The 144179-nt window shown below is 32.4% G+C and overlaps 7 protein-coding genes, 1 non-coding gene and 1 pseudogene across 15 annotated transcripts; 3 read left to right on the top strand and 6 right to left on the bottom strand.

Annotated features, from left to right (window-relative positions):
• Positions 1-2272: 2272 nt before the first annotated feature.
• LOC107896953 (glutaredoxin-C9) lies at positions 2273-3565 on the bottom strand. The gene has a single exon (XM_016822266.2). The coding sequence runs from the start codon at positions 2929-2931 to the stop codon at positions 2509-2511; it is 423 nt and encodes a 140-aa protein (XP_016677755.1). The 5' UTR covers positions 2932-3565; the 3' UTR covers positions 2273-2508.
• A 21827-nt stretch (positions 3566-25392) lies between these two features.
• LOC107896954 (prohibitin-1, mitochondrial) lies at positions 25393-29276 on the top strand. 3 transcript variants are annotated; one of them, XM_016822268.2, is made up of 6 exons: positions 25393-25572; positions 26420-26607; positions 26870-26986; positions 27786-27956; positions 28046-28258; positions 28591-29276. In XM_016822268.2, exons 2-6 carry the CDS (start codon positions 26431-26433, stop codon positions 28780-28782), a joined length of 870 nt encoding a protein of 289 aa, XP_016677757.1. In that variant the 5' UTR covers positions 25393-25572; positions 26420-26430; the 3' UTR covers positions 28783-29276. The 3 variants fall into 3 exon arrangements, with proteins under 3 accessions (XP_016677757.1, XP_016677756.1, XP_016677758.1); XM_016822267.2 differs by having other exon boundaries at positions 25393-25576; XM_016822269.2 differs by lacking the exon at positions 25393-25572 and adding an exon at positions 25828-25846.
• Positions 29277-46962: 17686 nt separating this feature from the next.
• On the top strand, positions 46963-56401 carry LOC107896956 (uncharacterized). 2 transcript variants are annotated; one of them, XR_005918099.1, is made up of 3 exons: positions 53471-54466; positions 55203-55376; positions 55969-56401. XR_005918099.1 is itself a non-coding variant. In XM_016822270.2 (2 exons), coding segments are annotated over exons 1-2 (630 nt in total). In that variant the 5' UTR covers positions 46963-53837; the 3' UTR covers positions 55970-56401. The 2 variants fall into 2 exon arrangements, 1 of the variants encoding a protein (XP_016677759.1); XM_016822270.2 differs by lacking the exon at positions 55203-55376 and having other exon boundaries at positions 46963-54466.
• A 691-nt stretch (positions 56402-57092) lies between these two features.
• Positions 57093-60591, bottom strand: LOC107896957 (transcription factor VOZ1). 4 transcript variants are annotated; one of them, XM_016822272.2, is made up of 5 exons: positions 60438-60591; positions 59698-59945; positions 59396-59551; positions 58219-58711; positions 57093-57960 (listed from the first exon to the last, which is right to left on the bottom strand). In XM_016822272.2, the coding sequence occupies exons 2-5, from the start codon at positions 59923-59925 to the stop codon at positions 57482-57484; spliced, it is 1356 nt and encodes a 451-aa protein (XP_016677761.1). In that variant the 5' UTR covers positions 59926-59945; positions 60438-60591; the 3' UTR covers positions 57093-57481. The 4 variants fall into 4 exon arrangements, with proteins under 4 accessions (XP_016677761.1, XP_016677764.1, XP_016677762.1 ...); XM_016822275.2 differs by having other exon boundaries at positions 59698-59931; positions 60438-60574; XM_016822273.2 differs by having other exon boundaries at positions 60393-60569.
• Positions 60592-77957: 17366 nt separating this feature from the next.
• LOC107896958 (OPA3-like protein) lies at positions 77958-81062 on the bottom strand. Its single transcript, XM_016822276.2, has 4 exons — positions 80592-81062; positions 79639-79773; positions 78727-78813; positions 77958-78293 (listed from the first exon to the last, which is right to left on the bottom strand). Exons 1-4 carry the CDS (start codon positions 80718-80720, stop codon positions 78135-78137), a joined length of 510 nt encoding a protein of 169 aa, XP_016677765.1. The 5' UTR covers positions 80721-81062; the 3' UTR covers positions 77958-78134.
• A 1119-nt stretch (positions 81063-82181) lies between these two features.
• LOC107896021 (acyl-coenzyme A oxidase 3, peroxisomal-like) lies at positions 82182-85999 on the bottom strand (annotated as a pseudogene).
• Positions 86000-106003: 20004 nt separating this feature from the next.
• On the top strand, positions 106004-106110 carry LOC121225517 (small nucleolar RNA R71). Its single transcript, XR_005923388.1, has one exon. It is a non-coding gene; the product is annotated as a small nucleolar RNA R71 (small nucleolar RNA).
• Positions 106111-113630: 7520 nt separating this feature from the next.
• LOC107896022 (uncharacterized) lies at positions 113631-114765 on the bottom strand. 2 transcript variants are annotated; one of them, XM_016821182.2, is made up of 4 exons: positions 114524-114765; positions 114369-114447; positions 114200-114295; positions 113631-114115 (listed from the first exon to the last, which is right to left on the bottom strand). In XM_016821182.2, exons 1-4 carry the CDS (start codon positions 114637-114639, stop codon positions 113744-113746), a joined length of 663 nt encoding a protein of 220 aa, XP_016676671.1. In that variant the 5' UTR covers positions 114640-114765; the 3' UTR covers positions 113631-113743. The 2 variants fall into 2 exon arrangements, with proteins under 2 accessions (XP_016676671.1, XP_016676672.1); XM_016821183.2 differs by having other exon boundaries at positions 113631-114094.
• Positions 114766-119966: 5201 nt separating this feature from the next.
• LOC107895599 (protein indeterminate-domain 12) lies at positions 119967-121656 on the bottom strand. Its single transcript, XM_016820857.2, has 3 exons — positions 121506-121656; positions 121021-121417; positions 119967-120926 (listed from the first exon to the last, which is right to left on the bottom strand). Exons 1-3 carry the CDS (start codon positions 121645-121647, stop codon positions 120194-120196), a joined length of 1272 nt encoding a protein of 423 aa, XP_016676346.1. The 5' UTR covers positions 121648-121656; the 3' UTR covers positions 119967-120193.
• Between the last annotated feature and the right edge of the window lie 22523 nt (positions 121657-144179).

Here is a 144179-nt window from a genome sequence, read left to right as displayed (position 1 = left end):
TTTACTTAATAAAGCTAAGACTAAAGTGGAATTACCTGGATTTCTCTTTATTTTTCTACATTCTCATCAGCAAAAACACCATGGAAGAGTTCCCTTAAGCTGGTTTTTCATATTTTTACTGCAAGTAAGTTCAATTCTTGATTATTTCTTGAAATTTTTGTGTTTTTGTAACTTTTACAACTAGGTCCATTTGTTGAATTCATTAGTTCTTGATTCTATGAAAGATCTCGAAAGTTTCTATGAATATGTGCTGGAAGTATATGATGATTTGATATAGAATTAGAGCTTTAAATTGTTTATATGCTGATTTTATTGAAAGAATTGAATAGAAAGTGAATGTTTGGTACCTAAATTGTAAAAGAGTTTGAAGTTAGAGTTTTATGTGGAAATTCTGAATTTCAATAGTTATGAAATAACTTATAATGTCTAGGAAAAGTATTAATTGAGAAAATTAGTTTAATTGAGGGGTTAATTAAGTAAGGACTGAATTGTATGAACTGTGAAATTTGGGGCAAAATGAAAATCAACATTTTGCACTAAAACAGTTTTGGACAGCAGCAATAGTCTAACTTTGAAAAATCTCCAAAAATTTTAGAAATCTAATTAGAGGATGAATAAAATATGACATTAAAGCTTATTGAGTCTAGTTTCTTATAGAAGAAATGGTGTAAGCAATGGAATTGTAAATCATGAGATATAATAAGTTTTGTGAGACAATGTCAGAATGATTTCGGGTTCCCCTGTTCTGACTTTGGAAAATCATAAAAAATTGGAGAAAAATAATTAAGTGATTAAATTTATATGTTTAAAATCCTTAAAGAGTATACTTTCAATAGAAATAAGCAGAAACATCATCTGAATCTCGTACGATGAGATAATTAATTCTTAGTGAAGAAGGGTCGAAACTGTCAGACAGCAGAACAAGGGAAACTTTAAAGAATAAAATGTATTTATTGGCTAAACAAAAAATTCTGAAAATTTTATGGTAATAAGATAAGTAAGTCTAGTTTCAGGGAAAATTAGCGGATCTTAATTTCGAGTTCTATAGCTTAAGATATAAATAATTTAGTGACTATGATGCAAATGGACAGTTTTGAATATACATAAGTAAATAGTGAAATTATTGATAATGTTACTTGTTGCATGTTATATAAATTAAGGATGTGGAATAGAGAGGAGGAGGAGGAAAATATGTAAGAATATTCAGCTAGCATGGCTAATTTGTATGTTTTAGGCTCATGGACTAAATTGAATAAAAGTAAAATTTTATGGGCAATTTTATAAAAAATGTTAGAAATGACCAATTTACTTATACTCACTAAATTAATAATATTTCCTACTCATTTGTCGGATTTAGTGATCTCGAATCACTGTTCCGACACCACTGAAAATTAAGCTGTTACACCTTTTACCTTTTTGATGAAGTTGTAAGGACGTTTTTGAAAAAAAGAAGAGGTTATTCTTTATTTTAGTGCTGAATATGTTGGTTTTCAGCTCTTTTTTGAAAAAAAGAAGAGGTCATTCTTTATTTTCATGCTGAATATGTTGGTTTTCAGCTCTTCTGCCTATGTTGTTTTGTTATAATATGCTCGTTGCTTGGTATTTTTTCACTGTGGATTCAAACCACGACATTGCCGCCACACCAAAAGTTTTTGGTGGCATTTGAGTGTGGCCTTTGGAGTTTTGGCTTAGGCATCCATATTCATTCATGCAAATGCTTTGAACTCTACCGATTGGAAGAATTGAGATGATGCAAACAGAGGGATGTTGAGTTCCTAATCCTAAAATCCGTTCATAAAAACTATCTACCACCTGGTTTTGGAACGAGTCCCATCAAAAACCAATTGAAGATCTAGAATCATCTCTATCGGAAAAGGATTTTCCCTACCAAAATACCACTGAATACAAGCTTATCTTATGTTATGTTCTCAATTTATTCAAACATTTGGCTATCCATCCGCCAGGGGACTAATAAATTGGTCCATCCTATCAACATGACCGAGTTTTTTCATTTTGTCTTGGGATAAATTAGGATTTAGGTACCTTATCCTATGTTTAGACTGACAGGAACACGACATCTGCACATGTGCTATCGCAATAAGAGTTAGGTGTTATGTCATACCAAAAACAGAGAGGTATCACTAACTTCCATGTGATACAAAGACCATACATCTCATCTTTAGCACCAAACAAGAACACAAAAGTCTGTAACATTCAAACAAAAAAATATTCATTGAAGAAATCCTGGAAACATATTACCAACACTGATCAATAAAAAAGAGGTCTTCCATTTCCTTAATTGAGAATCATTGTAATAAAATCAAGAAACCCCATTTTGATTTCTATATTCATGTAACAATGTTACATTCCCAATTGGGTTAATTCTGAAACCAAAACCTATTTTGATTTCTATATTCATGTAACAATGCTACATTTCCAATTGGGTTAATTCTAAAACCAAAACCTATTAGAGGAGGGAGAAAAATACAGGATGAATCAAAGTCAAAGTCAAAGCCACAAGGCACCGGCATCTTTCAGCACCGAAATCAAGTCGCCGCTAATATGAGTAGCCATGACTTTATCCAATCCCCCAAACAACCTCCCACCAATAAACACAGCCGGAAGCTGAACCATTTTATTGTTTTCAGTACCTTTGCAAATCGTGCCTAATTCATTCAAAATACCAGCCTCATTCTCTTCATCAATCTCATGAACCGCAGGGTTTACGCCCAGTGTCAGCAGCAAACGCCTCACTACATGGCTCATACAACAACCCTTCCTGGCCAACACTATCACAGCGTTCTCCGACACTATATTAAGCACGTCTTTCCCGCGTCCGTTGTGGCCAAGTGTTGTTGTTGAACGGGCACGATGGGAAGTTGCGTCGATGCATGGCAGAGGCAAGGATTTGTATGGAATTGCTTGTTGCATCCTGAAAATTTTAAAAGAAATAGCAAAGAACTAGACACTAGTAACATGAGCAAGAAAGCAAAAGAGAATATATCTTATACATATGTAGGTGTGTCTGTATATATATAGAAGCAAATACGGGTAAAGAAGGGGATTTTGAAAGGGTCAGGCGTCAACGGCAGTTAGGCTTACGCAGCTGGGTTGTTTAGCTTAGTGGGTGACGTAGATCTGGTGTCATTTTTTGCAATGTCCAAATACAAACAACTAAATAATAATGTGTTACCGCGTCTTTTCTTTTTTTTCTTCAGATCCAATGTATAATGAAGAAATTAAAATATTTATTGGTTATGAAGAACACTGTTGCAAGCCGGGATTTTAAGGAAGAAAACAGGGGAATGACGTTTATCGAAATTAAAGAAAACAATGTACGTAGACAGAAGAGAAGCTTCTTGATTAGACAAATCCCATGCTTCTTGTCTGCATAATCTTACGCCATCATTGCATTTCATGACCAACATTCCATCATCCGATGGATGCATGTAACAAGTCCTTCGTTTTTAATTATGTCATTGTGACCCACACGCCTAGTCGGTGAGTTCAATGATGAACATTAAGAGAGAAAAGGTTGCCGGCGGACGATGCGGGAAGCGTAGGTCAGCCAAGTGCCAGCCCTGGCCTGACTGACTCAGGCCAACTTACGTCAACAAACGTGTTTTATTGTATCACGTGTGGGGCCCACCACGTGTGAAAGAGGAGAGCAAATGCCGGTTCTTTTTAAAAAATAACTCAATAAATTAATTATTTATAAAAATAATCTACTTACCAAATCATGTACGAAAATGATTCATTTTAAACAGTAAATTCTTATATCATCGTTGTAATTGACGGCATCACCTTTCATAATCGGCCAATTATTAGACAGATTTTTTAAAAAACAATTTTTTTAGATATTATCGTTGCTATTGACAGCATCAGACTAAAATGTAATTATATAAAACGTTTAGAGACCTAATAAAACAGTTACTCCTTTTAGATCGAATAAAAAAGAGTAGCACCATGACTTTCGACTGCACCCAATTAAATGCTTTTAAAATTTTAGTCTAACTATCTTTTTTTAAAATTAAATTTAAGGACGTAGTCCTTAAAAATATAATATTCACAAAAGTAAACTTTTTTATTTTTTTAAAAAATAATCTTAAAAAACTATATAAAATTTTTATTTAAAAATTACTCAAATATATCCCTAAACAATTTTTCTCAAGTTATAAATAAAAAATTTTGACTTGAGCAAAATTTTTGAGAAATATATTTGAATAATTTAAATAAAAATTTTATATAATTTTATTAATTTTAATGTTTAAAAAATAAAAAAAGTTTATTTTTTTCTTATTATATTTTTAAGTGTTATTTAAATCTAATTTTAAAAGGCACATACCTAATATACAAATAGATCAAAAATATAAAATCATTTAATTGAGTGCCCCAATCATTACATCACCTTTTTTTTTCATCCAATCTAAAAATATTATTTGCTTCATCAAATTTTTAAATTTTTATATAATTACACTTTAATCCGATATCGTCAATAGTAATGATGACACTTAAATTCATTATTTAAAATAGATATTTTTATACATAATTTTACAAATGAATCATTCTCATAAATAAATAATTTATTTAGGTTATTTATGAGAAAAGGTTGCAAATGGCGTGGTTTGGGGGAAAATAATAAATAAACAAATAATAAGACGTGGAACTTCCCATCCCCAACTGAAAAAAATGGGGAAACTTGACGTCATAAGAAATTGGGGTTTTGCCAGCTATCCCCTTTTTGCCTGTCGTCAGGTACTGTTGTTATCTGCTGCTTCAGTGTGTAGATCTCTGTTGGGACCCAGCTGAGCTGGAGAACCGTCTCAGATATTTTTCTTTATTTTTAGTTGCCTTGCTGACGTGGGGTTCGGACTTCTTGGATCAATTCAAAAACTCATAGCGTAAAACCAATGTAAGGCCTAAGCTCACGTGGTTGATGGATAAGGTAAATGTGTTATTCTCACCATCCATTATACAACTAATTTTGTTATGTAATAAATATAACTTATTTTATCCTAACAACTGTTTAAATTAATTAAAACTTTACATTTTAGTAATGATTTTTTCCCTTTTAACTTTATAAAAAATTAATATTTATTATGTCAGTAATTAATTAATTTTAAGTTTAAAAATTTATAAATTTAGTAATTTTATTTTTTAAAAATAATAAAAATAAATAATTAATGGGCAGTAATCTGAAATCAGAAACCCTGCACTCCCTATTGAAAAATAATCCAAATTGATATTTTTAATATTTTTTGTTTAGGAAAAAAATCCTAACCAAAATCTTAATCCTAAAGTAGTGTAATTATTACATCATAAACTACAAAACAAGGAGACGCCGAATTTTGGGGTTTTAGGATTTACACAATTAACAAACCTAAGAATTTGGATAACAGACGTCACAACCTTTCATTTCATTTAAGACCAAAATTCTTCCGCCCAAAAAAATGTCAAAGTTTGCATATTTTAATGCCATACGGTAACCCTATCAAACAAGTTGGCATGAGCTATGTATCTACCCTAGTTTCAAGTTTTCTTCACCCTACATCTAGTTAGTTATTGACCAGATTTGACCCAAATATAGGGCAGAAGACAAAAAAATAAAAAATTTATTTGCTTTATTTTAAAGGGTAAACTATCTATTTGATCATTCAATTGTTAGTGTATTTTTATTTTGGTCACTCAAAATGAAATTCTTACAATTTAGTCATCCAACTTTTAGGGTACTTTCATTTTAGTCATACAAGTACTAAATTTTTAACGACGGTTAACTGTACACAACACGTCATTTTTACAATTTTATTTTAATCACTCAACTTTTAAGTCGCTTTTATTTTAGTCACTCAAATAATGTTTTTTAAAGTATTAATTAGGGAAAAAAATTAAGTATTAAAGTGAAAAAGTAATAGAAACTAAAATAATACACAAAATTATCAAATTATACTTGCTTATCCCATTGTGAAACTCTAAATATTTTTTAATATTGAAATTTTAAATTTCAAAACATCACACTATATTGAATAATTTGTTGTAAAATTTTATCCATTAATAAAATCAACCAATTTGCTACTATAATATTAAAATTAATTTAATATCCTTTTAATTTTAGAATTTTATTTTATGTTTCAAGATCATCCTAAACAAGATCAACTCAAATTATTCATATTTAATAATTGTTTATGAAACTTAAATTTCTTTTGATTATATAATATCGAATCTTTCAGGTTAAGCTAAAAGTAAAAATAAATATTGGCAATTAATTAATTAATTACTTGATCTTCGTTTGGGTGAAGAAGTGATGAAAAAATTATGAGTTTTGTTTGAAGTGGGAGATAAAGTTTGTTAGGACCAAAGTTGTCCAAGCATTGAAGATTCGATGTTTGATCAGTTAGTTGATTAGTCAAGAACTCGATCTTTAATCAGTCACTTGATCAATGAAGACGTTAGGACAACCTGGGTGTTTTGTTGGCTTATTTGACTTGGGTTTTTTCATGTTATGTTTCCATAAGCAAATGAACTCATAGGACATGATTTATGGATGAGATCTATTGTGCAACATAGTCATGGTCAAATTTGGAGTTTTAAAGAAGTAGAGATCAACTTAACTTTTTTGGATAAGGCTTGTGTTTATCCTTTATCCTTATCCTGATAGAATTGTAGGTTGATTTTAAGGAGATTAATCCTACTTTATCTTGGTGCAACATCCCTAACACCCTTAAAGATGAGAATATTGTTATTTCAAGATTTGCACGTATTAGAATCTTTGAAGTAAATAAAATAGGAATCATTAGTGCTAGTAGAGAAGGTACTTGCATACCGTAAGGAATTAAAAAGATTTGTGAAGCGAGGGAAATTTATTTGAGGTATTGACTAAATCGTAATAGTGTAAAAAGTGTTTGGAAAAGTGTGAATATTAAAAGTATAAATGATTGAATTAGATTGATAAAAAAACAGAAAGATGAAGGATTAGAAGTGCAATTTAACGAAGAGAGTGTTATGAAGTGTGAAAGAGAATTGAAATTGATTATGGGCCACTAAATGAATATGATGATGCTTAGATTCTTTTTAAGTTAAATATTTTAAATATTAAACCAATTTTTTTTTACTATAGAAAAATTTAGAACCATCTTCAATTTTCATCTCTTTTCATGTCACCCCATTTCTCTATTGAGGCAATATTTATTTTATTTCATTTTAGTCATTTTCCACCATTTCCAATCATTTTAAGCTTAAAAACTTCAAATTCTTGAATGGATTTTTAGTAAAATCAAAAGAGAAACCTCATAGCAAGCTTAGTGTCTTTTAGAGTTAACTAATGCTCATATTGGTAGAGAGAGAAAAGTAAAGTTAAGGTTTTGGATAAAAGTTCAAGGTAAGAACGATAAGGTTTTTTTTATGAATTTCATGTTTAGTTCATTAAAAGTGCATGAAAATTATATGTGATTATTATTTTGATATTAAATCGTGTATATGTGTGATATGTTAATGAAGAAAAAGAGAAGAGAGGTGATCAATAAGGTCTTGATAAGGGAAAAGGGTAGCAAAAAAGTTAAGGAAAAAGAAAGAAGTTCATCCAAGCACTTGATTCTAAGTACTTGAAGAAGTTTACTTTACTTAATAAAGCCTAAGTGAAAACTTGTTAAATTGGTTATAGTAATACTTATGGGATTAATCTATATAAGAAAATGCTGATGGTTATTATAGAATTTATCTAAAAGTAAAGTTGATTGAAGGTGAATTTAAATAACAAAGTGAATAGCTTATGTGTAGTGTATTTGAAGTAAAAATGACTAAATTGTAAAGTGTATAAAATTAGATAAATAAAATAAAATAATTATATATAAAACTTAAATTAAGTGTTAAATAATAATGAATTAAATGTCAAGTGATATTTTGATGATTCTTGACTTTTATATAAATAAGGACTAAATTGTAAAAAAGTGTAAAGTTTGAATTTCCTTTAATTGTTGAGTGAAGGTAATGAATTTAAGTATGAAATACCATTGTAGAAAATATTTGAACTAGTAGGATATAGATGGAAGGCCATTAGAAAATTTTTATGTACGCTAATGATAATGACACTTCGATGCAGTTCATTAACTCTATATTTTGGTGTAAGAAAGTGTATGCAAAGCCTCTTTTTTAATGGTATCAGAAATGATGATTTCAGAACTCCATTTTTTAATGATCGAGTCCATGAGTATTGTTAATTAATAGTTATGAGGTAAATATTGTAATTTATATTGAATTTTAGTTTGACAAAATTGTTAAATGAGATAGTTAATTAAGGTACAAGTGTTTAAACCTTAAAGTCAATGGTGTCAAAAATAGTAGTTTCAGAACCCCATATCCGATGAGTGAGTCCGTAAATATTATTACTTAATATGTTTGAATTTAGTATGAAATTTAATTAAAGTTTGGTCTATCGATTTTGTCATTTAGATAGTTAATTAAGGTATAAGGACTAAATTGTAAAAGTCATATAAGTTAATCACTATAGATTTTTAATTGTTAAATAACTAATCTTGTAAAGCCCTCCATGTGACCCAATTCACCAAGTCTAGTTTTCAAGTATTAATTAAATTTTCGAAATAGAAGACAAAAAACTCATTAGTAAAAACATTTCTTATTAGTTTGATTAAAAACTTCGTACTTATAAAACAAAAGAAGTATTTGCAAAAAACATATCCTATCAACCTTGCTAAAACTTTACTATAACACATAAGTTACAAAACATAGATTCAAATGGCGTAGTCCTACTAAATGTCAGTTCTTCCTATACGCTTACTATATGCATAATATCCCCTTAAGTTGCTTCTCTGACACAATCTTGGCATCGTCTCATCATGAATAGTATATTGTATCTTAGGAAATGAAGAGAAAATAAAGACAAGAGAAGTGGGATATAAGATGGTGTGTAACAACTCGGTAGTCACGGGGTCGAAAAGTGCATTTTCAAGACTCTGTTTTCATAAATCAGACTCGTAAATATTTAAAATATTTACGAAGTTAGTTGTGTAGTTAATTAGGTTTTGGTTAGGTGAATTTGTATGAATTAAGAGTAATTAGGTATAAGGACTAAATTACATAAAAGGTGAAAGTTGAATTATAGATTAAAGAAAAAATATTAAAAGGACTAAAGAAGAAATTAAACCCTATTTCAACAAGTGGATGGTATTAGTCATTTTTATTCAGTAAAATTGCCATAGGAGAGATTTTTCAAGCTGGTTTTCCATATTTTTGATCATGTAAGTTCAATTCTTGCTTTTTCTTTGTAATTTTTCATGTTTTGTGACCTTTACAATTAAGTCCAACTATTGAATTCATTTGTTTTTTATTCTATGAATGATTTTGAAAGTTATCATGAGTGAGTACTAGAATTTTATGATGAATTATCATAGATTTGAAGCTTTAATTTCATTATATTATGATTTTATTAAGTGATTTTAGTAAAAATAGATTTTTAGGACCTACTTGTGAAAAAAGCTAGGAATTGGAGTTTTGTACTGAAATCCTGAATATCAAAGGCTGAATAAGTGCCTAAAATTATTAGATAAAGTGTTATTTGAGGAAAAATTAGTTCAATTAAAGTGTTAATTGAGTAGGGACTAAATTGTAAAAATTGTAAATTTTGGGGTAACAGTGTGATTTCAAAAATTGAAAGGCATAAATTGTGAAGTGAATTAGTATTGAACTAGATGCTAATGAATGGAAAATTTTATATTATAGATTAGGAATCCAAAGATAAACGCGGAAAAGAGAAAATATCAAACTAGTCCCTAAATTTTTACAAATTCTACTGATTGGTTCAGGTAAGTTCATATGATTGAATTTTTATATTCAATTGTTAATTTAGGAATGGTACAATATTCATAATTTGTATTTTTGCTATTGAATTATGAAATTGAAATAATGTAAAAATCGAATTGAAAGTTCAAATCAAGGGATATGTAGGATTGAGTACGTACGTTCAGTGACAAGTGATGAATTAACAGATAAGTCCATGGTTGTTCCATGAAAAAAATGTGGAATGTAGGTATGGTTTTACAGTGAAAAGACCATACTGAGTTATAACATTATAAAAGTGAACGTAAGTCAATGGTTAAACCATGACAGTTATATATGTATAAGTGTAAGACCATAGTTGAGCTATGGCAAACTGGCAAGTGTGCAAGACATGGCAAGGCCATGGCAAAGTGTGTGGAATCAAGCAAATGACGTACTCAAATCCGTAAGACATTCTCTAATTTGATGAAAAATGGTAAGTGACATGTTAACTAAAGTGATAGAAATTGAATAGTTGTTAATATTGAGCTCAATCATGTGATGTGTATTGACTATGATTGTGATTGGCAGGAAATGATAGTGAATTATATGGTTTATGATTTACTGTAGAATGCTTGGTAAGGTTTATCTTTACATCCTATGAACTTACTAAGCTTACATAAGCTTACTCTTATGTGTTTAATGTTCTTTGTAGATTGACGTGAAATCGGTGGATCGGATCAACACATTAGGGCACACTATCCAGATTACTTCGGTAAATTTTATTGTGCATCTTAAGATTTATAAGGCATGTATAGGGTTTAATGGAAAGGAAGTGAAGGTGTTATAAACTTAATTATCAACATTTTTCACTAAAATAGTTTTGGACAGCAGCAGTAGTACGAATTTGAAAATTCACCAAAAATTGTAGAAATTGAATTAGAGGTTGAATAAAATATGAAATTAAAGCCTATTAAGTATAGTTTTACATAAAAGAAACGGTGTAAGCAAAAGAATTTCATTTTATGAGATATTTAAATTTTTGAGAGATAAGGTCAGAATGATTTTGGAATCTTCTATTTTGACTTTGGGAAATAATTAAAAATTGTATAAAAATGCTTTTGGGTTTAAATTTATATTTTTAAATTATTAATGAGTCTATTTTCAAGAGAAATAGATGGGAGCATTATCCAAACCAGTATTAAGAGATAATTAATTTTTAGTAAAGAAAGGTCGAAGCTGTCAAATAGCAGAACGGGGGTAAATTTAAAGATTTTACTGTACTTATTGGCTAAACCATAAATTCTAAAAAATTTTTGGTAGAAAGATATTTGAGCCTAGTTTCAAAAACATTAAGCAGATCTTAATTTATAATTTTGTAGCTTAAGATATAAATAATTTAGTGACTATGACTCGAGTGGACAACTTTGATATGAACATAAGTAAATAGTGGAATTATGTGTAATTATTCTGTAAACTCCGGTAACATTCTGTAACCCTGTTCCGGCGACAGATGTGGGTTAGGAGTGTTACATCAAATCTGTATTTTGGGCCTTGAGAGCTCTAATAAGGGACAGTATGTATGAGTTTAATTGATTTTTTACCTGAATATCATATGACACAAAATGTTTGAAATTTATGTTTGTTTGATAGATAAACTTCAGTAATACTCTGAAACCCTATTCTAGCAACATATATGGGTTAGGGGTGTTACATGATGAGCTAAGGGATATAATTAGGTAGCATTAGGGTCAAGATAATGTGCCAAACTATTCTTGTGATTAACCCGTTTTGTATAGTCAATTCTTCAACTTAGAACCAACCTAAGCCGTAGAATGTTACAAGCTGAAAAGTCTTATGTGACCTAAGTGATACGACTCATGGATGCAAGTTAAACTAAATATTGATATTTTTGATAGCTTGTATTTTTCGAACATTAATTTATACTTGTGTACTTTTTTAGATGGAATAATATGCTTAACAGTCTTAAATTTATTTTCGTTGTAACCTATTGTGCTAATGTGTTTGATATTGAAAATTAGAAGTCAACTATATATCATGTTAGAATTATGTGTTTAGCCACATTATCTTTTTTATATTTTTTAAACCCGTCTTGTGTATGATGCATGCTCAAGCACTGTTTAGTTTTTTTTTCGTATTTTGTGTTTTAGTTTTGTTGCTTGAGGACAAGCAACGAGTTAAGTGTGGGAGGGTTTGATCTACCACAATTCATTATGGTAAATTATAGTTTTTTCGGTACTTAACGAGCTTGTTTTCTAGCTCTTTTACAAGTTTTTATTATGCTTTTCGTTTTTATTTGTTTATGTTTAATTTTTGCAAAATAAGCATTTTTACGCAATTTTTAGCCATGTTATGACCTAATAGGCCAATATGAGTCTAAGAATGAACTAACGAGATAGTTAAGTGTGTAGGACACTAATTTCGAGCTGAGACAAATAATTCACTCTCAAAATGTAGTGTTGTGACATTGGGCAATGAACTAGAATTTTTAAGTCAAGGATCATGTAACACCCCTAACCCAAATCTGTCGTCGAAACAGGTTTATGGAGTATTATCGAAATTTACAGATTGAATAACAGTTATTTCATATCATATAGCATTTATATCAGAAACCAATCAAGGTAAAACATAATGTCCTTTATAGAAGCCCTTAAAGCCCAAAATACACATTAGAAACAAATCAGGATTAAATCGGGTTCTTAGAAAATTTTTCGCAAAATATCAAAATTTTTCCAAGGTATAGGGGACACACATTCGTGTGGTTAGACTCTGTGGCTCAGACGACTAATAGACATGCCCGTGTTATAGGCCATGTGGGCATTTGAAATAAGGCACACGGCCATGTCCCAGCCCGTGTTAGTACCTGTGTAACTCTCTGACTTGGGTTACACGGCCAAGTCACACGCCTATGTGCTAGGCCGTGTATGTAACACCCCGTAACCCTAAACCGTCGCCAAAACAGGGTTACGAAACATTACTAAACCTTTCAGACAAATTATGAACATCATACAAATAAATATCATACATATTATAAAATATTAATAGTGCCCCTTTAATGGACCCTCGAGGCACAAAATACGTGTTAAAAGTGAATCAGGACCAATTTGGGTGCTTGGGAAATTTTCGTGAAATTCTAAAATTTTTCCTAAGTACAGGACTCACACACTTGTGTGCTAGGCCGTGTGGACTCAATATAACCCCTTTACAATAACCTAACCAACCCTGCAAATTTTAAATCGCAACCAATTCAATCCAATAGTACAACCAATACAATTTATTTACAAATACACCTAAATTATGTTAAAAATTTTAATCTCTAAAACTTACTAAATAATCATTCATAATTATCTATCAAAGTAAACTTAGAAAACTTCAATCAAATTCAATCTAAATTTAGTACCAAATGTGCTATATTTATGACTTATCATTCCTCATAACCAATTTCAAAACATTATATATATTAAGATACACAACCAAAACTACATTGATCCATATACTTAACCTAGGTACATGCAACCTTTACCAAAAGAAATATACATCACCAAGTTTCTAAGGTCGGGATCAGTTCTGGATGCTGGATTGGATCGTTTAACTTCTACTAACCTGCGCATGGAAAACAACCGTATGCTGAGTATGGATATACTCAGTGGTATTACTATAATTTAAATTATTTAAGTAAAATAACAAATAAACAAATCAAATTATATAACAATTACTTCATAAATAAACTAATTTATTCTTAACTTTCATTTCTCAACAATAGCAACTCAATTTGGCTATTCATCAATTTAATATCATATAACATCTCATTTGAACATCAATCTCTTCATCAATCTTTGATTCATTCTTTTCATTCTCATTTCTCAATTTCAATTCACTTTCCATTTCATCAAACAAAGTTGATCATTTTCATTCAATTTTTGCTATTTCATTTATTTGTCCCTATTAACAAGGCTCGGACTTTGGCGGATACATGGATCCAACCAAACACACTAGAATGGCAACCAGTGCCTCATTGGATAGTTCGAAACAATAGTTGACACCCAGTGTCTCATCGACTCGAAGTTGAAGAGGCCCTGAACACTTCCAATCCTATGGCATGCGAACTATTTCCTTACCTAGCCGGACTAGTTAATATGGTATTTAAATCACATATATACCTCAATTCAATCACAATTTCTCAACATTTTCAATTCATTTATTTTCCACCTTTCAACCAATATTCAATTCACAAATTCACACATTTGCACAACTTAATACATTTTTTCATTCAATTTAATATCAGTCACAATTCGATTCAAATTCACTTTCATTCAATATACAATTCAAATACCAATTCATATCAACTATTCAATTTAATTCTCACTAATCTCAATAATAATAATAATAATAATAATAATAGTTACCTCATATTTCATTCACCATACATATAAATTAAAATATAACATTTAATAATAAATAACTGGAATTATAGTAATACAAAATTTTCCCGAGTTACTCCCCGTCTGCTTTCTCTTTTCCCTTTTTGGCCTATGTCTCCGGTTTGATGTTAGCTACGAAAATTAAAGTATTTTACAATTATTAATACAATACTATTATATCTAATAATTAGATTTTTCTATTGAACTTTTACCTTAATTTCAATTTAATCCCTAACCAAAAATCATTTATTTTTCCATCATCATTTATACCTTATTCCTACTTCATATTCATCCAAACTCAAACTTAACTCCCTAATTTTCATCATAAATACCTAATTTCAAAATTCTTACAATTTAGTCCCTATTACACAAAATTTATAACCTATTCTACAATTAAATCCTTCTCCCACTTCTAACTTGAAATTTTATTAATTCAATCCCTAATTCACACTTTTAATCAACAAAATTTAGTGTCTAAAAATCTAATAACTTCCAAAATTTCAACATATACCTAGTAGTATTTTGTTCTAGGATCATAAAAACTCAAAAATTACAAGAAAATGACTTAAATTGACTTACCAATTCAATTTGAAACCTTTAAAACCCTATTTTCCTTATTCTTTCTTTTCTCCCTACTATCCTTTCTTTTTCTTTCTGTTTCGTCTCTGCTTAATGTTCTGTTTCTTTCTTTCTTTTATTTCATTTACTTTATATATATATATATAATAATTTCTTATATTATAAGTAATTATATAATTGTATTACAAATATATGCATTTAATTTATTACACATATATTTTATAGTTACCATACAATTTTCAAAATCTTTGATTTATTTTATAATATAATATTATGATATAATTAATATAATAATATAATCTAATTAAATAATATATTTAAAAAAAATCTAAGATTTTTATCAACATATGCCGCCTCATTTAATACATTAGGTATAATTTCCTATTTGGTCCTTTTTATTTTCTTTTAATTTACAATTGAACTTTCACACTTTATTCAATTTAGTCATTTTTGATAATTACTCCTAATTAAGTGAAATTTACCTAACTAAAACCTAATTAAACACACAACTAGCTTCGTAAATATTTTTAATAAATATTTATGAACCCGTTTTACTAAAATGAAGGCCCGATAATGTACTTTTTCGATGCCGTGAATTTTGAGACATTACAGTGTATAGGTGTAGGGGTCACACGGCCAAGCCATACGCCCATATGTCAGGCTGTGTGATAAATTCTGAGCATTCTGTCTTAAAATTTTAAAGATGTAGGGGACACACGGCCAAGTCACACGCTTATGTGCTAGGTCATGTGTCACACACAGCTAAAACTTACGCCCGTGTCTCTGCCCGTGTAGACAAAATAAGGTCATTTTCAAGCCTTATTTCTCACCCAATTGGTATTCCACCTACATCAACACTTTAACACTTTCATAAGCTAATATAAAACATTCGAATTGAGGAAAAACTAAGTCATATACATGACATATCAACTCACATGTTCAATTATCCAAAGTTACCAGAAAAACCATACATACATATGGGCATATTTTTCCAAATTTATACTATCACAAACCAATCATCACCATGATTATACAATTTCCATCATTTATTCATTTCAAACATATATCAACATATTAAGTCCACTTTTTACATATCAAAACATACCAATTACAAGCCATACCAAATAGATAATTTCAATCAAACACATACATACCATCCATGACCACTTTTAGCCTATACATGCCATTATAACCTAAAATTTAATTTACTTTTTATACTGAAACAATCTGATGGATAGTATGAGATCTCCACCAAGTGTCCAACCCAGCGAACTTCCGAAGTACTATAAAACAAAGGAAATAAAAAAAAGTAAGCATTTAATGCTTAGAAAGTTCGTATAATAGGAAATTAACTTACCATTTAATTCACATTTAAGGTAAGCAAATAAACATGCTTAAGCCAATTTGACCATTTGCCTAAACACATATCATCATCCAGCATGTTAGTCATGTAATTCACATAAATACCAAAAAACATGAATGAGCTCATTAATATGCAATTTCCACATACATGTATTTTTCACTTTAAGTGTCCATGAACATGTACATATCATATCTTTGTATTTTAAGTATTTCTCATAGTAATTCATCTTGAATTCATATACTCTCATATCGAAACTTTACCCGTTGAATCATTTAAAATATCGATGGATACATGGGTAGTACACACTAAGTGTACAAAACTGTAATCCGTCATTTCATGTATTATCCTTCAATTCATATTCAGGAATGCTCGTATGAGCACAAAAATGGGAAGCTCTCTCTCGATCCACATAATGGGAAGCTCATGTCAGCCATGTAATTAGAAGCTTATCCAAGCTATATAATGGGAAGTTCATAAGAGTCATAATCAGGAAGCTCATAAGAGCCATAATTAGGAAGCTTATATATCGGGATGCTCATAAGAGCTGTGATGTGTCCACAACACATACAGAATCACAACCAATCGGGATGCTCCGAAGAGCTATTAATGGGAAACTCGCAAGAACCATATAGTGGGAAGTTCGAGAGGACCATATATCGGGATACTCATGAGAGCTAATAACGGGACGCTCTTGAGAGCTATGGTGTGACCACAACATATGTAGGACCACAACCAATTCGAGAACCCTGTATCCATCAAATCTCATTTATCCAAACGAAACTTATTATTTATCAGGTATCATCGGATATGTGATCAATTTCATACATATGGCATTTGTAGAATTCACATATACAACATCCAATTCAAACATATAGATATACACAATTTAGTTACACGAACTTACCTCAAAAAGTGTTCGTGTACGAAAAATCTACTAATCTGACACTTTTTCTTTTCCATGATTTGACTTCGTATTTGATCTACCCGGATCTATACAAATGAATTTAACACAATTTATATCTTAGGCAAAAGTACTATTTTGCCCCTATACTTTTAATTAATGACGATTTCGTCCCTAAGTTCGGAAAATAAAATTCATGCAATTTAATCTTTATTCCAAGCCTAGCCGATTTTTACATATAACATTTACAGCCCATGTATTTCACAAAATTTAGATTTTTTCCTTGAATTTTACATCTTTTCAATTTAGTCCCTAAATCATAATTTCATCAAAATTTCCTTTACAAAAGTTGTTTATTTATCAACAACCTTTCATTTTCTACCATAAACTTCAAAATTTCAACATACTCATCCGTGGAAAAATTTTAATGCTTTAATAACTTTACAAATTAACCCCCGAGATAGCTAGATTAAGTTATTACGATTTTGGAAATATAAAAATTACTAAAAGCGGGACAAGAATGCTTACCTAATTAGGCCAAATAAGTTTCTCTTTCTTCAATTCTCCATGGCTAGGATTTCCATCTTTTTAACTTGGGAAAGATGATATAAAATAATTTAAAAATAATTTTTCTTACGGATTCGGATTTGTGGTCTAAAAACTACTATTCTAATTTCTCTCAAAACGGGCTATTACAGATCATCTGTACAATGAACATTTATTAGTTTTAGGGCTGTTAATTAACCTAATTAGGTCAGACCATTTTGCCTATAAATAGATGTGTTTAGCCCCCCTTTGGTGGGCTTGGTCGAATGAGCCACTTAGTTTAGTTTTAGGTTTTTATCTTAGTTTTTCTTTATTTCAATATATTCGTTTTATGTTACAAAATAGAATTTCTTTCTTTGTTTAACTTGGGTTCGATTTCGATCCAAGCTTTAATTAAGTAATTTTTATTAATTTCTTTTCAGTTTTCAATATAGGGATTGTCTTCACAACTGTCAAAGGAAATCATGCTTTTGCTTGCAAATCAATATCGAAATAGATCAATTTCTCTATTCCCTTTTTCTATTTAATTTTTTGCTTTGCATATTGAATATGAAATTAGGGGAAATTGCATCTAAATTCATGAATGGTTAGTTTTTTTAGGGAGGTTAATGATCGAATGTGGGAATAATTAACAAAAGATTTAGAGTTTGAGTTTGGGTTAGTTGACTTAAATTATGTGCGATTAAACCTTAGGATTGACGACCTTAGTAAGTAATTTAAGATAAACGAGATCAAAAGATATGTTTTCCGAGTAAATCGTAATTTATCCTGATCAAGAAAGTGAGGTTGAAAGATACGTGTGTATTGGTTGATTAGTTAATTAGTTATAGGCCGAAAGGTAATAATTGGTTAATTAATAACCAACTCGATAAAACTTGAGTTCTGAAGTTAACTAGGAATACTGAAGTGAGTTAGTCTTTTGCTTGGTTAATTCGAGTAATTTCGATTGTTAATTTGTGTTATTTACTTTTAATTAATTTATGTTATTTCGGTTAATTAATTTTTATTTGATTTTTCATACTATAGTTTTAAGTTATTATTGTTTAATCCTGTTAATGTAGAAAATGAATTTTAGTTTAATTCAACCTCCCTTGGGTACGATCCTCAGAATATTTCCTGAAGTATTTCGTTATAACACTTCATTATATTATAATTTGACCAGTATACTTGCGGATATTGTTGCTTTAATATTTATCTTTTTGCTGTAGTATTTCCAGTCCAGACGTTTGCACGTTTGGTGATGGTTAGTGTTACACTTAGGATAAGATTGAAGGCTATTTATCCTGATTATTTATTGAAAAAGAAGAGTTTATCTTGGACTATGCTGATTGAATAAATTGTCATATCAAGCTTATAAATAGACAGCAAATAAGCATGGAAGATAGATCTTTATAAAGGAATGTTGTACTGATTAGATTAATTTATCTTCATTATTTTCTCTTGTATTTTTGCACTTGATTAATAGGCATTCTTTGTGAGAGATTGAACATTTATATGTGAGGTTTTGGTTGAGTGGTTGTAACAAGTTGGGACTAGCTATTGGGGCTTAAATTACTTATTTGTTTAAAAGTATATTGGGCTTCAACTAATAGGTGGTTAGATTAATTGTGGAATGAAACCATCTACTGAGCGAAGCTCTGCAAAGTAGGATTGTTTCTAAATTGCGTTAATAAACCACTATGTGCAAATCTCTCATTACTTTCTATGCTTTGCGTTAGCATGGAAGATTCAAGATCATATAATCAAAATAAATTTTGATTTCATAGAAAACTATTAAAAACAATAAATTTCATTTTGATAATTTTTTAAAATAATTTCAAAACATCAAAATAAAATAAATTAATTGTTGAAATTTTTATCTATTAATAATGTCAATTGAGTTGTTACTATAATTTGGAATCTTAATATTTAAAAATTTATGTTTCAAAATCCAAATTTAGAATTTTTGGTATTAGGATAAACATGTACAATTTGATAATTTTTATGTATTATTTTAGTTTTTTTTCGCTTTTTCACTTTAATCCTTGATTATTTTTACCCTACCCAATACCTAAAAAGATATTTTTTAGGTGACCAAAATGAAAGTGACTTAAAAGTTAGGTGATCAAAATGAAAGTGTAAATATGATGTAGCGTGTATAGTTAACTGTGATAGATTTAACAGTTGAGTAACTAAAATGAAAGCGTCCTAAAAATTAAATGGTGAAATTATAAAAATTATATTATAATCACCTAAAATGAAAGGATTCTATAAATTGTTTTCAAAACAAAGGGTATATGTTTCAAAATAGCTTTTTGGAATTCAAATTTGAATTTTAAATGCTTAGAAAGATTCACCTTTTAGTGTAGGCGACATGATTAGTAGCTTCGTAGGTAAGAATTTCAAATCAAATCAAATCATGAATATATACAAAGTTAATGGTATACTGAACTTTTTTCGTAATTTACTTGAAGAAAATAAAAAATAAAAAAAGTAGTTTAAATAGATTTTCGGCTCACTTTGAACATCTACTAGATTAATTTATTGACGGACGGGCTCTTTTCCGAAAAACTTTTTGTTATAAACAAATAAATATCAAGCAAAAGAAATAAAAGAATTTCTCCTATATTTTTTCGTGTCACTTACAAGGCTTTATTTATAAATAAATATAATTTTTTTATTATTGGTTTTGATTATATTTACTCTTTTTTGACACAATTTTTAAAATTATTTATAGTCTCTTCTCAACCCATAAATAAAAGGGTAAGGTGGTTCAGCACACTCGAACCCACATCCTCTTACATTGACATTAATACCCATACCAATCAAGTTAAAACCGAATCGACAAATAAAGAATCAGTTAATGGTTTCATTGAAACATACATTAAAATGTTTTTATACTTATATCATTCATTCTCATAAATGTGTTAAAAAGTACAAATTTGTCTAGTATTATTGATTTGGAATTGGTACCATAATATATTATAATTGATGTTTACTATTATATTTTGAGAATATGGGCAAAATTTGTCATCAAATTTTTATGTAATTGAATTTTATCACTAATTTTTAAATTTTATTGAAATTTGTTATTAATTTTAATTTTTTAATTTAAAATTTATTACTCAATATTAATTTTTTTATTTATTTAATAATTTTTTAAATATTTTATTTTAATAGTTAGCAGGAAGTTAATTTGTAAAATATTAAAATTTAATAAATTAATTTAGAACTTTTGTTTAATGAAAGAAAGACTTGAAAAATAAATATAAACTAGAAAAACTTAAGTTTAAATTTTTAAATGTATCTTATTAACATTATATTAATTAATTATTGCTAATTATTACAATACAATGTTGAAAATATTTTTAATTAAATATACAAATTATTTTAAAACAAATTTGAATAGAAAAATAATGAGAGTGTAAGAGGACGTGAGTTTGAGCATGCTAAAGTACATTTATGTAACACCCCTATACCGTATCTACCGTCGAAATAAGGTTACAAAGTATTATTAGAGTTTCCATTCCAGAACAAAATTTTTTTTAAACATTTTAATTCATATCATTACTCATAGCAAAACCAATTAATAACATACCTACTGTCCATTATACGAGCCCTCAAGGCCCTAAAAACACATAAGAAACAAGTCGGGATTAAATCGAAAATATGTAGAATTTTTTAGAAAAAGATGAAAATTTTCAAACTGCAGGGGTCATACGGCTAAGACACACGCCCGTGTTTCAGGCCGTATGGACATTCGAAGTAGGGACACACACCCGTGTCCCTGCCCATGTTCGAGCCCGTGTAACTCTCTAATTTGGGTCACACGGCCAAGCCACACGCCCATGTGTCAGGCCGTGTGTTAGGTTGTGTAACTTTCTGACTTGCAACCCTTAATAAGCTATATGGGGCACACAGCTGTATCGCCTAGCCGTGTATCACATACGGCTGAGACACACGCCCGTGTCTCTGGCCGTGTGAACGAAAAATAGGACATTTTCAAGCCATTTTTCTCACCCATTCATGCATATACCTACAATCAATTTTCCACATATAAACAAGCCATCAAATTGCACTAAAAACATGCATAATCAAGCTATCCAAATAAAGTACATAATCATACAACTAATATGCCCAAAAGGCACCTCAATCACAACAATTAGACATGTATAATCATATGTACAATTTGGCCAAAAGTTCAACTAACTTATAACTAAGTTTATGTCAAAACTTACCACTTTGTTTACCTATCAAATTTCACACCAAAAGTACCAAATATGCCATTTGACATTTAGCACCATTAGCCATATATGTCCACTACCCAAATACCAAAATGACCATATTCAACCATGTCAAAGAACATTTCATTACACACATTTTAAATACCATTTCAACTTCCATCATTTAAGAATCACAAAGACTATAAAGTCAACCATCATAAGGTTACATATATATATCACAATTACAAGCCAAAACATAATGGCTATAACATCAACCAAAATACCTACACATGTGCATATTTAACCAATTATCACTTAACTTGTTTTCATGCCAAAGTATAACATAATTGATACATAAAAACCATACTAATTTTGGTTATTTCAAAACATACACCAATTTGACCATATTAACCACAAACAACAAGCTATCAATAGTACCTCCAATCCAAGGCAACATTTCATGCCATAATCATCAACCAAAATGACATATATATACCAAACTCATCAATTAAACATTAGACATAGTCCACCTATACATGCCATTATAACCACGACCAAAGCATAGAAATCTACTGATAAAATAGATGGATAGTGTGATGGATCTCTGACTAGCTTCCAATCCGATCGAGCTTCTAATAATCTAAAAAGTAAAGGAAAAACAACTACGTAAGCAATGAATGCTTAGTAAGTTCGTGTAAACTTTAGTCATATCAATCCATTTCAAATATGAAATTTATGCATACCAAGAATAATCTTATACCAATACCACAAGATTCATGAAACCATATTCAACAACACACAAAGTGAATAAATCCACAGCATCAGATATACATATCATTCCTAGCATAGTAGGATTTTATAAAACTTTAAACCCTTTCAAATTTTCTTACTTTCCATTGTATTCACTTTCTTTAGCTTAAATAACAACATCAATTCAATTCATCATTCCCTTTTTCATCATTTACACTTATGGTATGAACTTACTATTTCATTACCTTTCTACACCTATTTCATATGCATAACACACAGGATATAAGCATATCATCAACTATAGCTACAAGCTAATGCATTTAAACATAGCTCTTTTGGAATTAACCACATGATGAACCATTTCATAAGAAATTACATAATTTAAACCTTACCACTCTTTCATGAACACAAGCATTTCCATTTGGGCACTTACCATTTCAATGCAAAAAGTAAGCAAAATACACTCCAACCAATAGCTTGGCACATGCCTAAGGATCAAACAACAACACATGTTAGCACTTGAACATATTTCATATGAATTCAATATAGATAACCATTATACTTGAATATGATTCAATTGGTACATATATGTAAAGCAAGCTTCAAAGATTCAAAATCTATGAAAATTTTGAAGAAAAATCATACCTTAAACTTGAATTTGAAGGAAAATAGTTAATTTTTTTTCTTTCCCCTTTTGTTTTCGTGAAAAGAGAGAAAGATAAGAAAGATTTCATCTTTTCTCTTTTTTTATATATTATAATTTTAATTAATAAAACATTATTACTTGTTAAAATATTATTATTAATAAAAATAAGATTTAAAAGCCATCATGAAAATGAAATATTTGTACTTTATTCTGTTAAGTATGACTCCTATTTCAGTCAAATTTGAAAAATAATCTTCTAGTTAAACTTTGTTTATTTGTTTCAATTAAACATTGATTAGTTTAGATTATTTTATTATTATTTGACCTATGAATTTAACTTATAAATAGGCTCTTTTACAACCTTAGAAAAAAACACGCATTAGATATTAAAACTCATAACACATTTAGAGAATTTTGTGTTTACGTTTTGAGGGTTCTTTATTTTCAGGTTTTCGGGGTTTAATTTTTATCTTCATCTTTTTTACTCTTTGTTCTTTTGCCATTATAGTAAAATTATCTTTGCCTGTAATTTTTTATCCTTTTCGGAGGGATTTTTCCACGTTAAATTTGTGTGTTCAATTTTTCAATTTATTCAGCTATTTTTTTACTTGTTGCTTAATCGGGTCGATCCCAGCAAATTCCTATACTTTCCCAACTTATTCAATTTAGTTCCTAAACTCAATAGCAAATTTTTAACTTAACCATATGCTCCTACTAATTATTCTCTATATTTTCATGTCTGACAGTTTCCTCTAAAAACAATTATAATTTCTTATACTACTATTTATTTATAGATTATTTTTTCCTTCTTCTTCTTCTTCTTCTTCTTCTTCGTCTTCCTCTCTCTCTCTCTCCCTCCCTCGCTCCCTCTATCTCCCTCCCTCCCTCTATCTCCCTCCCTCCCTCTCTCTCTCTCTCTCTCTCCCTCTTTCCTTCCCTCCCTCCCTCCCTCCCGTTATCCAACTTGAGCCATTTCGTTAAAAAAAATTAAACCTGCCATGTGGCGCTATTAAAATGCGCCATGTTATACTTGTTCATGGATCAATCTACCTAATTAGGTTTTAAGGCCCATCTGAAATTTGGGAGGGCTTAGGCAAAAATATTTTGACCGAAAACTGAGTTTAGGAAAAAAAATTAAGTTTGTTTAAAATATGGACCCATTTTTAAGTTTGTAATATTTTATATTATATTATTTATCAAAAAAATAATTTATATTATATTAAATTTATATCTTATGTAATTTATAACACATAAAATTATATCTATAGTGTTAACATTAAAAATGTTAAGATAATTAATTATATATAAAAATTTAATAAATAAAAATATATAAAATTATTAAATATTGTATTAAAATAATATAAATATATTTTTAAATATTTTTCTTACAAATAATATGGGTGGGCCTAAAATGGGCTTGAGTTAACCATCTGCAAATATTAGCAAATTTGAATAAAATTTTAAGCCTATATTCCGAGCTGTGTCAAGCTTGTGCAAGCATAAATTGTGTTAATATCATGCTCAGGCCTAGCCAAAACCCGGCTCAGCCTATGAACATCTCTATGCCATGTCATGCCATCTTTTTTTTTTTTAGTTTTATGTATATTATATTGATTAAAAGGTAAAAATGTCATATATGTAATATAAATAATTCAAAAGTTTTATAAAAATAATATTTTATAGATTTCTAAAATATATAAATATAAATTTTAAAAAGTGTAAATAATATATAAAAATTAAAAATTTTATAAAAATTAAAATTTCAAAAATTCGAAAAATTCAACTAAAAAAAATATAAAGTCTATAAATAAAAAAGAAAAAGAAAAAGTTGAACATTAAAAAAAAAACGTATAAAATTTTAAAAAATTGCAAAGTATGTATATTTAAAATATATATTTATGAAAAATATTTAAAATTCAAAATTAACTATACGTCAACGTAGGTCAACGACAGCAATGATAAATTAAAGTCAAAGATATTTAATATTTAAAATTTTAATTTCTTTTTTTTTTCTATTTTTCTACTTCAATTTAATGTTATTAAATTTTAATAAATTTGAATGGCAAATGACACATTTTGATTTGTTAAATGTGTTATACGGTATATTCTAATTTGTCATTCTGTTTATTTAATGTTGTTATAGAGAATAGATTAAATCAAATAAGAGGAAAAGGTTGTCAAGTATAGTTTAGATGAAATAGAGGCATTAAGCCAAAAATAAATTAAAAGAAAATAAGATTAATTAGCCCAAGAGCATATCGGATCGACTGAAAGCAAAACCCAAAATATAAAACCCTAAACCCTACCTTTCTCCTTCCTTATTTTTTCGCTAACCCCGGAATCCCTCTATTCCTCTCATCAAAGGTTGCCATTTTGTAGGTATTTCGATCTGCATCTTCCTCTCTCTCTCTTTTTTCCCAAAAGAAAAGTCTTAGATTATATTTGCTGCGTTTGTTTGCTTAGAAATTTTGGGCGGAAGTTATCAGCCTTTCGGGTGCTAAATTGAGCGGCTTCGTTTCCCCTCTTTGCATTTCTTATTGTTAATTCGTATCTCTTGGTCAAGGCAGTGCTACCCGCCACTGTTAAAAGCGGCAGCCTCTTTTTCTTGAGAGCTAGATTGTTAGAGCTGTCAGCTTTGAGGCTCTTAGGGTCCTACTCTTTCTCTTTTACTTGTTTTGCGGTTTGATGAAATGACTGGGTTTTGTTGTACTTTTCTAAGTTGTTGAGGGAAGCCCATTTGCATTGTAATTAAAGATAGAGATTTGAGACATGATCATGCTGGAATATATAAATATATATATGATTATGTGTTTGACTCTGTACGATTGAAATGAACGGAAAACTTGTTGAAATATTGTACCTTTATAGATTGTTTAGCAACATATTGTATGAGTCGACGTATTTTGGCTGTGTTATGTTCTTTGTGGAGGCAGTATATTGTATTTTCATGACAAGGAAATAGTTTGGGTGCTTAGACTCCTTTCTGCTAGATATTGCTTATAATTCCTAATTATATGGGGGGAGGGGGCCGCGGGAATGTTTGGGGCCTCTTCTCCTATACAGAGTGTAAACATGGATTGTCATGTGTGAATACGTATGTGTTTGGATAGTTTCCTTTTCTGAGTTAGAGTTGCTTAAGCTATTTCTCTGACATCTCACATTGGGTTTAATGTTGACCTTTGGGGTCTTCTGCAATTTGACATCTAATGTTTAACTTTTCAGCATTGAGTAAAATGAATCTCAACAACCTCAAAGTTCCTAAGATGCCTGGAGGTGGAGCACTTCCTGCTTTGCTTAAGATTGGAGTCATTGGTGGGCTTGGCCTCTATGGAGTTGCCAATAGTCTCTACAACGTTGATGGAGGTCACCGAGCAATTGTTTTCAATCGGATATTGGGCATCAAAGATAAGGTCATAATTTTACTGGTTGACATGTTTTCTAGAATGCATCTCCTTCCCTATATCTGTTGTTTGTGGATATTATAGCGCTTTACAGAACTTGCATACTATGGCTTCTATATGGAATTGATTAACTAGTAGCCTTGTGCTGTCCTTTCTTGAATGACCAGATTTTTTTCTGCTGTCCTTTTGACATTCTTGTTTATAATTTTTTTCCTTTGGGCTTAGCTTCTGTCTAGCAGTATGCCATAAAGTTTAATGATTGGCTCTGCAGGTTTATTCCGAGGGGACACACCTTATGATACCATGGTTTGAGAGGCCTATCATCTATGATGTCCGTGCAAGACCTCATTTAGTTGAGAGTACTTCTGGTAGTCGTGATCTCCAGATGGTAAATGCTACTTTTCAATTTTCACTTAAGACTTTTTTGCTATCATTACCTCGTTGCTTTTTAGTTCTCTAAATCTAAAATGATACTAACCAGGGATTCAAAAATTAAAACACACAAATATCCTTATGAATTTCAAATGCACAACTAAACATGCATCCAACAAATCCACGAATTTGAGAAATAACCATAAATGCTATATTTATAGGTGTTTTATCTCACAGCTACACTATTTTTTAATCTAAATTTCCAAACACAACCTAAGCATGGGGTTTAAATCCTTAAATTATGAATTTATGTTCTCAGTCAATCAGATGAATATTTCGTTACTAGTTGGTACATCAATTCTTACTAAACAAACAGCATTAATTAGATTTATATATTAATTGCTATATTTTGCGTACATATTAATTGTAACTGTAATCATTTCCTTTCCTTCTATGTCATACCTCCTATCAAGCTTTTAATTTTTGAAAGTTATGTAATGGTTGTTCCATCTTTTAAGAATTATTTGTTTGTGTATATTCAACCTCTGATATGGACATATGAGCTATGAATACAATATATGAAATTTACATTCTATTTACGCTAAGTGAAATGCTTACATTTCATCTAATCATTTTAAAAGGCTCCATAACAGAGTACCCATGAGGCATTTTTATGCTTTTCCCTTTCTTGTTGATGCTACAGCTTACATTCATTTGTAGAGTTATATTAGGTAGAAACTTAAAATAGAAAAATGTTGCAGGAAGTAATGCCTTAATTAGACACTAAACCTGCTTCTGAACTATATCCTCTGCAGGTCAAGATTGGGCTTCGAGTTCTCACTCGCCCTAAGTCAACTCAGTTAACTGAAATTTATCGAACCCTTGGTGAGAACTATAATGAGAGGGTCCTGCCTTCAATCATTCATGAAACTTTAAAAGCTGTTGTTGCTCAATACAATGCTAGCCAACTCATTACTCAGAGAGAGGTAGATATCCTGTCATAGATTTTAGATGCCCCAGTAATAGCATAGATGGTTTGGATCAATTGTCTGAAGTTGAACTGTTGTGCTTTTAGAATGTCAGTAAGGAAATCCGGAAGATTCTGACTGAAAGGGCAGCTTACTTCAACATTCAACTTGATGATGTGTCCATCACAAGTCTGACTTTTGGGAAGGAATTCACTGCTGCAATTGAGGCGAAACAGGTGGCTGCCCAAGAAGCTGAGAGAGCTAAATTTATTGTGGAAAAAGCTGAACAGGACAAGAAAAGTGCTGTCATCCGAGCACAGGTGAGATACATAAAATAGACCCACACACTATGGCCTTGGTAGTTATGGATGTAAGGGGGGAAATGAGGAAGTAAAATTAATGACCAAAAAAGAAGCCAAGGTGGTGAAATGGATGATTTTTTCTATAATATTAGATGATAAATGCAGCTCAATGGGAATATCAAGTAGATCTGGTAAAAAGGATAGATCCTTTCTTATAAAGGGTAGAAGATAATCTGAAACATACTTGAATGTCAGTTTCAGCTTCTCTCAGAAAATTCTGATATTTGGCTTAATATGATAAAATGGATCATTTTTCTCTTCTGAAATTTATTTGTTTTTCTGGTTTACAGGGAGAAGCCAAGAGTGCCCAACTCATTGGTCAAGCAATTGCAAAGAACCCAGCATTCATTACATTGAGGAAAATTGAAGCCTCTAGAGAGATTGCGCAGACCATTGCAAATTCAGCCAACAAAGTCTTCTTGAACTCAAAGGATCTGTTGCTGAACCTTCAGGAGATGGATCTTGAATCCCACCCAAAGTAAAATGATTACCTTTATTTCACACTTGGTTCAATAACTCCATTGTGAGAACGTTAAATACAAACTTGAAGGCTTTGCTGTCGTCATGGATTTTTGAAGGATTTATTGTCTTAAAGGATCAGTGTCCAAACATCATATCAGTTGATCCATATGGGGCTGTTTATTTGAGGTAGAGAAGGGCTATTGGATATATGATAGTGGTCAATTCTATCTTTTATTCAAATTAATACCTTACCCAATGGAACTAATGGACGTGTTGGATGTGGATTTATGTAACTTTTGGATTAAGGTCAAGGTCGAGTTGTGGAATGATAGGAATCCCATGGTGTTTCGGCTTTGTCTTATGTAATTTGCTTCAACTATTTGACCCTGCCAAATAAACCTGAAACGGCATCAGATAGTTTGATCCGGTTTATGGTTTGGTTGGCCACCCCTAGCCTAGACCTGTACTCCATTGTTTGTTCTTGTTAAACTAGTTTGAATTGCTTCAACTAAAATTAGCTCCCGAAATATCTGGCTGAGGCTACCAGAATAGTGTGTTAATACGAGCAATCTTGGCGGCGGCAGCCAAAATCATGTGTCTAACAATGTCGACTCTTGCAAGTTGTATGATGTCTCCTATTATTGATTGACATCGGCAATGAAGTCCCACATTTCGTTTTAAGATTAATTTAGATATGGTGTGATTAGTTGTACATAAGCAGTAAGGAAAGAGCTTCTCCCAAAATTTCAAGTTTGATCTGTGTGGTATTGTTGAAGAAAATCAGTTTTTGAGGATTGAATGAGCAAACTTTATCCATAATGCTATTTTGACACAAGGTAGTCAATATCGTTCCAGTATTATATTTTCAGTGTTCCAGTATTATATTTTCAGTGCTACTGGTAACCGTTATTTTTTATATAATTACTAGTTAAACTTTATATGTAATAGTAAATATATCATACTACGTTTCATACTATTATTTTTTAGAATAAATTACTTAATTGATGATTAATTTTTTTGATGCTTTTATTTTGCTCACTTAAATAAAAAAATATTAGTAATTTAGTCACTATTGTTACTATAATTAAACATTTTAGTCACTGTTACATATTTTTGACTATTTTTTACCCCTGGTTACTGTTCATCTTTCTTGACCTTTTTTCTTCCTTCCACGCCGCCCCTGTTTCCACATTCTTCTTCTTCCTTTGCTCCCTGCTTCCAGCTGCAATCTCTTACCCTTAATAATGGGTTTCGCCGACAGTCAAGGTTTATCAGGTACTGTAACAAATACTATCAAATATTTCATTTTCTTTCTTTTCTCTGTTCTTCATGTAATGTTTGCCTTGTTTTCTCTACTTTTCTGAGAACATCGAGAAAGATTACATGATAAGCCTCGTTAATTTTATGATTTGTTCACAAAAGCAAATCCATTGTATTTGAATTATTAGAAGCTAAAATTTCATCTTTTGTGGATAACAAGATGTTTGGTTTTAGAATTTTATATTATGTTGAATTGTTTGATCACTTTCAGTGGAAAAAGAATTACTTTCTTATTAAAAATAGCCAAAAGTAAAAATCAAATGAAACTGTACCAAGTTTGAAATTTCTCTGCAAGGAATTAAATTATGGTCTTAGAATTTTATAAGGGTGTCGATGTTACTATATTTTACAAGCTTAGTAGTTGGAACTCAGTTGCGAGTGTCCAATATGTTTGACCTTGTTGAAGATTTTCCATGTCACTAGAAGATTATATCCCATTTCGAATATGGGTATTTCAAAAAAAGAAATAGTTGGAGCAACATAGCGATGTAGTTGCTATTTGGAACTTTTCTTGTCTTGGTGACACCGATACTTGTTGGATACATCAAGTTGCTGCTTTGGTTCAGTATTTTTATTGTGACGAGTTTTTTATTTGGGTGATTAAACGTCAAGTGACCAACTAGGTAGTTTAACCTATTTCTTACTAATAATAAATACAATAATATTTTAGGTAAATTACACCAACAGTCACTCAATTTTGGAGTAGCTGACAAAACAGTCACCTAGGTTTCATTTTAGTCACTCAACTTTCGAAAAGTTACAAAACAGTCACTAACGTTATAAAAAAGTGACAAGATAGTCACTGATTAATAGTTTTCGTTAGGGTGTTAACGGGATGTTGACGTGGCAAGTTAACTAGCCGATGTGGCAAGTTAACTTGCCACGTTGGTGAAGCGGCTAATGGGTTTTAGTTTGGGGGCGAGTTTAGGGAAAAAAATTAAAGAGTTATGGGTTTAGGGGTAAAAAATTAGAAATAGATTAGGATTAAGAGGATTTGGGGTAAAAAAAATTGATTTGGGAAAATTTTGAATGTGATTTGGGTTGGTTTAGGGTTGAAACTAATTCGAGAATCAATTAAGAAGGGTTTAAGGTTAGAAATCGACTCAATAATCGATTAATAGGGTATAAGGGTTTAGGGTACAATTTTTTTTGTTTGGGGATAATTTATTATAGGGTAAATTACACCAACAGTTGGGTGACTATTGGTGCAATTTATCAAAAAAAAAATGAAGAATTGTGTCATTGGCATTTTGTTTCTACAATCTGAATTTTCAATGAGCATATATGGCCAAAAAAGGTTATAATCTTTGTTTGAACTGTTTTGGAGAAAATATTTTCTTAGATTCTATTTTTTTAACGCCTTTGTCTCTTTGTTATCAGCAGTCAACCACATTGGTTTTTGGGAACAATTTGGGAAGGGAAGAGCTTTGCAAAACTGTTAATTTTTTTTATATCTGTTGATTTCTTGGCCAATATTCTTAGTGTTCTTTGTCCAAAGCAAATAATTGGGTGATTAACTTCGCTTCTAAATTGCCATAGCAGAAAAAATCTCTTTGAAAGGAGAATCTTGTTGGTGGTTGAGTGAATGAGAGGGTGAAAGGAAATGAGTGAGGTGTTTGAGGTTGAATATAAGATACAATGAATGGAGGGTCATTGGGTCTACGAACAGGGCATCTCCATTTTTCCTCTTCTCATTCATCTTCTTCTTCTTCTTCTTTAACCTTAAAATGGTGCTGGTAGGGTTGTTAAAGTGAGAGTAACCGGGCAACTGGATGGTTTTTTACACCAACGACGCCGTCACCTGCCATGTCACTTTGCCGTGACGTCTGTGACGGAAAACGGTAAAAATGACTATTTTGTAGCTTTTCGAATGTTGAGTGACTGCAATGAAACCTAGGTGATTGTATTGTCAGCTACCCTAAAGTTGGGTGACTGTTGGTGTAATCTACCCTAAATTTTTTTTATAAAAATAAATTTTATTTATTCATTTATTAACATTTTTAACTATTATCAATATAGATATTTTTTAAAAATAGAATATAATTCTTATTTAAATTAAATTTGTAGATTAAATTAATATTATTTTTGAGCTTGTGAAAACTCAAAATTTATCCGACGTGATGTTTTGTTTTACTTATTCATTTCAACTTTTTGAATGTTAAGACTTTTTTCCATACCTCAATTTTTGAGATTTTAATGTTTATTGTATTTTCTTTTTTATTTTCTTTTCTCTCTTCCTTTTTTTTGTTCTCTTCTCACAGCTAGTTCATTTTCTTATATAGTTCTTTTTCTTTTCACTCACAAGTTTTAACTCAAATTTTCACCGATACATCATTTTTTGAAAACAAGTCGAAATATGTCAAATACATGTGGGATAGGTCGAAATTTGAGCCGAAACAAAATCTATATTGTATTGCTTCAGTTTATGTCCGGAATGAAGTGTTCGAGTTGATACAATTGGTATTGGAACAAAACCAACCACCATGCTTTGACCTCTCTTCCATGCCATTTGAATGCTAAAAGAGTTAAGGCTGTAAGTAGTGCCTCTATTTTGATTGGGGGTTGTATCATGAGCCGCGAATCAAATCTCATAACCATTGCGTATAAAATCGCCGTTAAAGGTCAACTAATTAAATGTGGTTCATTTAACCCACTTGAACTAGCAGGATTTGTGGAACACATGAAAAAGTATATTTACTTGAAACATTGGTGGTCTATTGAAACACTCCAATAAAACTAGAATTGCTATGGTGAATATTGTAAAACCTAATGGATAAGATTGTATAGTGTTGTAATATCCTGATTTTGGGCCTAGTCGGAATAGTGGTTTCGTGACCACAAAATCCGAGATAGAAATAATTATTTTATGATTATTTTAAGGTCTATGATATGATTGCATGATTGTGTGAAAATTTCGTGAAGAAATTTTATGCATAAAGTGCTTAAATTGAAATTAGGGACTAAATCGAATAATTTGCAAAACTTGCATTCTAGAAGTTTCTAGTATGAAATTGTTTTGAAATATTAATTAGGAGGTCTTAAATATAATTTTACCAATTTCTAAGTCTTGGACAAAAATTAGACATGGATGGAATTTTTGGAAAGTTTAGTAGTAAGGGCATTTTGGTCATTTAGGGGTAAAATGAATTAAAATACAAAATTAAAAGCCAATTTTGCTCATCTTCAACCCCATGGCCGAATATAGCAAGGAGAAACCATGGCTAGGGTTTTTTAAGCTTCCAAGCTCGATTGTAAGTCCGTTCTAGCCTCGTTTTTAATGATTTTTACGTTTTTGGAGTCCCGGTAGCTCGATTTAGCTAATGCTAGCAATAATTTAACCTAGGGTTTATATTTGGAAAAATACCCATAGGTGAAATTTGTGTATTTTGGTGTTTTATGATAGAATATGAGGTTTTAAATTATGTTAGACTTGTGCTACTCGGTATTAAGTGAAAACGAGCAAAAGGGCTTAATCGGTAAAAATACCTAATAGTCATAAGTACATGTTAGAGTGAGAATTTGATGTTGCCATAGAAGGGAAAAATGATCAGAATGTCATAAAACATAAGAAAATAGGCTGAAGTTTAATTTACGAGCTTTGGGGAAAAAGTGTAAATATGCAAAAGTTTAGGGGCAAAATTGTAATTTTTCCAAAATATGATTTTGGGTCAATTTGAATAATGTGAGTCCTAATTAGACTATATTTTAAATGATAGAGCAAGGAAAACTGAAATTCGGGCTAAAATGGGGAAATATCAAGTTGTGGACGAAATGGTAAAAGTAGCCATTTTCGCATACTAGGTAAGTTCATGTGTAAATGTAGTAACATAATTGTCATTTTAAGCAATTTAATGTTGTTTATATGATATGATGCCGATTATTATCATGAAATATTATGCTTTGTGGTTATTGTTGAATAATATGTAATTATGTGAATTACTTGATGAGTATGAACTATCATCGAAGTATCGATTTCAATATTCCGTGGAAGACGGAAAAGATGTGAGATCGAGGAAAAAAGCCCGTTTGAACCTTAGGAATAGATTAGGATACAAGTGACATGTCACTGGGATATTTGGGCATCCGAACTCGTTGAGTTGAGTCCGAGTTCATTTATGGATGCGAGCGTCCGAACTCGTTGAGTTGAGTCCGAGTTCGTGAGATGTAACTAGGCATCCGAGCTCGTTGAGTTGAGTCCGAGTTCACTTATGGATGCGAACGCCTGAGCTCATTGAGTTGAGTCCGAGTTCGCTTATGGGCGGGTTACATGGTAGCTTGGCTACATATGTGGCACTTATGTGCAAACTTTCCATGTATCCGAATTATATTCCGATGTGTTCAACGGGTAAAGTTCTACTGAAATGGAGGAATACTCAAGATGAAAGGGACGTATTGGTAAGTGTTGTGAAATGGGTACTTTGAACAGGTATGTACTTAACCCTCGAGTTGAAAAATCGATATAACAACAATATGGTAAGATGATAAATGAAAATGTGATATGAATGTCTTGGTGATGATTATGCAAATGATGTTTTATGTTTGCTTATATGGTTATGTTACTTGCTATTTGCATGTGAACTTATTAAGCATTTATGCTTACTCCCTCCTTTTCATTCCTTGTAGTTTTGACAAGTCAGCTCGGAAATCGGGAACGGTCGGAGGCTCGCTCACACTATCCGTATACCATCTTGGCATAATGGCTTGTATATTTTGAGTATGGCATGTATAGCATTATAATCATTTTGTATATATGGTCTTATGATATGGTTATTGAGTGGTATGGAAATGCTTGGTAATGATTAGCCATTGGAATGGCTAATCATGATCATATTTGGTGTTATGTATGTTAAATTACTAGCTAATCCATGGAAACCATGAAATAGGTAAAATTTACCGTAAAATAGAATAAGACAGTAGCAGTGACATGAGTTTGAAAAATCATTAAAAATAGTAGAGATATAATTAGATGATGAATAAAATATGGAATTAAATAATTATGAGTCTATTTTCATATGAATGGAACAAAACAGGTATATGAGTTATATTTTATGAGATGTTTAAATTTTTGTGAAACAGGGCTAGAGCAATTTCTGGATCCCCTGTTCTGACTTTGGAAATTCACCATAAATTGTAAAAAGGTAATTAGAAGTCATGCTTTATATGTACAGATTCCTTATTGAGTCTAGTTTTATTAGAAACAAACGGCATAGTCATTGAAGCTCTGTACAGGGAGATATCTGATTCGTAATACATAGAGGTCAGAGTAGTCGAACCCTGAAACAGGGGAGACTTTAAATAATAAACTGTACTAATTGGCCCGACCAAAAATTCTAGAAAAAAATTACTAGATAGATATATGAGTCTAGTTTCAGGAAAAATTTACGGAATTAGATTTTGAGTTTCGGAACTCGAGATATGATTTTTAAAGCGACTGTGATGCAGTTAGACAGCTTGTCTGGAAATTTTAAAATAAATTGTATGAGCTGTTTAAGTAATGAATTAAGTCCGTTAACACCTCGTGTTCGACTCCGGCAACGGTCTCGGGTACGGGGCGTTACATTTAGTGGTATCAGAGCTGGTTTAGTCGGTTCTCGGGCTAACCTAGCATGTGTAAAAGTTTAGCTATACATGCACTGATCTGTGATAGTGTGATGTCTTCCGACGCGTATGAGTACCGTCTTATTTAGACAGGGTACTCTCCAACCGAGCTGCGCCGACCATGTTCAATGTTATGTGAAGGTGTTTGAGTAAAATTATGATTATGATAAGTCTCGGTTCAGAAAAGTATGAATAAAAGTTTATGATACATATGTGATAAATATCCATATTTGCTTAATACTCATATGATGTAGTGTATGTGGCTCACTTGATAAGATGAACGGAATAAATAGAAAGTAGTAGAGGTATGAATAAAGGTCATAATATTATGATACGAATGAAAATGTCCTTGTCTTGATTGGATGTCGAATGTTGATGAATGTTAATGGTATATAATTTTTATGAGATAAAGGATTATAATGAAATGAACTTATCTATGTTAAATTGTTGGACTGAATTATATGATTGTAATGATATGTACATGATGATGCACGAAATGAAAGTTGTGATTGTGATGCAAATATCTATGTTTGTTTGGCATTATATGATGTCATGAGCATGAATTAATTTAATTAAATGAATGGATAAGTAAAGCTATCTAGAAAACATAGAATGTATGCATAAGTATATTGTCTAAATGGGACAATAGGAAAATTTGTGTAAGCCAACATGAATGTTGCATTGCCTGAATGAATGACATGATTTTGATGATGTTGCTATGATGATGGAAGTTGTGTCATATGTGTATGTATAAGAAAGTCGAGTCAGAGGTCCTACAACCCCTCTCCCTTACCGAAGTGGTACTTATAATGAAATTTCATGAGATTTGTATTGAATAAGTTTCCGGTTGAGAACCCAAAGAGTTCAGTGATAGAATAATTATAAGTATGATCAGAGATTGAAAATGAGCTGATAAGTAAAGTCAGAGCTAGTAAAGTATCGGATTGATATAAAGATTATTGGAATTATGCACTGTCCCAGTTAGAGAAGGAATTCTCTTTGGTAAATCGAATTACTCAGGTGCAAGGTCGAGACAAGTGTAAATCGAAATTTATTCAGAACTGGCCTTCTTTAGTGAATGGTTTAATATGAAATTTGTGACGACAGAACTAGTTGGGGAAATGATATTTGAAATGTGAACTATCTGAGTGTGACAGTTATGACTGGACAGATTTAGCAGTCTCTTTTGAGATGTTCTATGTGTTTACCCGTTCTCAGAAATATTTCTATGGCTATTGATCTTCTGAAGAAATTCTTGTTATATGGGAATGTCTTCTAATTCTGGTGTTGGATGAAAGCATTGGTAGTCTGACTGGTTTATAATTTATATTGCTCTATTTCATCGGGTATTCTATTTCATTTCGTCTGATAAGAATTGATGAGAGAATACGTATGATATTATGATTCTGTTTCTTCTACTTGATGATTCATCTGATATATATGTTTGGGAAGATATATTGATCTTGTTATATTTGATTTCAGTGGGATTAAATGATGTTTTCTTCTGGACTTTCTTTCTTTGAAGAATTATCGGGGTATTCTGTATTTTCTCTATGAGTTTGGTTTTCGATTCTCCGGCATAGTAGCGTATCTTGGGTTTCTTTATCCTGGATCTCTTTATTCTGGATTTCTTTATTTCGAGTTTCTCTATCTTGGATTTCTTTATTCGGTTTTCTTGTTATCTTTGTTCAATAATTTGTCAATTATGACTCATGTTTGAAGTACGTTCTTCAGCTCGTGACAATCATGTCAAATATGACTATACTTCTAATTTGATCTTGGTAATGTGGTGATTTTAGTATCGGGATTTTTCTAATTTCTGTGTAAGGATTTGACATCAGTAAAGGCATAGGTGATAAAAGTGCGAGTTTCAGTTGGTATGGTGAATTATTTATTTGAAAGATTTCATGTGACAATTATGTCAGGATTATTTTTCTCAAGTCTGATAATATAATTTCATTTTTGTACTGATAAAAGAGTAAATAGTCTGAACGAGAAGTGCATATATATTAGAAAGATTTGGATATTAGTTAAAGTCACTACGAATGATAAGGTTTTCATCTTGTGAAAGCTGAAAAGTTTATTACATGTTGACAAAGTTTGGATAGATGAGAATATTGGTAACCGAAGCTGAAAAGCCAATTTTGCTCATCTTCAACCCCATGGCCGAATATAGCAAGGAGAAACCATGGCTAGGGTTTTTCAAGCTTCCAAGCTCGATTGTAAGTCCGTTCTAGCCTCGTTTTTAATGATTTTTACGTTTTTGGAGTCCCGGTAGCTCGATTTAGCTTATGCTAGCAATAATTTAACCTAGGGTTTATATTTGGAAAAATACCCATAGGTGAAATTTGTGTATTTTGGTGTTTTATGATAGAATATGAGATTTTAAATTATGTTAGACTTGTGCTACTCGGTATTAAGTGAAAACGAGCAAAAGGGCTTAATCGGTAAAAATACCTAATAGTCATAAGTACATGTTAGAGTGAGAATTTGATGTTGCCATAGAAGGGAAAAATGATCAGAATGTCATAAAACATAAGAAAATAGGCTGAAGTTTAATTAACGAGCTTTGGGGAGAAAGTGTAAATATGCAAAAGTTTAGGGGCAAAATTGTAATTTTTCCAAAATATGATTTTGGGTCAATTTGAATAATGTGAGTCCTAATTAGACTATATTTTAAATGATAGAGCAAGGAAAACTGAAATTCGGGCTAAAATGGGGAAAATACCAAGTTGTGGACGAAATGGTAAAAGTAGCCATTTTCGCATACGAGGTAAGTTCATGTGTAAATGTAGTAACATAATTGTCATTTTAAGCAATTTAATGTTGTTTATAAGATATGATGCCGATTATTATCATGAAATATTATACTTTGTGGTTATTGTTGAATAATATGTAATTATGTGAATTACTTGATGAGTATGAACTATTACCGAAGTATCGATTTCGATATTCCGTGGAAGACGGCAAAGATGTGAGATCGAGGAAAAAAGCCCGTTTGAACCTTAGGAATAGATTAGGATACAAGTGACATGTCACTGGGATATTTGGGCATCCGAACTCGTTGAGTTGAGTCCGAGTTCATTTATGGATGCGAGCGTCCGAACTCGTTGAGTTGAGTCCGAGTTCGTGAGATGTAACTAGGCATCCGAGCTCGTTGAGTTGAGTCCGAGTTCACTTATGGATGCGAATGCCTGAGCTCGTTGAGTTGAGTCCGAGTTCGCTTATGGGCGGGTTACATGGTAGCTTGGCTACATATGTGGCACTTATGTGCAAACTTTCCATGTATCCAAATTATATTCCGATGTGTTCAACGGGTAAAGTTCTACTGAAATGGAGGAATACTCAAGATGAAAGGGACGTATTGGTAAGTGTTGTGAAATGGGTACTTTGAACAGGTATGTTCTTAACCCTCGGGTTGAAAAATCGATATAACAAAAATATGGTAAGATGATAAATGAAAATGTGATATGAATGTCTTGGTGATGATTATGCAAATGATGTTTTATGTTTGCTTATATGGTTATGTTACTTACTATTTGCATGTGAACTTTTTAAGCATTTATGCTTACTCCCTCCTTTTCATTCCTTGTAGTTTTGACAAGCCAGCTCGGAAATCGAGAACGGTCGGAGGCTCGCTCACACTATCCGTATACCATCTTGGCATAATGGCTCGTATATTTTGAGTATGGCATGTATAGCATTATAATCATTTTGTATATATGGTCTTATGATATAGTTATTGAGTGGTATGGAAATGCTTGGTAATGATTAGCCATTGGAATGGCTAATCATGATCATATTTGGTGTTATGTATGTCAAATTACTAGCTAATCCATGGAAACCATGAAATAGGTAAAATTTACCATAAAATAGAATAAGACAGCAGCAGTGACGTGAGTTTGAAAAATCATTAAAAATAGTAGAGATATAATTAGATGATGAATAAAATATGGAATTAAAGAATTATGAGTCTATTTTCATACGAATGGAACAATACAGGTATATGAGTTATATTTTATGAGATGTTTAAATTTTTGTGAAACAGGGCTAGAGCGATTTCTGGATCCCCTGTTCTGACTTTGGAAATTCACCATAAATTGTACAAAGGTAATTAGAAGTCATGCTTTATATTTACAGATTCTTTATTGAGTCTAGTTTTATTAGAAACAAACGGCATAGTCATTGAAGCTCTGTACAGGGAGATATCTGATTCGTAATACACAGAGGTCAGAGTAGTCGAACCCTTAAATAGGGGAGACTTTAACTAATAAACTGTACTAATTGGCCCAACCAAAAATTCTAGAAAAAAATTACTAGATAGATATATGAGTCTAGTTTCAGGAAAAATTTACGGAATTAGATTTTGAGTTTCGGAACTCGAGATATGATTTTTAAAGCGACTGTGATGCAGTTAGACAGCTTGTCTGGAAATTTTAAAATAAATTGTATGAGCTGTTTAAGTAATGAATTAAGTCCGTTAACACCTCGTGTTCGACTCCGGTAATGGTCTCGGGTACGGGGCGTTACAAGTGTTCAAATCCCTTAGGACGTCATCTTGAAGATATGCTTTAATCTCGACTGTTGATGTAATTCAAATTGTACCGTTGGATTTGAGGGAGCTCAACTAGCATCTTCCCTCATTAGTAATCATTCAGTTGCAATTCTTCAAAGTAATAGAATACATTTAGAGTATTTACTCAAGCACTTGGTGTGCATTTGTTTTTTTTTTGTGACTTTTTTGTTTGTTTCTTGCTTCTTTGCTTTTGAGAGTTTACTTTTGCTTTATTTTGGTGCCTTAGAAAATTTCTTTGAGAATTCTTGATTTTTCGAGAGAGAAGTTGACTTAGGCGAATTTGAAGGAAATGAATTGCCTAAAGCTTTGTGGTTTGCTAGAGTAAACTTCTAACCTCGCGACTATTGGTATTAGGAGCCAGTGTTAGGAAAGACGTCGGTTGAGGTGATGAAAGTAGTAAATGAGTAGATTGAGCCTATGGAGACCCGTGGTCGGGGGTGGCAGGAAAGTTAGTAGATCGAGGGATAATTGTTAGCTTTAGAAGCCAGGGTTGTAATAACCTGTTTTTCAGTAGTGTCGGAAATGGTAGTTTTTGAACCCTATTTGTGAGTTAGTAAATATTATTATTTAATATGTACAAAGTTTGTTTATGGTTGAATTAAATTTTGGTTCTATAGTTTTGTTGATCAGATAGTTAATTAAGATACAAGAACTAGATTGTAAAAGTGATAAAAGTTAATCTTTATAGATTTTCATTTGTTAAAGGACTAAAATAGTAATTAAACCAAGGCCTAAAATGAAAAGTAAACCATGTTAGACATTAGTGTACAGTTTGGTAAGTTTTAAGTTAGAATAATGTTAAATTTATAATTAAATTATTATATGTATAATAAATAAAAGAAAAAAAAACTATAGTAAAACCTCAATAAATGAAATTCGATAAATTAATAATCTCGGTTAAATAATAATTTTTTTCGATCCTGACTAGGGCCAAGGACATAAAGTGATAATCTCGCTAAATGTATAAGATAATTTTTAAAAAAATCCTTAAGAGCCTAATGAAAATATAAAATAATAATTTATTAAAGATACTGAAAATTTTATATATAATACATAAAACTAAAGTGTTTTCTAGACAACTCTTATTTTTTTCAATTTTATTCTTTGCTAAAATATGCATCTATAGTTGACTGTTTCTTCTTTGCATGTGAATCAAATACAATTTCATCATTTAACTTTTAGAAGGGCATAAACCAAATTTGGTATATTCTTCTCGTGTTGTATTAAATAATTCTTCAAGGTATCCATAGCTAAAAAAGCCTCTTTTGGAGAAACATGTGGTAAAACACTGCTGTCATCTGGATCTTGCTCATCATCAGTTGGCACATCCATCATTCCTTGAATAATTTCTTCATTCGTAGGTGACTCCATCAAAGATTCATTTTCACTTGGATAATTTAAAATTTGCTCAACATCCATGGCATTTCTATAGTGTAAATAAGAAATTACTTATTTTAATTTATGAATGCCTTCAACATCACCAATTTCTTGTTTGAGAGGCATATCCTCATTAGATTGAATTTTGCAATGTCGGAAACAATTTGCAATAGTTGTAGACTTCACATCAATATTCCAATCAACATTAATAAAATGGATTGTATCCAATACATTAATCTTTTCGGGATTTATTTTTCCTTTCTCTTCCAAGATGCTTAAATGAAAGTGATACTGATAATAAATCTTAACTGCTCTAAATAATTCCAGCATCATATGGTTGAATTTTTTATGTTGAATTTGGAGGCAAAAAAAATAATTCAACGTTTCTCAAGCCTTCAATAACATTGGGATGGGCTGGGGAATTGTCTACTATAAGTAACACCTTTCTACCAATTATTCTAGCATCAAACTAGCGAACAAATTCTTGAAAAAGTAATCCAGTCATTCATACTTTTTTGTTGGCTTGATAATGACAGTTAAGGTTGTCAATATTTACATGTTTAAAGCATTTAGGATCAGTAAAATTACCAATGACCCAAAGAAACACTTTATGTGAACTATCCCCATTGTAAGAAACCACAACAGTAATTCTTTTCTTATCCTTTTTTCATCCTTCTAATTTTTTTGTAGCCAGTGAATGATTTGCTTACAAATAATAAAATAAGTCTGTTTCATCCATATTATAGATATCCTTCCAATCAAAATTTTCCAATTTAGCTCTTATTTGAGGTAAAGTATCTTCAATATTCTCCATAACAACTTAACCACTTTCACCAAATCTTCTATAAGACTTAATCTCATGTCTTGTCTTGAATTGTTCTAGCCAATCAATTGAAAAGTTAAATTCAGAATTTGTATCACCATACATTTTTTGTAGAAACTATTTTGCTTTAGTTTGAATCATGTCTCCAGTCATGTTTACTTTCGCTTGATATTGGAGAAACCACTCATACAATACATTTTAATTCGGGATATTTGGCTGATTTGTGCCTTTTAACATTGTTATTCTTTATCTCTTTTGACAAATATTCAGATGACCTTTTAAGAGTATTTGATATTGTTAATTGGCTAACAGAGAGATCAAATGTTTGTTGAACCCACTGTTGCAAATCTTTTTTACTTGAAGAGGGATGCTCTTTTTTGTAGTCACATAATGCTTTTCTCATCTCATCTATCAATGTAGACTTTTTTACACTTCAAATGGGAAGCCATGGAGGAAAAGATTATATGAATTACAATATTTTGATACGTACGTGTGTTTATTTATAATAATATTTTTAATCTATCCAATGAATATATACATATTGGACTTTGAAACCATTAACTCTTTTTTCTTTTTGGTTATAGTAACCAATTAATTAACTTCTTCTTTTTTTTGTCACATGAACCAATTAACTTTGATTCATTGCACCTACATGCATATTGGATTTTGATAATTAAAAAAAACTCATGCATAAAATATGAAATATTCTTTAATTTAATAAATATATATTAATTTATCAATAAATTAATAAAATATTCATTCATCGATAAACTAATAACCTCGATAAAATAATAATTTTTTCGAGTCCCAAGGGTATTATTTTATAGAGGTTTTACTGTAAAGGCATTGTGCTCATTCATTATTTCATCTCCCTCGCAAAACAAAAGAGAAAAGATAGGGTTTCAATGTTTTCAATTTTAAGCTTTAAATTAGTAAGTGATTTTTAGTCTTTTTTTATTGTAATTTTTATGTTTCTAAGATCCTGTGAGCTTGATTTAGTTGAACTGTGTATTGTTTTGCAAAACTGTTAAAGTTTACAAAAGTTTTCATTGATAATTTCTTGAAGCTTTTGGTATTAAATTGTTAGATTTTAAGCTTAGAAGTGAAAAATGACTAATTTGTAAAGTGAAAGTTGTTAGTTTTGAACATAAAGACTAAAGTGTACATATTTCAAAATTGGTATGAAACTTCTGTACTTATTGATAATATAGGGCTGTAGAAGGATGAAATTGAGATCAGTTTTGAAATCAAAGCTCAAATTTGAAAGTTATAGCAATTTTGGTTTTAGGGATTAAATTGAATAGAATATAAAATTTTAGGGACCATCTGAAAAATTAAACTGTCATATGCATTCAATTAGAGGTTATAAGGTATTTAGAATTGATAAACTAGATGAATTATCGTATAAATTAATATTTGAAACAACCGAAAGATAATTGAGTTAAGATGATAAAATAAGACTCGATTAACTTATAAAAAAAATTCACTTAATTTGATTTAATTTGATTAAACTCTCGTCCCGTGACAGTTGCAGGTGCTGGCGAAAGAGTGCGTGTATTAACTCTAATTGCATATCGGTACTAGTGAGGCAACATCGATCTAAAAACTGAGAATTGTAACTTACCTTGAAGCAGAGGTGAATCTAAAATGCTTTCTTCATCGTCCAAGCTAGTTAATAAGTGCTTTCTTTACGATACTCCTTGAAACAACGTGTAAATGGCAGCTCAGAAGCGTAGCCTGGCTTGCTCGTTGGGACTATTTGGCCAACTATCATTCCTAGGATACGAATTTAATTAAAATATTACATTCAAATAGATGAATTAGAATTAAAATAGAATCACTATAATAAATTTAAAATACATGATGAGAAAACAATTAAATAATCGAATCATTTTACATCGTAAAAATAACACCAAACTACTTTTTTTTTTTAATCAAATCACTCTATTATGAATTAAGATATAATTAATATATGAACACATGAGTTATTATTTAAATACTCAATATGAAAAACTATGTAAAATATTATATAAAAATAGCATAATTACGATACAAATATGTGGATGTGTCATAATTTACATGAAAAAATTATTATAATTTTATAATATCTTTTAAAAAATAAACATGCTGAAAAAAGCATGAACACATACTTTATTTCTTATAAAGAAAAAATCTTCCATACAACGTGGCAAGCAAAGGCAAACTCTGTTTCTAAGGTTTAAGGATTAGATTGGGATGGGGATAAAAGTTGTAGATAGATCAATCACATTTCCAAAGCAATCACGTTTTTTTTCCTTTTCTTTTGTACAACCTTAAAAGCAACAATAAACGCAAATGCAAACTTAAATGCCAATTTCAAGTAATTAACATATAGCATTTTTTTCTGTTGTTGTAAATAAAGGGGCTTATAACAGCCTAAACATTTCAACCTGGTTCATGCATCATTGAATTAGCAATCCTTGTCTTCTGCTGCTCGATATAGGGCACCACTTCACTTGGAGGGTTGTAGCAGATTATGAGGTCACTATACGATATGCGTCCAAGCTTTGTCATACCATCCGCTACTGCGTCCTGTTGCCTATTGATATTCCTGAAAGAAATCTGCCATTACCGTGCAAGTAGCTTTGAATTTCCCTGGCGTCCGTTCCTTGCAGCGTAACCCCTAGAAATGACATTGATTAAGAGAATATTATCACTCTCCTAAATCCCTTCTCCCACGCTATCCTAATACCTTCCAGAAGTGCTCGGGCTTCTACTTGAAACACAATCGCAGAACCTGTTTTTCGCATAAATCCCAGGATCCATTTACTATGAGCATCCCTTAGAACTCCACCTGTTGCCGAAATCCCTGCTTCCAAAACATCTGAGCCATCCGAATTTACCTTAATCCATCTATTACTTGGTGGTCGCCAGGAACTAGATAAACTGAAGTTGGCGGCCAAGTTCTTTTTTAAATCGGAAAGGCAATGCTTCTAGCCCATGAAACACTCACTGCAATCATTTCCGGACCACTGCTATGGGAACCATTAAACAGAAAATTGTGTCTATTCTTCCATATCAACCAGGCAATAATAGAGAACAAGGAATTCCATGTAGTTCCCTCAACAGTTGACAGAACATCACTACTTAAAATTTTCCCAATCCAGTCCTATAGGGATAAAGCAAAGAAAAAGGTTCGAACCTCGTCCGGGATTATTACGTTCCAAGTACCTCTAGCGAAATTGCAGTCCCTGATAACATGCAAACCGCTTTCCCATGCAGCCCCACACCGAGGACAGTGACTTTCCTCTGTCATCCCACGACGGTTCCGCTCACCATTTGTCAGTAGCCTGTCACTCATGAGTAACCAAAGGAATTGTCAGATTCTTTGCGGAGCGGAAACTCTCCACACCAAATCCCAACATGGGTTCACTTCTCCCCACTGTCCATAACACATAGCTTTTCTCCCTCTAGGAAATTACCATATAGCATTTCTGTGCGTCCATAACTGTCAAGAGATTAAGATATAGATACTGTGTTTTAATTTATTTTAATTAATAAATTATAATAATAACTGATAATTTGATATATTTTTTAATAAAACGATATCAAATGATGTGAATGTTTAAGCGAAAAGACGAAGCTCTCAACATTTAAATAAAGGTAAACAAAGATAAAAGAAGATGGTCAACAAGCTAATATTTATTACTTCTTTCCCTGTGTACGACGCATTCGGAGCCACTATCATCTTTTATGTTTTGATCATACGTGGCGAAAATCTACGGACGATGCTGCCACAATTTCCTCCGGCTTAGCCTACTGAAATATGGGCCTAGTGTATTTTAAAGGAATGGAATATAGGCTGGCTGGGCCCACTATGAAGGTTTCTTTTTCCTTTTAACTTGCTGAACAATAACTGCTACTTATTATTATTTAAGTATTTTATTAAGTGGATTTACCTTTAATTGAGTTATCTATTCGGTCAAGAAATTATGAAATTATCTTTCTATAATTTTAAAAATTATTTTACTCAAGGGTATTTTAATCTTCTCATTATAAAAAAATAATTAAAATATACATATGTTAAGATTTAAACCCATGTCTATTGGATTATTAAAAGTTTAGATTTACCTATTAACCAAAGCTTTATTTCAACATATTTTTATTTTATTATTGTACATATTTCATGTATTATTATAATTAATTAATTTTAAATCATTCGTTTCATTTTTTATTGTAAGTTACTTTTTTTTATGAAAAGAAAATGAACAGGATCAACTACATGAACCAACTGTTTACTTTATCTTCCTGTAGAAAGTCAATAACGTCCTTGAGAGCCTCATTAAAAACTTGTAAACTTGATTTCCAACTTAGGCTGAGTTTAGCAAGGCAATCTGCCACCAAATTTTAATTTCTTAGGGTATGTTTAATCTTCCACTTCCCTTCTGCTCTTATAATGCGCTGAGCTCTTCTGAGAACAGTAATCCCGGAGTCCTCCAAAATTGGTATAGACAAGAATTAAACGACTTCAAGATTATCAGTCAAGATCAAGATTTTTCTGTATCCCTTATTAAGCAAAATAATAATTCCATCCAGAATGGCCCAGACTTCAGCTTCAAATGGAGAACAAACTCCTAAAAAAGAGAGAACCCAACTATCCAATTTCCTTCATGGTCTCTAGCCACACCTCCTGTGACAGCATATCTAGAATCTCTAGCCACAGCTCTATCCGTGGAGAAAAAAACCCAAGAATTATCAAAGATATTTGTAGAAGTCAACCTGTGTTTAACCCTTTTATTGGTTCCCATGCGTGTTTCGTATTGATGAGCCCAACAATTAGAGTTCTTAATCACCTCAGTTGCTGACTGAGAAAGCTTCTGGAAGATTAAAAGATTTCTATTCTTCCAGATACGAAACGCAATTAAACCAAATAAACACGGCCAAGAGAGTCCACTATCTTGCAATCTTTCATGAAAACAAAGGTTAAGAGAAAACCAATAAGGAAAAGGAGAAGAAAATAACCTTTGTTTTAGTTTCTTTGGAAGTACTAGCATCCACACATCCTTCCCAAAAGGACAATCTCAGAGGGCATGAGTCAGATCTTCAATCTCATGCCCACACAAAGCGCATAAAGTACAGTACCCAATCCCTTTCCTAACACGTTCCGAATTAGTAAGGAGTCTTTGCTGATAAGCCAACTAGAGGAAGACTCTAACTCTTTGTGGTCTTGGGTATTTCCAAATATACTTCCACTGATCGTTTGAAGGATTCCAAGTAGACTCTTTTAAGGCTCAATATGCACTACGAATCGAAAAGACTCCTGAAGTTGACCGAGCCCAAATCACCCTATCTGGGCCAGAGTCAAGGTGCGGATACGGGATACTAATAATCCTACAAATCACATCTTCAGATAGCTATGCTCGAAACATATCCAAATTCCAGCTTCCATCCAAATTGACAAACTCCCTAACACAGCAATCAAGATCAAGGTTAGTAAAAGATGGAATTTTAGAGGCTAAAGAACCCATACCTGGAATCCAAGAGTCTTTCCAACATCTGACAGTAGAGCCATTACCAAGAGACCAAATTAAATTTTCACAGAATAATGGCCATATCTTAGAAAGAGATCTCCATAAGTGGGAGCATTGACTCCTGCTAATCGAATCCAGGAGCTGTTCTTTCCAACTATACTTGGACCATAGAACACAAACCCAAAGGACATCACTTTTGGAAATAAGACTAAACCCAATTTTCATGAGAAAAGACTTATTTTACTCATCCAAGTATCTAAAACCAAGGCCATCTCGAGCCCGAGGCTGGCAAATAGAGTCCCAACCTACTAAAGATATCTTGGAACGCCCATCGTTACGACCCCAAATAAATTGTCTGGCCAATTTCTCAATCTCTAAGCACACACCTCTTGGAATCATCTGAGACTACATAAAATAGTTGGGAATAGAGAGAAGAACTGATTGCGCCAAAGTAATTCTCCCTGCCATAGATAATCTCCTAGCATCCCAATTCTGCAACTTCTGCGTCACCTTATCAACAACAAAGCTTAGCATATGTTTAGTGACCCTCTCATGAAGGAAAAGAACACCTAAATACTTACCTAAGTTCTGAACTTCCTGAAATCCGAAAATTTGGTTGATTTGATTACGAACATCTTCAGAAGTAATCTTGGAAAAAAAGATATTACTCTTCCCAACAATAATTTTGTCACCCGAGATATCGCAAAACTGATTGAGAATGGAATCTAACAGCCGAGCTTGATTAAGATGAGCTTTGCCAAAGATAACCAGAACGTCAGCAAAAAATAAATGAGAGATAGCAAGGCCCTTGCAAGACAGCCGAATAGGATCCCAATTATCGATCTCTATTTTCTTTCGAATAATGTGCCCCAACCAATCCATGCAGAGAACAAACAAATACAACGATAAAGGACATCATTGACGGATTCCTCTAATCGGTTTAAATTTACGAGTGAGCACACCATTCCAAAGGATCTGTATTGTAGATGAGGAAATAGATGACATAATAACTTTTCGCAGAAAGATGGGTATTCCCACGGCACTCAACGAGGCATCAATGAACTCTGAGCTAACTCTGTCATAAGCTTTCTCCAAATCTAACTTTATGGCCATCCAGTTGTTACTTTTCTGCTTATATCACGTAGAATGGATAACTTCTTAGGCAAGGATAATGTTATCTGATATGTTCCGGCCAGCTATAAATCCAGCTTGTTCCTGTTAGATCAACTTAGGAAAAATTACCTTAAACCTGTTAGCGACCACTTTCATAACCAACTTGTACAGCACAGAGCATAAACTGATAGACCGAAATTGGCTGAAGTCTTCAGGATTCTCTTTCTTGGGAATTAGAACAATCAGAGTGTTGTTCAACTTCTGATCTATCTGTCTTCCAGCAAAGATCTCTTTTACCCATTGACACACATCATCGCCAATAGTATCTTACTGATTTTGAAAGAAGAGGGCATGATACCCATCACTGCCAGGCGCTTTCAGAGGCACCATATCAAAAAGTGCCTTTTTGATTTCCTTATTAATGACATCAAATTCCAAAAAAGAGACCTCCGAAAGAGAAAGTTTAGGGAATCCAAAACTAGGTATACTACTTAAAATAAGGGGTCTCACCATAGAGCCTTTCAAAAAATTCCACCGCCATAGACTGCAAGATGTTTTGTTTTGAACACCAATCCTCATCATCAATACGTAAGGTAGAAATACGGTTGAACTTTCTTGTTTTGATCGTGCGACTATGAAAAAATTTCGTGTTTCTATCCTCCAACTGTAGCCAAACACAACGAGCCTTCTGTCTCCAAAGTAAGTCCTCATGGTCAACGATATTTTCCAACTCATCTCTAACTTCCACTTCTTTTTTAGCTAACTAATTAGAAGGAAAATGATCAATGGCCTTTTGAATATTGTTAAATGATCGCATAAGGGTCCGTTTTCGTGCTCCCAAAAATCCATACACGTCCCTATTCTAGATTTTAACAGAAGAAGTAAAATTATTAAGAGAATCAACCATATTGCCTACATAATGCCACTATTCTTTAACAAAGGTGGGAAAGGTATTATATTGCGTCCATCCTGCTAAGAGGCCAAAATTCAGGCAAGTAGAAAGTAATAGTGGCCAGTGATCTGACTTAATGCGAGAGAGGCGTTGAACTAAACACTGTGGAAAAGTTGTCATCCACTCATCATTAGCAAGTGCTCGATCTAATCTTACGTACGTACTACCTCGTTGCCAAGTGAAAGCGGGTCCACTAAATCCTAAATCCTGCAAAGCACAAGAATCAACAAAATTACCAAAGAATTCATAGTGTTTACCTATATTAAGGGACTTATCTTGTCTGAGGAAAATAAAATAGCATTGAAATCTCCCATGATAAGCCAAGGAAAAGACTGGTCTGGGGCGATAGATTGTAACATTTCCCAAAGAAGCTTTCGTTTCAACTTGTCAGGGTTACCATAAACAAAAGAGATGAAGAGTGACTTATTGGAAATAAAATTATCATCTCGAAGAAAAATAAATTGAGAATGACTGATAATAATTTGAATTTGGACAGAATCCTTCCACCCCACCTAGATACCACTTGAAAACCCAATTGCTTCAACTCGATGAGAAAAGTTAAAGCCCAGTTGCTCGATAACAAAATTGGTTTTTTTACCGCTTACTCTCGATTCAACCAGGCAAACAATATCCAGTCCATGTTTCGAATTATATTCGCAAAAAGCTCGGATAAATTTCTTACTAGCTCACCTTTGACAGTTACACGAGAAAATTTTTAGATTAAGAGTCATTAAAATAAAATATAATAAAATATAAATAAAATAAAATAAAAACCAAAGGCAGATTAACTAAATAATATCAAAACCCACACAAATAAAAATGAAAAGATTAAAGCCCAACAAAATTAATTAGCCTTACTGCCAAGGGTTAATAAACCCCTCCATCTGTTCATCATTTCTGGTAGAACATCCAGAATCAACATTTTCTTTGGTAATAGCCAAAATACTCTCAGCCAAATGCTCCATGGATTTTTTTAATGAAACACGGTGATGGCCTGAATTTTTAAAGCGCACGTTACTTCCGTGTAAGCTTTTATTTTGCTTACTATTTTTTCCTCTAATTTTCAGACCCTTGCCCGAATTAAGGATCCCCACCGGTGCCATGGAGCTGTTTGAGGGCAGAGAATCTTTATTTTCAAAGAAAACCACAGTTGTGTGTTTGCTGGAATCTAGACTCCCCATGCCAACCATCCCTACACCTCTAGTATTCTCCTTTAAGTTCGAAGCAATTTGGTGCACAACAGGCTCCTCTTCGGCGCTCAAAGCTTCTCCATCGCTGGCCTGCTCTGTTGCGATTTCCGCCGCTGCTAGGTCTTGATCAGTATTGGAAGTAACGACAGCAGCCTACTAACTCACTTCTTCTTGGACAGTTCAGTCCATAATTCTCCAGGCCTGATTTGGTGAGTAAACTCTAAGGCCCAAACCATTTGTAAGCTTTGCTAAATTCTGGGCAGATTCATTAAAATTAATGTGGGCCAATTTAGGATCTAAAAATGAGTCCTTATGTCTATTGATAATCGGGCAGAATCATTTTTAGAGCCTGTCTCCTTGGTTTTGCCTTTTTTGTTTCCTTTATTAACCTCTATCTGATTGTTAAAATAAACTCCGAAATCTTTCCTACTTTGATCCTCAATTAAAACATCTTTCCCTTTAGACTTCCGCAAATCAACCATGTCCATTTCTTGCGTTTCTTTCACTAAATCCATATTCTCAAGGCCACTAAATCGGGAACCTTCCTTTTCCTTCTCATGAAATCTGGTTAATTTCTGTGGATTTTCCCTTGATTTTTTTTCAACAATCATCCATGGCCCGTAGTTACCATCTTTCTTCTTCGATCTTTCAACGTTCAATTTTTGAACTTTCGGTTCCGTTTCAGGCGAACCCCTACTCACCTCGACCATAGATTCAGTAGATTTGAAGTTGCAAGTGTTTTCCACATGCCCATACTGTCCACAGTGAAAGCAGATTGTAGATAGGGATTCGTATTCTACCTTTTGTTTTCGGCCATTAATCAATATTTGAGACACCAATGGCTTTTCTAAATTGACATAAACAACCATCCTAGCAAATCGTCCCCTCGTCCTACTATCGTTGTTCATGTCTAATTTGACCACTTTGCCTACAAGTTCTCCTATTTCTGTAATGATTTTACGATTATAAAGATAACTAGGTAGCGCAGGGAATCTAATCCATGCCATCACAACACTTGGGTATGCCTGAATAGGATCAAAAGCCATCATCAAGTCTGAACAGTCAAATATTGACTGAAAATAGTCCACAGACCTTCGGAGAGAGCCATATCACAGTTGGAACCATTTCTATGTTCATCATGTGAATAGGGGCTGAGGGTCTCCACATGCTGTAGAGTTTATTCTGTAGGGCCAAAAAACCAATATTACGGCTTAGGAGTTTTAAGATTATTGTGTTGTCCATACCCTGAATGAGGATTTGATGAATCCGATCTGAGAAAGTAATGGAAGGCACACCATTCACTACGGATCTCTGGATGTCTCTTTTCAAAATATCAAAAGCTTCATTTTCATCCGAGTTATTGGATCCACCCTTTGAGGACTGACCGACAAGTATGTCTCTCCAAGAAGTAGGCTGAATAGAGGGCTGTTCGATCACCATGTCATTGCTCGTCGCTTCCTCCTTGTCTTTAAACCTAACTTTCTTAGGTATCATCTCTTCCATAGTGGGATTCCCAGGATCAGCAAAATCACAGAGAGAATTCATGATTTTTTTTTAATTTTACTTTTATATAATATTATAAGTTACTTTTAAACAAATATGTATGTATTTAAATCTGTAGTTTCCATAAAAATTAAAAATTTAATTAAATTATTAAGTATTAAATTCAACAGTCAAACAAATTCATGAAATTAATAAAAGATAGTTGTTTAGTAACTTATATGCAACAAATTATCAATAATTCATATTCATATATTTAGTAACAATTAGATTAGCTTTTTAGTTTTCGAACTAAATTCTAAAAAACTAAATAAAAGAAGTAAAAAGAATTAAAAATATATAATTATAGGAATATATATCTCTTTTTACCATTATAAATTTAAAGTTAAATTAAACTACTCATACTTTGTCATCATTTATAACCACCCATAACCCTTTTTATTTAAATTATTTTTATTAACTTTTTCACTAATAATCTACGCTGCACGTGATATTACTTATTACTTTATTTTAATTTCGTATTTTTATTTCAACAATATTTGTTAGAAAAATGTTTAAGTTAGAAAAAAAAAGAAGTAAAGTTTGATGGAGAAAAGTGTGTGCAAAAAAGTATATTTTAGCTTGGGATCTTTCTAAGTGTTTATAATCAGGGGAGTAAAATTTTAGATTCTGCAAATAAGATTAAGTTTAATAAAATATTAAAAATAAATAAATATTTTTAAAAAATACATAATAATTTTATAAGTTTAATGATCAAATAAAAATATGTATACTGTGAATACGTATTTTTTTTTATGTTTAGATTAATTTAGTTATATATTATAATTAAAAAAAATAAAAGGAAAAAGGCATAAATGTAGCGGCCGAGATCTCCCCAGATCAATAAATGGAAGGTGACCAATCCATTCGCTCTTCTAAATCCATAGTGTAACCCATCGGCATCGCGAATGCCATCAGATCAACACGACAGCCCACAGACAAATATATATATATATAAAAACACCTGATTGAATTTAATGGTTTTGAAGAAACAACTTTCCTTCTAAATTGGGTTCTATAGAATATCAATTTATAAACGAAACCAAAGAGGTGAAGTTGGCGGAGAAATAGTGGTGGATGGCAAGAACCAACAAATATACCTCCATTAATTTCAACCATGTCCTCGAGAAAAATCTGACTCCTTCTTCCTCATCTGGTTCCAACAAGAATCCCCAATCCAATCACCAAACCCATTCCTCTTTTGCTTCTTATTCATCCGTAGGCAATGTCAAAACCCATGGCCGTATGCTCGTCCTGACCCGTCCTTCCCCTAAGCCTATTTCCACTCCTCCTGTCGTTTCCCCAACACCGCCCAAACACCCCCTACCTCAACCTCGTTCTGTTTTAGTCCCAGATCAACCACCTTCGTCTGATCAGATTTCTTTACGACCCGGTTCTGGGACATCAATTCCAGGTCTAGAGAAGAAGGAGAAAGAAGGTGTGCCCGTTTGTGGACCGCTGAAGCCAGATCGATTCGTTCCGCCTCATCTTAGGCCGGGTTTTGTTGGGAGAGAGGAGAAACCCGAACCAAAGGTTTTGCGTGGAAGAGAACAGGGGTTGAAGCATTTTGGGTCATCGGGTCATTATGGTGAAGATAGGCGGCCCAAATCTGGTGGTTACGAGAAGATCAGAAAAGGCGCTGAATCAGATTTGGGTTTGATACCCCATCCCAGATCCAGTGGAAATCGCCCTAGTTCTAGTGGATGGTATGTTTCCTTTCTCCCTCTAATCCCCTTCCTTGTTGGTTATGATATTGAAATCCAATGTCAGGTTAATTTAGGGGGGGGGGGAACAATTTGTTAGCTTTCTAAACTACAAAAAAAGAAAACCCAAATGCCTGATTTCACTACAGATACTCGTTTGCAGGGATAGCTACTTGATAAGGTTTATTTATATGTGTATGCATGTACGTATATGTCCTTTTGAACATAATTTTATAGTAAAATGAAAGCTAGTCTTTTACATTTATTGTTTTTCTTTTACGCCCAGTAAGTACTTGTCCTGATTTTAATCTTTGTACTTGTGAACATATCGCTTGGTCTCTGGTCCCCTCTCTAGATTAAGTCAACACTGAAGTAAGCAACCAGGGCTGTGTAATTGCACTTTATAATGCTTTAATATGGGGCTGTGTTTGTGTAATCCATTTTGTTATGACTGAGATGGATTGGATTATTGTTCCTGGTCAAAATGGATTTATTAGTATTGCATTTAGGGGCTGATTGTAGCATTTTCACCTCACCCCAACATAAATAAAACATCAAAAAGGGTGTTAAAGAGGAAAAGAAAAAGCCTTGTTAGTCTTTGGGTGTTTGAGTTTCACGTTTTGGTCCTTTTCTAAGACTTGTGGAAAACCAAACAATAAATTGTTGGGAACTTTTTCTAAGGGAAATTTTGTTGTCACCTTCCATTTTTTTCTTCTCTTTTTTCTCAATTATTGCTCAGATTTGAACGTAGATGTACGTCGAAGGATCTACAAGGTTCACCCCTCTTTGAAACAATTGAGCCAAACATGCTAAAGCATTTTGATCCTAGATGTTTTTTAAATTTCTGGGTGTTAGAATGCTTAAGTGTTTGATGGGGTTGCTGAAATGTTGTCACTTCTTACCAAGAAAAAGGGTAAAGATAATAGGTTCTGTCAGTCAAGTACTTATTATATTTTTATCATGTTTACTTGAATTTAGTTGTGAATATACGTTTTATTTATACATATGCCACTTATATGGAAACTGCATACCGAGATTTTTAATTGGTGTGAAAATATTTAGTAATTCATATTGGCGCTATAAATGCTATTATATGATAATGTTATTATTGGATGTCAACATCTGACTTGAACCAAGGCATATGAGGCCGAATAACTAAAAATGAATTGGGATCCTGTTTTTAGTTTAATTTGACAAATAATCATCTTTGCTGAGTAAATTGGCTGTGGGGCTTGAGGTTTTATGGTAGCCAAATGAGAGGATTAATGGTGCTTGAAACTTTAAATGAATTGAAGGGAGGGTTATTTCATATTTACCCCCATCCTTTGAACAAGTTTGGGGATTTGCCATCCTTCTCAAGCTGTGTAAAATTGACATCATTACTCTTCTTTTTGTTTTTCTAAATTTTTCCTTCAAATTGAGCTGCACCTCTTGTTTGTTGGTACATGTGGCTGTTTATTTTAGTGAGATTTTACTTGGTTTATGTCTTCAAACCTTTTTTGCAGAATTGGTGTGAAGAAGTTGTAACTTTGTTGAAGGCATAGATGGATGCTGTATTGTGAATGGCTGCCGTTTGTGTCCCTTAGTAAATTTGCATAATTTTTCAGAAGTTGGATAGAATCTGATTTTGTGGAATGTAAAATTACAGATAGGGTGGGCAGCTTTTGAGGAACATCATGAGTTGTCCTATTCTAAAGTAATAATAAAAAAGGTTTTGAGGACCAAACTCCCTTGAGAGCTCAGAAATTAGGTGACTGGTTAAGAATTTTAGAGTAAAAAAGGCTGATATGGAGTGTAGAATGTATTTATGTTGTTTTAACTGTTCAACCACTTTAAGTGTTGTTTTGGAGGAGGAGGGGTTTAAATGTTGCCTCTCTCCATGTTCTATGTCTTGGCTGTACTTTGAACATCCTTTGAATTCCATAAAATTCTATTCAATGCTTCTTGAAATGACTGACATGATGGCCACGTGATGTGGTAATATGGTTTTATAATTTAATACTTATTATTCAAAGATGGAGCAGTGAAGGATTCATTTATTAGCATTTATACAGTAATTACTTCGAATACAAGCATCACATTCTGTTGCTTCATAAATTACTTTACTTCCAATGTAAGTATTAGGTCGTGTCCCTTGGAAATCAAAAAAAGCAGAGAGATGGCTCACTTTGGGCTCAATATATATAGAATTTGCTCTCCGTACAAAATAATTAATAACTGGAAGTATGCATTTCAACAATATATTGCTATTATTATTGAAAATGTTGTCTGTACATGCATATTAAAATAATGAATGTAGTATCATACATATAACTGCATTATAGTACTTATGATTTCTATTAAATTAATGTTTCTAAAATAAGCCAATACGCTAAAAAATAAACTAAAAAGTTTTTTTATTTTTTATTTAACTTTGGCTTGGGTCAATTTAAGTTACCATTAACTCGTATATCTGACAATGGCAGTGAAAGTGAAGGGCAGCATAATAGGAAAAGGAGCACCCATTCCAGGGCCTCTTTTTCTTTATCATTCACTCACCTGGGCTTTGCATATGTTAAAACCAAGCAGCATTCGAAAGCAAATGAGCACCCATTGATTTGTACATATAAACTAACTAGAAGGGCGAGTGTGAGAGAAAACAATCCACTACCTTGGATTAACAATAAACTGCATCAATATTAGGGAGAAATTAACATGTTTCCCTATATAAAATTTTCTTCATCTACAATTTACCGTTTACCTCCCTCCCCAGTTTAATATAATAAAGGTTTCCACTTACTCTAACTGTACATAAACACCATATAAGCAGTAAAAAGCCACCAAGCAGCAACTGAAGAAGGAATAAAGGAAAAAAGTTCTTTTAAGAAAATGACACTGCAATCTTTGGTCTCTTATCTATAGACCAACTACAGCAAAGCTTGATGCAGAATAACACTGGATGCCAAATGCACAACTAGTCAATTTTCTTCTTTCAGAAACATTATAACCATAATTCAGCTCATCAGTCTTACCGCTCATCTAATCTTGAGCAGAATTAACATTTGCCACTGCAGCAGCAGCCGTGGCCGCTTTCTTGTTTGCCTTTGTCTTGCCCTTACCAGGAGGTTTGTCATCTCCAGGGACTTCAGCAGTGAGCCTTCCCATTTTCTTCTGTAGATCAGCAAGCGAATCCTTTGGAACTTTTGCTTTGGGACTCTTCTTTTGATTCGCAAGCTTCAGCTCCAGTCTATATAAAGCAAAAGCATCACAACCATATATCTCATATTCGAACAAGTGCCATTCATATTTGCCAGAAGGTTGCGGGTCCATGTAGTATGACCTCTTTTGGCCCGCAAATTCCTTCATCACCTGCTTCCTCGATTCATGCCAACCACGTCCAGAGTAATCTGGTAATGACCTTTGCTTTCTGTTTCCACTCTCAAATGCCCTCCTAGGCTTATCAAAGAAGAGCCACTCCCTGATTATTTCACCCTCGAGTAAAGAAAGATCAAATAGCTCTGCAATAGAAGAGAGAGGCTTTCTTATAGGACATATAATGGCAAGAAAAAGGACAAAAGAAAGCAAGGTTTTTATTTTCAAAGCAAATACGCAAAAGCCAGAATTACCAAAAGCAAAGTTGCAGAGAAAACTAGACACTATTTCAGATATGTAGCCACAAACCACATCATACCACATTATCTACTACATTCCCAAGATAACAATGAATATTCTTTTTTAAGAAAAGAAAAATGATAGACAAAACCATGTTAGCTTACCAGTAGCGTTCCAAGGAGATTTCATGGTAGCGGCACCTTCACATTGAGGGATGCCAACATTCTTACCCTGTGCCTTTGCTCGAACTGCATCAAGTAGTAAATTATCCTTTAAACTAATTCCACCAGGGCGTAGAATGGGATTTGTGCCAGGGGGGTCTTCATTCAAAGCTAGGGTAGCATGAAAACTGCTACAGTAGTCCTGAAACCAGTCAGATCCTTGAGCAGGCCTTGTACAATCCCACAGAGCACACTTCGGACCCATGAAAGCAGATGGTGGAGGAGAGATATTTGGCAGCATGTTGGAGTTAGCATCCTTCACATAATCTTCAGTGCCATTGGCATCGAGGAGATGCCCATGGTCAAAATCTTGTTGTAAATCAAATGGATGATAATCCAATTGATAATTTATGTCAGCATTAGCTGAGGTAGAAACTTTGCATAAATCAAACCCTTGAAATGATTGTTCTTGTGGCTCATGAGTCACAAAATAGTCCTGAGAAAGAAAATGTGTTAGTCTTCATTGCCACTTCCAGGCAAACGCGCAAACGATGAGCAATGAAACAAACCAAAAATAGGGAAAAGGGGGGGGGGGAGAAAGTGACGCAGAAGTTCAAATCAAGAAAACACCATGAGTCATTTATATGTTTTATGCTCAGATCAATGTGTCACTCAAACAAATCTATGTTTCATACTTTGGCTTTAAACAAGTATGAAACAGAAGTACAATGAAAATTGTACTTAAGTTCAGCTAAATATCCAAAAACCAACGCGATCATCACCTAATTTACTTTTAATATAAAATGGTTAGTATTAGGAGAAAGAAAATCAACATGCAAGAGCTACCTAAAAGAATATATATTCAACACTAATGGGTTTATCAAATGAAATTAAAATTTTGGCACATAGACTCTCCAGTGTCCACCAGAGTAGGATATCTACACTCACTTTTACTTTATAAAGAAATAAATAGATATTTATATCGAACCAACAATAAGGAAAAATATTATAGAGTAAACCCAAACATAAAATACTTAACATAAATTTTAAGTTACATTTAATTTCCTTTCTTTTCAGAGTAGTAGCGTTTTAGTAAGAAAAGAATGTAGAAAAGAAAACCTAAAGCAAACGAGTTAGTCTTTCTCCATATTAGCATCACATTTGGAGATAAAGGTCTCACCTCGGGAATTACAGGTAAACTACTGGGATTTAGGCTTTGATCATCAATCTCAGGCTTCAGCACAGCTGACTCCTTTAATGGACTAGTGGCATCATCTTCCTCCTCGTACAGTTGCAACAATCGGTTTATATCATCAGAGAATGATCCAAGACTACCCTACATAAAGTTCATCAAAGTCACTTCACGTTTAGGCACAGAAACACTATCCAATAAGTTCAAAAACAGAGCTTACCCCCATTTTATTTACAGGTAGATTGGTGCAAAGAGTTTAAGTGGTGTTGATAAAATAGAAAGATACAAACCAATAAAGAAGAGGCCGGGGATGGTGTGCAGAGCTCAGCTTTCCACTCACGAAGATTCTGATATACTTGCTCCTCTAACACTGCAACATCACCGGCTCGACCTTCCTTCCTAGCTGCTTGAAGATCAGTGAACTGTTCTTGGAGAAAATTTAGCCGGTTCTTTGCATTGTCCACCATCTGCTGGTGAGATGCAGATGTACATTTGTTCTTTGATGAATTATTCTGCATTGCCTCCTAACACCAAAACCCTATTAAACCACAATGGAAGAATTTAGAAGACCTAACATATCTAAGAATTTCGACCCTTAAATCACTGAACACAAAAACATATACATACACACAATATACACTTAAATAAACAAAAAAATGAGAAAACTGAAGATAAATCTTATAATGCTGTTTAACGGAGACATAAATAAGAACCCTTTTCCGTAGTGATCCCAAATCCACCTAGTTTTCACAGTTTCAATCCTACCCAAAAACCCTAAAACATAACAAGTACTTTTCCAAATCGAATATTGAAACCCCTAAAACTTTTTTTTTAAAGCAACAAATCAAGTCAAAGGGACGACTTAAAGAAGAGAAAAAAATGGGTTACGCATTTGATCTCACAAATGTTATCCCAAATAATAAGTGAAAAAAAAACAGAACAGAAGTAGAAAACAGAAAAAAAAAAGGGAAAGGGAAAAAAATACCTAAAAAGAAAAGAGAAGAGATGGAAGAAAAGAGGAAAATATTACATGCAATGGGAAAAGGAGGAAGAAGAGAGGAGTGAGGGTCCAGCGCAGTCTCCAGATAAGCAGAGGGGAAACCGCGACAAATACGAAAAAGACCGCCTCCAACTATTTATATTTACCCGCAAGCATCAGAAGTTCACAACACTGACTACCTCTTTCTTTTAATATATACTGCTTTCTTTTTCTTTTTCTTTTTTTGGCTTTGCCAGCCAACACTATTTTCCCAGTAAAACAATAAATTATATACTAAATTATGGATAAATTTTTATTTTGGTCATTAAGTTATTTAAAAGTTTTCATTTAAATTACTGTACTATTCAAAAGTCTTATTTAAGTCATTGGGTTGTTAAATTTTTTTTTTAAAGTTTTGTCAGGGAGTTCCAAGCAATAATTCGACAATCAATATGGTGGATTAGTACCTAGAAGAACATACCTTAGATCCAAGTCGATCTGATAGTCATTGTAGGAGATCGAAGAAAAAAGCTGTTTGAATTGTTTTTCATAGATTCATAATATGGCTAACGATATAATTTATCATAAACAAAATTTTAGATGAGATTTTTTTAAAAGTGTTTGTTGTAGTTTGAATTCAAGATTCGATGATAACTAAAATCTAAAAGATATGATTTGATATTATATAGTAAAAAAATTGTTAATAAAAGTAATTAATAATAATAATAAATAAATTACTAAAAAATAATTTATTAATATATAAATACTAGTAATAAATAGTTATTTATTGATTTATTAATAAAAATATTTAGAGTTTGTTTGGTAACCACAAAGTAATTGACTAAAAATGAAATTATTAGGGTGGTAATTACACTTTCTTATAATTACAAGGAAATGTAATTCCCTAGATGCTTACAATGTGTAATTACATTATAATTTTTATATCGTATTTGATAGTACAAATTATAATTACACAGTTATTTAATTTATATTTTAAAAAATTAGTTACTACAAAAAAATTATTAGTGTGACAAAAATAATTTTTAAGTTAGTAACAAAAATTAAAATCAAATTATCATATGTATTATTTTAATCTAAAACAGTAGTTGATAATACGATTGTTAATAAAAATAATAAGAAGAATAAAGATCATATGAAATTTTATCTAATTGTTCTAGCGTATTTTTGTTGGGTTATTTCCTCCTCAATATTTAACATATTCTCCTTATTATCATTTGTTGATCTTTAACCTAGTTCGTCATCATCTAAATTGGAATCTGCATTATTAAGATTATCAAGTTTTCTTCTTCCATGTACTCTTGAAAGTATGAATCATCTCAATTTCACCTATGATTGAAGTTATAAAATATGCAACATATTAGTACGATACAACATTATTTTTTTATGCTATATTAAGGGGATGTTGTTAATATGGAAAATAATTTTTTTTTAAAACAATTAATGTTTTCTCAACCACATTTCAAAGTTTTAAAAATCTCAAATTGAAGAGTTCACTAACTGCCTATGATGTTTATGTCTGGCATCATTCTCTCAAATGGTATCATATTCCACGATATAGAGCAAGAAAAGCCTTTTCTATCTGTAAAATTAGCATCAACCTTATAATATTTGAGTTTACAGTTTAAATTATTTGTAGGTTTAATTACAAAAAAATTATATAAACTTAAATTGGACAAAGATTTATGCTGGGTTATATTACTTTTTATAATATGTAAATAAAGTAAAAAATAATATAAAATTTATTAAAAATGTCTTATAAATTGTCCAGAACTTTCAAAACACTTCTTATAAATAATATAAAATTTAATACAACTTTAGAAAGATATATTTATAAATAAGTTATGATAAAAAAAACTATAACATTTTCTATTAATAAGTATACTATTTATATATATATAACATGGACACATAAATAAGTTATGTTTGTACTTCTTGCCCATAATTTTTTATAAATAAATATATTATAACACTTTTATAACATGTAAATTATTTTTTATGGATAATGTAGGGCCCAATTTTAGCCCAGGCCCAAAAACAAAACCAAATAAAAAAACAAAGTCCAAGATTACAGCCCAATTAAATCCCAAAGCCTAAACCCTAGCCCAAAATTACAAGCCCCAAAAACTAAAATTTTTTCAAGAAAAAGAGGGAAAAACCCTAGACAAGCCGTCGCTCGTGCCCACGCCCACGCGCCGCGTGCAACACCTCCGTGACGTGCGCCGCTCCACCACGCCACTTCAGTAGTGTATTCACCCACGCACCTGCAAAAGGCCGGAAAATCAGTTGTAAAATGGCTATAAAAGCCTCATGAAAAATCATTGTAAAGGGACCCTTTTTTATGAATATATAGAGAGAGGCAAAATCAAAAACACAGAGAATCTACAGAGGGAATTCAAATAGTTTTAGAGGTGGCTTTATGTTTTGTACGAAAATACAAAAAAAAAATCAAAATACAAGGTGACTCTTTTACTATTTTTAAGTATTTCTTCTTTTATTTTTGAAACTTTTTACTGCTATTGTTTTTATTTGTATTTACATATATTTCATAAAAAATTATAAAAAAAAGGAAAACGGCGGCGTCGGAGATGGCAACGGCAACCGGCGGCGAACTACGGTGGTCGGCAAATGGAGCCTGGCCGAACTTCAGACCTGCAGAGAGAAAAGGAGAGAGGGGTTATGTGTTTTTTTTAAGAAATGAGAGAAAATGACTTTTTCTTTTAGATTTTTGTTATTTATATAAGGTCCTAAACGGCACCGTTTTGGTGCCAGTGCGCATGAGTCAAAATGACGCCGTTTTACCACAACGTTGTTTTTCTATAGAGGGGTTAATTGCACTTTTAGCCCCTCCGCTTTTTTATGGTTTGCAAATAACTTTATTTTTTCCTTTTAATTTGGCCCCATGGTTTTGTCCCGCTTTCAAAATGGTCCCCCTGATGTTGTGCGTTTTGGGAAGAGGAGAAAATTTCCTTTTTAGCTTATTTGTAATGTCCCCCTACCCGAGACCGTCGCTGGAGTCGAGCAGGAGACATTACAAAACTTATCTTAGCACTTAAACAGTTTTCGTAGTAAACTATCTATCTGCGTCACGGTCGCTAAAAAAATCATATCTCGAGTTAAAAAACTCGAAATCTAATTCCGTAAATTTTCCATGAAACTAGACTCATATATCTACTTACTAATTTTTTTCTAGAATTTTTGGTCAGGTCAATTTGTACAGTTTATTAGAAAAAGTCTCCCCTGTTTCAGGGTTCGGCTACTCTGACCCTTGTGCACTACGAATCAAATTTCTTCCTGTACAGAAATCCAATGACTATTCCATTTGTTTCAATTAAAAATAGACTCAATAAGGAATACATAAAAATAAATTTTGAGTCCTAATTCTTAATACACAATTTATGGTGAATTTATAAAGTCAAAACAGGGAATCCAGAAATTGTTCTAATCCTGTTTCACCAAAACGTAAATATCTCATAAAATACAACTCTTTTACCTATTTTATTTCTTCCATATAAAAATAGATTCATTAAGCTTCAATTACAAATTTTATTCATTATCTAATTCACTTTATACTATTTTTCGTATATTTTCAAAGTTGGACTACCGCTACTGTCCAAATCTGTTTTAGTATAAAATGTTGATAACTAAGTTTATAACATCTTCATTTCTTCTCTCTACAATATTTACCAACACTTCCTCTTATTACTCTTCACTAACATATCAAAACATACCATACTTAAGGTTTTGGTAACATTTACAAAACATACCAAAATATCACTTAACAAGTTGGATACTTTTAAAATGACCAAAAGACATCCTAGGTACAATGCCATTTTCCAAAAAGATAGAAACTTCACCAATTTGAGTTTGGGGATCGGCTTGTATGCTGAGTCCTTATACTTTCGTACCTAGCCTGCGCACGGAAACAAACCGTACGCTGAGAATACTCTCAGTGGTATTTCTATAAACAATAGCTTAATCAACTTTAAAACATGGTAATTCAAACACATTAGTGCTATTATTCAATATCAATCAGTACTTTAATAACCTTTACTTTATTTACCCTTATTAATATAACTCGGAAACTGACAGATACACGGATCCAACCCACACTCCGGGATAAGCACATAGTGCTTCATCGGAATAAATTCGGAACTTTAACATTATAGTACATAAAGTACTTCATCGGAACAAATCCGAAACTTTAACAGTAGTCGACACATAGTGTCTCATCGACTCAATGTCAGAATATCCCAATACTTCCAATTCCTATGACATGTCAACTATATCCGACTAGCCCGACACTGTTAATAGGGTATTCAAAATCACATTCATTTCAATATGGTAAAAATACTTACCTCATTCACATTTTCATACAATATAAATATCAAATATACCAATAACGATTAAGCTCGGTTTATAGAAATACAAACCACTATTTATCGAATTTAATCGATATCTTCGTTCACTTTCTCTTTTCCCTTCTTTGATGACGTATTCGGTGCTACGTTTGCTACTAACAATCATACAATTAAAAATCATCAATATATTAATTCATAAAACACATTTTCACTTTCTACCAAACTTTTACAAAAATTCCAATTTCGTCCTTTTTCCATTACTAATCTTTTTTTCTTTAACTTAAGCTTCATATTCTCTTTTAATCAACTCATTAACAATTTCTAACTCATAAAATTCATTATAAAACATAAATTTTGAGCTCTATTCAACTTAGTCCCTATTTAAACCTAACTTAGAAATTCCTTTAACTAATCACTTCTAACTTCAATTTCTATCAATTTAACCCATAAAACCTCAATTTATTCAACTAAATCAATATCTAAAAATTCTCTATTTTTCTTCATTTTAACCTCATACATGTAGAACTTTGAATTAGGCATCCATAAACATAAAAATCATAAGAAAATGAGCTAAAACAACTTACCAATCAAACTTTAGGGCCTTAATCCTTAAATTTCCCTTTTTTATTTCTTTCTTTCTTTCTTCTTTCTTTCACGTTTGCTCTCTGTTAGTCTTTCTATCTTCTTTTTCTATTTTATCAATTTTACTTATTATACTATTATTAACCTATAATAAATATAAAACTAACATGTGTAATAGCTATAACATAAAATATCTTATAGCTATTACATATATATACCAACTGTTACACACGTTATTCAATATTAACACACACATGGCACTTAGGGTCTAATTACTAGATTAGTCCCTTTTACTTCTTTAATCTATAGTTAAACTTTTATTCCTTATGCAATTTAGCCCTTTAAACTAAATTTAAGCTACTTCACTTAATTAAACACTAAATAACCATTCAACTATAATTCATAAATATTTCTAATAAATATTCATGAATAAATTTCACGGAAACAGTACTCAAGACTCAATTTCCGATACCGTAACTTTCGGTTCATTACAATTCTCTCCCCCTTGATAAATTTCGTCCTCGAAATTTACCTGAAAAGAGATGGGGGTATTGAGATCTCATCGTTTCTTCCGGCTCACACGTAGCTTCTTCAACACTGTGACTTTGCCATAGCACTTTTACTAAAGGAATACGTTTATTACGTAATTCTTTTACCTCTCGTGCTAGAATCTCAACTGGTTCTTCTTCATACGATAAGTCAGGTCGAATTTCTACATTCTCGGTCGTAATAACATGTGAAGGATCCGATCGATATCTTCTTAGCATAGAAACATGGAAGACATCGTGCATTTTCTGTAGTTCAGGAGGTAAGGCCAATCGATACGCTACTGGTCCAATTCTCTCAATAACTTCGTAAGGCCTAATAAAACGAGGACTTAATTTTCCTTTTTGACCAAATCTTAGAATTTTCTTCCAAGGTGAAACTTTTAAAAATACTTTATCCCCGACTGAGTATTCAACATCCCATCATTTCAAATCTGCATATGATTTCTGTCTATCAAAAGTAGTTTTCAATCTTTCTCGAATTTTCTTAACTGTACTTTTCGTTTCTTGAACCAATTCAGGTCCAATCATATTCTTCTCATTCAGTTCTGTCCAACATACGGGTGATCAGCATCTTCGTCCATACAAAGCCTCATACGGTGCCATCTGTATACGTGACTGGAAACTATTATTATACACAAATTCGGCTAATGACAAATAATATTCCCAGTTAGACTCAAAATCAATCATACAGGATCGAAGCATATCTTCTAAAATTTGTATTACCCGTTCAGATTAACCATCAGTCTGTGGATGAAAAGCTGTACTAAAGTGAAGTCGAGTACCAAAAGATTCATGTAATTGCTTCCAAAACCTTGACGTAAACCTTGGATCTCTGTCAGAAATTATTGATTTTGGAATACCATGTAATCCAATGATTTCCCGAACATAAACCTCAGCAAGTTTCTTTAACGACCAATCGGTTCTCACAGCTAAGAAATGAGCTGACTTCGTAAGTCGATCAACTATTACCCAAATAGCATTCTTTTTACTTGTAGACATCGGTAATCCCGTCACAAAGTCCATCGTTATTCGGTCCCATTTCCATTCAGGAATATTGATGAGTTGAAGTAATCCCGATAGAACTTGATGTTCTGCCTTCACTCGTTGACAAGTCAAACACTTTGCCACATATTCAGTTATATCCTTTTTCATTCCCGACCACCAATACAATTCACGCAAATCACAATACATTTTCATACCTCTAGGATGAAATGCAAATGGACTATTATGAGCTTCTCGAAGAATTAACTCTTTCAACTCAGAATTATTCGGAATGCAAAGTCGATTCTGAAATCTTAGACAGTAATTTCCATCAATGCTAAAATTTTCTGTTGTACCATTCCGAATCATCTCTCTTTTCTTTAACAACTTATCATCTTCTAACTGTGCTGATCTGATTCGATCAAACATTACTGGCTTTATTCTTAATTCAGTCAAAAGGCTTCCATCTTCAGTGATACTAAGTTGTGCAAACATTGCTCGTAATTCAATCGCAGCTTTTCTACTCAGTGCGTCAGCTACTACATTAGCCTTCCCTGGATGATAGTCTATGACACAATCATAGTCTTTTAGAAGCTCTATCCAATGCCTTTGTCTCAGATTCAATTCTTTTTGCGAAAGCAGATACTTCAAACTTTTATGATCTGTATAAACATAGCACTTTTCACCATAAAGATAGTGCCTCCAAATCTTCAAGGAAAAAATTACAGCTGCTAATTCTAAATCATGAGTTGGATAGTTGCGTTCATGCGGTTTCAGTTGCCGTGAAGCATAAGCAATGACTTTCCCGTTCTGCATCAGTACACATTCCAGTCCACTCAATGAAGCATCACTGTACACTACAAAATCTCTTTCTGATTCTGGTAAAGTCAACACCGGTGCCTCTGTTAACATTCGTTTTAATGCTTCAAAACTTTTCTGACATTGCTCATTCCAAACAAATAGAATATTCTTCTGTAGTAGCTTGGTCATCGGTAAGGCTATCTTTGAAAATCCGTTGACAAATCTTCGATAGTAACCAGCCAATCCGAGAAAACTTCGTACCTCTGATACATTCTTAGGAACTTTCCACTGAATAACTGCTTCAATCTTCTTTGGATCCACTCTAATTCCATCCGCTGATACGGCATGACCAAGAAACACAACTTCTGATAACCAGAATTCACACTTGCTCAATTTTTCGTACAATTGCTTTTCTCGTAGTATTTGCAAAACAATCTGGAGATGTTGCTCATGATCTTTTTCTGACTTGGAATACACCAAAATATCGTTGATAAAAACTACTACGAACTGATCCAAGTATGGCTGAAAAATCTGATTCATAAGATCCATAAAAGTAGCAGGGGCATTTGTCAGTCCAAATGGCATCACTAAAAATTCATAATGCCCATACCTCGTACGGAATGCCGTCTTCAATATGTCGTACTCTTTTACTTTCAACTGATAGTATCCTGACCTCAGATCAATCTTTGAAAATACGGAAGCTCCTTTCAGTTGATCAAACAAATCATCTATTCGGGGAAGTGGATACTTGTTCTTGACAGTCACTTTGTTGAGTTGTCGATAATCAATGCACAACCGCATCGACCCATCTTTCTTCTTAACAAATAACATTGGAGCTCCCTATGGTGATGTACTAGGTCGTATAAAACCTCTGTCCAATAAGTCTTGCAACTGTACTTTTAATTCCTTTAGCTCAGTAGGTGCCATACGGTACGGAGGTATCGATACCGGATCTGTACCTGGGTAGACTTCAATCACAAATTCTACCTCTCGATCAGGGGGTAATCCAGGTAATTCCTCAGGGAATACATCAGAAAATTCACATACAGTCCGAATTTTACTACACTGACTTTCAACTGAATCCGAATTAATCACATATGCTAATAAAGCATTACAACCTCGATGAAGAAGCTTGCTAGCTTTAATGGCCGAAACAATACGAATTGATCCACTAGTCCGAATACCATTTACTTCAATTCTGTCTTCACTTTCATTCTGAACAATAAACTTCTTCTTATAACAGTCTAAAATCACTCCATGTTCTGATAACCAGTCCATTCCCAAAATAACATCAAAGTCGCCAAATGGCATAATCAACAGATCAACAGGGAATATTCTATCTTGAATCATTAACGAACATCTTCGACATATATGGTTCACTAAAGTAGTTTGTCCCAGTGGATTAGACACTTCTATCATAACTTTAGACAATTCAGACTCTAATTTTTTTGTCTCAACTACTTTCGTATTAACATATGAATGTGATGACTCAGGGTCCATTAAAGCATAAACGGGTGCTGAATTCAATAAGAATATACCTGTCACCATATCGTGAGCATCTTTCTCTTCTCGAGTCCTCACAACATACGCTCGAGCTGGAGCTCTAGCTTCAGATTGTTGTGTAGCACTCTCACTAGTTCTTCTAGTACCACCTCTAGCAAACGAACTACTTCGGCCTGATCCCTGGCCTCTGGAAGCAAATTCAGATCTTTGCACTACTGTCGGTGTTGTTCCAGATATCTTTGGGCAATCTTTAATAAAGTGATCGGTAGCTCCACAACGGAAACAACCTCCAGTCAACTTTCTACACTCCTCTTTGTGTCGGTTTCCACAATGCTCACATATTGGAAATTCAGTATTCTGAACTGGACTTCGGATACTGCCAGTAGACACAGTAGTCTGTCTTTTCCTACCTCGATCACTCCTTTCCGATCGAGAACTAAATCTCCAATTACCTCGTGATTCCTTTGACCGATTAGGCTGTAGACTTGAACTAACCATTCCGGGACGTTTTTTTAGTCGAACGAGCAACTTCAGACTTTTTATCCCTTCCGAGAATTTGTTCAATCATCTTAGCGCTTTCCGTTAAATCCGCAAACTCAGTGATTCTAAGAGGCATCAACTGTAGTCTAAATTCATCATGTAATCCTCTTAAAAATCTTTTACATCGGTCGGCTTCAGTCGGTACAAACTCAGTGGCATATCTGCTCAATCTCAGAAATTCTCGTTCATAATCCACTATGAGCATCTCACCTTGTTTCAGTGTTAAGAACTCTTGTCTTTTGTCCTCTATGTACATTTCTCCCAAATACTTCTTTTGAAACTCTTTTTGAAAGAAGTCCCAACTTATCTGTTCCTCAAGTACATTCTGAATCACTGATTCCCACCATACGAAAGCTTCATCTTGCAGTAATGAGACAACACACACTAAGCTTTCTTGTGGTGTACATTCAAGTTGCTTCAGAACTCTTTTTGTAGTCTTTAACCAATTTTCAGCAATAGTCGAATCAATTCCCTTCGCACCCAAAAATTCTGTAGCTCCATATTTTCTCAATTCTTTAATTGGAGCTCTTCGGGTAATAGGGATAGAAGACGTAGCAGGCATAGTTCTTACCACTTTTTGAAGGGCATCGACGATTATTCTAAAGACTTCAGTATTATCACTTCCAACATTCGGTTGATTTCCTACTGGATTCACACTTGGAGTTGCAGACTCCGATTCATTCACATTATACGGTTCATCATCCTCACTATACATCTCTTGATCAGTATCCTCAATGCTTTTATCAGACATTCTTAATGCTATAAAACAAAAATATTCAATAAACATATCAGCATCCAATCCCAACTCAAATTTGACTCAGTAATGGCATGTACCTCTAGATTCACATTGACATTCGATTTAGTCCTAGAACCGACTAAACCTAATTAACTCTGATACCAATCAAGATTGTAACGTCCCCTACCCGAGACCGTCGCCGGAGTCGAGCAGGAGACATTACAAAACTTATCTTAGCACTTAAACAATTTTCGTTGTAAACTATCTATCTGCGTCACGGTCGTTAAAAAAATCATATCTCGAGTTACAAAAATCGAAATCTAATTCCGTAAATTTTTCCTGAAACTAGACTCATATATCTACATACTAATTTTTTTATAGAATTTTTGGTCAGTCCAATTAGTACAGTTTATTAGAAAAAGTCTCCCCTGTTTTAGGGTTCGGCTACTTTGACCCTTGTGCACTACGAATCAAATTTCTTCTTGTACAGAAATCCAATGACTATGCCATTTGTTTCAATTAAAAATAGACTCAATAAGGAATCCATAAAAATAAAGTTTGAGTCCTAATTCTTAATACACAATTTATGGTGAATTTATAAAGTCAGAACAGGGAATTCAAAAATTGTTCTAATCCTGTTTCACCAAAACGTAAATATCTCATAAAATACAACTCTTTTACCTATTTTATTTCTTCCATATAAAAATAGATTCATTAAGCTTCAATTACAAATTTTATTCATTATCTAATTCACTTTATACTATTTTTCGTATATTTTCAAAGTTGGACTACCGCTACTGTCCAAATCTGTTTTAGTATAAAATGTTGATAACTAAGTTTATAACATCTTCATTTCTTCTCTCTACAATATTTACCAACACTTCCTCTTATTACTCTTCACTAACATATCAAAACATACCATACTTAAGGTTTTGGTAACATTTACAAAACATACCAAAATATCACTTAACAACTTAGATACTTTCAAAATGACCAAAAGACATCCTAGGTACGATGCCATTTTCCAAAAAGATAGAAACTTCACCAATTTGAGTTTGGGGATCGGCTTGTATGCTGGGTCCTTATATTTTCGTACATAGCCTGCGCATGGAAACAAACCGTACGCTGAGAATACTCTCAGTGGTAAATCTATAAACAATAGCTTAATCAACTTTAAAACATGGTAATTCAAACACATTATTGCTATTATTCAATATCAATCAGTACTTTAATAACATTTACTTTATTTACCCTTATTAACATAACTCGGACACTGATGGATACACGGATCCAACCCACACTCCGAGATAAACACATAGTGCTTCATCGGAATAAATCCGGAACTTTAACATTATAGTACACAAAGTACTTCATCGGAACAAATCCGAAACTTTAACAGTAGTCGACACATAGTGTCTCATCGACTCAATGTCGGAATATCCTAATACTTCCAATTCCTATGACATGTCAACTATATCCGACTAGCCCGACACTGTTAATAGGGTATTCAAAATCACATTCATTTCAATATGGTAAAAATACTTACCTCATTCACATTTTCATACAATATAAATATCAAATATATTTTCAATTTCATATCTAAATTTTCAATTCTTAGTTCAATTTCTCGTTTCATTTCAATATCTTGATCAATCAAATTTATTCGATTTATCTTTCACTTATTTACCCCTATTAACAAACCCGGACTTTGACGGATACACGGATTCCAACCCAAACACACCAGTACGACACATTGTGCCTAAAACGGTACATAGTACCTGATCAGTATACGACACATAAAGTGCCTAAAACTACACACGAGGTGCCTAATACGACACACGAGGTGCCTGATACGACACACGAGGTGCCTAATCGATAAAGCCGACAAATCCCGTACACTTCCAGATCCTATGGCATGCCAATTATATCCGACTCAGCCCGACTAGTTAATAGGGTATTTCATTCACTTTCTCAATTTAATAATTCTTTCATCAATATACTATTCTGATAATCACATATATTCACCCATTTTCACAATTCATACAATTTCATTCAATTCAACAATATAGTTCAATTATTCACATTAATTCATAATTCAATACAATTCCATTCACTTTTCAATATCAAATATTCAAATATCACAATCTCATATATTCATATCAATTTCCTCATATTTCTAATCAATATATTTTCAATATAATATTCATTCAATATTCAAATTTCTACATAAATCATATATATTATATAATTCAATCAATATAAATTCAATCAAAATAATTTCAATCAATATAAATTCAATAAATTCATCGCATACCAAAATCAATCCATTCCAATTGTAAAATATCATAATTCTAACACTAACAATTGCCATATGTATATAACTATAACAAATAATAACTAAGTTCGGATTATAGAAATACAAACCACTATTTATCGAATTTAATCGATATCTTCGTTCACTTTCTCTTTTCCCTTCTTTGATGACGTATCTGGTGCTGCGTTTGCTACTAACAATCATACAATTAAAAATCATTAATATATTAATTCATAAAACACATTTTCACTTTCTACCAAACTTTTACAAAAATTCCAATTTCGTCCTTTTTCCATTACTAATCTTTTTTTCTTTAACTTAAGCTTCACATTCTCTTTTAATCAACTCATTAACAATTTCTAACTCATAAAATTCATTATAAAACATAAATTTTGAGCTCTATTCAACTTAGTCCCTATTTAAACCTAACTTAGAAATTCCTTTAACTAATCACTTCTAACTTCAATTTCTATCAATTTAACCCATAAAACCTCAATTTATTCAACTAAATCAATATCTAAAAATTCTCTATTTTTCTTCATTTTAACCTCATACATGTAGAACTTTGAATTAGGCACCCATAAACATAAAAATCATAAGAAAATGAGCTAAAACAACTTACCAATCAAACTTTAGGGCCTTAATCCTCAAATTTCCCTTTTTTATTTCTTTCTTTCTTTCTTCTTTCTTTCACGTTCACTCTCTGTTAGTCTTTCTATCTTCTTTTTCTATTTTATCAATTTTACTTATTATACTATTATTAACCTATAATAAATATAAAACTAACATGTGTAATAGCTATAACATAAAATATATTATAGCTATTACACATATATACCAACTATTACACACGTTATTCAGTATTAACACACACATGGCACTTAGGGTCTAATTACTAGATTAGTCCCTTTTACTTCTTTAATCTATAATTAAACTTTTATTCTTTATGCAATTTAACCCTTTAAACTAAATTCAAGCTACTTCACTTAATTAAACACTAAATAACCATTCAACTATAATTCATAAATATTTCTAATAAATATTCATGAATAAATTTCACGGAAACAGTACTCAAGACTCAATTTCCGATACCGTAACTTTCAGTTCATTACATTATTGCTCTTTACCCGCACGTTCAATTTAGTCCTTTTACCTTTATTTATTCTGGGTTCGCCCTAAAATCCTATTTTTAATTCAATTTAATCCCTGTTTAGCTAATTTTGCTATTTTGTTATTAAATTGATTAATTTGACCTATTTTAATTTTATTATTATTGTATTGGTTGTTTATTACTATTATATTATTTATTATTTGTATTATTATGTTCATTATAACCACCATTATTATTATTATTATTGTTTTTTTGTTATTATTATTAGCATGTTGTAAGTAATGTTTTATTATTATCTCTGAAATTATTGCTATACTATTATTTCGGTTGTATTTAGGTATTAGCATGTTATTATAATTTTAATCATTATTTTCTATTATCATTAATATGTCGTTTGTTTTTTAAAACGCTATTAGCATTATTTAAAAACTTGTTACATTTTATTTAGGTTAATTTGCTTAATATTTCTTTTAAAATTATTTTTTATTAGTCTTTGAATATTAATATTAGTATTTGCATAAGACAACATGTTATGTGGTTATTGTTATTATGTGTATTGAAATTCTTAATTTATGTTTATTGCTTATTTGTAATTCAATAATGAAACATTTTGTTTACGAATTATTACTTTGCATTGTATATTATCCTCTCATCGTATTTTATTCACTTAAAAGGTCGTGTTTTAGTATCGCTTAATTTTTGTAACCATTTTATTCAAAAGTTTTCTCAAAATGAGGCAATACTTGTATTTGGGAGCTTCGAGAAAATTGAGCCCTAACTTAATGGGTTCTGATTTTCCTCGTCGAATCTAAGTAATTGAGTACCCTTTCTTAAAATCAAAACAAATAAGTTTCAAATAAAAGCTTATTCTCGGGAATTTAAGATGTTGTGTTCTAACTTATTAGATATGACACCTTGTTTTCTCGAGGTAAGAATTTCTAAAAAATAAAGGCAATATTCTGTATTTGAAATTTTGAGAGATTGTGCCCTAATTTACTAAGTTCCGATTTTTCATTTGACCCAAATAACCGAGTATCATTTTCAAACTTAGATGCATGAGTTTTGAAAATTAAAAGACAAACTTATTTTCGAGGGTTTGAAATGTTGCATCCTAACTCACTGGGTTTGACATTTTATTTCTTTAAGATAGGAGGGTTTCGGCATTCCATTTAATTTATTCAAGTGTTTTTTTAAATAAAAGGATTGTATGCCAAAATCTTTTTGAATTTTCGACATTAAGATATTAATTAATCAATTAGGTACCAATTTTGGGCGTTACGAGGGTGCTAGCCCTTTCTCGTGCGTAATCGACTCCCGAACCTTATTTTAACGAATTACGTAGATCGAAATAATTGTTTTAGTAAATCAAAATGTTTTATTAAAATGGTCAATCTCAAGGTGATCCGATCACACCTCGGAGAAGATCGATGGCGACTCTATTTTTTTTTGTTTTTAAGTCGGATCCCGTTTTTCAAAATTAAAAAATGGTTTCGACAGATAAATCTCAAAAGTATACATGAATTTTGATTTAATGTGTAATTGTATATATGAACATTAATTTGGTGCAATTATACACGTAAAACTCTAATTGTAGTTCAAATGTATACTTGAAACTTTAATTTTGATTTAATCATCCACATTTAAAGAAATAAATACATCAATTCATTTTTATATTAGATAAATATAATTATTTATGTATTCAATATATAAACATAAAATGATGTTATATCAATAATCATGTTAATAATTTACAAGAATTGGATCAAATTAAAATTTTATGTATAAAATTACACAAAATCGTAGTTCATATATACAATTATACATTAAATCAAAGTTCATATATAGTTTTGATATTTATTCCTATTTTTTATAATAAATTTTTTGACCATAACTTTAGAATTTTTTTAATATTTAAATAATATAATTTATTTTTATAACTTTATAAAATGCATAAATTATTTTTATAATATAAGAAAATTTTTACCATAACCTTCCAAACACTCATACGTGATCATGCTTATAATATAATTTTTATAAAAATAAAAATTTGAAATTGGATTTGGGTGTAATTATGTATGATTACTCCAATTCTCACATTCCCTCTAGAATTGAAAACTGTAATTAGGGTGCTCCAATTATATCTAATTCAGTGGAATCCACCAATTACAATTGTCATCTAAACATACTCCTTGTATAATTACAACCAATTACATCTAAATTCAATTATTAAATAGCTTTTCAAACATTATCTTAATTTGATTGTTTGAATATTGATATATTACTAAAAGGATAAAGATAATCATTTAAGTATTCTATCTTATAAAAAATAATTTTTTATTTATATATTTTGTTATTTTTATGGATTAAATTATTTTTTTTATCAGCTTCTTAAATCCTAAACATTTCTTACGAGGTGTATTTTTTAGAAGGAGGAGGATAAAAGGACATACACACTGCTTCTTCCTCGTAGCTTCAAATCTAAGTGGATTTTGTGGATGAATATTTGTTAAGCATTAACTCAATTACGAGAATTTAATTAAATTTTTTTATTAATATTTTAAACTTTCGATCTTGATATTGTATTTTAAATATATTTTTTAAAGATTTTACAAAAAACTATTAATATATATATATATATAAACAATTTTGTAATAATATTTATTATTTGTTTAAAATAATATTTCAGTCATTTTTCAATTGAACTCATATATGATAGAGATATTCAAAATATTAAGTGTAAAAATCCTCTGAATTATTAAAAAAAGAGTAAATAATTAATTTAATTTTAGGATTTAAAATGTTCAACCTTTTAAAAAGCTTTAGGATGTTCGATAAATTTATAAAACCTAACAGCTTAATTTTATTCAAATTAAAACTTGGTCTTGCTAATGATAGATCTAGTCTCTGGGTTGGTTGTTTACCGCAATCTTTTCAACAATTTTTTTTTTGTTTTTTTCCTTTAGTTTTATTTCTAATCCACTTTATTTTATTTTTTTGAGAGTTGTGTTGATTTGTTTACCATGTTCTCTTTGAAAGCAACAATAGTTTTAGTTGTATTTCTAATCTTGTTCATGTATATACATAGATTTGTTAAGGGTGTTGCAAGAATTGTTGAGAACCATTCTCAGCTAATCTTGTCAGGATAATGTTTGTAAAATTGGACTCCAAGATGTTGAGTAGTAGAGGCTATTCCAAACTTAACTTTTTGTGTATATAGTATATAATGGTTCTCTTGGACTTTTGACAATAGTTTTTTGATTGATTTGTGTTCATCATCAGATTGATCTAATGATTCAAGACTAAAGTGCAAATATCAATAGTTTGATTAAGGTAATGCATCTCTAGATGGCTTTTGAATCTTTTTAGTGTTACGGTTACTATTAAGTTATATACTCTTTGGACAATTTAATAAAGATAATATATTTTTAAATTACTTTTGAGTCTTTTTAATATTGCCATAATTTTTTTTGTGTTTTATGTATTGCATGCACTGCATTGTTTATAATTACTTTTAATGGGAAGTATTTTTTTTTCTTAAAAAAAAGGTCTAATATGCTTATTATCCTTATAGTGTACCATCCATTCCTTTCACGTAAATTTTTTAAGAAAGTATTATTATCAGTATTTTACAACGTTAAATTGGATAAGAAAATAAATAGGCATTAATTAAATATTATTTTAGAAAATATTGATCATAGATATTGAAATAAGTTCATTTTTGGATGGAAGTATAATTTTTTTTAAAAAAAAAGTGACAATCACAATATTCGAAAAAAAAAATCACTGGCAGTATTTGAATTAAAACTTTAAAATTATACTAGATTTTGTTAGGAAAGAAAAACTTCAGCGCCGCGGTTTATTTATTTATTGTGACATTCCTTTGTCTCTCCACTTTGCTATAACTAAATCTGAGGTCATACAAGAATCACAGAATGTTACATGAAAATGATCTGCAATGCTTTAAAACATTTTGTAAAATACCAAAGCCTCCTAACATCAAGCTTTCATGTTTCAAAGGCAGCTATAAGCATCTAAGCTGGAGCTTTCCAATTCCCAGATGTCCAAACAAACTAAAATTCAGCAGAAGCTGAGAATTATACCCAATTGTATTATATCAGCATAAATGTTTTTCATTTCCCCTCTCTCAAATGTCTTGTTGGAGTTTGAACAACTTCTTTGGAATATCAAAATGTTACTGAGGTCAAGTTAGGTCTTACATTGAAATTTAGACTCAAGCTTGGTTCCTGAAATAATCAAGATGGTTTGGCTTTTACACCTTCAGCATCATGTGCATGCCTGGAGTTGAATAAACCAGCAAGTCCTCGTCCTCTTGCTAGTTGCTCCAGCTCTTCAATTTTTAGTTTAATCAGCTCAACTTCTCGTGCTACATCTTCATCTTTTTGTTTCATTGCCTAGACACCAGAAAATGGACAAATGATGAATTTTAATAAACCAAGAGTACAAATGCATCTGCCTTGCTATGGTGGCACGTAACATGCGAAGAATAAAAAATAATCACTTCAAAATGCATCATCACAAGAGTAAACCCATCAATTTTAGTACTACAAGCTAATTACCTTCAAAGTCAACAAGACATTGGAGGATGATTTAGTCATTACCAATTAATATAAGTTAAATTTTTTTTTATCATTACAATATTGGAATAGGGGGGAAGGAGGATGATAGGGTTTAAACCCGTGTCATCTAGGTGCCAGACAGAAGTTCTAACCACTTCTCCAAGCAAGTCTTGGTAGTATAATTTACTTAATTTAACAATAAAACAGATCACTGTATGAAAAAAAGGATCCATTAAAGTAGTAGCATCAATCAGAGATAAACAAATACCTCCAATTCTTGTTTGCGCTGCTCCTCTTTTCTTGCTTCTGATCTGGAGCTTCTTTGTACCTCAAAAATAATAGCAGCTCCTGCAACCTAAAGTGAGACAGAGAATAAGGATCATTCAATCTCAACTGCAGTATGATAAGTCTTGGTGCAATAAGCTATGTAAAAATTAAAGTGAGAAAAGTATGTATCAGTAAAAGATGCTTCACCCTTAAGCTAAGTATGAGAGTAAAATTCATCAACAAAAATTCAAGATGGTAATATCTATATTCCGGTGTTTCCATTCATACTAAAAGCTCTATTAGCATCTCTTGGAGATTTCTTAACTTTAATTGCAATTTCATTAGAAGTTTGCTTGTAAGAGCAACCTAACATTCATATGCCCTTTTTGATATGCTCAATCAAGTTATGGTCCCATCTCAGATCATGTGTTTTCATTAAGAGTAAAGAGAGTAATATTTCCTAAAAGAGCTGGATGGTAATAAAGGAAAAGTCACTGGTAAGTGTTTATGGTTCCTAGGTCAATTTGAAGAAAATACATGCTTTAGTTATCACACTGCACCATGAAACACTTGGAAATAAATTTCCATCTTCAGTTTTCATAAATCCGTAGTAGCAAGTAAACTAATGAAGCTGAAAATTCTGACCACATATAATTAGGGTTCATGTAACAAACCAACCACCCTTTTCAAATTGTTCATTCATTTGCTACATCCGAACATTAAGCAAACAGAACCTAAACAGTAACAAAAAGCAACAGCCATTTATGAACACAAAAGTGAAGGGGGTCTGTCTTTTAACAATCACTTCTGTAGTGAAGGAAATGAACCTAAGCCATACACAGGAGGAATTGTAATTACAGACCCTAGTAAGCTTGAACAAGATGCTGAGAGTAAAGTGAAACAGAGAAAGTACCGTGAATACAAAAAGCTCCCCCAGAAGATCGGCAGCAGCCTGGACAGCTTTCTCCTCGTTCAAGGGGCGTATCGCAACATCAGTTGCATGACCGTAAATTCGTCTTTGCATCGTGGTTGTAAATCGATGATTTGCCTGATTCAGTATAAAAAACAAAAATCCTTAAAATGAACAAAAAAAAAACTTTATATTTTGCAATCTAGGTAAGAAAAGACCATATTCCTGAATTTCATTGGGAGTGGTGAAACAACATAAAATTGAACTAAACAACAAGTATGGGTATCATTGATCAGAACTTTTCCATCATTGGATAATACATCTTACTGTAAGTCTGAATCATTGAAGACAAAATAGAACAGTCAAGGCAGTTTAACAACATAAGAAAAAAGCTCATGCCCCTCCAGCATGCAAAATTGATCCTTCCCACTCAGGGAAGAAAACCCAGAAGAAGCATATCTTTGAACCATAGACAAGAAACTCTGCATGTAGAATGCAAACCAGTATCACATCAAAGTCATAGTCTGAACATTAATGGCCAAAATGTACTAATTACCAGCCTATTAAATAACCAACAGCAGCTGGAGCCTGGAGCAAGCATGCAATTAAATAGAATCTAATCAGGTTTTAAAAGTTCAATTACACAGCAACGAAAGCCCTGACAAGTTAAAATGTACTCAATTGGAAGTGTTGAAATTTATGGAAACCTTTCAGTGAGGATAAGATGAATGCTACGAATTATACAACATAGAAACTTAACACACTATTAATATCAGATCAAATATAACTGAAGGGTGGAGGGAACGTTAACCAGAGATCATAGAATTACCCAGTAAGAAAAAATGCCGAAGAGAAACAACATCGAAAATAAGCTAACAAGAAACTAGTTAAAACAATAATAAAGTAATAACCCGGATATGATTGAAGGAAAGTGAAAAGAAAAGAAGGGGGGAAACCTGGGCAATATTGATGATCAATTGGCGGAATCTGGGATGCAAACCAGCTTCTTTCTTGAGACGATTAGCAATGGGTTTGCAAGCGGTTTTCAGCGCAAGAGTTCCTAGCTTTACTACGGGTAGCATCATCTCTTCTACCCGCTCACACTAATTTTTAGTTTTCTCAATTCTGTTGCTGGTATTGGTCTCTTTTCTTTTTAGTTTTTGGGTTTTTGAAAGATAGATAGATTTAAGCTTTGATTTTCATCAGAGAACAGACATAACGTATTCGATGCTTTGATTCAAAGAGTGTTGGAATACGTTTCCAGAAGAATCAAGATTTAAAGAGTGAGAACGTAGAGGGTAGTCACTGTAGTGTGAGCGTATGGGTATTTTGTGGACGGCCGATCGTTTCCGTCTTCTTTGAACCCATGATACTTGGTTCCTGAAGGCTCCGCTCGATACAAAATTTTAGGTACGTCTTTCAAGTTTAGACTCAACTTTAAAATTAGTCTTAAAATTTTTGGATTAAAAATATTAAATTTGTGTCTTATTTAGTTTGCAGGTATTAATTTTTTAAGATTATTTTTATATAAAAATAAATTTAAAAAATATAATACATTAAATATATTAAAAACATGAATGTGGTTGAATAAATTAAAATTTTATTAAAAATATTTTATACTTAAATAATATTAAGATAGTTGTAACTTATTAAATAAATGCCTTTAAAATAGTAATAAAATTAACAAACAAAAAAGAGTTATACAATATAAAAATAATAACAAAATAGTAACCACTGCAAAATAGCAACGAACCAACAATAAAACAGCTAATTCAGGCTAGGCTTAGGTTAAAAAATTCTTACTCGAAGTGTAGCCTATTTAGGAAACATGTATTATTTTTTGTTCAAGTTCATTTTTTAGTCTTATATTTTAGCCTAAACTCTCTTATTTTTCGGGCAGACTTTTAAGTTTGGGTTGGTGACTAGACTCATGATAAGTCTAAATTGGAATAGTGTAAGAGATTTATTTTTGGTATAAATTCAAATATAGTCTCTAATATTTACTCATTTTCTCATTTTGATCCTAATTCTTTTTTATCACTTCAGCCTCGTTCTTTAAAAATTAGTCAAATTGCTTTTTTTAGATTAAAATTTTAATCATACCATTAAAATTATAATGGCATTGATGTGATAACTCCTGTAATAGTCTATGAGTACTTCATAAAAAATAAAAAAATATATTAAAGAATTTCACAAACTAAAAATGTTTATAATTTTTTTTAAAAAAATCTATGTTAATAATGAAGTATTCGTAAATTACCACACAAGTTGTCACATTAGTGCCGTTAATATTGTAATAGTTTAATTAGTTTTTCCATAAAAAAAAATTAACTAAAATTCGATTAAGAGTTGAGATGATAAAAAATAGTATCAAGACCAAAGTGAAAAAATAGATAAATATTAATGACTAACTTTGTTATTATAAGTAAAACTATTATTTATTATACCCTTGTTTAGGGAAGTAGAGCAGCAAAATTACTCTTGGCTTGTTTTTCAGCTTTTCCTTTTCTTTCTTTGTTATCATTGGTTTGTTAATTTAGTAGCAATGCATCAAATATAAATTCATATAACAATAATACATACTACAAAACACCAATCCATTTAATAGTAACCAATATATTTATTTATACAATAAACAGTTTACACACTGTTGCATTGGCTATAAAATCTGATGAAGGCTAGCTTATTAAAAGAGTGGCTGGCAATGAGTAGTAGACCTTTGGTTTAAGTGGAATTGGTAGAACAACGCCCTATCATTGCTGAATTGAAGACCATGAGTTTGCATCAATCCAGTTAAATGCTATAGGGCTCAGAAAAGAATGAGGAATGCCAAAGGAACTGACTAAAGCAAGTGCGTGTGGTCGAAGTTCACCGCAGACTTTCGTTATTTCGCTCCTTACAGCAGCAGCATTCTCCACTGATAGATACCCATATCGGAGAAACGAATCATCTTCCACACAGATTAAGCCATACAATGATCTCACCATACCTAGGACATCCTGCAGAAGAACAAAATGAATTAACTGGCTAATGCACAAAATACTAGATTAGACTGAATATCAAGCAGATGCTCATATTAGGTTTACCTTCAATGAACTAGCGGCTAAAGTTGCTTCTGCCTCAGCAAAAGCTTGAAATATAGATCGATCTGTGAAAGCTCTGCCCAAGTCCTCTGCTATCTGATAACTCTGGTGTACAGAAGTGCTGTGAGAATTAGACTAAAAGGTGAAGAAAAAGAAAAGCAATTTAAATAAACATAAAGTGCTTCTTTACCATATTGAAGGCATGCTCTCTACTTAGTCCCTTGGCTTGATAGTGTGAGATCTCAGCTGCGAAACGATTTAAAAGATCTCTCTCCCTTAAGCACAAGGCCTTCATCTGATAAATGCCAATGGTCAGAGATAGCTACAAATTTTAATATGGAACATTAAGAATGGCACAGCTGATTATATTACCTGGAATTGACTGGAACGGAGAGCAGTGCTAGTAAGCTGTGATGGAATGACAGGGCAGGGCTTATTCATGTGCTCTAACCCCAGACCCTTGAAAGCCTTTTTTCTTTTCTTAGCTGCCACATATTCAGCGAGTAGAGCCTTGCTTATCTGAGTCAACATGTTCAATCCGTAAGTGTCATTGTTTCGACCATAGTTTGCAATAATTTCAATATTTATAAACTTGATGTGTATGATTTAGATGAATAGAATATGAAACGAAAAACAAATGTACTTGCTGCATCAAAATATTGTTGTCTCCCTCAAAAGTGGATTGAACATCAAATTCAGCTTTCCATTGACCGACATGATTCTCGGTCCTTAACCCTTGTCCTCCACAAGCTTCACGGCATTCCTGAAGCATTCAACAATTGAACCTCTGTAACTGTTAACATATCCAACTTAATTCATGATCATTTGTTGCTCACCTGAAGTATATGCAAGTTATTCCAAGTAAAAGTAGCTTTGAATGCACTTGAAAATATATGAATGGTTTTGTATGACTGCGGTGTCCTCTTCACGAAAAGCTTTTTCAAGTAATGTGATGCAAAACTCATAGCATAGCTGCAGCACAAAAGGGCAAAGAAATATATGTTGTTAGTAGCCAAATAAATAACCCTGTCTTGATTATCTAAACTTCTAAACTAAAGCTACACTCAAAGATATAAGAAAATAACATGATCAACCTGTGATACTCCCTTAGGACATTAAATGCTTAGCAAAATGACCATAAAACATACATTTTCTCTATTATATGTTTAGAAAAGAATAACTTGTCCACAAAGCAAGTAAAAGAATTTGTAGCATGACTAACCATGAAGTGCAAAACAAAAACTGATCTCCATAAGAGCTTCAGTAGAATACATATTGCATAAGATAAACTGCAGATATACTTACGTCTTCGCAAGGAGAGGCAAGAGTCGTCGTTGATAACTTGGATAATCAAGCAATAAGACCTCGGGTTCATTTGGTTTAAGAGAAAAAGCCCGTCTTGTTAGCGCATACCTTATGGCAATTGTTAAGCCAGCCTAAAACACAGAGAAATGACATGATATGAATGAGTCCATGACATTATCATTGGGTATCAGTGGCCTGCCACTCCACACCCAGAAAGCCAAAATATGCAGTACTCATCTACTAATAAAAAAATTGCTAAAGATACCTTTGATATATAAACGGTACTGGTTGCAATACTAACACGACCTATTGTCAGAGGGGCCAGGAATGCAGCAAATCTCTGAATCAAAGCAGCAACCATTTAAGAGCCACCAATACATTACTAAACAGGATCCTGTTGTGGTACAGTACACAACATTAGAAGCAGACATGAGTGTACCTGATCTGGGTCGTTAATTGAACTTAGGTATTTTCCATCAGCTGAAACATCAGCTACTGAATTTAACAAGTTCTCTCTGGGCACTCGAACATTGTCAAACCTGAAATTGCAAATGTAAACCTTTAAATTAGAATTTTCCAAGGAAACAAAAATATTAGAGTTCATACCACAGAAAAAGAAGTTAGAATTACCAGATTCGACCATTATCAACACCGTTTAGACCAATTTTACGACCACAGTCAGCAATCCGAACATTTGGACATAGATAACCATCAGCATCCCTGATTTGGGCTATAAATGCATGAACTCCTTGATTGCTTCCGTTGATATTTAGCTGTGAAAACACGATCGCATGTGTTGCATGCTATAGAGCAAAGCAACAGTAGAAGCATACGATGTCAGCATATAGGCAAAACCGGGGAAATGACAATAAAAACAGTTGAATAAAAATTTCATATGTGCAACAGAAGCTAAAAAGGCAGAACAGGAAGAAATGGTATTTGGTTCTAAGAGAAGCATACATTGGCTGCCCCACCAATCCAAAACTTCTAAGCTGATTCACATGGAGTAGTAATCACAAACTCCTGTGTATTTGAATCATATGTTGTTACTGTTTCAACTCCGCGAACCTAAAAGCAATATACCGGAATAAATCAGGGAAATGAAAGAGTAGAAGGTTCTATAAAGAATTCAGATTAAAGCTCGACTCAGACATACATTACTTCCATGCCCCAACTCAGACATGGCAAAGCAACCCTTGACGACGTGAGTTTCCGTGTCCCTCAGCCACTTGTTATGATGGTGTTTGGTACCGAAAACTTGGACGGCACCGCCCCTGGAAACATCAAATTGTACAGTTCGAAAGCTAATAAAACGAAAGAACAAGCTTTGAAATAAACAGGAAAGGGATAGCACACCACAAAAAGAAGTGAACTGCGAGCATAGTTCCCATGGAATGATCGAAGATACCAAAAACCTCAAAGCTAGCAAACTTCCTCAACTCAATCTCTTCACCTTGCTCCGTTAACCATCCTTTGAACGCCCCTCTGTCGAACAAGTAGTCGATGCGCTTCAACGTTATCTCTCTTTGCTGCTCCATGGGCTGGTTATAGTCAGGCGATACGAACACCTTCCCTCCCCTCACTCTGGGGTTGAACAACTTGCTCTGGCTCATCATCCCAAAAAGTCGGTCCCTTACCTCCAAGTGGTGCCCGTCGATTAGCCGCCGCATCTCCTTGGTGTCAAATGCGTACTTTTCGGAAAGTTCCGGGGGAGTGTAGTTGAAACAGGCGTTTGAAGAAAGAGATGTTTGGACAGGCGAAGGAGGAGAAGATTGGAGGAGATGATCGGTTAGTATTTTGGTTCTTTCAAAAGCTCGATCCATTGGGCAAAGTTCAAGAAGAAGAAGAAGAAGAAGAAGAAGAAGAAGAAGAAGAAGAAGAAGAAGATGATGATGAAAGGAAGGGTTCGAGCGTTTTAAAATGGGGGGTTTAATCGTTAATTGTTCATTTACGCGCGAACGCCACAGGTAGATAAAAATACCATATTTTGCATCTCTACATTAACTTATTTAGTTCCCTAATGGGATTCAAACATAAACAAATTGAAATAAAAGGCTCTTTTTGTATCTTTCGCACACAATTTATTCCTAAAAGACAAACAACATAAAATTGGAAATATCGAGGGATTTTCGTAAACTCAAAATTCTTTGAAGTTACAAAAAAATCATTAGAAGCATCATTGGAATTATAATAATAAAAAATGATTTCAATATTTCAATATTATCATTAACATAACCTTTATCGTTGTAAAACATACATACATTGATATTAAATTTTAGTTAAAACTACTTATCCAGTCTTTCTCAATTTCGATATTGATTAATCTGGTTCTTTTAAAAAAAATAGAACAATTTAATTCTATCAATTTTGAATGGGAGCAATAAAGACAATTAATTACAACAATTAATGTTTTCTATTCTTTATACATAATTTTAATTGATATAATAATAAATTAAGCCCTTAATATTTATATATTTTATCAATTTAACTTTAGCTTAATATATATAAATAGATAGAATGCGTAAACTTTAATAGGTAAATTTATTATTATACCAAGAAAAATTATGTAAAATTGATGACAAACATTATTGCTGTAATTAGTTGTTCTTATTGCTCACTTTTTTCCAAAATTAAGTTGCTCTTAGAGGAAATATCAAAATTTAAAGATTATGGGCATACCCCCACCACATCCAGAAGCAGACGTTAATAGGATAATTTGGGGAGGTTCAATGACAGGTTTTTTTACTGTTAAAAATATGACGATCACTAAACTAACTAAAATTACGATAAAAACAAGCGCACCTATCGAATAATAGTATAGCTATGGTGAGTCGGGAATATCATATCCACGAGGACTAAAAGTAATAGTAATGACTTTTTCTATTATTAGCCGAAAAATTAATGTGATTGACTTTAATCTAAAATTAACTAACTAATTACTAAAAACGCAACAGAGGATGAATTAGGAAAATATTTGAAGAAAACCAATGACATAGACAATACCCAAGAAAGAATCCATCTAAACTTCTCTTATTATTTTGAATCTGGATTGAACGATTTATTCACTTGCGCCTTGATCCGTAGAAATCCCTAATTTATGTTAATATCTCTTTCGAGAGTAAAAACAATTGGCTCTAGGTTGATTAATTGAAATCTCTTTCTAATTAAAACTCCTATTGTCCCATTAACTTGATCTATGGATTCCCTATTAGATTTGATTCTAATCCGGTAGATTTATGTCGTTCTATTTCTAGGATTGTATGCAACTCCGCTCAAGTATGCTAGATGAACTTTTAAACAGAGACTTTTGTTCCACTGAAGTAAACACATTAAGCATGAATTAATATCCTAATAATATTAAAACACGAAATAAGCATACATAATTGAGAACAAGAATCAAGTATTTATCATGTAATTCAGAAATAAAATAATAAGATTCACATAGGTTTCATCTTCACTAGGTATTTAGGGAATTTAGTTCATAATTTGGAATAAGATCATCTCAAAGTTAGGAAACAACAAGACATAAAGAAATCCAAGAAAACTTCTAAAGAAATTAAATAGAGATCTTCAATCTTGAAGGAGATCCACTTCTGAAATGAATCTGATGGCATTCTTCGAGTCATTTCTTTGTTCTTCTCCGCGTATTCCTTAGGTCCTCTTCTACTATGTATTTATAAACTTTAGAATGTTCAAAAAGTCTAAAAATTGGGTTTTTTCGCGTGTTTGAGAAATAGGGAGCGATATCGACATTGGCTGGCACATGGGCGTGTGGCCAGTCCATGTGGCTCACATGGGCATGTGCCCAGCCCATATGCAAATGCCCAGGCCGTGTGGTTCCTGAAGATAGCTCTTTTTGTTCGATTTTGACCCGTTTTTCTCTCCTTTCACTTTCCTATGCTCACCTAAGTTTAGAAACATAAATTTAAAGGATTAGGAGCATCAGATTCACTAATTTACATAATAAATCATCCAAAAACGTGTCAAGAATGGGATTAAAAACATATTACTTTTATAGCTTATCAAATATCCTTACACTTAAGTGTTTGCTTGTCCTCAAGCAAAATCCTCAACTTACATTAAAATTAATCTTTCTCAACTTATAATTCTCATCAATAATGTTTTTTCATAATTCACAAATAATCATACATTGATAATTCAACTAAAAGAGCACTAAAGATTCAAATAATCCAAGTTGAGCATTTTTTAACGAATGAAAACATAGGTATTTCCCCTTATCTGAGTAATTACCTTTAATTCAAAACCGACAAAAATTGAATCTTCACCAAAAATTCACTCAAATCACTCAAAGTGTTTAAGGCTCAAAAATAAGCATTCAATAGTCAAACATGAAGAGTCATTACCATATGCTTGCATGAAAATCAAATATCTACCACTATAAAATGAGATGATACACAAATCAAAAGTTCTTTAAGATGTTGTAATGGGGCTTAGGTTAAGGGTGTGGAGAAATGTTGAAAAAGTTAGTTAAAATCAAGATTGAATTGATAAATTACCAAACTAAAAAAAAAACAACTGCTGAATTAAAAATAATTACATCAATCGAAAACTATTCAAGAATAACACTAGCTCCTTCTCAAAACATGAATTTAACTGTTCAAGCTCAATTAACATAGAACTAAATAATAATCAACATATATGTATACTTATTTTTTTTAAGAACAAGAAGAAATAACTTAACAAATGAAACAAAAGAGTATAGTTAGGCAACTAACCAAACCAAATCTCGATAAAAAGGAAGTCAATAAGAATGAGAAAGTTTCTCAACGAATCAAAAGAGTGGGTTATGGGTTAACATGAATGGGTGAATCAAGAAACGGTGTGTTAGGTTCAAAGAGGTTCACTAAGGGTTAATTATGAAGGTAGACTTTTTATGGGATAAGTGGGTTAAAATATAAGTGCCTTTATCATTTCAATATATCAAATCAAAGGTGTGGTCTTGACATGCATAATCGAAGCAAGTTCTAGAATAACAAATCAATATTGACACACTCATAACCAATAATAAACTGAGCAAGAAAAATATATGTTCTAAAGGCTCAAAATCTTAAAAAAAATTATGGTTTTGATGTCAAACTTGTAAATTTAAAACTTTAAGATAATGCCTCAATTTAGGGAAACAACCTAAAAATTTTTAATTCTGAAAATAGACTTGTCATGGTTGATTCTCTCATGTCTTAAAGTTTAAACAATCAGTGCACAAACACCTATGAGTTTAATCCAAAACACATCAATAAAAATCATAAATCGATAAAAATTCATTCTAATAGTAATATGAGAAAATTACTTAAACACAAGACATAATTCAAGGATTTTCTAATAATCATATAAATAACCTCCCCACACTTAAGATGTACATTGTCCTTAATGTACAAACATAGATAATCACAGTATAATCATAATATCATAAGAGAGGGAGATAATTGAAACTGCCCTAAATAATGGATGAAATTTCCATAATAGTGAAAAGCGGAATTGTAGACAAATCTAGATGTAGTGCATGATTCCGCGCAAACTACTAAAAAAATAAACACAAATAGTGAAGAAGATTAAGGGATTATACTCTATTAAAAACAACCATAAAATTAAATATAGTTCAAAAGATAAAAACAAAATAAGTATAAGAAAATAAAATAAAATAAAATAAAAATAAAAATAAAAATAAAAATAAAAATAAAAATAAAAATAAAAATAAAAGAAAACAAATGGACTCAATGGTCCTTCTCATCAGACACGTTAATGTCGTGAGTCGTTGGCTCTAAAAAGGAGATATAAAGATACTGATATATCTGTTGCAATGTCGTGTCAAGGCTGTCAAACCTTTGAACATAGTATTGTTCAAAGCAAGCAAACCGCTTAGGGAGGTTTGCTAAAGTAGCAGCAGAAGAAACATGGCGATGACTCAAAGGTGAAGGTTGTGGTGGGTCCACATGATGGAGAAGAACATCATCAGTGAAGTCCTCAAGTTCATTCTGAGCGTCAAAATGAAATAATCGATATTGGGGAGGATCCACTCTGTAACAGCCCTATTTTGACCCTAGTCGGGAAGTGGTTTCGGGACCGCTAAATCGAGTCGCAGAAATAATTGAATATAATATTTTATGTCTAAAATATGTGATCATGCATGTGTGAAATTTGAATGCTTTGATTTTTGTCAAATTGGATGTGTTTCTAAATAAAAAGGACTTATGTGAGAAGCTTTGAATATATGCGTGGCTTATTTTAAGTGATTAATTATTGAATGATGCAAATAAGTAGGTTTGCATGCTAATTTGCCACTTTTAATGCTAGTGGCCGGCCAAGCTCATAAGTATGGACATTATATGCATGGTTTAATATTATTATATTTATTAGTGGTGAGAAATATGTAATAAAAATGTATTAAATGAATTAAAGATGAATAAAAGAGTATGGGTAATAAAAATAATGTGTTAGTGGGAGGAGAAACCAAAGTTGGTTTATTCCTCCATTGCCGTAGCTAGGAAAGGGGGGGGGGAAGAAATTTCCTTGGGTTGTTAAAATTTTCGGCTAAGGAGATTGCTAGATTAAGGGGCTGTTCGAATAGAGAGGGAAGAAGAGCGTTGCTGCATGTTTAATTTTTGAGCTCACTTAGGAGCTGGTTCCTTAAGAAACTCGCTGAAGGTGGCAGCAAGAAGGGGAAAGAAACTGCTCAAGAGTAGGTTCAGCTGCTGTTCAGTAGGTTAAATGTGTTTGATATTCAAACCGTCTACACACTAGAATCGTTGTACCGTTTCAAACAGGACAAGAACTCATGTACTTAAAATTAAGCTATCATGTTGCATGATCTTGTATGGTAAATTAAATGAAAATCGGCGACATTGATATCAAATTTTAATACAAAAGATAGGTGAGTACTGGATATATGAAATTATGTAAATATTTAAATTATGATGCATGATTTATGTGTATAGAAATGAAATGTCTTTAGTGAGAACTCGATGATGTGTATCTGTGAGCATGCATGTGCATTAGATGCTAAGTGGGAAAATCGGTTAACATGTTGTGTGTATTATGGCCGAATGTGAATTTGGATAATATTGAGTAATGTTTGTGTTCAAAAATGATGAAACGAAGTTTATGCTTAAGTGAAATTATAGGTATGTGATGATTGATTTGTGATATGCATGTTTAAATAACATGCATGCAAGGTATGTGTGAAAGAGTGAATTGGTAATAAATCTGCTTGGGACAGCGGCAGTAACGTGATTTTGGAAAATCACCATAAATTTTGGGAGATGAGTTAGAAGTTGAATAAATTATGTAATTAAAGCTTAATAAGTCTAGTTTCTTATAAAAGAAACCGTGTAGCAAAAGAATTTCCTATAATAAGATATTTGAAGTGATGTGGGACAGGGTCAAAATGACTTCTAGATCCCCTATTCTGTTTTTATAAAATCATTATAAATTGTACAAAAATGGTTATAAGATGAAGTTTATATGTTTAGAATCCTTAATGAGTATAGTTTCAAATGAAATAAACAAGAATATATTTTGAATTCTGTACAATGAGAATTTCGATTCGTAGTGAAGAATGGTCAGACTAGTCAAACAGTGAAACAAGGGAAAACTTTAAGAAAAATCTGGTATTGATTTGCCAAACCAAAAATTCTAAAAATTTTATGGATAAAAGATATATGAGTCTATTTTCAGGAAAAATTAACGGCACTTGATTTGGAGTTTCGTAGCTCCATTTATAAATGATTTAGTGACTGTTGCTCGGGAAAAACAACTTGTAGTGAATTTGTGATTAAGTAGTAAACATTGATAAAACTGTTTGAGTTGCTTATAAACTATCAATTAAAATTTTAATCAAAGTACTGGATCCATATTAAAGTGAGGCTATAAGCAGTAAATGACTAGTATACCTAGTCAATTTTGTTATGATGAAATTGATGTACAAGATATATATATGTGGTAAAGCCGAAAGGCTAATGTGAAATATGTATGAGCCATGCATATGTGGTAAAGCCAAATGGCTAATGTGAAATATGTATGAGATGTGTATATATATATTGTGGCCGAATAACAAATTGTGAAAGGTGTGTATTAGTAGATATTTGATGAGGCAAATGAATTACAAATATGATAGTCGATGTGAATGTTGTAACATGGGATTAAATGTACATGAAACTTGGAAATATATTCCTGGTAAGACCCGATGACTACGTGTGGGGATTATCCGAGCTAAAGGTCTCACTGATGATTCGAGTAAAGCGTAAGATTATATGACTTCACAGTAACAATTGTTAATAAATACGTTCAATGCGTTAAGTTGGCCAGGTATGTATTCTGAGCTTATATTTAAGCTTGATTTGAATTAAATCACAAGGTTGTTATGTGATGCATATGTGAGTAAAACAATAAGACTGTTTCTATGATTATTGCGCATTTGGTCAATGTGAAAAGTTAGGTGAAAATATGTAATGTACCTATGTTTATAAGAGATCACTATCAAGTGAGAATTTATCTGCTTATTGTGTATTACGTAATTGTGTATATTCGACCAAAAAAAGGGCAGTATACCTAGAAAGAGGTTATATGAGAATTCGTAAGATCGACTTTAATTTGGTTGGTTAGGTATGTGATAAATACTTGTACATGTTAGACCCATCAAAATTAAATCATGATTGTAAAGTGGAAAGCAAATATGAAAATGCCATATGAATATGTGGGTATACAGTTATGGAGAAATATTATAGGATATTGGGAGATATACATTTTGACTTGACCGATGAGGGTAACTATAGATATGAAATGAAATGATATATATATGAATCAAATAAACAAATTGGTTATATTTGAGTTCAAGAGTTTTTTTTTATTTGCTTAAGACTTACTAAGCTTATAAAAGCTTACTCTGTTGTTATGTTTCTCTGTTTTATAGATTGTTGAATTTGGCCTTTTGCTCGGGGATCGTCAGCAACCTGTCACACTATCACTATCCATTGCTTGGTACTGCTATGTTTTGGATTATCTTATGGCATGTATAGAATAGACTAGTGGCGGAAGAATATTTTGGTTAATGTATATAAGCCATGCAAAAATGGCATCTTTGAATGTTTACTTAGAGAAGTTTAAATTTTATCCCTGGTTGTGCTTAGTACTTATTTAAATAAATGATCTTTATTTCAAGAAAAAGTTCAAAATTTTACTGTTCTGACATGAGTTACAAGTCGGGTAATGCCCTTTACCTATTTCAGCGACGGTTACGGGGTAGGGGTGTTACACACTCCACGATGCCGCTCGACTAACTGCGTATGAATTAAGCTCGAGATTCCCTGTGGGGACATCTAGCCGATGAAGGTAAGTGTAGAGGACTACTCTGATGTGTCGAGAAGACCGAAGTGTCGAGCAAGGCGAGTCACATAAGGGCGCTAACGACTCCAGTACTCTCTCTCCTACCTGCCAAAGTGTGAGCTAATAAGGCATGAAGATACCGTAAGGTCGGAGGAAGAGAGGTCACTTTAGAGTGACTCGCATCATAAAGTGTCTGGCTCACTGTAAGCTCTGTCCAACAACGTGATGTGTATAATAGATGTGCCGATATAGACAGAGAAAGTTCTCTGTACTCATGAACTCCTTAGTGTAGAGTCCCATAGCAGTACCGAACTCGAGGACACTTCTCTAGTGCATCAAACCACCAAGTCAGAAAGTGGTGGTGCCTGACGCGTCATGAGTGGTTATAACCTGCTGTAAAAGAAATGTCGCGCAGAACGCCGAAGTAAGCTCCATCTAGGTGGGCTTGATGACGGCGAAGAATCTGTCTCACAGAGCTGTGGTAATAAAGGCGCGAACATCATCAGCTAGGCGGACCTGCTCCAACGCGGCCCAATCAATACATCGGCCTAGGCCGAGTAGACGCTATCTAAGTTAGTAAAATAGATTTTTCTAGGGGCCCCCAAAAAATCAGAGGTAAGGGTGGCGGGCCTTGGCGGAAGCGCTCAATGAGGAGGTTGTGCTAGGGGTCTTCCACTTTTTCGAATTGAGGATGGCGACCTTGGACTTTCCTCGTGTGTTTGTCATGGTGCATCTACAATAAAATGATCAAATACATCAAATTGACGAACCAACATAATAGGCACAAGCAAATAAGAAATAAACATCCAAGTTCAGCTCAACAATTGGACTAAATAGAAAATTGATCAATAAGCAGAATGCTACTACCAAACAAAACACAATATAAAGCTAATAATGATCAATATAAAAATCAATACACCAGCAAAATATGAATAAAATCAAAAAATTATGCATAATACAGCTGAAAGAAAGAAATAAAATAAAATATAAGAAGATAAAATAAAATATAAACATGTCTAGACCTACATTAAGAATAAGCAAAATTATCATTAAAGAGACTGAATAATCAAGAATAAATAAAGAAACAAGTAAAAACAATAAAAGAAATAAAATAAAATAATATTAATAAAGAAATAAATAAAGAAATTGTAGCGATGTAAAAATTTCGCTTTGGTCGCTAGTTGAGGCGATTATTTAAAAATTTGAAAATGGAATTTCAGTTTTATTAAAAAAGGGAGTCGCCACCGATCCTTTTTCCTAGGTGTGATCGGACACCTAATAAATCCTCTTTTTTTAAAAGAAAATTTATTTTTTAAACAAAAAGAAGGCCGAGTTTAGGTCTACATTAAAAGCCAGAGAAAAATAGGGTTCGGGAGTCGGTTACGCACGAGGAAGGTATTAGCACCCTCGCGATGCCCAAAATTGGTATCTCGTTAAACATGTGTTGTCTTAATTTTCAAAAATGCGAGTTCAGTGTAACATTTAATCATGATCCGAACAAAACACGAGAAATTTCAAGTTTCGGTTTCTTTTGAGAAGGACGTTCCGTTTTAAACACGAGCCGATTGATATTCACCCAACATAGCGATGAAATCAACGGCTTAATGTTAAATTGGTACGTTGCCTTACTTGTTGAAATTAATTTAAAAACAGGAATGAAAATATTTCTAGATAAAGAAAGTAAAAGGAAACTAATATTGATGTTGAAATAAGAAGTGAACAAATATGCTAAATTCGGAACAAACAAATAATAATAAAAAGTTAAGAATATACGAAGCAAATACATAAAAAATTAACAATGTATACATGATAATAATACAACAATAGTAGTGCATATGATATTAAACATGATAATAATAGTAATAATGTAAACATGAAATAGTAGTGAACATATATATATAAAACATATAATACTAGATTAAAAATATATACAATATATATGTTGAAAACAGTAATAATATAAAAAAATAACTAATAATAACGATATATGAATATATACATATATGTATTAAAATATATACGTAATAATAGGAATAAAAGGTATATACATAGTATTAAAAATATGTACATAATATAGCGTTAAAAATACATACATAATATAGTTATTAAAAAAAATATATACATAAGATAATATGTAAAAAAAGTAATATAGTATTAGAAATATATACATGACATATATAAAAATACAATATTAAAAAGATATATATATACGTAATATATAAAAAATGTATACATAATATAGTATTAAAATATTTACATAGTATATACATATTAGAAATAAAAAAAAGACTATTAATAATACTACATAAATATATACATATATATATTAAAAATAAATACATAATAATATTAAAAGTATGTACATAAAATATATACATATGATATAGTTATTGAAAATATGTACATAATGCATGTAAAAATATATACATAATATAGTATTAAAAATATAGTATTAAAAAAAACATGATGTATACATCTAAGAAATAATAATAATGTTAAAAACAAATATTGATAATATTACATAAATATATACATACATATGTTAAAAATATATAAATATTAATATTAAGATGATGATAATATTAAAATAACCATTGATAACTTTACATATAAATATATATACATATAAGTGTAATAATAGTAATTATAATATTAATACTAATAATAAATATAACAGTAGTAAAAATAAATACAATAATAATCATAAAAATAATATAAATAATGTGTACATGAAAAATAATAATGATATAATAATGATAATAAAAAAAACAAAAAAGACAATATGATATAATAATAACATAAGGAAAATAAAGTAATAATATTTACAATAAAAGAAAATAAAAGAGTGTATTTAAAAGTATATACATAGTATTATTGGAACTAATATTAAAAATTAAGAATAATGGTAATAATGATAATAATATAATAATAGTAACTGGAGTAATAATATATTGATAAAATGAATAAAAATAATAGTGATAATAAGAATATTAATAATAATAGTCATAAGGATAATATAAATAATATTTAAAATATGATAAAATAGTAAAGATAATATAAAAATCAACTTAAATTAAAAAGGACTAAATTCGAATTAAAAACGAAGTTTTGGGGCAAATTTGAAAAAAAAAGGAAAAAGGGCTTATTTAAACGCGCGTGAAACGACGGAGGGCCTAAAGTGCAATAACCCCCTTCCTAAAACGCACAGCATCAACTAGGATTAAATTGAAAATCGCGACAAATTTCGAGGCCAAATTAAAAATAAAAAATGACTTAATTGCAAAGTAATAAAAAAGCAGAAGGGCTAAAAGCGCAATTACCCCTTCCGTTAAAAAACAGGCGGATCCTAGGCAGGTTGGATCGGGTCAATCTGGTCCAAGTCAAAACGACGTCGTTTTGAGGTTAAAAGGCAGCCCCCAAAACGACGTCGTTTTGGAAGGCTATAAAAGGCCAGTTTTTTGAAAAAAAAAGTCATTTGTAGCATTTGAAAGAAAAAAAAAGAGAGGGGAGGGGGAGAGGGGGCGATTTTCGGCCACAAGGTCAGTCACCGTCCGGTTGACGAACCGTCGCCGTCGGCCACCGTACACGGTGGCTGGAAAATCGAAAAAAAGGTATTTTTTATTTTTTGTATTTTTTATATGTTTTTTTGATATATATATGTGTGAGAAAATAGACCCGAAAATATAACGAAAATAAACTTAAAATCACCTTAGGTTTTGGTATTTTGGTCCTCCGATTTGTGATATTTGAGTTTGATTTTTGCACTGTTCTTTTGCTTTGATGTTGCAAGAGTAAAATTTGAATATCCTTTGTTGTATTTCTCAAGAGATTGCTGAATGTTTTGTGTCTTTTAAAAAAAATTTTGCTGACCCTTTTACAAGATTTTGATTCGGCTTTTATAGCCATTGTACAAGTTTTTTTATTATTATTTGTTGTTTTTTCCTTCCTTTTGTAGATGCAAGTTGTGATAGGGGAGTAGGTGGCGGTGGGTGGTGTCTGACAGAGGTGATGGGACAGAGGCGGTGGCTAGGGTGGGGGCTAGGGTTTTTTCTGATTTGTTTATTTTATTTGGGTATTGGGTTTTGTTGATTGGGTTTTGGGGTTTAGGCTAAAATTGGGCTTTGAGTACTTGGGGTATGGGGTTGGTAATTTGGTGGATGTGGGCTGATTGGGTAGGTTTAGTTGGGCCCGGGTAATTTGGGCTTATACAGAAATAATAATTAATAATAATAAAATAGGAAAATGGGCAAAAAGGGGAAAAGAAGGACCGATGGCGGTTGGTATGGCCAGAGTTATGAACGGTGGTAGATCAGTGGTGGTTCGGGGCGGCGTGGGTGGTTGCTGAAGGTTGCGCAAAAGGGAAGAAAAGAAGAAGAGGAAAGCAGGTGAATGAGGGGAATTGGGTGATGCTGTGTCGTGGTTCGTGGGATGGGTGAGGGAGGTTTGAAAGGAGGGAGAAAATGAAGAAAATGGAGAGGGTTGGGGGTGGAAAGTCGAGGGATGAGGGTTGTGGGTGAAGAGGGAAAGTGTGGTGGTGCGAAAGGAAAGGGAAGGTTGAAAGAGAGGGGTTTGGGTTGGTGGGACAAAGGTTAAAAAGAGCATGTTGGGGAAGGAATAGAGGCCAGAACGAGGGTGGTTGGAGAGAGCAGTGGCTAGGGTTTGGTAAGAGAAGAAGACAAAACAAAAACAAAAATAAAAATAAAAGGGGATTAGGGATTTAAAAGGGTATACGATCGTGTGGGGCCTGTGTTAGGCCACACGACCGTGTCACACGCTCGTGTGGCTCTCCTTCAGCCTGTGTTCATTTTAAAAACATAGGCCCAGTCTTCACACGGCCTTGGACATGCCCGTGTGTCCAGCACATGACAATGTTGTATGGCCGTGTGCAACCTCCTTCGCTTGTCCTACATGCTCGTGTGTGACCTGTCACACGCCCGTGTGGCTCGACCATGTTTTGTAAACGATTATGTGCCTTGCCAGTGTAACTCTTTGACTTGTTTTAAAATTGAAAAATTTAGCACTAGGTTTCACACAGCCTTGAACACGCCTGTGTGTGCAGGCCGTGTGGGTCATACGGCTGTGTCGTCCGGCCGTGTAACTCATTGTCGATTTCTTTTAAAATTTCAAAGCTAAGTCTTAAGATTCCACACGGACAAGAACACGTTCGTGTGTTTAGGCCGCGTGGTTTAAAAACATTGTTTTAAATTTAAAAATTAATTAATTTTAAAAAATATTACAAAATTAATAACATTAGCAGAGTTAACACTCGGGTTACCTTTCGAGAAGTACTTATTTAAAGTCTAAGCTAGACTTACATTGTATTCGCACGGTCATGGTGGTTCATGGAGTCGAAACTCCTCTTTCTCGCTGTCAATTCTATTATCAAAATAAGGTTTGAGTCGAGTAATATTTACTTTAAAAGTGTCGAATTCAGAATGCATTACCTCGACTGTACCGTATAGGAAGACATTCAATATCGTAAAAGGAGTCGCTCCATTTGTATTAAGCTCTGAAGTGGCAATTCGAGGGTCCGTTTTATCTAACAATACTTGTTTTCCAACCTTAAATTGATTCGTTCCATCTTTATGTTTGTCATGGCGTCGCTTTGGTTCTGCATTGTGTATTCTCGGTTTCTCCTAGACATGTGTCCGCCATTCGTCTAGGTCATTGATTTGTAGCCTTCGATCTTTATGAGTTGTTCTGTTTTCGTCGCATAAGTTGGAATGTGGCTCTATCACGTTTTTTCGAAGGGTTTTCTACAAAGAAAGTTGAGCCATAAGGTTACTCATATTAACAGAACTCATATAATCATCTCAATCACTAGGTGTCTTAACAGAATCACAAGCTTGGAGTTTAATCGTGTCATCACCTACACGAAGTATTAATTCACCTATACCAACATCAATAATAGTTCTGATAGTTGCTAAAAGGGGTTGTCTGATAAACCGTAATATATACATATTTTTACCCCTATGCTTGGCATATTTATGAATTATTTTTCCTTGGTTTTAGTGAATTTGATGCTCCTAATCCTTTAATTTCATGTTTTATACTTAAGAGAGCTTAGGATAGCAAAAAGAGCAAGACACGGGCCAAAAACAGACAAATTGGGACTAATTCAGTGTTTCACACGGCCTAGGCACTTTCACACGGGCAATTCACATGCCCGTGTGTTACACACGGGTAGACCACACGTCCGTGTTTTATGGCTGTGTCGACACGAAATCAAGTTAGAATTGCACACGGCTTGAGCATTTTCAGACAGGCATGGCACACAGCTGTGTCCCTGTCGAGCCCAAGTCTAATTCTACTCGGAAAAAAGGCTAATTTTGGGCTAATTTGGGCATTCCAAAGTCTATATAAACACTTTAGAAGAGGATTAAAGGGAGACACGCAGAGTAGAAGGCAGAAAATACCTAAGGACAGCCATCAGAATCAGCTTGGAGGCAGGATCTACATTAAGACTGAAGATTTCCATTCAATTTCCTAGAAGTTCTTTGGGTTTCTTTATGTTTTGTTGTTTTCTGAATCTTGAAATGGTTTCCATTATTATGAACTAAACTCCTTAAATACCTAAGGGAGATGAAAATTAAGACGGATCTTATTTGTAACACCCCCTACTCGTATCCATTGCCGGAATAGGGTAGAGGCATTACCGAAGTTTACTGAATATTTTCAGATAATTCTGAGTCATTTATTGTTCATATTTTGGAAATAATCATAACGTCTCTCTATTGGGCCTTCGAAGCCCCAAACATACATTAGAAACCAACAGGAATTAAATCGGGATTATAAAAAAATTTTGCAAAATCTTAAATTTTATTTTCATCTAAGTACTTACTATTTCAATGCTCCTTATAATTAAACATGTTACCGTTCAATCAATAGTTTGACCCTTGTCTAAGCGTCAAACAACATCATTGTTAGTATACTTGCACACATTTCATCTAAATTCAACATTGATATACTTATTTTCTCTACATATCGCACTTGAGTTTAATAATAGTCTCAACTTACATAATTTTCTTGTATCAATATATCAAAGATAATCATATATGTACATGTCATGAAACATATCATGCTCTTACCGTTTCTTCATAAGCATATATCATTCATTTCATTATATCAATATTTCATGCACCATCATTTCCATATATTTTATATATATTTATCCGGGAATAGTTTATATCAAACTTAACATAAATTATATTCCATGTACTTATACTTATTTTGTTTATCTATCTTCATAATTATTTCATATAACTATTTTGTACATATATTTCCATATGACCAGTTCTTGTAAACATTTTACACAACTATTTCATATAACCATTCGTTATCTGATACGTATTACCTGAATATCAATTGTTCAATAGATGTCATAGCGTCTCCCATCCACGGTCTTATTTATCTTTGACATGATGCCATAGTGTCTTTCAACTATGGTCTTACTCATTTTCTATCATGTTTCCATGGTATCTTTCAACCATGGTCTTATTCTTTTCATGTCACGTTGCCATGGTATCTTTCAACCATGGTCATACACATTTCATATCAGGTTGCCGTGGTATCTTTCAACCATGGTCTTACACATTTCATATCAGGTTGCCGTGGTATCTTTCAACCATGGTCTTACACATTTCATATCAGGTTGCCATGGTATCTTTCAACCATGGTCTTACACATTTCATATCAGGTTGCCATAGTATCTTTCAACCATGGTCTTACACATTTCATATCAGAGAGCACACTCTCGCGAACCTCATCCTTACAGTGGGATTACCAGTCCAGGTTAAATCCCCTGTAACGACAATTATTTTAATGAGCTTGGATCTGAATTACTAGTCCAGGCTAAATTCAGACCCTAATTCGGATTACCCATCTGGGTTAAATCCATTTTACACGTATTCTTCGGGAGGGCTATATTAGAATAGGATCACCCGTCCGGGCTAGATTCTTTTTACTGTCAATTCCTTTTCAGAGATCCATCGAATTTTCCTTTCATTCAACCGGGCTTTATTTTCAATTTATATCGAGTATTAGCAATATTTCATCAATTATCATGAATTGAACATTCAAATCATATTTTCATCACATAACCACATATTTCAAGTATTTAAAATACAATTCAAGTTACACAAACTTACCTCATTGCTTGTTTGAGTTTATAATTTCATTAATCCGATACCTTTTCTTTTCCACGATCAAGTCTCATATTTAAGTCGTCTGGATATTTATAAATAAATTTGATCATCATTTTCATTCATTTCATATTCTAATGCATTTAATTAATACTCTAGGAAAAATTACCATTTTACCTCTAAGCTTTTAATTAATGACGATTTCATCCTTAGGGTCAGGAAAATAAAATTCTTGCAATTTAATCCTTATTTCTAGATATTATTCTCATACATATTGATAACAATCCATGAATTCTATAAAATATCAGAATTTTTCATAATTTCAACACTTTTCAATTTAATCCCTAACACATGTTTTCCCCCTATCTTGAACTAAATTAATAATTTCATTCAATTTTGTAATTAAAATAATAAAATTAATCCATTTCATGCAATTTGGTCATTTTTGACATTTTTTCAAAATTGCCCATAAAGTTTTACTTTTATTCAATTTAGTCCCTGAGCCTAAAATAAGCAAATTAGCCATGCTAAATGAATATTCATCTATGTTTTCCTTCTCCTCCTCTCCATTCCACATCCTTAATGTATATAACACACTTGTAAGTAACATTATCTATATATATATTTACTTTTATGAATATTCAAGCTGTCCATCTGTGTCATAGTCACTAAATTATTTATAACTCGAGCTAAGGAACTAAAAATTAAGATTCGTTAATTTTACCTGAAACTATATTCATATATCTTCTTACCATAAAATTTTCATAATTTTTTGTTTAGCCATTAGGTACAGTTTATTCTTTAAATTCACCCCTATTCTGCTGTCTAATAGTTCCGCACCTTCTTCACTAAAAATTAATTATCTCACAGTACAAAACTCGGATAATATTCCCGTTGATTTCCCATGAAAATAGACTAATTATGGATTCTAAACATATAACTTTAAGCCTATAATTATTTTTCTTAATTTTTTTGTGATTTTCCAAAGTCAGAATAGGGGAACCCAAATTCATTCTGACCTTGTCTCACAAAACTTAGTATATCTCATAATTTACAATTTAATTGCTTAAAACGTTTCTTCTATAAGAAATTAGACTCAATAAGATTTAATTACATATTTTATTCATCCTCTAACTCAATTTATAAAATTTTTGGTGATTTTTCAAACTTAAACTACTGTTGCTGTCCCAAACAGTCATAATGCAAAATGTTGATTTTCTACTTTAATTTCAATTTAATCCTAACTAAATTCACTTACTTTTCTATCTTAATTCATACTTTATTTCTACTCAATTTTTAACCAAAATTAAACATAATTATCTATTTTTCATCATAAAATCATAATTTCAAAATTCTTTCAATTTAGTCCTTAAAGCATAAAACTTATGATCACTTTACAATTCAATCCTTATTTCATTTCTAACTTGAATTTCTATCAATTTAGCCCTTAATTCATCTTTTTGTTCAACTTAATCAACACATAAAAATTCATTAACTTTCTAACTTTTGATATAATTCATGTAGTACTCTTCTCTAGAATTCCATAAACATCAAAATTGCAAGAAAGAGGATCAAATTGACTTACCTTGTAAAGCTTAAGGCTTTAAAAACCCTAATTTTCCTTTTATTTTTCTTTCCTTCCTTTCTTTCCCCTGTTTCGTCTCATTCTCTATTTCTTCTTTTCTTTCTTTCTCTTTTTTTTTACTTTATATATATATATAATATAATAACAATAATAATAATGACTTTATTAAATATCCACTTAATATCAAATATTTATTTTACAATTGGGCACGCATATATTATTACATTTGTATTTCATCCCCACCATGCACTTGTCATTTTACATTTATTTATCATATAAATATATTATAATATAATTATTTATTTAATAAATATCTTTCACTAAATAATAAATATCCATTTAATATCAAATACATATATTACAAATGTATGTATTTTTTTATTAATACATTTGTACTAAATTATTACCATACACTTGTCTTTATTTAATCTATTCATCATATAATATCAATTTAATAATAATAAATACATTAATTATTTACTTAAATAATAAGTAAATACATACATGTATTACAAATGTATGTATAATACTTATTACACATGTATTTTATTTTTGCCATACACTTGGCACTCCTTTGGCTTATTTACTTATTTAGTCCTTTCAGTTTCTTTATCCTATAATTAAACTTTCACACTTCATTCAATTTAATCCTTTTATTTAATTATCCTTTATTTAAGCTAATTTGCTTCATTAAACTTTAATTAATCACTCTCTTAACTTCGTAAATATTTTTAATAAATATTTACAAATCTATTTTTTTAGAAACGGAGACCCGGAAATGCACTTTTTCGATAACTGTAAAAATTTGGGTCATTATATTATTACTATTTGAATTATATGATAAATACTTGTTCTTATTATTAATTGTGAGTTTTAAATTCTTGTTTTAATATTCCAGGGTATTAATTCAGGTTTTGATGTGCTTATTCAGTGAAGCAAAAGTCCCTGTTTAAGAGTAGATCCCCATAATTAAGCGGAGTTGCATGCAATCCTAGAGATAGGACAACATAAATCTGCCGGATTAGAGTTAAATCTAATAAGGGAATCCAAAGATCGAGTTAATGCGACAATAGGGGTTTTAATTAGAAAGAGATTTCAACTAATCAACCTAGAGTCAGTTGTTTTTAGTCTCGAGAGGGATATTAACATAAATTAGAGATTTCTACGGATTAAGTCAAGTGAATAAATCGTCTAATTCAGAGGTAATAAGTGAAGTCTAGGTGAACTCTTCCTTAGGTATTGTCTTCTTCATCGGTTTTCCAAAAGTATTTTCCAACTTTAATCACTGTCACAATCTTAGTTAATTAGATAATTAGTTTTTGATAAAACATTAGTTTTTGATAAAACATACTCTAAATTGTTAGGTTAGATAATAACAAGATAGTAATTACTAGTACTTTTAGTCCTTGTGGATACGATATTTCTGGTCTCACCATAACTATACTACTGTTTGATAGGTGCGCTTGCCTTAGTCAAATTTTTAGTTAGTTTCACGACCATCATCGTCCTAAAATTAAAGGTACGTCATTATCGTCATCCATGTCTAAAACAACAAAATCAACTGGGAATATGAATTTATCAATTTTAACAAGAACATCTTCAATAATACCCCTAGGAAATCTAACGGTTCTATCTACTAATCAAATACTCACCCTAGTTTGTTTGGTTTTCCGAGACCTAGTTGCTTAAACATTTTATAGGGTATGACATTAATACTACCCCCTAAATCAGCCAAATCATTATTAACATTTAAACTACCAATTAAACAAGGAATAGTAAAACTCTCTAGATCTTTCAATTTGTCGGGTAGTTTATTTTGCAAAATAGTTGAGCACACTGCATTTAACTCCACGTGCGATGAATCATCTAACTTCCGTTTGTTTGTCAAAAGCTCATTTAGGAATTTAACTAAATTGGTCATCTGCGAAAGAGCTTCAATAAACGGTAAGTTAATATGTAACTTTTTCAAAAGTTTAATAAATTTACCAAATTATTTGTTTGTGTGGTCTTTCTTTGTCACGTTAGGATATGGCATACGAGGTTTATATTCTTTACCGACCGATTTTTGCTTCTTCTAGCTTACCTCAACCTTACCTTTACTCACCATACTTTCTTGCCTCGGTTCTGGTTCAGATTCAACTAACCCTTCTTTGTCTCACATATTGATTGCATGAAGTTACTCATTTGGGTTAGTTTCAGTATTAGTTGGCAAGCTACCTTGTGGCCTTTCTGAAATTAGCTTGGAAAGTTGACCGATTTGGTTTTTAAGTCCTTGAATCGATGCTTGTTGATTTTTAAGTTCTATTTCGGTGTTTTGGAAGCAGGTTTCTGACACCGAAATAAACTTCGTCAACATCTCTTCGAGGTTTGGCTTATTCTCTTGCTGGTAAGGTTGTTGTTGAAAGCCTAGAGGGGGTTGTGGTCTCTGATTTCCTTGACCACCCCAAGAGAAATTAAGATAGTTTCTCCTGCCTGCATTATAAGTGTTACTGTAAGGATTATTCTGAGACTTAGAATTATTACCCATATAGTTGACTTGTTCGTTCTTTGTGCTAATACCGTAGGGTAAATATTCTGGATTGTTCATTCCTCCTCTATTTGTATCACATTGCATCACTGGATGTACCTACGTAGAACCATATAAACCATCAATTTTTTTATTTAAAAGTTCTACCTGATTTGATAACATGGTGACCACATCTACGTTAAAAACGTTGGCTGCTTTTGTTGGCTTCGTCCTCATGACTTGCCACTGATAATTATTCAGTGACATTTCTTCTATAAACTCGTAAGCCTCCTTAGGTGTTTTATTATTCAGAGTAACACTGGCGGTTGCATTGATCAATTGCCTAGTTGAAGGATTCAAACCTTGATTCAAACCGTTGTAGAAGGTTTGAACTTGTAGCCATAGAGGTAACCCATGGTGAAGGCACTTTCTCAAGAAATCCTTATACCTCTCCCATGCATCATAAAGGGTCTCTAAATCCATTTGCATGAAGGAAGAGACATCATTCCTCAACTTAGCTGTCTTAGCCGATGGAAAATACTTCAGTAAGAATTTTTCGATCATTTGATCCTATGTAGTGATAGAACCTCGTGGTAAGGAGTTCAACCACTGTTTAGCTTTATTCCTCAACGAGAAGGGAAACAACCGTAAGCAAATGGCACAATCAGAAACGCCATTTATTTTGAAAGTATCGCAGAATACCAGAAAGTTAGCCAAATGAGTATTTGGATCTTCATCTTATAAACCATCGAACTAAACAAACTATTGAATCATCTGAATAGTGTTCGGCTTCAATTCGAAATTATTCACAGCAATGGTGGGACTCACAATACTCGATTCAGCCCTAGTTAGAGTGGGCTTGGCATAATCGTACATAGTACGAGGAGCAGTATTCAGATTTACATGATTTTCAGCAACCACAGAAGGTAGCTAATTATTCTGATTATCGACCATCTCCTTAGTAATAACAATAAAATCCTCTTGCTCTTCCATTATACTTTGTCGACTCTGCATTGCTTCTCTGCGGTTACTACGAGCTGTACTTTCTTCGCTGTCAAATACTAATGGTCCCGATGAGTTTCTTCTAGTCATAAACTAAAGGAATCTGGCAGAAGCAAACAAAAGAAAAAATTGGAAACAAAAATTAAACTAAAAACAACTATAAAATGAAATAAAAATAAATGGTTAAATTAATAAAAAATGAGTGTTCCTAATATTTTAGTCCCCAGCAACAGTGCCAAAAACTTGATGATCACTAAACTAATTAAAATTACGACAAAGGCAAGCGTACCTATCGAATAATAGTATAGTTATGGTGAGTCGGGAATATCATATCCACGGGGACTAAAAGTATTAGTAATGACTGCTTTTCTATTATTTAGCTGACAAATTAATGGGATTGATTTTAATCTAAAATTAACTAACTAATTACTAAAAATGCAATAGAGAATGAATTAAGAAAATATTTGAAGAAAACCAATGAGATAGACAATACCCAAGAAAGAATCCATTTAGACTTCACTTATTATTTTGAATCTGAATTGAACGATTTATTCACTTGCGCCTTGATTCATAGAAATCCCTAATTTATGTTAATATCTCTTTCGAAAGTAAAAACAACTGACTCTAGTCTGATTAATTGAAATCTCTTTCTAATTAAAACTCTATTGTCACATTAACTCGATCTATGGATTTCCTTATTAGATTTGACTCTAATCTGGTAGATTTATGTCATCCTATTTTTAGGATTACATGCAACTCCACTCAATTATAATAGATCTACTCTTAAACAAACACTTTTGCTCCACTGAAATAAGCACATTAAGTATGAATTAATATCCTAAAAATATTAAAACAAGAATTAAACATACATAATTGAGAACAAGAATCAAGTATTTATCATGTAATTTAGAAATCAAATAATAAGATTCATATAGGTTTCATCTTCCCTAGGTATCTAGGGAATTTAGTTCATAATTTGGAATAACATCATCTCAAAGTTAGGAAAACAACAAGACATAAAGAAACCCAAGAAAACTTTTAAAGAAATTAAATGGAGATCTTCAATTTTGAAGGAAATCCACTTTTGAAATGAATCTGATGATGTTCTTCGAGTCTTTTCTTCATTCTTCTTTGTGTGTTCCTTTATATCCTCTTCTACTATGTATTTATAAACTTTAGAATGCTCAAAAAGCCTAAAAATTGGGTTTTTTTCGCGTGTTTGGGAAATAGGGAGCGATATTAACATGGGCTAGCACATGAGCTTGTGGCCAGGTCGTGTGGTTCCTGAAGATAGCTCTTTTTGTCTGATTTTGGCCCGTTTTTCGTTCCTTCACTTCCCTATGGTCACCTAAGTATAGAAACATAAATTTAAAAGATTAGGAGTATCAGATTCACTAATTTTGTAACACCCCTCACCCGTATCCAATCCCGGGACAGGGTTCAAGGCTTTACCAGACTTAAACATTCACAAACATACAAAACTGGGTCACCAAATTTCGCCCAAAATTAAAAATTTTCAAACGCATGCATATCGTCCTTTATACAGGCCTTCGAAGCCTATAACATATATCGGTGTGGTTTGAGACTAAACCGAGAACTTTGAAAATCTTTGGGCAACTTAGCCAATTTTCTTACTTTGGAGAGTCACACGTCCGTGTGGGTTGGGCTGTGTGGTCACACACGCCCATGTGGCTTGGGACACGCCTGTGTCCTCAGCCCGTGTAACTCTCTGTTTACGATGTTAGCGACCGTTTAAGGGCACACGACCAAGGCACATGCCCGTGGCCAGAGGCCATGTCCTCCACACGGCTGAGACATACAGCCGTGTCTCTACTCGTGTGGTCAAGACTTAGGCTAATTTCCAAGCCTTTTTGTCATCTTTACATACACACTCATACATGATTTCAATGGTATTCATCATGTACATATGCCATATACTTCTCATACATAGTGAACATGTGCAATCACATAATCACATCACAAGACATTAACACATATCATGAATAAATAGGCTTACAAGCCAAAATCATTATAAGTCACATCTCATGGCTATAAACAACAAATCAATATAAGCCAATACCTTTGGCTAATCACAACAATAGTCATCATAGAAAACTAAATCCCTATACATGCCACTCGCATAAAACATTTCATGTACACATGCCAGTACTCCAAGGATAATGGCTTGATAGTGTGATGCTACCTTCGACGATCTCTAACCCCGAGCTGACCTGACAAAACTAAAAGAAATAGAAATGAGGGAGTAAGCTTTACGCTTAGTAAGCTCGCATGAAAATAATAAGCAATGCGATAACATTCTATTTTCATATTCTTTCTATTATTCAAATTCCAGCTAAGCTGTTTTCTCAACTCACAGTCATTAAATTATTTATATCCAGAGCTACAGAACTCCAAATTAAGATCCGTTAATTTTCCCAGAAACTAGACACATATCTATTCTTATCATAAAATTTTCAGAATTTTTGGTCTAGCCAATAAGTACAGTTTATTATTCAAAGTCTCCCATGTTTCGCTATTTGACAGCTTCAACCTTTCTTCACTAAAATTTATTTACCTCCTAATAAGAGACCCAGATAATGTTCCCGTCTCTTTCTCCTGAAATTATACTCATTAAGGAATTAATATAAAATTTAACTCAATTATTTTTTTTACAATTTCTAGTAATTTTCCAAAGTTGAGACAAGGGAGTCTGGAATAACCCCAACTCTATCTCACAAGAATTCAAATATCTCAGGATACAGAATTCTTTTGCTTTCACCGTTTCCTTTATGTGAAACTATACTCATTAAAATTTAATTTCATATTTTATTAAGCTTCTATCTCAATTTCCACTATTTTTAGTGGATTTTCAAAATCGGACCAATGCTGCTGTCCAAATCTGTTTTGGTACAATATAATGATCACTATCATAAGATCATTTCCAACTATCATGAACTTACCATTTCATGGATCCCTTACTCATTTTTCACAATGGAGCTCAATATAAAAGTTATTATTTCTCATGGGCACACTTAGACATACATTCCAAGTATAGGATAATTCCCTATTGTATGCACCCAATCATCAAATTAGTCTCATGACAATGCACCATGTAAATTTGTCTTAAAAGAACTCATCATTTATCATTGCATTGATATACATCATATTAATCCCATTGAGATTTAAGGAAATTTCGATGGATTATCCATTTACCATCAATTCATAAGAACGGTCATTTCATGTATGCACTTCCGTGAACCTCACATCCTACGGCGGGAATACCAATCCAGGCTAAATCCCCCGTAATATAAACTCATAAGGTGATGTCGAGATTACCAGTCCAGGCTAAATCCCTTATAGCGACAATCACCCTTAGTGAGTTCAGATCTGAATTACCCGTCCAGGCTAAATTCAGACCCTAATCAGATTACCCGTCCGGGCTGAATCCTCAATGCACATATATTCTTCGGGAGGCTCAATCATTTAAGGAACACCCGTCCGGGGTAGATCCTTTCTATATTTAAGATCTACAGATTACCCATCCAAGCTAAATCCTTTCTACAACACATGCAGGATCTCAAGTCATATGTAAATCATGGTTTATCCATCGAATTCCCTTTTTAACCTCAACCGAGACACTTTTCAACAAATCATTATCAAGGATGCATTTCATGTAATTTCATGCCATCAATAAATGCACTTATCACGCACTCATAAATCATACAATTAGGCATGTTAAGAGTTTACTTTAAGTTATCCGAACTTACTTGTCGAAACCTCGTCAAGTACAACCGTGTAGCAATTCATATAACCCAGGTAATAGTAATTTAACACTCAATTCATGTAACAATAATTTGTCATTCAATTTCACATGACACAACAAGCATTACATTTTTCCATATCATACACGACATCCATCAACTTCTCTTAAACATATTAAATCATACAATTTATGTCATATCAATAGAGAATTACAATTCATGCATGGTATTGCATTATTATTAACACACGAACTTACCTCGATCCAGAAACGACAATTTACCATTTTAGTCCATAACCTTGTATTTTTTCGATTTAAGCCCGAATCTCGATTTCCTTGATCCACAATATCACATTTAGTCTACTAATTAGTCACATTATTCATACGGGTCCAAAAATCATATTTTACAAATTTTCATTTTAACCTCTAAACTTTTGCATATTTGCACTTTTGCCCCAAGGCTTGGAAATTAAACTTCATCCCATTTTCTTATGTTTTATGACACACTGATCATTTTTCCCTTCTATGGCAACATCAAATTCTCACTCTAACATTTACTTATGAACATTAGGTATTTTGACCGATTATGTCATATTACTTGTTTTCACGTAAAATCGTTTAGCAAAAGTTGTTTATCTAACACCCAACATTCATTTTCTACCATTAGACATCAAAATGCACGCATATTACTCATGGGTAAATTTTTAAATATAAATCCTAGCTCAAAATAATGGTAGAAATGAGTAGATCATGTTACCGAGATTTCAAAAATGTAAAGAACTTTAAAAAGGGGACTCGGGATCACTTAAAAATGAGCTTGGAAAGCTTCAAAACCCTACCCATGGTTTTTTTCATGAGACATTCGGCCATGAGGAAGAAGATGAGCAAATTTGGCTTATTTTTGGCTTTTTAATTCATTTAATTACCAATTTACTAAAATGCCCTTAATGAAAAACTTTTAAAAACCTATCATACCATGTCCATTTTTGTCCACAAACTTAAAATGGTATAATTACCATTTAAGGACCTTTAATTTAAAAACTCATAACAATTGGACACTTCTAACATGTAGAACTCAAATTTTTCACTTTTTACAATTTAGTGCTTTTGACCAAATTGAGTGCCCAAACGTCAAAATTTTCGAACTAAATTTTCACGAAATCATTCCGTGAAATCGTAGACCATAAAAATATAATAAAAATGAAAATTTTCTCATCGAATTTGTGGTCCCGAAACCACTGTTCCGACTAAGCCCAAAATCAGCATGTTACAAATTTACATAATAAATCATCAAAAAACGTGTCAAGAGTGGGATTAAAAACATATTACTTTATAGCTTATCAAAATACCTATGGGAAAATTAATGAAGGATCTTGGAAATTGAAGGAAGATCTATAGAAGATCCCTTGAAAGTTCAAAGGTCCCAAAAGGGCACGGTTTTTCATTTGGCTGGTACTCAAACAAAGATTGCTCACTAATGTAGAAAGAGTTTGTCGAGATTTGGGGCATAGTTTGGCTTGTGAAGTATGTGCACATATCTCTGAAGATTTGCTACATGTCTTAAGAGATTGTCCAACAGCAAGAGATATTTGGAATCTCTTGATTCTCACTGATCAGCTTAACATGTTTTACTCTAGTAAAATACATGAGTGGATAATAGCCAATTTGTATAATCAGTATGATTTTTGCTTTGGGGAGGTTGATTGGGGATGTCTTTTCGGGATTATCATTTGTCGTATTTGGAAGAATCATAACCTCTTTATCTTTCAAGATGCGTCATGGAGTAGTTTTGATATTATCGGAGCCTCGTATAGTTGGATCAAACATGTTTTGAAGACTGATCAGAGTCATTTTGAATACAAGGAGGAAGATGACCTTGTACTTTCATTTGCCAGGAGGTTGGGTTTTTTAAATTCAAATGGTTCTGTTAGGCTTGAGGATGATTCTGCAGCAGCAGGAGGGATTGTGAGAAATCGAAATGGGGAGTGGATCATTGGTTATAACATATTTTTGGGAAGCTGTTCAATGTTTGAGGCTGAATTGTGGGGTATATTGGATGGTTTAAATACCCTAATTGATCGTGGTTTGGATAATGTGATGGTTCAGACAGATAGTCTTGAAGTGATGATGGCCATTTGAGAGAGTTCTACAGGAGGGTCTAATACGACTCTGATTAGGAGTATTCTTCAAATACTATCTCAGATTTCTCACTGGAATATTTATTGTATACCCAGAGAAGAGAACCTAGAAGTTGATAGACTTGCCAAGATGGCTCACTCGGGAAGTTAAGGTTTGTGAATGTTTGGAAGACCCTTGTTTGGGGAGTTAGGCCAGTTGGCGTAATTTATTTATTATATTTTTCTATTTTTCATCAAAAAAAATTAAAAGATATTAAAGATGTCCTTTTTTTTCCAAAAAATTAATATTTAAAATAATGAAAATAATCGTAAGGTACATTAATAAGGTATTATTAACTCTATCCTTAATTTAAGTTTCAGTGTACATTTTTTTTATTACTTAAAATGTGATATTTTCATTAATTAACAATGTAAAAAATAATAAGGTTTTTTAAAGCTTCAGGAATATTTGTAACCCAGTAAACAGGTAACGACCCTGCTGGAGAGCTCTTGGCAATCCAATCAGCAACAACGTTAGACGAGGAACACAAAGAAAAACAATTGCTGAGTTTTGCACCGCCTGATGAATGCCAATTTTCAAAGCTTTTGATTTTCATTGGTTGCAAAATTAATTTCTAAGAGACATGATCAGGTGGCGACGAATGACAAATCTATCCCGGTTCCATTTCTTGCTCAATTTAGTTTCCAATAGAACCCATCAGCGTCCATTCTTGGAAAGAAAGCTTGTGTTTACGTTGATTAGTACGTAGTTCGGCAGAATTTATGTTTTTCATCGCTGCCTTGGAAAAAATCTGTCATATAATCAAAGCTTTGCCATATTTTTGTCCTTGTGAAATGTGAGTATTGTTTATTTGTTTGTTATTTAGCCAGTAATTTATTCCAAAATGTTAGCATGTCTCCAGCAAAATTGGCTTTTAGCATCAATTGTCATGTACCATGTTTTTGCAAGTTTGAACAGAAGGCATGCCTGTATGGATTTTCTTTAGCATCAATTGTCTCCGCCCGGATCAAACGTGGTTCTTTGGTGTTTTTTATATGAAATTTTGGAGGAATGTATCCGGAATCCAAAGGTGAAAAAGAACAATTATTATAAATGAATTAAAACATGAGAAGCTCATAAGTCATAATATGATAAATTTTTAAGAAGGAAGCAAGAGAGATTGCAATCAATAATAATTAGTGGTATCGAGTTTACCGTTACTGCTTATTATATATTTGTTTACCATTTATACAAATAAAAACAAACTGATCATATACGATCCCTAGAGTTGGGACTACAACCCTTCCTATGGCCAAGCTCTAAGACAAGCTTGGATGTTTTTTGAAGCACATCCGACAACCATGTAGCACCTACTGCAACATAATCAGTATTCTTGATCCTCTTTGCCACGTCTTTTGCTGCTTCCTCAGCTGCATAAATCGCCTGATCAGCAGCACACACTGCTAACCTGGTTTTTTCCATTACCACTCTACTGTTTTCTGTTAATTTGAGCTTGTGATTCAGTTCATCTCTTGCCTGGTTCAATTTCTCAACCCCTTCTACAGCTATCGCCTCAACTGCAGCTCGCAATCCCGGCATGTTTCCTCCTGTCTTGTTGTTCTGCACATCGTGCTTGCTTTTCTAAATGTAGAAGTGTCCAGTGCAACTAAATACAGTTAAATGCTCATTCACATACATGTTTGAAATAAGGAAAAAGGAAATTACCTCAGTAACAATAGGAATAGTTCTATATGAGACTGGAGGATCTGCAGCAACCTTCTTTGGCAGAATTCGAATTGGTTGGCCTGCAAAATTAGCATTCTGCAAACTAGGTTCTTACGTTACACATAAAATACAAACAAAGGAAAATATTAAAAAATTTCAAACATCTTACATTAAGGAGAAGAGCTGTTTGATAAGCATATGGCTGCCTAAAGGTTACCAGAGCTGACAGTGATCGGTCTCTATTCGCACTGCTTTCAAACAACCAAATAAAAAAGAAGAAGATAGGAAGCAATTAATTAAGCTATAGAAGTTTGAATAAATTACCCCAAAAGCTTGATTTTCTCGACATGGCCACAGTTAGAGAAATATGCATTGAGGTCTCCAAGGGTGACTGTAGGAGACAGGTTGAGAACCACTACAGTCAAATCAGGATTAGCCATTTTGGTTTCAGTTTCTGGCTACGCTTGTTGTGATCATGTTTACAACCTCTTTCTTTCTGTCCTAAAAGGTTAGAATCCAGTTCCAGTTCCAGGGAGCCGATAAAAATGAATAATTAATTTACTAGTGGGAGAATAAAGGTTGGTTGATAAACACGAATTTATTCTCCTCTCATAAAGCTTAAAAGCTAGGTTTTCACTAAATATGTATTTCTCAACTGTAAGATAAATATTAATAAGATTGTATCATCTATGTTTTCTAGACATGAAGGTGAGTGTCCTATATATATATATATATATTCAACACCAATGCATTTTTTTAAAATATTATATTAAAGATTCATATTTATACAATTTGAATAATTCATTATATAAATGACAAGTCAAATATAAGGTGATTATAATTAGACTGGAGTCGATAAATCTATTTTATCACATTCATACTTGACTTATTTCACTATATGATTATTGATATTTTTGATGTGTGATTAAAAAAAAAATCAAAATCGTGAGATTAAATAGAAGTGGTATATATTATGTCAAATGAAGATAAAATCTTGATTTTTCCAAATTTCTAGAAAAAAGTGGGATTTGTGCTCTACGTACATTGCAATAGAATAATATACCCTACTCTTATGAAAATGGTTAGGAGTATGTTGAGGTATTCAATTGTACGTATTTCTTTATGGGGTGAAGCTTTAAAAGACTATAACATATATCTTGAGCACGGTTTTTAGTAAGCTTATTGAGGTATTAAAATATTATTTTAAATTATTTAATTTATAAATAAAAATAATTTCAAGTATTAACAATTTTAAATATTGAATAAAATAAATTTTAAAACAATAAATATTTTAAATTTACTTGATAAAAATTTAGAATTGTTATGAACTTTCATGCTACTAAAATATCTAAAGGTTATTGTATCCATTACAAAAAAAGAGTAATGCGCTTCAACGTACTCGTACCCACATCCTCCTTCACTAGCAATAATGCAATGCCAATTGAGTTAAAACTCAGTTGACAAAAACTTCATAAATTTAATTCTATTTGAATTGCATCTTTCCATTTTGGCCAACCTTTTCGATGTCTATATTTCTCGATACGTTTATTCAATATCCTTATTTTCTTTCATTATCTCAATAATATCATTGCATACAAACTGTTGTAGACAACTTTTCTATTTTCCATGATTCCTTATTTTATCGTATTAATATAACTTATCGAGATCTTTTTATTTTCATCTTTAGGTACCTAAATCTCTTATAGGGTGTTAATAGTTAGTTATGTCTTGAGTCTCTTCAGGAGCACTCGCCTCCACTATATAATATCCATATTTATATTTCTTTTACAATAATTTTCATCTTTGGAGCCAATCAATATACCATGATTTAGGCATCCATTACCTTCATTTATTCTAACATATTTTCCTACTAGAACTTTGATTTAAAACAAAACATTAACTGTTATATAACACTTAATTATTCTTATTAAGTTAATAAATGCATTTACTAGCTAACTTGTAATAAAATGAATTATCTTTTTTGAACTCTTAGTTCAAATTACTTTTTACGGGGATTTAGATAATGATAGTACATTATAATTAATTTATTTTATTCAACTATTATTTCTCTCCTCCTAGTGTTGGAAAAACAATCAAATCAAAATAATAATCACAAAATCATGTCATTATTGAATCTCCAATTGATTCAAGACATTTATTAATAAAAGAATATTCGTAATTAATATATATTCTCAACTTTCTTTAAATACCCATTTTATGTATTGTTGTAGAGCAACTTGAAAACATATTGCACATTTAAAATTTCTAAAATGAGTTGTATTTGGATCTTGACCAAAAAATAATTATAACAGAGAGTGTTTATCATAACTTATGATGCGTACAAGTATTAATTTATATAAAATATCATATCTTTATACATGTATACAAAAAATTTTTGTTTTCAATAGATATAGTTTAACTACTAATTAGAGGCATTTAATTCATAAATCTGCTAAGCTATTTTATACACAATCATTAAACATTTGGGATATTTACTCGTGCTGGTAATCTAACATATAATTTTCAATAAAAGCCAAAAAAATTACCACACAAACATTAGTAAAAATTGTGAAAATTACATAATTTAAAAATACAAAGAGACCGAAATACAATCTACTAGAAATTTCTTATTTTTACCCAGGGATTATTTTTTTGATGCTACTGTTATAATTACTTTTGGGTGTTCTTTTTTATTTGGTTTTGGTAATAAGTGTTAACAACATAAAATGTGGTACATATAAAATACACATATTAATTACGCCGCATTTCATTCGAAGTTGAATGCACAAAAATAAACTGGAAGTGCGATGACATCCAAACGAAAAAGGAAAGTAGGATGGATGAATTTATTATTGGTGAATTATAAGAGAATAGTCTCTAATAACAGCGTAATTAGTATGATTTGAATTTAAATTATATTTAAAATAATAAATATTTTGATCATCAAGTTATCATGCTAGATTTATAACATATTAAAAAAATAAATATCAATAACTCATCTATTGTATTTTTTAAATATTAATTAGCACCCACAATTAATCATAATATAAATGATGGTAAGAGTTAAAAAAAAATTAATGCCATAATTAATTTTTTTAAGAACCCCAATTTTTAAAAAACTTTTGTATTATGATTTATTAATTATATATTTTTTAATCAGTGTTTATGTCGTTGTTTTAATCCACTTTTTTAGTGCCCCAGAATGAATTTTTTATTTTTAATATTGTCACATTAAGATTATTTATAATTTTTAAATTTAATAAGTAAGCCATTAATAATTTTTATTTTCACCCTTCAAATTTTAGTGTCAATGCTTAAGGTGTTTTTAAAAAAAGATTTTTCACATTAATGTTATTTACAATTTTTAAATTTTATAGTTAAGATTATTTACAAATTTTAATATTTTCAAATTCTTAATGCTTTACACACTTTTAATTTTAAAAATTAGGTAGGATCCACCATTAATTATTCTACAAAGTCAAATTAGAAAATGCTTTCATTATTTTTTAATTTTATTTATTTTAATAAGCATTTTTAATTATTTTTTATATACATACTTTATATAAAATAAATTTTAAAATATTTTTTATTTTACATCATCACTTTTAATAGACAATTTCCAAAAACATAATTCTAAATTGTATATTGTTTTAATAATTAAAAGTAGTTTTTAAACACATTTTAAAAATCAAAATAAAAAATTAAATAATTTTCAAATACTTAATATGATCAATTATTATTTTAAATTAAAACAACTAATTAAAAACATATTTAATATCAAATACAATTACCCCTAGTATTGCAGATAATAAAAAAACTAGTTATTATATAATTCTTAGTATTTGATTATTGATGAGATCTTATTTCTGGCATTTGTGATTGATTTCATTGATTATGTTAATCATGAAGTATGATTTAGGAGCATTTGTATTTCTTATTATATGTGTTCTCATATAATGGTTTTTGTTCAAAAAATGTCGAAGAGGGACATTGTTGTGGCAACTTTTGAGTAGTGCCTATTGGCGTTTGGTACTGTTTAACTCAGAAACTTGCCATGTTTAAATTGACAAATTTTGACAATAAAAATTATTGGGTTTTGATTCTTACTAATATTTTGGTGCACTGCAAGTCCATCTATGATATCTAAACTGTTTATAACAACATATATTGGAGATTGGTTTGAATTGGATAAAGGCAATCAACTTCCTAAATTTGGTGAGATTGGATCAAATTGGGTAAAACTTGGAAGCATATGTTAAACAGTCAAGACTTATCTTGAGCCCATTGGAGATATTCTTTATACTTATCTTACTAGTTTTAAGGGAAAATTGATTGTAATTGATTTAGTATGTTAGCAAGTCTCAATTCCTTATAAATTGGGGACACTTGTATAGATGATATATTGAACTAAGAGAACTTATTCTTGTTCATTAGGAATGTTTTCTTGCGAGTGCATTGAGCGCAAAATCAAGTGTGTTGGTTTATGTCTTAAATCTTCATTTTTAGGGGGAAGAATTTGAAGAGAATTATCTAGATTTTAAGTACAAAAGTGAGAAGTCTAATTTGGTGAGTGTTAGAGGTTGTAATCACTTCTTCTATGAGTGGCTAAAATAGTGAATATTATCTTTTTGGGAAAAATCCCGCAGATGTAAAAAATTCAAATTGTGTTTTTATCTTATTCATTCTCAATTCCTAAAGCAGTTGGCACTGATCATTGCATTCCTGCTAACACTGTTAAAATTTAGTTGCAAATATCAATTTAGCTCTTTTGCCTATTACATGAGAAATGATTAAAATATGATTGCATATGGTTAATTTCTTGCTGCTTATATTTGTTTTAATATAGACCATTTTGCTTTCATATTCGGAAACTTGTATTTATCAAAATAATGACGATAGGTATGATAAAAGAGTGAAGTTTGTGTCACAATTCGCAACTAACTTGAGACAATATGTGTTGTAGGAGTATCTATTAATTTGCTATTAACTTTAGTCCAAATCGAAGAAAATGTAGTTAGCATATTTTTGGTTTTGAAGGTTTAATGGATGTTTTAATTTATACACGCAAAATTTTTTGAAAATCTAGTATGTCATACACTAAATAATAAATTTTTAGAGTTTTCTTTTAGGAGGAGTATTTATGTTAATTTTAAACATTTTAAAATATTTATTGAAGTAAATCTAATTATTAATCTTTCTACCATTAAAAAGTAGATGTTGCTCTCGATAATTTTAATAAAGATTTAAAGGATGAATTTGGACATGCACTCATCTTGTTTAATGTTTTGTTCATATATTGGGATTTGGGAAGTAATGCATGTATTGGACTTTATGCATGAGATTCAACGTATTTCAAATTAATGCATGAGATTCCTTTCATGAAAGGATATATGAGAATTCACATCCTTGACGTGAGTCCACTGATGTTTTACTTGGTAAATGTCTATCGTCCCAATTCGTAAGTAACTAGTTTGATAGATGCTTGGGTAAAATAAATTATTAATGGAAGAAATGATATATTCTTGATTTATTCGTTTTTAAGTAGGGTCTTTTACAGTAACGGAGTTAACAGGGCTGGTATGGCCTAATCTCATAAAATGTAAAAAATTTTATTTAGTTCGTTTATAATTTATAAAATTATATTTTAACCCCCTCAAAAATAATAAAAATTGAATTTAATTCTTTAAAAACTATAAAAATATATATTATTAAAATTTTAAAATTATATTTTTACTATAGTAAAAATATATAATTTAATTTCGCCCAACAAATTTTCTAGTTCCGCCACTAGTCTTTTCCAATATCGTCCAATGACAGCTAGTTAAAACGATATTAGCAGCAAATACATAAATGTTACATCATCTTTGATTAGCATGGCTATATGTTTCCGATTATGTTAAACCAAAAATTGAAATGAGATCGCTCCTTGATGAAAAAGTGGTGCAATTACTACAACATCACTAATAACTTAAAGGCTGGAACTAGTTCAGCAGTTTACCAGTTAGCACGTAAATTTTTCAGCCCTTCCTGCGCGTTGGAGTAGCCCAAGTTCATTATGTTTCCGTCATAGTTTCTTTCGTTATCCACATTCTGATGCCCTGTTGGTTCCACACCTAAGAAATCAACTGTAAGTTTTTGTCCACCTTCCATGTACACTTGTCCCAACAGGTTTGCAGCTTTCCCATTCTCTGCCTGTAGAAAATGAGAGTCGAACAACGCAGTTGGAGCAAGAGGATTGTGAGATGTTTCTTCTCCCACATACAAACCATTGGTACCGGCGCCATTCGAACCGTCATGGACTGAGTCAGATGAGTTCATGTTGCTGGTTGAATATCCAGTAAAACCTCTGAATAGGATTGGGGCGATTGTATTATCACTAATCTTAGCGCCCATTTGTGCAGCTTTCTGTAACAAGGCTGTTGCAGATGTATAAGCAGACCCCATCGCAAGTGTAGAAGCCAGGGATGTTGTTGGATTGAAAATTTGATCCAAATTGCTGGAGGTATTCATGATCCCGGTAGACTTCAAAGACAATAGCCTCTGTGAGTTGTCCATGCTCTCATTTCCAATCGACAGATTCATCTTTGTGTTGTCAGAAATGGACATTGTCTCGTCTGCTTGCTTCTGCAAAATTGATCCTCCAATGGCACCATGGTTACGGTTCACCTTGTAATTTTCCTCTGTTAATGCATCGCAGAAGGCTCTATGTGTGACGAAGCTGTCCTTCCTGTTCAAAACAAATGGATTGAAAAATCATGATTTCAGTATCATCCGTCACACCTTGGATCACTTACAGAAGAACATATATATATGCTACATACCTCGAAAAAATTGTGCCACAGTCGCAACGATATTCTCGGGTGCCACAGATCTTGGCGTGTGCCTTCCAATCCGATTGGACAGCATATCTTTTAGAGCACTTATCACATTTCCATTTCTTTTCTCCATGCTTCCTGCAGAAATGCTTCTTAATGCCAGTCAAGTCGCCTAAAGCCCGGCTCGGATGATGATGAACACAATTCGGCTCAGGACATACATAAACCCTTTTCTTAACCTCTGTATTTATTCGTTGCTTCAGTTTCCAAGGCAAGTTATGCCCTCTTCTATGCAGCTGAAGGTTCTGATCTCGTTGAAATCCTTTATGACACACCTCACATATGTACCTGTTGGTTGCCATTAGCGTCCTTGGAGACAGTGCTACCACCTCCGCATCAGGATCTGAAAATTTGCCAAAAACTGAAAACTTAGTGATCTTAGAATACCTTCATGCAACTTACTTAAACAATTGTACAGAAAGCATGCTTGCCTGGATTCCCTGGAAGATTCCTTTTCTTCTTTGAACTTGTGGTGATAGGATGTTCAATAGGATTGGGACTCTCATTAGACGACTGTGAGATGACAGTGCTGTGATGTTCATCTTCTTCAAAATCTTGAACAAAGTTTGACATGTTTAACTGGCCTTTTGATAGTTGATACTGATACAATGTTAAGCAGCAGTTAATATATGATCCAATTAGGTGGGGGACTTGGCTAGCCGACAAAAGGAAGAAAAAATTCCATACCAACCACGATGGAAGACCATGGTCCATGTATTGTTAACTAATCCGGAATAAGAATTCTTTGATAGCAACATCATTCCATCAAACAACATTTGTTAAGATCATCCATGAATAAACTATACATTAAAAGTTGGGTCTGTTTGTCGTGTATGTGACAAGTAAGTGAACTTGTTGCAAATCCCCAATGAATTTCTTTTCAAGGGTCAAAAGAAGGAAGTCCATAAGTGGGGATGGAAGAAGAACTTCAAAAGCTGTTTTCCGTTTATGTTATTGACATAAAGAATTAGTTGAGACAGGTAATTAATGAGACAAAAAGAAAGAGTTGCAGAGAAATTAAAAATGGAAAAAGTGTAGAGGATGCCAAAGGAGAGATCCAAATAAAGAGACAAGTTTTGCCTTCCGTTAAAATTTTGTAAGGGTGATATCATATGTAACATTAAATTTCTACCTGCTTCCATGATCCACTCATCACAAATTTGGCATATTTGTGTTTGTCATTCTTGATTGTTGCTTTGCTTTGCTTTGAATTGCTAGAATTAGTTTTCCTCACAACCCCAAAAGAGAAATATGTTGTTAATTGCATTGTATACCTTATACATTTTGATACCTAAATATATTAGAGGTTTTGAATCAGGTTTTAAAATTGATAAGATGAAAATTCTTAATTAGCAATTAATTTTTATTAAATCAATCTTAAAACCCAAATTAAATCATATCTATCGGACTGTATTTGATAAATAATTAAAAGAAATTACAATTAATACTAAATTTATTCTACAACAAAATCATGAAAAATTTAAACCTAATAATACCAAAAATTAACTTCCATCTTCGAAAAAGTAATTATATTTTGTCAAATCAACCCTATAATCCAAATTAAACACTAAAAAATTAACTTTGTTATCTTTAGATATCAAAATATATAACTTTTGTCAAATATATGTATTAAATTAGACTAAACAATAACACAAATATTACATAAAAAAAAAGTAAAACTCACATATTAAATTACGTTAACAATATAATGATGCAGAATAAGTAGGTTGAATTAATGTTTAAATGAAAATCATTGCAATTATTGGCAATAATCGAATAGTATAACATTAATGTTTTGACGTGGATCTGAAAACCAACAGGCTAATTAAGGTTTGCTAGTGGATAAGGTAGCTGAAATCTTCACCTCAACAGTGGTCTGTTGAATTTTATTATTTACTCTGTAAGAATTTTGTGTTTGGACATATCTTTGGATTGAGCTTTCAAGATTTCGGATTTAACGATGTTATTACTTTAAGAGGCCTCAACACCGGTGTAACTCAAACCCCTCTTAAAGCACTCATTAGCCGGAATGATGATGATGGCTATTATTATTAAGTTTCAAAATAGCAACAATCACTGATATTATATTTATCTTAAACTGAATTATTCTTGGAATTTTTGTAGAAAAGGAGTGTAAGGGAATTGTTAAGAGTTCTTTTTCACCATTCAAAGGCTTAGTTATATACAACTTACAAAAGAAAAGAGAAATAACAGAATTGAGAACTAACATAGGTGTAACAGACTAACTGCTATATCTGCTAACTAACTAATAGTTAAATTAGATCTATATTACTAACAGCCCCCCTCAAACTGGAGAGTATATGGAAAGCAATCCCATTTTGGACAACATGATCTGAAAAGGAACAGCAGCAAGAGCTTTGGTAAAAATATCAGCTAGTTGATCCTTGGAGGAGCAAGGGAGCAGTTTAATAACATCGGAGTGCACCTTCTCACGAACGAGATGACAGTCAATTTCTATGTGTTTAGTACGTTCATGAAATATGGGATTTTCAGCAAGCTGAAGAGTGGAGTTGTTATCACAGAACAAAGCAGTAGGACCAGAAATAGCTAGGTGCAAATCACGCAAAAGAGATCGAAGCCACTGAATTACACAAGCAGTAGAGGCAAGTGCGCGATATTCTGCTTCTGAGGAAGAACAAAACACAGTGGTTTGCTTATTGGCCTTCCAACTAATGAAGGAGTCACCATAAAACAGACAATAACCAGTTACAGATTGGCGTGTCACAGGGCAACCAGCCCAGTCAGAATCACTAAAAGCCTTCAGTACAGGTGATGAAGAGGCAGAAAAGAAGAGACCAGAAGCAGGCAGCCGTTCAAGTAACGAAGAACACGATGAGTAGCTTGCAGATGAGTGATTGTAGGCTGGTCCAAGAATTGACTCAATTGTTGAATTGCAAAAGCAATATCAGGTCTAGTAGAAACCAGATACAATAGTCGGCCAATAAGTTTCCGGAAAAGAGTATTATCAGGAAGTAATTCCGCAGAAGCATCGCGAGGGACTTTTGTAGCCATTGGGGTCTTAACGGGCTTGCAATCTAAGAAACCAAAATCGGACAATATGTCTAAAGCATATTTTTGTTGACAAAGATAAATACCAGCAGAGCTTCGAGCAACCTCAAGTCCAAGAAAATATTTTAAATCACCAAAGTCTTTGATTCTAAATGTAGAATCCAAAAAAGCTTTAACTCTTGCTATTTCATCGAAGTTATCACCAGTTAGGATGACATCATCGACATAAACCAGTAAGGCAGTGAAGGAAACAACATCTTTTTTAACGAACAAGGAAAAATCAGAACTGGATTGAATATAGCCAAGAGAAGTAAGAGCAGATGTGAGCTTAAAGAACCACTACCTACTTGCTTGCTTTAGACCATATAAGGATTTTTGTAACTTACAAACCTTATTGGGAGTTGGTGAATTAAAACCAGGAGGTAAAAGCATATAAAATTCTTCACTCAAATCACCATGCAAAAAAGCATTGTTAACATCAAGCTGGTGCAAATACCAATTCTTAGAAGCAGTAATAGCAAGTAACAAGTGAACAATGGTGATCTTGGCTACAGGTGAAAAAGTATCAAAATAATCGACACCCTCGGCTTGTGTGAACCCCTTTACAACTAGACGAGCCTTGTAACGTTCAATGGAACCATCGGCTTTATGTTTCACTTGATAAACCCATTTGCAACCTATTGCAGTCTTGCCTGGAGGTAAATCCATAATGATCCAGGTGTGATTTTGTTCAAGAGCAGAAATTTTAGCCTGCATTGCATTTCTCCAATGGGAATGTTTACTAGCTTGTAAATATGTTTTAGGTACAGAGGAAGCACTAATGGCAAGAGTGGAATGTAAATGGGTTGAAGAAAGGTTGGAGAAAGGTGGTGGACATCGAAGATGATTAGTAGCAGCCTTGCTTAAAAAACAATGATATTGGTCTAAATAAGAAGGTGGTTTCCGAGTACGAGATGGTCTGGAAGATTGTAAGGGAGAAGTAGGTGTAACATTGGGCTGAGAGGTTGGTGTAACTTGTGGCTAAGATGGAAAATCATAAGTGGTGGAAGGATCAAAAACCAGTTTTGAGGTGGAGGAAGGAGATGGGTGATGAGAAAAAGGAAATGTTGACTCATGAAAGATGACATTTCTTGAAACAAATATGGCATGTGACAATAGATCAAAAATGATATATCCTTTAACATTAGGTTGAATCCCAAGAAAAATACACGCACGGGCTCGAGGATCAAATTTAGAACAAGGGGCAGTAAGGGTTATAGCAAAACTAAGGCAACCAAAGACTCATAAATGCTGAAAATTAGGCTTGGCTTGGTAAAGTTTGTCAAAAGGAGTGAGATTAGCCAAAAGAGGAGTTGGGGTACGGTTAATAAGGAATACAGAATGAAGAACAACATGTCCCAAAAAATGCTTAGGTAAACTAGAATGGAACAAAAGAGCCCGTGAAACATTAAGAATATGTTGATGCTTACGTTCAACAAGACCATTTTGTTGTGGGGTTTCAACGTAAAAAGTTTGATGAATGATTCCTTTAGAAGCATAAAAAGCTGGAATATCAAACTCACGGCCATTATCAGTGCAAAAAACCTTAATTTTTGAGGAAAATTGAGTTTCAATAAGTGTATAAAAATTCTGAATATGAGTACGAACTTCAGATTTGGCTTTCAATAGAACAATCCAAGTAAAACGACTGAAATCATCAACAATAGTTAGAAAATAACGATGACCAGTGACAGAAACAACATCAGTCGGACCCCAAATATCAATGTGAACAAGATCGAACACTTTATTGTAAACAGAATTGCTTACAGGAAAATGAATTTTCTTTTGTTTTACCAAATGACAAGCTTTACAATCTGAATTATTTTCTATGGACAAAGAAGGAATATAAGGAGAAAGTAACTTCAATCTTGAATCAAAAAGGTGACCAAGACGATGGTGCCAAAGATGACAGGAGGTGGTGGTGGCTGACAAGACAGTGGGAACAGTAATGGAGAAGGTTTGAGCTGGTGAGTCCAAAATGTAAAGACTATGAAAAACTTTAGCGTACCAATCATCTTCATAAAGGGAAGAGCCTGTAGGGAACAATGAGTTTTATGAAAAGTGAATGAACAAGGTAAGGTGGCAGTAAGTTTAGTGACAGACAAGAGACTGAAAGCAAAGTGAGGAACATAAAGGACATTTGTAATATAAAGGCTATCACTAAAAATAACTGTACCAGAAAATCGAGCACAAACTTTGGTGCCATTAGGAAGAGTGATATGTACAGGTTGAATTGCAGTGAAAGAGGCAAACAAGGATAAAGAATGTGTAATATGACCGGTTGCACCAGTATCTATAATCCAATGGTGGGACTGAAAGGAAAAGGGGTTACCTGCAGATGTAGAAGTCGTTTGGTGTAAGGAAGATGCAGTGTTGGTAACATGAGGTGGGGAGGTAGAGTTTGACGAGCAGCTGTTGTAACTGTTCTTGTGCCAAATTGACACAAGGATCAGATGGCAAGGGAGTAACAGACTGTGAAGAGGGCAAAAAAATATCTCCGTGAGAAAAACGTTCATGGAGATCGAGCCAAATCTCATAAGCAAAGTTGAGCCAGAGAATACTATTCATGATCGAAGGCGAGATGGAGTGATGCAGCCAAGAAATCACGATAGTATTGCACCTTTCCCAAGCTGGATAAAGAGGATCCGTTTTGATCGGAACTGTGATTGTGCCATCAACAAATTGAAGCTTGTTCTTGGATAAGAGCGCTAGTTTCATTGCTCGAGACCAAGAATGATAATTCGAGCTTGATAAGGCAGGAGAAACAAGAACTAACGCTGGATTTTCATTTGGATGAAGGTAATAAGGACTAGAAGGTAGTGTAGGATCATAGAGTGCCATTGGAAAGAAAGAAACCAGTGAAAATCAAAGAAACAGAGTGTTTGGGAAGCGAGAAAATGTAGAAAAATGCAAGAGAATTTTACATCTGATACCATGTAGAAAATGAGTGCAAGGGAATTGTTAAGAGTTCTTTTTCACCATTCAAAGGCTTAGTTATATACAACTTACAAAAGAAAAGAGAAATAATAGAATTGGGAACTAACACAGGTGTAACAGACTAACTGCTATATCTGCTAACTAACTAATAGTTAAATTAGATCTATATTACTAACAATTTTTGCAACAATGTTATTTTTTCCTTCCAATAAAAGGTGATGGTAGGGTTTGTTTAGAGTTTGAATCCTAAATCAATTATCAATTAAAGAGTTGAAATCAATGCAAGTTTTTTATTTGATCTTTTTATAAAGTGTTTTGTGAAATGTGAATTTCGAGATTAGTAGAGCAGTTAGTTTGAAATACATTTCAATATATTTTTTTTTGAAAGGTAAGATAACTTTGTTAACATTAAGATAAAAATACGATAAATAATGAAAGAGATTATTTTTCGATGTTGAATTAAATTCTCTCACCAAAAATTCATTGGAGCTTCCTTACCATGGAAGATTCATTGGTGGGTTTATACCTAAAAAGGTCGAAAAGATAGAAATATTATTGCTTACATGAAGCAAAGTAGGTTGCCTTCATGTTTAATGATGCTTGGATTATTGATACTCTTATACAAGTCAATGTTTCAAGGTAACAAAAGTCCTGTAGAAGGTGGCTAAATAAACCATTTAAGAAAAAAAAGGAATTATTAAACGATAATGAGGATTTTAAAAACAAGGACTTGGAAATCAAAATGGATCAAGTATCTGAACTAAAAGGTATGAGATATATGAGTCTATTATTTGAATCTAATGGTTAATAACGTAGGCCAAATAACGGGTAAGGTTCAAGAAGTTGTCATGGTATTATGAGTGTGGAAGAGGTATTTTCGAGATTTGATTTAAAAAATATTAGGATTGAATTCGAGTTTGGTCTATCCAAATCTGTTTAAATAATTCGTTTTATATATATATATATATCTAAGAGTTAAAAATTCAAGTTTAAGTTCAACTTATATATATAAGTTGTAATGTAATAAGTAATTTTTAGAAATTTGTTATCTTTCATATTAATTACATTAATCTTGGTATAATCAATTGATATGTCTAAGCTTGAATGTATTTTTCTTTTCCTTTTTGTGCATTACTATATCTTTCGAAAATTATTACTTCGTTCTTGATAAAATATTTTCATAGTAATTTCTTGAAATTGTATGTCAATGGCAAAGCTAGGGAGCCTAGTAGGGGCTCCGATCCCCTTAAAATGAAAAATTGTTTATTTAGGTCTTTTTATAATTTATAAAATTTCAAATTAGAAATGGTAAAATTGCATTTTGACCTTAAAAGATGATAAACATTTGATTTAATCTTTTAAAAATTATAAAGTTACAAGTTATTAAAATGGTGAAATTACATTTTTTATTATTATAAAAATATACAATTTAATACCGATTAATATGCAAAGATGTAGTCCGAGCCTCTTTATAGTTTGGGTGGGCTGAAATGAACACATGAAAGCTATTAACATGTAGAAGAAGAGTTATTTGAAATGCAACACCATGTATGTGTAATAGATTTAGAAGCTCAAAGTTTGGGTTCCTGAATGTGAGCCACTTTTCTGAGGAAAGACTTCTTCAAGAACTTTTGGCCAGAAACAGTAGCTTGATTAGGACTATCAAGCTCTGATATAGATGCCCTCTTCTGCTTGGTGATCACCACATTAGGGTAATGCCTTAATTGCTGCTTTGTTGTGTGTGCTGTGATCATTATTGCCACCGCAACCATTCCCCCCACAATGTAAATCCACATATAGTCCCCATGCCTACAAATGTCCACTATTTCCCTCTTAATTCAAAACCAAAAAAGGAAAGATCATGTGGACGTCAATTGAATTTAAAATTTACTTGTTGGGAGGGAGATCACTAGGAGCAGTCGTAAATTGTTTCATCCTGTTAAAAAGGTGGCCACAAACAACAGCATGCAAGAAATCTGAATGAAATACAACAGCATGCAAATGTCTATGATGTAATCCGGATGAAGTACTTTTTCGTAACATGTGACTTGTATTTGATTTGACAACAACTTTTTGATTGGCTAAGGTTAGCCAAGTACTTAGCAGTTTTTATATAGGCTCTAGGTTATCATTAAGCTGATTTTACAGCTTATTCACTTGCACAAGCAAAGTTTATTTTCTTCCAATGTAATAGAACCATATATGTACAAGTTATTTTTGCTGGAAAAAGTATGTGAGAAAAGTTAATTTCTTCTTTCATTCAACATCCGATTTTTGCTTCTGTTTTTCATCTTTCAATACAATTTTTATTTGTTTTTTGATCTTTTTTTTTACTTAAAAACTCAACAAATGGTATCAAGAGCCGGTCATCTTTAAGGGTCTTTGTTGTGTGTTGATTTATGTTGATTCTTTAAGTGAATCGTGCTTGAAAGAAAAGAAATAAAAGCTATCTTTGTTGGCTTGTTCAATTGCTTCAAAAGGATAAGTTTTTCACCACCACCACCACCTGTCTTTTCTGGTGAAAACTACAACATTTGGGCTGTAAAAATAAAGACATATCTACATGCTCATGATTTGTGGAATGTTGTTCTTGTTGACATAGAACCACCACCTTTGAGAGCTAATCCAACCATAGCTCAAATCAGGCAGCATAATGAGGATGCTGCCAAAAAGTATAAGGCTATGTCATGTCTTCAAAATGGAGTTTTGGATGTTATTTTCACAAGAATAATGGCTTGTGAATCTCCAAAGCAGGCTTGGGACAGACTCAAGGAAGAGTTTCAAGGGTCAGACAAGACCAGGCAGTAGCAGTTGATAAATTTGAGAAAGGACTTTGAGAATCTGAGAATAAAGGAGTCTAAAACCATCAAGCAATATGTTGACAGGATTATGACCATAGCCAACAACATAAGACTGTTTGGAGATGAGTTTAGTCACAAGAGGATAGTTGAAAAAGTCATTACTACTCTACCAGAGAAGTATGAATAAAAAATTTCTTCTATGGAAAACTCGAGAGGCCTATCAGCTATACGCTTGACACAGCTGATAAATGCTTTCTATGCACAGGAGCAATGAAGAGCAAATAGAATAGAAGAGCATTATGAGGGAGCTTTTCAGGCCAAGAGCAGAGAGAGATCAAGCTCAAGCTCAAATTACAAGGTGAAGAAGCATTGGCTAGAAAAGAAAGAGAAAAGGAAGAAGGATACTGCCAAAAAGAAGTTTCCACCATGCACTCACTGCAAGAAGTCCACTTATTTGGAAAAATACTGCTAGTACAGGCCTGACATTCAATGTAGAAACTGCAAGCAACTTGGCCACATTGAGAAAGTTTGCAAGAACAAAGAAAGAACACAACCACAGTAGTAGAATCAAGCTCAGGCTGCTAAGGATGTCTAAGTTCAAAAGGACCAAGTCTTTACTGCCTCCTACTTTGCAAGCTTAAGCAAAGTTAGGAAGAATTGGCTGGTTTACAGTGGCTGCACTCATCCCATGACTTCAGAAAAAAAGCATGTTTAGGGAACTAGATACTAGGTTTGTGTCCAAATTCAAAATCAACAATGGTGAGCTCATAGAGGCCAAAGGCAAGGGTAAGGCTGTGATTTGCACTCAGTCAGGTAGCAAAACTATCTTAAAAGTTCTCTTTGTACCTGATATTGACCAGGACCTACTTAGTGTTGGTCAGTTGTTAGAAAAGGGTTACTCCCTTATTTTTGAAGGAAATACTTGTGTGATCAAGGATGTTTTTGATCAAGTGCTAGTGATAGTAGCTATGCATGATAGATCCTTCATTTTAGATGTGAATCAGTTAGAAACAAAGGCACATACAGCTCTAGCTGATGAATCATGTTTGTGGCACAAAAGGCTGGGGCATGTGAACCATAAGTCACTTAGTTTGCTGTACAAGATGAATTTAGTTGAAGACATGTCCAAGATCGAACCTAAGAATGATGTGTTTGAGGTTTTTCATCTTAGCAAGCAGACCAGACTACTTTTTCCTTTCAACAAAGCTTGGAAAGCTCAAGAGAGGCTCCAACTGGTCCATATAAACATTTGTGGACTTATGAAAACCTCTTCTTTGAATGGCAGTAAGTACTTTGCACTATTCATTGATGATTTCATTAGATTCTATTAGGTGAGATTTTTGAAGCAAATGTCAGATGTGGCTGACTTCTTTTGCAAGTTCAAGGCATTAGCTGAGAATCAAGCCAGCTACAAGCTGAAGATGTTGAGGTCTGACAATGGGACTGGGCATGTGTCTCAAAGGTTTTAGAAGATTTGTGATGAAGCTAGAATTCATCATCAATTAACCACTATCTACGTACCACAACAAAATGATGTTTGTGAGAGGAAGAACATGACTGTTCTTGACATGGCCAGGTGCCTATTGTTTGAAGCCAAGATGCCTAACAAATTTTGGGCTGAGGCAGTAAATACTTCTGTGTATTTGCTAAATAGGCCGCCAACTAATGCAGTTAAAGGTAAAACACCTTTTGAATCCTGATTTGGTTAAAAACCAAATGTTTCACACTTAAAAGTATTTGGTTCTTTATATTATGCATTGGTGCCAGCTGAAAAAAGGACCAAGCTAGAAAAAAGTCCATGTTTGGAGTTTTTGTTGGTTACAGCAATGAAAAAAAGGGTATAGGGTCTTTGATCCATCTACCAAGAAGATTGTTGTGAGCATGGATGTGAAGTTCAATAAAGGGAGCTATAGGAAATAGGATGGAACATAAGCAAGCTTGTCTGAGCAAGATCAGCATGATCCTGATCTGCATTAGGTTGAAATTGAAGTTGAAGCTGAAGATGATTTTGATGATGCACCTGTCAAAGGTACTAGAACCTTAGTGGACATCTATGAGAGGTGTGATATGACCATTGTTGAGTCTTCCTACTTTGATGAGGTTGCAAGGGAAGGCTATTGGAAAGAAGCAATGGAGGCTGAATTGAAGATGATCCATAAGAATGACACATGGGAGCTAGTTGATAAACTAGCAAACAGAAATATCATTGGTGTAAAATGGGTGTTCAGGACCAAACATAATGCTGATGGGTCATTAAACAAACACAAGGCTAAGCTAGTTGTGAAGGGGTATAGCCAGCAACATGGTATCGATTTCTTTGAAACCTTTGCACCAGTTGCAAGGTTGGACACCATAAGGCTGCTGTTTGCCTTAGCTGCTTAGAAGCAATGGAAAGTCCGTCAATTGGATGTTAAATCAGCCTTTCTGAATAGATTTCTCAAGGAAGAAATCTTTGTTAAACAACCTGATGGGTTCAAGGTCCTTGATGAAGAACACCAAGTCTACAATCTTAAGAAGGCTTTATATGGCCTAAAACAGGCTCCAATGGCCTGGTATGACAGGACTGATGCATACTTGTCAAGGCTGGGGTTCAAGAAGAGTATTAGTGAACCTACACTCTATGTGAAGAAGGCAGAGAATCAAAATTTGTTGATTTGTTCATTTTATGTGGATGACTTATTGATTACTGGTTGTAAAAGTGAATTGATTGAAAAGTTTAAGAAGCAGATGCAAGAGTCTTTCGAGATGACTGATTTAGGCTTGATGACCTACTTTCTTGGTATGAAAGTGAATCAGAATGAGCATGGTATTTTCATAAGCCACAGAGCTTTTGCATTGGAGGTTCTAAGCAAATTTTTCATGGCAAACTGCAAATCTGCTAGCACTCCTATAGCTTTAGGAGAAAAACTCTCAAGCAATAGTAATCATGATCGAGTGGATGAGAAAAGCTATAGAAGTCTGATTGGTTGCCTACTCTACTTGACAGCAACAAAACCAGACATTATGTATGCAGTCAGCCTTCTATCGTGGTTCATGCATTGTTGTAATGTAGCTCATTTTAAGGCTGCTAAAATAGTCTTAAGGTACGTCAAAAGGACCTTAGGCTATGGTATGAAATTTGAGAGAGCTGAAGAACTTAAGCTGGTTGGCTATTCAGATAGTGATTGGGCTGGTTCAATTGATGATACGAAGAGCACATCGAGCTACTTCTTCACTCTAGGTTCAGGATGTAATGGCCTAAATTCAAGGTTATCGGAATAGTGGTTTCATAACTAAAAATCTGATTTAAAGAGAAATTTATTTTAATATTTTTGCATGAATATTGATATGATAGGAAAATCGTATGAAAATAGTGGTTAGTTAGAAAAAAAGAAATTATTGAAGAAATTGGATAAAAACAAGGTATCGAGACCTTGATCTCATAAAACCGAGTCAGAAATATTTTTATAAATATTTATGAAATGTTAGTAATATGGTATTAAAATTTTGTTAGGAAATTTTAATGTTTGGGTAGTCAATTAAATGAAAAGGACTAAATTGGAAAATGTGTAAAAGTGGTTGGGATGGTTAAATAGCTTAAGTTTTAATGACAAAGGATTTAAAAGGTAATTAGACCCAAAATTTATTTGGGCTAGACGGAAAGGGCATGAAATTAGCAAGAAAATGGATGATTTAAGGGCAAAATTGGAATATTGCACAATTAACTAAATAAAATTAGGACTAATATGGAAATATCTAGATTTCTTGTGATTTCTCTTCATTCTCATCAGCCAAAACGCCATAAGAGGGGTTCTTTAAGCTGGTATTTCATAATTTTTGCACTAAATCCAGAAAATTCAAATACGAAGCTAGATCAAGGAAAAAAAAAGTTCGGGATTAGTAGATTTTTGTATACGAACAAGTATTAAGTATTAAGAGCTCAGAGGTCGGATTTGGTCGGAGACACATCACACTATCAACCTCAACATTTTGGTATATCAAGAAACTTTATTTTGGAAATCAATGGCATATATAGGTTAAAAAAGTAAATGTTAATGTGAAATGAATGTAAAGTTAGCCATTGGTATGCTAACAAATCCTGGTATTGGTATGTGATGAGGTTATCTTATGGATATGCATGAATCTATTTTGAAAATATGTTGAATTGGATTGGTTGTTTTGGATTGGTCTCGATTTAAAATTTGCAGGGAATGTTAGATATCTATAAAGGTGTTATATTGAATTCATAAAAAAAATTGGGGTTTTGTGAAAAATTTCCTATGGTTTTTATTTAATCCCGATTTGGTCCTGATGTATGTTTTAGGTTTCGGAGGCCCATCTAAGGGACGTCATAACATGATTCGGTAAATGAATAGTATTTAACTCATAATAATGAAAAACTTAATTCGGTAAACTCCTGTAATACCTCGTACTCTATTCTAGCGACGAATACGGGTAGGGGTGTTACACAGGAATTTTTAGTTGGAGTTCTAAGAAGCAACAGACAATAGCTCAATCCACTACAAAGGCAGAGTATATTGCAGCTGCTACTATTTTTAATCAAGCTATTTGGCTTAGGAAACTTTTAAGTGATTTGAATGCTGAACAAGTGGAAGCAACAGAGATCAAAGTTGACAATCAGTCAGCTGTTGCAATTGCCAAAAATCCTGTGTTTCATGGCAAGACTAAGCATTTCAAGATCAAGTATCATTTTGTGAGGGAGTGATGGATTACAAAACTAACTAATATTTTGAGAAAGGCAAGCACACCTATTGAATAATAGTATAGCTATGGTGAGTCCGGAATATTGTATCCACGAGGACTAAAAGTACTAGTAATAACTATCTTTCTATTATTTAGCCTAATAATTAAAGGACGTGTTTTAATCTAAAATTAAACTAATTAACTATGACGCGACAAAGATTGAATTGGGAAAATCTTAAGAAAAACAATTAGAGAGACAATACCTAGGAAAGAATCTACCTAGACTTCACTTATTATTCTGACTCTGAATCAAATGATTTATTCACTTGTCTTGATCCATAGAAATCCCTAAATTATGTTAATATCTCTTTCGAGACTGCGAACAACTGACTTTAGGTTGATTAATTGAAATATCTTTCTAATTAAAACCCCTATCGTCGCATTAACTCGATCTATGGATTCCCCTATTAGATTTGACTCTAATTCGGCAGATTTATGTCGTCCTATTTCTAGGATTGTAATCAACTTCGCTCAATTATACTAGATCTACCCTTAAACAGTGACTTTTTCTCCACTGAATAAGCACATCAAACTTGGATTAACATCCTGAAAATATTAAGGCAAAGATTAAGAACACATAATAAAGAACAAGAATAAGTATTTATCGTGTAATTCAGATAATTAAATAATAAGATCCATCGTAGGTTTCATCCTCCCTAGGTATTTAGGGAGTTTAGTTTATAATCTAAAAGGAAAACATCTCAAATTTAGAAAAACAACAAGTCATAAAAAACCTAAATAAACTTCGAGAGATATTTGAATGGAAATATTCAATCTTGAAGTGGATCTGCTTTCGAGATGATTCCAACGGCTTTTTTTTTGAGTAATTTCTGCTTTCTACTCCGTGTGCCCCTTTTAGGTCTACTTCTAGTGTGTTTATATAGACTTTAGAATGCTCAGAAACCCTAAAAATTGATTTTTTTCCGTATTTTTGGGAAATAAGGAGTGACGTCGACACGGGTTGCCACATGGGCGTGTGGCTAGCCCGTGTGGAAATGGTTTTGGCCGCGTGGATCTTTAAATCAACCCGTTTTGTCCGTTTTTGGCCCATTTTCTGCTCCTTTTGTTCCCCTATGCTCTCTTAAGTATAAAACATGAAATTAAAGGATTAAGAGCATCAAATTCACTAAATTAAATAATAAATCATCCAAAAACATGCTAAACATGGGATTAAAATGTGCTACTTTTATGGTTTATCAGGGAGGTAGAGTTATCAAAGGAAATCAACTTGGTCAATTGCTGCTCAGAGGTTCAGCTCGCAGATATTTTAACCAAGCCATTGGTTGCCACAAGGTTCGAGTATTTGAAGAAGGAAATTAGAGTCTGCTGCTTTGTAGCCAAGGAGGAGTGTTAAAAAGGTCACTACAAACAACAGCATGCAAGTAATCCGGATGAAATGTAGAAGCATGCAAGTAATCCGGATGAGGTACTTTTTTGTAACATGTGACCTGTATTTGATTTGACATCAACTTTTTGATAAGCTAAGGTTAGCCAAGTACTTAGCAGTTTCTAGATAGGTTCTAGGTTATCATTAAGATGATTTTACAGCTTGTTCACTTGCACAAGCAAAGTTTATTTTCTTCCAATGTAATAGAACCATATATGTACAAGTTATTTTTGCTGGAAAAAGTATGTGAGAAAAGGTAATTTCTTCTCTCTTTCAACATCCAATTTTTGCTTCTGTTTTTCATCTTTCAACACAATTTTATTTATTTATTTTATCTTTTTTTTTACTTAAAAACTCAACACCTCCTTTTGTGGATGATGCAAATAATTGGTTCGGGCTCTTAGTTTCCAATTGAGTGATCATTGATTTCCTATAACCCTGCAACACAATTTCATCTTACAATGTCAAAATCAACAACAAATAATATAAGGAAGGCCAATGTATATTGTTGCTCTAAAAACCATTTTATCCAAATTCAATTCAAGTAAAGTTGCAGTAAGTGGATAGTAAAAATCAAGTTTGATTGGCAATGCGTGGATCAGATTTAAGAGGAGGGGTGGGTGAGCTTGGAATTATGGAAACTAATTAAGGAAAGATTAAAATGACACGTTGAAGGTAACTAGAATTTGTAGGTGCAGTAGTTAATAAGGCTTCTGTTATTTCTTATTATTATTTTAAAAGAGTTTACGATTATAATTGTGGATTAATTATCTATTATATGTATTGTTTTCATCCTCATTATAATCTAATATTCTTCACCCAATTTTACGAGCCTTCTATGCAGTTTCTTTTCTTTTCCCAAATTAAATTAGTCCATTGTACACAAAATATATGGTGATTTTTAAAATTTTCTTTTTGGTACATGGCAAATAAAAATTAAAAGATAAATAGATAATGGCGATTAAAAAGAAATATTAGACGTAGTGGCGGAGCCAAGGGATGGCACGGGGCCTTAACCCCTCGTAAAATGAAAATTTCGTTTTTAGTCCCTTTATAATTTATAAGAAATTATATTAGTAATAGTAAAATTGCACTTTGTGTAACAACCTAATTTTCAGTGGTGTCGAAACAGTGATTCGAGATCACTAAATCTGACAAATGAGTAGGAAATATTATTAATTTAGTGAGTATAAATTAAATGTGAAGTTAGGAAAATTGTTTTTGAAAATAGTGAATAGTGTACTAAAAATAAATATTAAAATAATTAGAATCGAAAATGAGGTATCGAGACCTCGATAATTTTAAATCGAGCCATAAATATTTTTATAAATATTTATGGAGTGTTAATATGTTAGTATTAAAGTTTCGTCAAGAAATTTTAAAGTTCTGATAGTTAATTGAACAAAAAGGACTAAATTGTATCAAATGCAAAATTGTGGGAAATGATTAAATAGCTTAATTGATAAAAGAAAGAGGGTTTAAAAGGAAAATAGACCCAAGTTTTATTTGGGCTGGACGGCAAGGGCATGAAATCAGCAAGAAAATAAGGAGAATTAAGGGTAAAATTGGAAAATTGCAAAATTTACTTAATAAAACTAGGACTAAAGTGGAATTATCTAGATTTCTCTTTATTTTTCTGCATTCTCATCATAAAAACGCCATGGAGGAGTTATATTAATCTGGTTTTTCATATTTTTACTCCAAGTAAGTTCAATTCTTTATTATTTCTTGAAATTTTTGTGTTTTTGTGACTTTTACAAATAGGTCCACTTGTTGAATTCATTAGTTTTTGATTCTATGAAAGAAATTGAAAGTGTATATACATATGTGCTGGAAGTATATGATTACTTGGCATGGAATTAGAGTTTTAAATTGTTTATATGTTGATTTTATTGTAAGAATTGAATAGAAAGTGAATGTTTGGGACCTAATTGTAAAAGAGTTTGAAGTTAGAGTTTTATGTGGAAATTCTGAATTTAAATAGTTATGAAATAACTTATAATGTTTAAGAAAAGTATTAATTTAGAAAATTATCTTAATTGAGGGGTTAATTGAGCAAGGACTGAATTGTATGAATTGTGAAATTTGGGGCAAAATGGAAATCAACATTTTGCACTAAAACTGTTTTGGACAGCAGCAGTAGTCTAACTTTGAAAAATCACCAAAAATTGTAGAAATGGAATTAGAGGATGAATAAAATATGATATTAAAGCTTATTGAGTCTAGTTTCTTATAAAAGAAATTATGTAAGCAATGAAAATTTAAATCATGAGATACAATAACTTTTGTGAGACAAGGTCAGAATGATTTATATGTTTAGAATCCTGAATGAGTCTATTTTCAAGAGAAATAAACGAGGACATCATTCGAATCTTGTACGAGAAGATAATTAATTTTTAGTGAAGAAGGGTCGGAACTGTCAGACAGCAGAACAGGGGAGACTTCAATGAATAAAATGTATTAATTGGCCCAACCAAAAATTATAAAAATTTTATGGTAAGAAGATATGTGAATCTAGTTTCTGGGAAAATTTATGGATCTTAATTTGGAGTTCTGTAGCTCAAGATAAAAATAATTTAGTGACTATGACCCAGATGGACAGCTTGAATATTCACATAAATAGATAGTGAAAATTATAGATAATGTTACTTACAAGTGTGTTGTTTATACTAAGGAAGTGGATGGAGAGGAGGAGGAGGAAAATATACAAAAATATATGAATGAATCATGTATAAATTGATTACATGCCCGATTATAATCGATAAGTGTTGAATTAGAAACGATATAATGTTTTATTTGGAATATTTATTATGAAATTATGATTATCGCTATAATAAAAATCGAACTTGTGAGTTTATATAACTAAATTTAGTGACCATTTGTTAATATTATTAAATTTCAATATTATTTTATGAATGGTGATTAATATTTATGTATGTTAATTGTTGAAAATAAGTAAATTATGTACAAAAGTTATGAAATTAAACTGAGAATTTCAGAGGAACGGAACGCAGGAAATGAGTACAATGTTTCAGTAAAAAATATGAATTGATGGTAAATTACCCAAGTAAACCGAGATTCAGCATTTGTTGCGAATTCTCATGTTTGCTTTCGTTTAGCTCTTACGAGCTTCCGTTAACTCATATGAGTTTCAATTAACCCTTTTGGGGTTTCAGTTCAGCTCTGATGAGCTTCAGTTAGCCTCCGGGCTTCCGTTTAGCACTTATGTGCTTCAGTTAGCCTTCGAGCTTTTGTTTAGCACTTATGTGCTTCAGTTAGCCTTTGGGCTGCCGTTTAGCACTTATGTGCTTCAGTTAGATTTCGGGCTTCAGATCACGATGTACTCAAATCCGTAAGCTGTTCCTTGGATGGACAAGTTGGTAAGTCGTAAATGTAACATATGGAAAAATAAATGTAAGTAATGTTATCATTATTATTATTGAGCTCAATTATGTGATTTTATCATTCAGAGATTGTGTTTGACAAGATATGTTAGTAAATTATGAGTATGTGAATCAAAGTGACAGAATTTAAATACCTAATGAGGTTGAGCTAATTCACACGAATTTGTCATTTGAAATTGTGATTGACAGGAAGAAACAGTGAATTACATGCTTATCAATGGTTACACATAATTATCTGAAAAACAAGAAAAATGACGGTTATTGATATATGGAAATGTAAGACATTGATATATGAATGTGGAATATGTTTGATAAATGTGTTCATTCTTAACTATGGAAATATGTACGTCATGTGTGCTATTTACATAAAGATGATATTTCAAATACTTTGGTGAGTAAAGCTTAAATATGAAATAGTATGAAATCGAGACAAGTTGTTATGAAAATATATTTAAATTATCTGTAAGTGTTTTTTTACTCTTCGGTAATGCCTCGTACTTTATTCCAGCGACGGATACGGGTAGGGGGTGTTACACTTTGACCCCTAACATGATAAAAATTGATTTAACCTTTTGAAAATTATAAAGATATAGGCTATTAAAATTGTGAAATTACATTTTTACTATTGTAAAAATATTCAACTTAATTTCAACACCTCAATTTTTTTTTCACTTTGCGCATGTCGATTGGGTTGGGCAAGATGTTGAAGACAAACTAGTTCCTTGATTTCCATATTATCTAGAGTGCACAAGTGAAGGTTGTATAGAAGTTTCTTACTCCACAAGAGGTGATATTGTGAACTTAAAGCCACTGAAAGATCTAGGAAGAAATGGATGTGAGCTTCATGAACCAATTTTAAGAGTAAGAAAGGATACCAAACTAGATCACTATGGAGAAATCATAAAAGAAAGAGATGTTTTATAGATTCCCTTTTTCTACGACATAGTGGGTAGTCACCATTAATATGAATTTTTTTTTTCAAAAGAGACTCCTTTACTTTTAGGAAATTGTTACACCTTTTTTAGAAGAATAAAACCAACTTGAAGGAGAGGCGTAGTTTCTAAACATTATTCCAAGTTACTTTGTTGCAGACCTGTGAAGGTTGGCTCTGATGACGAGATCTCTAAAGGTGGCGATAAGCGTTCTTTATTGAGAAATTGCCATTATAATCGTGATGCTAAACAATTCTATCCCTACCTCCTTAGATAGAGATGGGCCTACTTGTGAGCTCAACAATATTATTGTCACCAAGGATTTCCATAACTTTGCATGTGTTCCATCTCTTTTTGTTGGAATCAAGGCGGTCTTCTGCATTGGATGCTAACATGTTAGACTTGGCAAGATCCAGGTGAGGTCCGTTGGGATTTGGGTTGACCTAGTAGTCATTGCCACTTCAGATTTGGATATCTTTTCCTTAATTTGAGACGTCTCTCCCAAGTACAGTTCCTTTCTAAATCCATGAGTTAGGTAGTTTTGTTTTCACTATTTTGATAACTGCAAATGCACAATATCGTTGTCAAGTAATAATTACAATAAAATAAATCTACAAGGAAACATTTTAAGAATCGAACCCACAGGAAAGTGTGCAATTGACTTCAATTAACTAACTTGACCCACTACCTCACTAAATTACTAACATAAGTTAGGAGATAATAAGATAAAGAAATATGAAAAATGTGTACAATGGATACAAATAAAGTAAACAAAATAATAAAATGCTTTTTTGAATATTCAACCTCAGTTCACTAATGTTATGGCCTACGGTCACATTTAGTTAATGACAATTAATAACCTATACTAGATTAATCCTAATCTAGAATCGATTATATAGATGCGCCTCCAAATTTAAGCCAAGTGCTAAAAAGTAGAAGTGCCATAATTGCATCTTCCCAATGCCACTAATTGGTTTAACAATTCACCTAAATTTGAGTGCAATGTAGTTCTTAGTTGGTTGTTTTCCCTAAAATCAATCTTGGGTAACCTCCTAACAATATCATTAGCGTAGAATTCTTTAAAATTTTTGTTAACTTGTGTGTCACCTGAATTAACATAAGTGCACAAGTTAAAAATTTTTAAACAGGAACTATATTTTCTAAATCAAATGTTAATCCTATCTTAATTACTAAGTCATTAACCTACAGATCTACCAACCACATAAACAATTTAGCACATTGTGAATTGTCAAGCAACATACAAGATATTGAGATGAAATGTAACAAAATAGAAACAATAAAACTTAAAACTTAATAATAGTTAAATCTTTAATGGGTTGTTATACTCCACAAGAAAATCGAAAGTTGAATATTACGACGACTAGAAACTATGAAAGACAAGAAAAATAAACTTTAGAATTGTTTATAATCTAAATTGATGTCTCTTTTTCTGAAAAACTTAAGTTTCTACCTTATAAAAGGCTTTCCTAAGGTAAAACTTGTTGGTGTGTGGAGATAAAATAAACTTGTGAGAAATTAATGAATACTTTAATGCGTGTATCAATACCACTTTTTTAAAGGTTCTATTCACCCTCACCTATATTTTTGCAAAAGAGTTACTGACATATGAACCTCAAGGATACAATGAAGCCCAATAACTGTCTATATTTTGTACTGGCGGAAATAGTCCACTGAATATTGAGCAAAGTGTAGTAAGAATATCAATTTCTATAAACAATAGAACAATTTAAAAATAATAAAAGATGGAGGAGAATTAAAAGAAACAAATGTTTTTATCTTTTTAGTGTATCACACAAATGAAAGTTCGCTCCTATTTATAGGAGTCCTTTTGTCTCTTTATAGAGACATAACTATCTGAATGGATAGTCACATATTTTATCAATATAAATGTTCAATAGGTATCAGTTTGAGTAATTACGACTTTTTGCTATTAATTAAGTGATATAACTGATGATGTCACGAACTAACTAAAATACGAAAAAGGCAAGAGCACCTATCGAATGGTAGTATAGCTACGGTGAGTCAGGAATATCGTATCCACGAGGACTAAAAGTACTAGTAATTACTATCTTCTTATTATCTAGCCTATAAATTTAAGGGTTGTTTTTAATCTAAAATTAAACTAAACTAATTACTAAGCAACAAAGAGCGAATTGGGAAAATAATCAAAAAAAACTTATGAAAAAGACAATACCCAGGAAAGAATCCACCTAGACTTCACTTATTATTCTAAATCTGAATTAAACGATTTATTCATTTGACTTGATCCGTAGAAATCCCTAAATTATATTAATATCTCTTTTGAGAGTAAAAATAACTGACTCTAGGTTGATTAATTGAAATCTCTTTCTAATTAAAACCCTTATCGTTGCATTAACTCGATCTATGGATTCCCCTATTAAATTTTACTCTAATCCAGTAGATTTATGTGATCCTATTTCTAGGATTGCATGCAACTCCACTCAATTATGCTAGATCTACTCTTAAACAAGGACTATTGCTCCACTGAATAGGCACATCAATCATGAATTAATATCCTAAAAACATTAAACATGAAGGTAAGCAAACATAATTGAAATCAAGAACAAATATTTATCATGTAATTCAAAAAAATCAAATAATAAGATCTGTCATAAGTTTCATCTTCCCTAGGTATCTAGGAAATTTAATTCATACTTAGAAAGGAAAACATCTCAAAAATAGGAAAACAAAAAAACATAAAGAAACCCAAAAAAAAACTTCTAAAGAAATTGAATGGAGATCTTCAGTCTTGAATGAGATCCTGCTTCTGATTTGAGTCCGTCGGTGTTTTTCGAGTCTTTTCTACGTTCTACTATGCGTCCCCCTTTAGGTCCTTTTCTAGTGTGCATTTATAGACTTTAGAATGCTCAGAAACCCTAAAAATTGGGTTTTTTTTTTTGCGTAACAGGGAAACAGGGTGCGAAATCGACACGGACTGGCACATGGGCATGTGGCCAGCCCTTATGGCTCACATGGGCGTGTGGAAACAGTTCTTTTTACTCAATTTTGGCTCGTTTTTCGCTCCCCTATGCTCACCTAAGTATAGAAACATGAATTTAAAAGATTAGGAGCATCAAATTCACTAATTCATATAATTAATCATCCAAAAACACATTAAGAATGGGATTAAAAACATGTTACTTTTATGGCTTATCAATAACTTTTGGTAATAAGATACATAACTCATCACCATGAGTAGTGACAACTCTTGGTTAATAACCAAGTGACATAACTTTTGGACCATTTGTAACTTTTCAATTATAACTATTGGAATATTATAAATATTTTGAAAATGTTCAACAAAACTATGAAATAGGGTGAAAAGACCAAAGTGCCATCGCTAAAAAATCAAAGGAGAATAATTGTGCAAAATTGCACTAAAGCTACTATGTAGGATGACCAAAGTTGCGACCTTCCTAGGCAAAATGCATGCTTTTTTATTTTTTTTCCTACTCTTTTCTTTTCTTCACTTCTTCTACCTTGTTTTTTCTTCTTTTCAACTCATTCCAATAGCATACCAAAGAACTTGAAAAAACTTATTAAAGAAAAAGTATACAAAAAAGTATTAAAAATAATCTGAAAACACTAAAAATAAATAATGACTTATTTTGCAATAACTAGTTGTAAAATCAACTAAAAGACTCAAAACTAAATAAAAATCACTTAGAAAAAAAATGCAAATGTGAACGAATAAGGACCCAAAATAGGTAACAAATATTTGCTCATCATCGACTTTCTTTTTTTCCCCTTCCTTTTTTGGGCAGAATGCTATTGAAGGACGTTTCACAAT

The sequence above is a fragment of the Gossypium hirsutum genome, chromosome A03 (assembly GCF_007990345.1).
Source record: "Gossypium hirsutum isolate 1008001.06 chromosome A03, Gossypium_hirsutum_v2.1, whole genome shotgun sequence".
Lineage (NCBI taxonomy): Eukaryota > Viridiplantae > Streptophyta > Magnoliopsida > Malvales > Malvaceae > Gossypium > Gossypium hirsutum.
The sequence above is the reverse complement of the archived record's forward strand: the minus strand, read 5'-3'. Positions and strand labels throughout refer to the sequence as shown.

What these genes read in the sequence shown, in the direction of transcription:
- LOC107896953 (XM_016822266.2), bottom strand. Translation starts at nt 2,931, where the DNA reads ATGCAACAAGCAATTCCATACAAATCCTTGCCTCTGCCATGCATCGAC.
- LOC107896954 (XM_016822268.2), top strand. Translation starts at nt 26,431, where the DNA reads ATGAATCTCAACAACCTCAAAGTTCCTAAGATGCCTGGAGGTGGAGCA. An exon ending in TATTGGGCATCAAAGATAAG is followed by an intron (nt 26,608 to 26,869) that starts GTCATAATTTTA and finishes TTGGCTCTGCAG; the next exon opens with GTTTATTCCGAGGGGACACA. An exon ending in AACTCATTACTCAGAGAGAG is followed by an intron (nt 27,957 to 28,045) that starts GTAGATATCCTG and finishes TTGTGCTTTTAG; the next exon opens with AATGTCAGTAAGGAAATCCG.
- LOC107896956 (XM_016822270.2), top strand. Translation starts at nt 53,838, where the DNA reads ATGGCAAGAACCAACAAATATACCTCCATTAATTTCAACCATGTCCTC.
- LOC107896957 (XM_016822272.2), bottom strand. Translation starts at nt 59,925, where the DNA reads ATGCAGAATAATTCATCAAAGAACAAATGTACATCTGCATCTCACCAG. An exon ending in GTTTACCTGTAATTCCCGAG is followed by an intron (nt 58,712 to 59,395) that starts GTGAGACCTTTA and finishes TTTCTTTCTCAG; the next exon opens with GACTATTTTGTGACTCATGA. An exon ending in ATCTCCTTGGAACGCTACTG is followed by an intron (nt 57,961 to 58,218) that starts GTAAGCTAACAT and finishes CTTCTATTGCAG; the next exon opens with AGCTATTTGATCTTTCTTTA.
- LOC107896958 (XM_016822276.2), bottom strand. Translation starts at nt 80,720, where the DNA reads ATGATGCTACCCGTAGTAAAGCTAGGAACTCTTGCGCTGAAAACCGCT. An exon ending in TGATCATCAATATTGCCCAG is followed by an intron (nt 79,774 to 80,591) that starts GTTTCCCCCCTT and finishes ATACTGAATCAG; the next exon opens with GCAAATCATCGATTTACAAC. An exon ending in GGGAGCTTTTTGTATTCACG is followed by an intron (nt 78,814 to 79,638) that starts GTACTTTCTCTG and finishes GTCTCACTTTAG; the next exon opens with GTTGCAGGAGCTGCTATTAT.
- LOC107896022 (XM_016821182.2), bottom strand. Translation starts at nt 114,639, where the DNA reads ATGGCTAATCCTGATTTGACTGTAGTGGTTCTCAACCTGTCTCCTACA. An exon ending in GAGAAAATCAAGCTTTTGGG is followed by an intron (nt 114,448 to 114,523) that starts GTAATTTATTCA and finishes GTTTGAAAGCAG; the next exon opens with TGCGAATAGAGACCGATCAC. An exon ending in AAACAGCTCTTCTCCTTAAT is followed by an intron (nt 114,296 to 114,368) that starts GTAAGATGTTTG and finishes CCTAGTTTGCAG; the next exon opens with AATGCTAATTTTGCAGGCCA.
- LOC107895599 (XM_016820857.2), bottom strand. Translation starts at nt 121,647, where the DNA reads ATGTCAAACTTTGTTCAAGATTTTGAAGAAGATGAACATCACAGCACT. An exon ending in GAATCTTCCAGGGAATCCAG is followed by an intron (nt 121,418 to 121,505) that starts GCAAGCATGCTT and finishes GCAAATTTTCAG; the next exon opens with ATCCTGATGCGGAGGTGGTA. An exon ending in TGTGGCACAATTTTTTCGAG is followed by an intron (nt 120,927 to 121,020) that starts GTATGTAGCATA and finishes TGTTTTGAACAG; the next exon opens with GAAGGACAGCTTCGTCACAC.